A 140,530-nucleotide genomic window follows, 5' to 3' on the forward strand; every position below is an offset into this window, starting at 1 on the left:
CTTTCGAGGTGTCCACTTCTCGGGCGCTCTCGTGCACCCCTAGGCTGTTCTTTAAAGATCTCTATACACTCTCAGAGTTATTCCTCTGTCATGCTTCGTGATTGTTGATACCAGATTTTTCCCTTTCAAATTATTGTGCGGTTACTGTTTCCTGGCTGAACCCTAACCAACACACCTGTATCTGCAAACCACGGTAAACCATTTACTAGTTCGATTAGCTGTTTGGAAGTTCCCAGGCCAGGGCTGCAGCTGTGACCTATGCCGTAGCTGCAGCAATGCCAGATCCTTAACCCGCTCTGATTTTCTATGTGTTTGCTCTTGTTCTTTTGTGTTTTGTTCTAGAGTTTATAGATGTTGTCTGTGGAAAAGTCAAGTCCCATCAGAGTTATTCAGCCGTACTAGGAGAACACTTAGCATATGTTAAACATCTTTAGAAAAACTTAGAAGCAGTTAAAGACTTTTTTCTCCCTCTCCTCCACGACGAATTTGGTTCTTTGCCTTCGTAGTCATTAAAAAAAAAAAAAAAATCTTTCTATATTTTCTTCCAAAAGTGCACTATTTTCAATTCAAAAACTACACATAGGAATAGGGAGTTTTAAAACTTTATCCAGAAGTTCCCGTTGTGGCTCGGTGGTTAACGAACCCAACGAGCATCCATGAGCCTCGCTCAGAGGGTTAAGGATCTGGTTTGGTGTGAGCTGTGGTGTAGGTCACAGACGTGGCTCGGATCCTGCGTTGCTGTGGGTGTGGTGTAGGCCAGCGGCTGCAGCTCCAATTCGATCCCTAGCCTGGGAACCTCCATATGCCACGGGTGCGGCCCTAAAAAGACAAAAGACAAAAAAACCCACCAAACTTTATCCAAGTGAGAGCACCCTGTGTCCCTGCGTTTAGCATCCTGCAAACTTTCTCCCCTCTCAGCAGAGTATCTGGAGATCTGTCCCTGTTGAAACACACAGACCCGGTTCACCCGCTTCCCCTGCAGGACACCATCCAGTCACGTGGACGAGACTTGCATCCACCTGCCATTTCTCCTCTTGAGGGACACCCAGGCTGCATCGCGTTATCCGCTCCAGCAACAACGCCGCCGGCTTGCTCTGTAGCTACTACCCCTTTTTCGGGTGGCTTCCGTAGACTTACACTTGCTGGGTCAGCTTTCGCTTTCCAAGCCTGCTAGACCGCCCTCCAAAGGGATGGGACCAATGTTCCTCTCTACCAGCAGAGCAGGAAAGCACCCCTTCCTCAAAACACTAGCAACGGTTCTCTGTGGGTGCTCAAACTTTAAATGAGGCTCACTTTCACGGTTTGCACTTCCTGGCCCTGAGTTTTTTTTCCCCCTGGAGCAATCCTTTTTCTTCTAACAAAGCAGTAAAGTTTTTGCTATCAGAGTGATGGCAGGACTCGCCCTGCCTCTTCCACCCCATCCATCCCAGAGGACCTGCTCTCAGGGCTTGACCCTCGGGGACCCACAGAACTTAAGGCAGAAAACTGGGAGGTGCCCAGGAATCTCCTGTCTCGATCTCCCCACCTCCCCTCACACTTGCGTTTGCACACTGCTTTAGCTCTAAAAAGACTGATTTTAGGAGTTCCTGTCGTGGCTCAGTGGTTAATGAACCCGACTAGCATTCATGAGGATGTGGGTTCGATCCCTGGCCTCGCTCAGTGGGTTAAAGGTCTGGCATTGTTGCGAGCTGTGGTGCAGGTTGCAGATGTGGTTCAGATCCTGCGTTTCTGTGGCTGTGTCGTAGGCCGGCAGCTACAGCTCCGATCCATCTCCTAGCCTGGGATCTTCCATGTGCCCTGGGTGTGGCCCTAAAAGACAAAAAAAAAAGAAAGAAAGAAAGAAAAACATACAAAGACTGATTCTAGGCATTAATGGCTTGTTTTCTCCCCAACTATTCCACAAGCCCCTCAAGGCAGGAATTGCGTCTGATTCGGGTCTATGACTGCGAGACGGGCAGTGCCTGACAAAAAGCAGGTGCTTCGGAGTCCATAGGACCACAGAGTGGACGCTGCTCTTCTCATGATACGAATGAGAGGCTCAAAGAACTGACCCAGCCCCACACAAGCTGAGCCTTCTGACTTTGAATTTTTTTTTTTTTTGGTCTTTTTAGGGCCACACTCTCGGCATACAGAGGTTCCCAGGCTAGGGGTCGAATTAGAGTTGCAGCTGCCGGCCTGCCCCACAGCCACAGCAATGCCAGATCCGAGCCACATCTGTGGCCTACACCACAGTTCATGGCAACGCTGGAGCCTTAACCCACGGAGCGAGGCCAGGGATTGAACCTGCATCCTCATGGATCCTAGTCAGGTTCCTTAACTGCTGAGCCACAGAGGGAACTCCCTGAGCTGCCTCACTTTGAACTCCCTCCTCTGGGCGAGATGACTTGTCCAGGGCCCCGCAGCTGTGACTCTGAGCTGCACCAGAAACGGGGCACCCAGCCCTTGCTCCTCCAGGGACAGGAGCCTGGCTCTCAGGACAGACTGACCACTTCCTTGGCCTACAGACTTTCCAGTTCTGGGCAGGATTCATTCCTTCCTCGGGGCTCTCAGCACAGCTACAAGGTCTGGGCAGCCCGCCTGACCTCTGGAGTCACTTAAACCTGGGCCATTTCTGCCAAACATGACATCTGGGCACTTTCTTTCCGCTGTCTTGTCAACAGAGACAGCCTGGAGCCCTCCGTCCTGCATCACGTTCCACTGTTTTAAGCCGAGACGCCCCGCGTGTGTCGCCAACACGGTATCAGTGAAATCGCTGCTGTGGCTGGGAAATCGCGCTCTGACACACGGGAAGGGAACGAGGATTCCACGCGCCTCGAGTGTGCAAGGCAGACTGGTATCCAAGCCGCCGCCGCAGGAGAACGACTTGGGGCCACCTCTCAGAGTCAGAAAATTTGCAACATATATTTCACAAATGTGTTTTGCTCTGTAAACCTTTCTGCATAATGCATGAGATTTGATTTAATGTCGTTGTTCACTCTGGTGCTCGCAGTGACGTGCTCTTAAGGGAGCCATCATTCTTCCTGCAGATTTTTTTTTTTTCTTTTTCCTGGCAATAGAACGCCGAGGCCGTTTTCAGGCTGTTCTGAATGGTATGCGAACAAGACACTCTCCGGGAGCAGGGAGCAGATGCCAGGCAGCTTTTCCAGAGGCTGAGGCCCCGGGTAGGGGTGAGTGGGGGTGGGTCTGCCTCAGGCTCGGGACCGAGCCCCTCTTGGGGGGGGCCCACTCAAGCCCGGTCTGGGCCCCCGGTGTCTGGCTGTGGTTGGTGGGAGCTGGAGGGTGGTGTTTAGAAAAAAAAGAAAAGAGAGGCGTTCCCTGGTGGTGCAGTGGGTTAAGGATCCTGCATTCTAACTGCTGCGGCACAGGTTTGATCCCTGGCCTGGGAACTCTCCAGGACTGTGGGTATGGCCAAAAACAGGAAAAAAAAGAAAGAAAGAACGAAAGAAAGAAAGAAAGAAAGAAAGAAGAAAGAATGAAAGAAAGAGTCATGTGGCAGGATAGAAAAGAAGTAGGGGAGCTCCCTGGTGGTCTAGTTGTTAGGATTTGGTGCTTTCGTGGCTGTGGCTCCATCCCTGGTCTGGGTACCGAGATCCCACATCAAGCCACTGCACGCCACGACCAAAGAAATAAAAAAATAAAGTGTGAGTTCCTATTGTGGCGCAGTGGAAACGAACCCAACTAGTATCCATGAAGATGCGGGTTGGATCCCTGGCCTTGCTCTGTGGGTTAAGGATCTGGTGTTGCCATGAGCTGTGGTGTAGGTCGCAGACACGGCTCGGATCTGGCATGGCTGTGGCTGTGGGGTAGGCGGCAGCTGCAGCTCCAGTTCATCCTCTGGCCTGGGAACCTCCATATGCTGTGGGAGCAGCCCTAGAAAAGGCAAAAATGAAAGAATAAATAGAATAAATAAAATAAAATAAATGATCACTTTTTCAGGTTGTACCAGAAAACTGCTCTGGCCGAGCTCACGGTGAGAGCAGGGGAGCTGGGGGAACAGCAAAGACGGACTAAGGAGGGTGGAGGGGGACTCGGAGAGGTCAGTGAGGAAGAGGGAGCCGGGAGGAGACAGCGACACCGCTCAGACCCGCAGGTCCTAGGGCCCCCCCTCGTGCCCAGGACGAGGGGCTGGAGCCTGGGGCAGTGAGGGCACAGGCTGGGGGAGGCTGGCAGGGGTCCACCAGCGCCTCGGAGGTCCATCCCCCGTGGAAGGCGGAACCCGCTGCCCTCTGCTTAGGGCGAGTGCCGCTGCTGAAGGGGTGCGCCCGGCGGGCTGCTCGGAGGGAGGGGCACCAGGGGACCACGTCCCGCTGGAAACCCAAAGACCCAGATGCTTCCGGGGCAACCAGGAAATGTCCAAACCAGACAGATCTTTTTTTCTCAGTTCTCGTGAGACGTCGCTGCTGCATATATCACTGTGTAGGTTTCAGGCATCGGGAGGGTCTGGCTTCCTTCTGCTGGGAAATGATTTTCACGACAGGGTCAGTCCACACCCATCATCTCGTACAGACACAGTGGAAAGAACGTTCCTGGTGATAAGAAGGCTTAGGGTCTACGCTCTTGACCCCGTTCCCAGGTCGTCCAGCAAGGCCCCCTCCAGCCAGGATGCTGTACGTTAGATCCTGCATTTATTGCTCTCATAACCGAAGTTTGTAGCTTTAGGGTCTACGCTCTTGACCCCGTTCCCAGGTCGTCCGGCAAGGCCCCCTCCAGCCAGGATGCTGTACGTTAGATCCTGCATTTATTGCTCTCATAACCGAAGTTTGTAGCTTTGACCACCGTCTTCCAATGCCTCCTGCCTCTGGTAACCACAAACCTGACCTCTTTCTCTAAGTGTTCTGTTTCCTTCGTGGTTGTTCCACACAGTAAACCAGACCATGTGCTATTTTATGTGTCTGTCTCCCGCTGGACAGTTCATTTAGCGAAGCGTCTCCGCGGGGCCTCCCGTGTTGTCGGCACTGGTAGGATTTCCTCGTTTTCTATGGCTCAACACGGTTCCCTGCATAGACAACCACATCGTCTCCATCCACTCAGCCCTCGATCAGCCCAGGGTCTGCTTCTGGGTCTAGGCTGTTGTAACAACAGGCAGATGAACCCTGGGGGCACACGTTCAGCTGTGCGCGGAATTGGATGTGGGGAAGCTCAGCCTGATCAGGGTGGTGGAGCTGATTCTAGCTCAGGCCTCGGGGTTTCTGTGCCCATGAGCTTGGAGCTGGAGGCGCGTGTGCACTGTGAACCCCCCCACTGTACAGATGCGGAGGCCGAGGCCCCGATCCCTCCCTTTGGCTCCCACAGCCTAGGGTTGCACAGGCCTGGAGCCCTGCTCTGCCACGTACAAGCTGTGTGACTTAGAGCAAGTCCCTTAACCTCTCTGGGCCTCTAGGTCCTCATGTGTAGACCAGCGATGAGACTGTCAGAGAAGACGTGTAGGCCCACCTGCCCCCCAGGAGAAGCTTCATCAGGGAGCTTCTATTCTAAGGGTGAGTCTGGCAGGTGGAACCGAACCGTGCTCGGGACCAGCTGTCTGCAGACATGTGCATTCCAGCCCACGCCTTGCCCGGGGCCAGCGACCAGGCACGTGTTTGCCTAAATCACTATGACTATGAGTGGATGCCCTTGGCCACAGACAGAGCTCAGATGGGGCTCCGGTCAGCTCGAAGCCAACATTCTGACCTGCGATCCTGCCTTTGCCTCAGTGTTCTGAGCCTGGGCAGGGGAGGCGGGTATTATTTAATGCCCGTCAGGCCCCAACCATGAACACCCACCCAGCTGGGCACCAACTCAGGAGGCAGCCGGGGAGGTCATTCGGCAGCAGCCTCAGCCCAGAGCAGAGACCCAGCTGGCACAGGACGGCAGCTGTCTCCTCACCAGCCTGTGGCCACCCCCCTATGGCCATGGGTGTTGTCCCCTGAGCCCCACAGGAGGAACCCAGCTCAGCCCCCGACCCCATCCGCCCCGATGATGCTGAGCCGGCCTCTCCCCAGGAAGACGAAGCACCGAATCCGAGTCAGAGAAAGAGCAAGACGCCATCCTGCTCTCGGTGCGCCCGGGGCCTCGGCACAAGGTGTCACCCGCTCACTGACAGGTGCGAAAAGATGGCTCAGTGGACAGAGGTCCCTCCATTAAAGCCGGCGAGGACAGCACCCTACACATCAGGGGGTGGAGTGAATGTGCAGAGACGAGGCAGGAGGTGAGCGAGGCACCCATGCCCTGGGCCACCCCCAGGGTCCCCGCAGACATGGGGTCCCTGCTCAGCCGGGCGTCAACACCCCGTGCCAGGCGTGGACAGGCTGACAGGGTATCTGCACTGGAATGTGTCCTTTGCAGCCGTCCCCCCTCCTGGCAGCAAGCTCGTAGGAGCTCAGCAGTGCCTGGCACATGACCAGCCCTATGTGGAGGGTGACTCGAAGCCCGTCACTAGGGTATTTATCATCCGTCGGTGCCGTGGCCTGAATGTGTGTCTCACCCAAAACCATACGTTGAAGCCCTAAACCCTCGTGGCACTGTACTCGGAGATGGGCCTTCACAGATGGTGGCAGTTAAATGCGGTCATGAGGGTGGGGCCCTGATCCGATGGGATTAGTGTCCTTAAGAGACACCAGAGACACCCCCGTCTGGCCAGGGGAGGACACAGGGAGAAGGGGGCTGTCTGCAAGCCAGGAAGAGAGCCCTCACCAGAACTGGCGTCGGCTGGCACCCTGACCTTGGACTTCCAACTCCACGACCGCTCCATTCCCCCTCAATCCCACCCCTCCCCGTTGCTCAATTTCATTTTTCAAGGGCGAAAAAGGGCCTGTTGTTTAAGCCCATCTGCGCACCTGCTGAGTCGGCCTGGGCACACTGACATGTCGGGGGGACCACCCCTCCTTCACTGCTGGGTCCACGTGGGGCACACGGGACTGGCAGGCCAGTGCACGCCCCGGCCACAGCATCCGGCCAGGATGGGTCTGTGACCTGAGCTTGGCCAATCAGGGAAACCGGGGGCTTCCAGCTGGGAAAGTGGAACATGACTTCTCTCGCTTCCTCACTGCATCTGGAGCTGGAAACGGGGCATCCTGCAGTGCCCAGGGGACGGCCTGCCTGAGGCCGCTGGGCCAGGACGCATCCTGAGCCCTCCGGCAGCTGACGACTTCGCGGCCCCAGTTCTCCACCTCCCTGTATCCACACCCTTGGCAATTTCACGGAGCCCTTCTGCGGCGACCCTGGCCTTGGCCATGAGACCGCTTTGGCCAAAGGGCTGTGAGCACCGTGATGTCACCCAAGCTCGAAAGTTCTCCTCTAGTGCTTGGACCGCAGCTCATGTCACGGAGTGTGTCCTGTTCAGCTGACTAAAGGGACATGCGACACAGGCAGAGGGGCTGGGTCTCCCACTGACCGCCAGTGCCACACATCTGGCCCCGACAACTCCCACCGAAACCGGACCCGCCTGGCCCACTCACCGACTCAGGAGCAATAATAAACGGCTGCTGTTTAGAGTCACCGGCTCTGTATGACTTGTCCCACGATGTCGTGGCCACAAGGTACCCGGTACCAGGGCTAGACAACAAACTCCCATTCTCAGTAAAGCCACGTCGAGTTATGAACTGAAGAATCAGCAGCATGGAATTTTCTCTAAAAACTTCACTAGAGGTTCATTTAATGGCACGTTTAAAAAACATCGATGGATAGGCTTCGGCGTGACAGTTCCAGCCCTAGAGGGGTCTCCCGGTCACGGTCAGGGGACGCGGAGGCATGGGAGGCCTGGTGAGGCCCGCGGCGGGTCCGTCTGGGGGGCAGGGGCCGCCCTGCCCGTCTGCCGGGGCCCCACCGTCGCTGAGCTCCCGCTGCGCCTGCCGGCTGCTGAAGACCTTGCCATAGTACTCGATGAGCAGCTCGGTGAACAGGTTCAAGGGCACGAGGGCGCTCAGGGAAGACGCTCCCTGGGACGGCCAGATCAAGTTCAGCCCGAAGACGCAGGCCAGGTTGGAGCTGTTCATTTTGTTAAAAATGCTCTCCCGGGACACCTGGGCGAGAACACAGGTGAGACAGGTGTGACCGTGGGTTCCGTGCGCTGGGATGAACACCGAGCACGCTGGGACCTTGTGCAGCCACCTCCCTCCTCCAGGGCTCAGTTTCCCATCTGCGAAAGGAAAAGAGCAGCCTCGAGGCCCCGAGACCCCGGGGCAGGAGGGGGGCAGCCACAAGCTGAGGAAGGCCAGGAGCCTCCAGGTGCTGGAGGAGGCGGGAGGACCCTGCCCTGGAGCCTGCGGAGGGAGCTCGGCCCGGCCGACACCTGGATGCTGGGACCCTGGCATCTCGGGCTGTGAGAGCAAACAAGTCTGTTGCTTTGAGCCCCCACTGCGTGGCACTTCGCTAGGGCAGCCCCGGGAAACCCATGAACCTTCACAGACCTGTCCTGCTCGTCCACACTGGCAGGGGAGCTCTCCTGAGCATCCGTGGCCGGGGCACACAGCCCCCTCCAGACACAGCTCATGCAGGAGCCGACAGAGGAGCCGAGGCAACTGTGGAGAAGGTCCTGCCAGCAGCCAAGGGTAGCTGGCCTGGCTGACCCTGCCCAGCAGGTGGGAGGGCTTCTCAGTGGAGGTGTTGCCTGGCCAGCCCTTGCATGACATCCTTCAAGGCCAGAGTGGGGTTCCAAGGCCAAGGGAGGATGTGACCTCAGACCCTGGGCTCCTCCCCTGAAGCCCAGCCTGGCCACTCACCTCGTGCAGGAAGCCCATGAGGTAGCTGAGGACGGCGTAGTTGTGCCCCGGGAGGCTCTGCAGGATCTGGCGGCAGCAGGTCACCCGCAGGCTGCTCTCCACGCCTGCAACGGCACCACAGTCCTTTCTGAGCCGGCCGGTCCTGTGTCCCTCTCGAGGGCGGCCGTGGGTGAGGGGAAGAGAGACTGTCCCGAGCCGGCCCTCGAGCCCCCTCTGCCCGTCGTCACCACGGGCACCGGGGCTGCTCCCTCCGAGCCCAGGGAACCGAGTCATGTTAGGGAGGGGATGGAACAGGCCAGCAAACTTCAGGCCGAGGGCCCGCTCTTGCCAAATAAGCTTTCTGGGCACAGACCCAGACTGTTCATTCATCCGCAGCTGCTTCTGCATCACAGTCGAGTCCACACGGCCTAAAATATTGGCTCTCCGGCCTTTACAGGAAAAGCGTGCTGTCCGCGCTCGAGACCAACTCGGGTCCCACTCCCAGCGCTCGGCCTCTGAGCGCTCCCAGCCCCCCTGGAACTACCTCCATAAACAGCAAGTCAAAACGCGCCTACCAACAAGCACTGCCCGGTCCTGCTGCAGACACACACACACACACACACACCCAAAGTCTTCCAGAACCCCAACCCCGCCCCCTAAGCCTTGGGCAGGTGACCGTGAACGCTGCTGAAAGACAGATTCCCTACTGTGAATGTCCTTGTCGGCTACTTTTTCCTTTTCTTTCCTTTTTCTTTCTTTCTTTCCTTTTTTTTTTTTTTTTTTTTTCCTGTCTTATTGGGGTCACACCTGTGGCATATGGAGGTTCCCAGACTAGGGGTCAAATCAGAGCTATAGATGCCGGCTTACACCACAGCCACAGCCACAGCAACATGGGATCTGAGCTGCGTCTGTGACCTACACCACAGCTCACGGCAACTAAGCCAGATCTAAGGAGTTAGGCTGAACCCTGGTCCTCATGGGTACTAGTTGGGTTCGTTCACCACTGAGCCACGTCGGGAACTCCCTTCTTTTCTTTTTTTATGGCTGCATCTATGGAAGTTCCCAGGCCAGGGTTTGCATCTGAGCTGTAACTGTGTCAACACCAGATCCTTGTGCCCGGGCGGGGATCGAACCTGCACCTCCACAGTGACCTGAGCTGCTTACAGTCAGATTTTTAACCCCACGTGCCACAGCAGGAACTCCTCTTGTTGGCTTTTTAATAAGAGCCATTCTCGGGAGTTTCCATTGTGGTTTGGCAGATTAAGGACCTGATGTTGTCTCTGCCGGGATGTGGGTTTGATCCCTGGCCTCACTCAGGGGGTAAAAGATCTGGCATTGCCTCAAACTGCGGTGTAGATCACAGACGTGGCTCGGATCTGGTGTTGGTTGTGGCAGAGGCCCCAGCTGCAGCTCCAATTTGACCCCTGGCCTGGAAACTTCCATATGCTGCAGGGGCAGCCATCAAAAAAAAAGAGAGACAATAAATAAATACATGAAAGCCGGCGTTCCCAATGTGGCTCAGTAGTAACGAACCGACTATTATCTATGAAGATGTGGGTTCAATCTGTGGCCCGTTTCAGTGGGTTAAGGATCCTGCATTGCCATGAGCTGTGGTGTAGGCTGCAGACGCAGCTCGGATCTGGCATTGCTGTGGCTGTGGTGCAGGCCGGCAGCTGCAGCTCTGATCTGATCTGACCCCTGGCCCGGGAACCTCCATATGGCACAGGTAAGGCTCTAAAACGACAAAAGGCAAAAAAAAACTTCCCCGGTTTTGCTGTTTGGGGAGACACTGCTTCGGGAAAGATCCCCCGAGTTCCCCTTCCTTGTTGCAAAGTCCTTTCTCCTCCTGCTCTGTTGGCTTGACTCCCACCGAGGGATGAATGAACCCAGCCCTCGGGTGACGGCGGGGCCGGAGGCAGCCCTGTTTGAAAGTGACAGTGTTTGATGACGTCACCTTCCTCGCATGCCCAGCATCTTTGATTTGCTGGGACTGGGCTGTTCTGAGTGATGGGTACCACAGCCAGCTGGACACATGACCCACCCCAGAGCGTCCGCACAACCACGTCCTAGAGCTGCCACTCACACCGTATCTCCTGGGCGTCCAGGCTTCTGTGGTTGTCTTGGCATCGTCCAGCCGTGCCAAGAACCCTGCTGCGTCAGGTTGCCGAGAACCCTGACGACCCCTGATATCTGATCGGGCTCCTCATCCCCTCACCCCCAGCGGCTGTCGGACCCCCTGGACAGCCTGTGGCAAGAACCCGTTGGGTCACTTTAACCAGAATACGCCCCACCCCTGATGCTTCCTCTCAGTAATCCACTGACACCCGCCTCCCCGCAACTTGCTCCTTGGCTGGAATCCCCTCCTCTTGTTCCTGGATCTGAAGTTGAGCCCAATCTATGGTACCCCCCCGCCCCCAAATAAAGGCCACCTCACTTGGCTTTCAAGGTCACGGGTAGCTTTTTCTTTAGCAGCAGGTGGGGGGCCCCCCTTTGAGATGAGGACGCTGAGGTGCTGGAGGTGGTTCCTCTAGGGCACCGCTCTGCCCAGGGCGACGTGCCCCAAATCTGGAGACGCCCTCCGCCGCCCCCGGCCCAGCAGCACCTGACACACACCCCCGACCCCGCGTCCCCACCACCGCGGACAGGGGTGGCCTGGCTGAGGCCGACAGGGGTCCGGGGGGGCAGCCCCCCTCCCCGGCCCGACGGGAACAGGACGAGGCCGGGCAGCCCCCACCCCCACCGGCACCCCCGCCGTGGCCACGTACTGGTGATCCCGAGAATCTGCTCGTAGGCCTCGAAGGTGAGCAGCGGCTGGGGCAGCTCCCGCAGGAAGGTCTTCAGGATGACGGCAGGGACGTGGATGTCCCCGTAGTCGTCAAAGTTCACGGGCTTCCCTGGACACGGAGCACCGGCCGTTTGAGCTCCGACCCTGGGCTGGGGATTCCTGCTCTAAGACGGGCTCTGGCCCAGAACAGCTTAAACGTCCCGGGGAAAGAGCCTCACGCTGGAGCCACGTGGCCGGGGCGCGGTTCTGTCCTCTCCAGGAAAGGGGTGTCACCCGGCCTCCCCTGCCTCTCCAGGGAGCCCGGCAGAGGCTGGGGGAATCTATCGATGCCCTGCTATACGGCCTGGTCCTGCCGGGGATGAGGGCTGCCACGGGAGGCTGGGGGTCTGGGCGTGGGACTCAGCAGGGGCGCAGCTGCCCCAGCCCTGGGCTACTCTGGGGTGGGGCCGGGGGGCACTGTGAGGCCCCGGGAGGCTGAGTCAAGGTCCCCAGGGACCCATTCACCTTGGTTGTAGAGCCGCTGGATCTCTCGGACAGTCTGGATGCTGGCCGATCTCCGGAACAGACCCTCAGTGCGGAGTCCTGCAGGGAGAGAGCCTCCAGCACACCAGGTTTCTAGAACATTCTGTGGCTCCCCTGCCTGTGCACCACGCCCCTGTGGCCGACAGGAAATGTTCTCCAGCCTAGCTTGTCTTCCGCACACTATCCTCTGTCTCGACCTGTATTTAGTCCTCTGAAATCAAACCCTTCCAGAGTCCCCCACCCCCCCGATACCCCACCTCTGTGGGCCCCAGAAAGGGAGCATGGAAGAGACGGACACATAAGGCGGACAGAGCTGGGTGGGTCCATCGCTGCCTCGGGCCAGCTGTGTGACCTCAGAGAAAGCACTCAGCCTCTCTGAGCCTCAGCTGCCTGGTCTGCAGAGGAAGGCCACGAGCCCCTGCCTCCAGGGCTGCAGGAAGGAAGGACCGGATGACCCAAGGCACATTCTCAGCCCCCAGGACAGCCCCAGACATGCGGCCACCCTTTCTTCTGTGAGCGTCTAGGGCTGACCTGTGCAGCACAGTAGCCACTAGCCGATGTGATGATTTCAATTTGTTTAATTAGGAGTTCTCCTTGTGACTCAGAGGGTCCCAAACCCGACTTGTACCTATGAGAACCCTGGCCTCGCCCAGTGGGTTAAGGATCCAGCGTTGCTGTGAGCTGTGGTGTAGGTCGCAGACGTGGCTCAGATCCCACATGGCAGTGGCTGTGGTGTAGGTGGTGGCTGCTCAGATTCGACCCTTAGCCTGGGAACTGCCACATGATGCAGGTGTGGGCTTAAAAGAAAAAATATATTAATTAAAAGTTTATAGAAAAAAATGATTAAAAATGATTAAAAATTACTGCATTTAAATTAAAATGAAAAATCCAGTTACCTACACTCCACCCCCAGGCCACATATGAAGTGCTTTATCAGGCGACGGCCACAGGTGGCCAGTGGCTCCCATCCTGGGGAGCCGACACAGAATATTTCCAAGTTCTGTGTGACAGCTCTGGACCCCAGACCCCCCACGCTCTCGCTCAGCCCCTCCCCTCCTCTTTTCCACTCTGACGCTGAGTGAGCTGCTCAGCATGCACACGCAGATCTCAGCAGCTCCTGCCTGCAGCCCTTCCCGCCTTCATCAGCTGTGGGAGAGCCGCCCACAGACCCCCCCACAGACCGATGGGTCCAGCTCCTACTAGCCTACTCTCCCACCCCAAAGCCCCTCTATCGCCTCCATCCAGGCTCCAGTCAGCCCCAGGCTCCTTCCTACCGCCAGCTTTGCATGTGCTGTTCCCTCTGCCTGAGAAGCGGGTCCCTCCCTTTTTTTGCCGAGAGACTATAGCAGGCAGAATTGTGAGATGGCCCCAGATAGTCAATCAAATACAAATCTAGCTGCTACCGTGAAGACACTTTGCAGTTGGAATTCAGGTCCAAGGCAGCTGACCTCAAGGTAAGACTGTCCGGGGTGGGCCTGACCTAATCAGGGGAGCCCCTTAAAAGGACTGGGTTCTTCCTGGCAACACGGACTCAGAGCTTGGGGGCAGGGATGCAAAGTGCGGGAATTTGTCCAGGGAGGGGCCACATGGCAAGGAGGGCAGGTGGCCTCTAGGAACCAAAAGAGGCCCCTGGCTGACAGCTAGCGAGGAAGGAGGCATCTGAGAAGGACGGCTGGAAAGAACTGGAACTGAACCAAGGATCTGAGTGAGCGTGGAAGTGGATTCTCTCCCAGAACCTCCAGAAAGGAACACAGCCCGGCCAGCACCTTGAGTTTAGGCCTGTGAGATGCTCAATGAAAACCCAACCTCCATGTGCTGGGACCTCTGACCTCCAGACACTGGAAATAATAAAGTCACGCTGTTTTAAGCCCCTCAGTTGGTGGCTATTTCTTATGCAGGATGGGAAACTCCTGCCCAGGGGTCAGAGCTCAGGGTCCCCTGATCTCTGTGACTGGCTCCTCTGGTCCCTGTGCGTCCGTGGTTGTCACAGTCATGGATCCCGGAAGGCAGAGGCTGGGTGTTGCAGTCTCCATGGTAACCCCAGTGCCGGGACCAGGGCTGGGTACAGCTGAGTGCCCAGTGAGTAAGTGACTCATTCCAAATATATACCGAGTCCCTATGTGGGCTGGTTTTTGTTTTGTTTAATTTTTGTTTTTTGTCTTCTTAGGGCCCCACCTGCGGCATATGGAGGTTCCCAGGCTCAGGGTTGAACTGAAGCTGTAGCCACCGGCTTACACCACAGCCACAGCAACGTGAGATCCGAGCCGCATCTGCGATCTACACCAGAGCTCACGGCAATGCTGGATCCTTAACCCACGGAGTGAGGCCAGGGATCGAACCTGTGTCCTCATGGATGCTTGTCAGATTCATTTCTACTGAGCCACAATGGGAAATCCTGTTTTGTTTAATTTTAAAAAATACATAAAGGGAATTAATCCATTAAAAAAAGGAAGACCCTCTTTTATGTTTCTGTGAAACTATCTACACACTAGTTTTTGTTCATCCCTGAATGTAACGGGATGGGAAGTACCAGCGACAAAGTAGAAACAAATGTCAAAGAAGAGACGGCTCCAAGTGACAAGCAGAGATCCTCCAGCCTGAGAGCCGTTGTCTCATAGAACGTGAGGGTCCTGGAATACCCGTTGAGGCTCATCAGGTTAAGAACCTGACTAGTATCCATGAGGACGCAGGTTCGATCCCTGGTGTGGGTCCCAGACGCAACCTGGGGACTTTCACATGCCGTGGGTGCCCCCTTAAAAAAAAAAGACACACACGAAAACAGAGGAACGGGTGGGTCCTGGGGCACACCAGGGACAACCGCCAGGGACCCAGGGCTGCTGGTTCCCACTTCCTGTCTGACGCACCCACCCCAGCAGCCCCTGCGCCTGCAGAGCCACTGTGCCCAGGCAGCCCCTGCTCTGAGAGAACCAGCCTCCTGCCCTCAGGGTAAAAGCAGCCTCCACGCACCTTCCCTGTGGATCTGACCTCTGGCCTCGGGAGTCTCAGAGGAGCCACAGGTTTCACGCACATCCCCTGCCCCCCCAAGTCACTAAGCACACCTCCGCTCCAGCCAGGGATTGGCATCTACAAACCAAGCTTCTCTCTTGTGCCAAGGGGTCCCTTTTAGAGGGAGCGTCCAGTGCACAGTGCTGTGCACACACCACTCACTCGGGCCCCACAACCACCCTGTGATCCAGGTACTGCTGTTAACCCCACTGGACAGACGAGGAAACAGAGGCCCAGAGAAGGTAAGCAACTAGCCCGAAGACACACAGCGAGTACACAGTGGAGCCAGGACGTAAACTCAGACAGGCTGGGTCATAGCCCATGGCTGGAGCCACTGTGCCTGAGCCGCACCCATCCTGGTTACCCTCCTGCCCAAGTTCCAGCTCCCTCAACTCCCTGGCCTGTGGGTGCTCAGTGTAGCTGGCAGCCCTCTCCTGCCCCGGCTGGAGGCAGCTCTCACCTTTCTCTCTCAGGTACGTCACTGTGAACCGCATCACAGGGGGAATGAGTTCTCCTCGATTCTTGTCTTTGAGGCTGAGGGAGGAAAGAAAGCAGTTTCTACCTGAGAGGATGCAAACTCAGAGCCCCGCTCCTCTCCACACCCCATGAAAACAAAGGACCCAGGTGCTGTGCAGGGACAGAGGGAGACGCAGCCTGAGAGGTGGTCCGGTTTTCACGAGAGGCAGAAACAGGAAAAACAATAGTGCATCATCTCAACGCTCTACCAGAGGGAGCCGTGTGCTACAGGGCAGACCTGGGCTTGGGGAGGGCTCCACATGGGATAACGTCTGAGCTGGGTTTTGAGGGATGCGTAGGAGCTTGCAGAGGACAAAAGAAGGAAGGAAACATATGGAAGAAGGCCCAGAGGTATAAGAAGATATGGCCATAAGAGCAGAACCAGGAGACCTAGGCTGAGGGCTGGTCAATTAAAAAAGATGCTAGGAGTTCCCGTCGTGGCTCAGTGGTTGGCGAACTCGACTAGGATCCATGAGGACGCAGGTTCAATCCCTGGTCTCGCTCAGCGGGTTAAGGATCCAGTGTTACCGTGAGCTGTGGTGTAGGTGGCAGATGTGGCTCAGATCCCGCGTCTGTGGCTGTGGTGTAGGGCAGCACCTGTAGCTCCAATTCGATCCCTAGCCTGGGAACCTCCATGTGCTGCGGGTGTGGCCCTAAAAAGCAAAAAAAGGGATTTAGATTTAATCCCTGGCTCAGGAATTTCCCTATGCTGTGGGTGTGGCCATTAAAAAAAAAAAAAAAAACCTACAGCAATAAAGACCGTGTGGCACTAGCATACAAATCAATGAATAAGATTGAGAGTCCAGAAATAAACCCTTACAGAGTTCCCACTGTGGTGCAGCAGGTTTAGAACCTGGCTGCTATGGCTCAGATTTGATCCCTGGCCTGGGAACTTCCACAGGCTGCAGGTACAGCCATAGAAACAAAACAAAACAAGATCCCCTAACATTTATGGCCAGTGAATTCTTTACAAAGGGGTCAGGGCAGTTCAACAGGGTGAAGAATCGTCTTTTCAACTGTGTGGAGCCATCTGGGCAGGCTTCCTGGAGGAGGAGACCTCGAAGGTGGGATAGAGCCGGCAAAGCACACTGTCTGCACACCCTGTGAAGACCCCAAGGCCCTGGAGGGTGCTGAAGGCAGCTTTTCACTTCCAGTTACAGGGACAGGGATAAGTCACAAGCGTGACTTCCCAAAGCTGCAAAGTGGCCCGCCTCCCCTCCCCCACACTAAGGAGGCCCTTCCTTTTTCCGCTTCCCCACAGCTGCCCAGACGTGGCTGTACTGTCCCTTTTTAGGGATGGCAAGCAGGCAAAGACCCCTGGATGCTCTGACTTCCCCTTAACATCTTAATTAGCTTGTTCCAAGGTGACAGCTTTCCGCGGTGTGCTTTTGAACTTAACTCAGCGAATTAGCTCTTGTGAATAGGATTCGCTTATGAATTTTAATGACTTTCATTCATTCATAGTCCAAACAAATTACATATTGGGTGCTTTATTTAATATGTTTATTGCCATTTTATTATAGCCATTTGCAATGAGACAGCACGCAGTATTAATTTAAAGAGGCAACCGCACAGATTCTCTCTTACAGTAGCACGTGGAGAATGTTTTTCCAAGGGTGCCCGCTGCCACTGGGCCTGCCCTAAAGGCAGAGAAGCTGGTGTGTACAGTCAGAGCTGGTCCTGGACGAGGGTTGGGCCACAGCCTTTATAAGGGGCTTGCCTAACTGCCTTGGATGATGCGCAGGCAGCTCTGGAGTTCAAATGCTGCCTTGGCCCCTTACCACAGGCACTTGCTCAAAACACAAGGCCAAAGGTGCCCTGGAGAATCACGCCCACCGCCCACCACCCCTGCGCTGTCCTTTGGTGGCTGGTTTCCGGAGTCCATGAGCAGGGTGAGTTTTCAGTTTGGGGATTTGCACTCTTTTTTTTTTTTTTTGCTTTTTAGAGCCGCACCTGTGGCACATGGACGTTCCCCCGGCTAGGGGTCGAATCAGAGCTACCGCTGGGGTCTACCCCACAGCCACAGTAACACCAGATCCGAGAAGCAACTGCGACCTACGCCACAGTGTGCGGCAAAGCTAGACTCTTAACCCTCTGAGCAAGGCCAGGGATCGAACCCACATCCTCATGGACACTGAGGAGCTAACCTGCTGAGCCACAGCGGGAACTCCGTTTTTGTTTTTTTTTTTTTTTTTTTTTTACTTTTAAGGTGCTATTAAATGATGAGACAGAAGTAGTTCTGAACAGGAGAATAGGCCACAGGGAAAGCAGTGCTAGTCCCGGAATTAAGGGACTGAGGATGGACAGGCCAGCGGCCGCACGCGACCACCCCGGATCCCCGGTCTCAGACCACACCCAGAGCAGTGCGGTGAACCTCAGCGATGGGCTGAAAGCACAGAGCCGAGGGCAGAAGCCTCAGCAACTTTGGTAAAAGAGTCACAGGTGGCGTGAAAATCCTGGGCCTGCGGGCTAGGCCTCCCTAGAACTCTCCTCTGAGAACCAGGTTCTCACCAGCGCCCCCCAGAGGGACCCGGGGTCACACACACACACACACACACACACACACACACACACACACACACACGAGGGGGTCACACCAGCACGTCTTCACAATATTTACAAAAGGAAGAGGAAGTGCCGTTTGGTAAACTTTTGTACCAGATGTATTTTGGAAGATCCCGTCTGAACACACGCTATGTTCACTAAGGGCTCACAAAAGCCCCTTTGAGGGGACACCGCCGGGTGCGTGTCTGGTCAGGGAGGGGAGCAGAAACCCCACAGTCTAGGGTGGGGCTGTCCACCAGGCAGCCAGGGGCCATCTAAATTCAAATCAGTTAACGCTAAATAAAATTAGGAATTCCATGCCTCACCTGCAAGGCTCAAGAGTCGCATGAGAACAGTACCAATCCTATCCACCATCACAGAACATTCTGGAAAACATGGCCCCTCTTTCGCAGCTCGGACACACCCAAGGTGCCACTCCCACCTGCCCTGGGCGACCCAGAGCCTCCTCAGTTCCTGACCTTTCAGCGCTTCAAGATCCAACAAGTTCTTAAAGATCATCAGATTTTGATGTAAAAACAGGTCACATGCAAGTCCCTAACGAGAAATGACTAATAACGAGAGTTCCCGTCAGGGCTCAGGGGGAACGAATCCGACTAGGATTCAGGAGGAAGCAGGTGCGATCCCTGGCCCGCTCGGTTAAGGACCCAGCGTTGCTGTGCGCTGTGGGGTAGGTGGCAGACACGGCTCCGATCTGGCGTTGCTGTGGCTGTGGCACAGGCTGGCGGCTACAGCTCTGATTTGACCCCCAGCCTGGGAACTTCCAAATGCTGCAGGTGCAGCCCTAAAAGGACAAGGAAGAAAGAAAGGAAGGAAGGAAGGAAAGAAGGAAGGAAGGAAGGAAGGAAGGAAGAAAGAACCAACAAATGAACAGCAAACTGCCCCACCCCCCGGATCTCCTGCCACCCAGGCCCTGGTTTCCCTCTAGATCAGTTTCCCTCTGCAGCTCAGACACAACTGCCTAACAGCAGGTGCAGCTAAAACAACCCTTCATCTTCCCTCATTCCAGGTGCCATAGTGCCGCGCCCGGTGCCTGAAGCCGAGAATAGGATGGACGAGGGGCTCGCCACTGAGCAGGGGAAACAGCTGAGGGACACTCCACAGCAGCCCACTCAGATGGGGGCTGCAGGGCAGGTGGCCCTGTATGCAGTCTGGAGCATCACGGAAGGCTTCCTGGAAGAGGCAACGCTAAGATGAGTCTTAAAAGAGACCAAGTTGGCCTGGACGGGTGGCCCAGGATTTTTGACAAGGAGTAGTTCCAAACTAAATATCACGTCATCCAACGCATGGATTTTAGGAAGGAGGAAACAAGCTGGGAGGGGGAGCGAGTTCAAGGTCAAGTGGCTGAGACAGGTGGGGTCAGTCGGGAAGGGGGTTACATTGCGGTAACAACAGTCCCCAATCCTGGCAGCTGAGCCCACGGAAGTTGCTGGCTGCACTGGTGTGGGTGTCAGCAGGGGACACTCTGTGGTCACTCAGGGACGCAGACTGGCGAAGTGCCATCTCCACCTCACCTCTGTCACTGGCCCCTGAAGGGTGTGACCTGCAGTGCAGAGCAGGGGCCACCCCTCACCTGGAAGGTGTTGGGAGGGGTTCCGGCTGTGCCTGGAGGGTCGGGGGCCAGAAGCGTCCAGTGAGCGGTGGTGACGAAAGCTGGGGGAGGGCCCCAGGCCCCTGAGCCCCTCTCTCCCGCTGGTGGGTCTTGTGCACACAGGCGCACAGACACACACACGCATGGTGGACTCGGTGACAAGCTCACACTGGTCCTCCCGTGGGGTTAAACACCCTGGCACACGGAGGCGGCCCGCGGTCCCCGGGAACAAGGGCAGAGTGCACGCCAGCTCACTTACTACTGCAGGCTGACGCCAAACTGCTGGGTGGGCAGAGGGGGCCGCGGCGGTGGCGTCTTGGCAGGAGGGGGCAGCCTGCCCGCATGCAGGTCCCGAAGCTTCTCGTCATGCCTGTGGACACAGTGGAAGCACAGATGTCACCTCGCAGGGGGGTGGCCTTGGACCCCAAGCGGCTGCCTCCAGGCACTGCCAGGGTCCAAGTTCTGCAAAGATCTGCGGGACCCCCGAGGGCATCCTTCCGGGCCCCTGGGCCACACCGCAGTCTCCACACGCACGCACAGACACACCCCCCCTCACGATCCCCTGTAGCCGTGGGGGGCTCAGCAAGAGTAAGCCAACCTCTGTCAAACGTCCAGGCTCTCCTGCCAACCCCTGGCCAATCTTTTACCCACATGCCAATGGGGAGCTTCCCGCTGCTAGAAACAGCTTCTCCATCTAGCCACCGGCCCTCTGAAGCTCACTTCAGGAATCACCTCTTCCAGGAAGCCTTCTCTGATACCCCTTCCCCCACTGGGCTCAGCATCTCTTTGGGCTCCTGTTGTCACTGACTCATGTCTCCACTACCGACACTCCCTACACAGCTCTCGACCCCGAGCACCTGGCATGTGACTTGGTGCCCAGAGGGAGCTCAAGGCGTCCACTCCTCCCTCACAGGAGCCCCCCAGAGAGGGAAATGCAAAGGGCAGAGAGCACTCAGCCAGGGCCCCCCCGGAGCTGTGGCGCCAGGACCGACCCCATACCATCCAGGGCCCCCTCTGCCCAGCTGGCCTGACCTGAGAGCCCATCCAAGGAGGGCGCTACTGCCATAGAAAACAGGGCAGCTGAGAGTTCCCGTTGTGGCCCAGTGGTAATGATGCCGACTAGATCCATGAGGTTGCAGGTTCAATCCCTGGCCTCCCTCAGTGGGTTAAGGATCTGGCGTTGCCGTGAGCTGTGGTGTAGGTTGCACCTGTAGTTTGGATCTGGTGTGGCTGTGGCTGTGGTGTCGGCCGGCAGCGACAGCTCTGATTCAACCCCTAGCCTGGGAACTTCCATATGTCGGGGGTGCGGCCCAAAAATAAGCAAAGAAAGAAAGAAAGAAAGAAAGAAAGAAAGAAAGAAAGAAAGAAAGAAGGAAGGAAGGAAAGAAAGAAAAGAAAAGAAAGAAAAGACCACAGGGCAGCAGACATCTGAGTTTTCAGCCTAAAGCACCAGGTGGGCCGCTCCCCAGAACACCTGCAATGGGTTGGAAACACTTCATGCCAGACACGGCGTCATCCACACACCCGAGAATCCCCCTAATTCTCTGCTCAAAAGCAAAACCAGTAAACAGCCAGGCAGCAAACGCAGTGGCCACCGTGGCTTATTTCTTCTAACCAGTTCTGCAAGGGTGGGGGAGAAACGCAGCTTGATGCTCAGAGTGAGCGGTCAGCCCTATTCCCTGAGAATCTCTGTCGGGGCTGCAGATTTTGGAACTGGATCTGGCCAGGCACACATCTGGAGATGAAGCCTTCGGCCTTAAGGGGATGGGACGAGGCTAGCAGAAGCAGGAGGGCGGAGTCCGCCCCCACCCCAACCCTGGGACAGGCTCACTCACCGCTGAACTTCTGGGGGGACGATCAGCTGGTCGAATTTGAGGTGTTCGTGGAGCTCGCTCAGATAGTTGAAATAGGTGACCTTTTTCCCAAACTTGTGACTGACAAAGCAGATGCAAGAGAATTAAAAAAAAAATACAAACCACGATTAGGTGGCAAGAGAGAGGCTGCGGGGCCGGGGGTGGGGGAGGGGCCGGCGGCAGGAACAATGCTGGCGTTTCTCGTATTAAGAAAATGTAAATGCTGACACAACCTAAACCCCAGAACATAATTGAAGCCACGCACGTCTGCAGATGTTCTGCTTTCATACAATCTCGGAGGCACCAAACCCTCCAGAGCGTCTCATTTGCATAAAAATAAATATCTGCCGTGAATTCGCACAGATGGAGACGGGCAGGGCTGGGAGCCTGGCGCCCAGGGGGCAGGGAGGGGCACGCGGAGGGGCCTGGGTTCAGGGGTCGGTGGTGGCTTCCCATCTGAACGTGCCTGTCCCTCTCTCTGTGGGATGGGGACACGTCTAACGCCTTGTTACTGCAGGGACCGCGCAAGACAGCCTCGGTCTCCCTCCGGACGGTCACGATGGAGCGAGCAGGGTGCAGGTCCCTTGGTCGCTGGGCTCCTCTACGCAGAGCGAGGCTATTTACAGACGCTGGGCCACGGCCTGACATCTGGTAGCCTTCACAGCCTCAGTTTCCCCACCGTGGGGAGAAGAACGGGAGACCCGGCGGGGGCAGAAGTTCAATGCCAGGGCCTGGCCTGCTCCCCATACATGCCCACCCCGAGTGCTCCGTTGTTTATAGCTTCATTGAGGTCTCTGTGATGCACACGCAGCTGGACGCATTTCACGTGCACAACTGGATGCGCTTGGACCTAAGCGCATACACTGCAGTCAGGTAACAGGCAGAGCCATCGCCTCGAAGGCTTCCCTGTGTCCCTTTGTGTGTGTGTGTGTTAAGAACACCTAACACGAGATGCACCAAGACTGCTCCAGCACGACACAGTATTGTCAGCTGCCTGCAGGTTCTAGAACTTCCTCACCCTGTAATCCCAGAACAGCTGTTTCGTCAGAGCCCAGGCTTGAGCCCAGAGCCCACAGGAGGTCGAGCCGCGGGCACCGGCTCCCCCTAGCGGTTGAGGGGGAGGTCAGACCGAGTCCCCAGCCACCTGCACTGCGGGGACAGTGGGGTCATTTCCAGAGCTAAAGGGAGACCCGTGGAGCCAACTTCTGCCCACACAGAGCCCCCTTCAATTTCCTCTCTGTGCGCCTCTCTGTCCCCCTCCAGCCGGCCAGGCATTTGGCAGACGCCAGACTCTGCAGATGCAGGAATGGGCCTCTAGGTAGCCCATTCAGGGGACCCCAGTGAGGCTGTAGGGTGGAATTGCCAGGCTCCACCTCCAGAGGGCTGGACTCGGGCAGTGCGTGGCCAGTGGAGAGCCACTGGGCTTGTCCATTTCCCCCACTGTCAGCTGAGGACTCCAGGGCTCAGGTGGGCAGCCACGTGCCAGCTGAGAGGCGAGGAAGCCCCAAGACCCCCAACTCTGATCCCCGCAGTCCTCTCGTGGCACCTGCTTAAATTTATGCCGGAGGCAGGACAAGGGGCAGAACCATACAGGCTTGAGTTTGCCAGGAATCCCAGGCAAACCTCGACATGCTGTGCGACCTCAGACAAGCTCCTTAACCTCTCTGAGCATGAACTTCCTCTCTTTTGGAAGAGGGAAAATACAGCTGCCTTCATAGGATTGTTTTAGGGGTGCCTGGTATATAGATACTGCAATTCATCAATCACGAAATAATAAAAATTTTAAACAACACTAGCATTTGCTAGTGCCAGGCAGACCCTGCTCTAAACACCCCACAGGTATTAAGTCAGTGGTTGTTAGAGCGACAGAATGACTGAAGTGGCCTCGTTAGTCACAAGGGGAAACCGAGGCAGACGGAGGTGGCATCTATTGCCAGGGTGACGATGGATGGTTAAGGGCAGCCTACAGGCAAGCCCGGGAGGTGTGGCTCCAGATCCACCGCAGCACTGGGACGGCCACACTGCAACACAGCAAGAGCAGGTGGGGTTTTTCCAGAAAGAACTTGAGAGTTTCTAGAACTCTTAGAGCTTAAGAACTTGTCAGGGGAACGCCAGCACCAGGAAACCTGACGAACATCTGAATTATGCCCTTTCGCAGGAGGGTGGCCAGGGCTGGCTTTCTGGCTTTGTCCGCTGTGGCACCAGCGTGTTGGTCCTGGTTCAACCACACAGCAGAAGAATGGAACTGCACCTCCCCGGGGGTGCCTGTCCCCGGCGCTGGCACCCAGGTGGGAAAGCTGGCAGGACTGCAAACGAAAGGAAATGAGCCCCCTGGCCACAGCCATCAGTCCCCGTGATAAACAGGAGCTGACTCAGCCCGCTGTTGCAGGAATTCTCCAAGCGGATCCTGCAGGTCTGAGAATCTCGGGAGCAGCCCTCAGGGCCACACGGCCAGGCCCTCTGGGCTGAGGCGGGCAGCTGGCAGGAAGGAAGGGCTCAGGTCCTGGCAGGGCAGCCCTCGGACCTCGACTGCACCACCTCCTAGGGAGCCTCAGTTCCAGCAGCAGTTCACACCTAAGCCTTCCACGGCTTCTCCAGCTGGCCCGAGGGTCGCAGCAGGATTAATTCCCAGGAAGGGCATCGCAGAGAAGTCACCTCAGGGTGCTGATTCTGTGTAGCTTGGAAAACACACACCTGCTTTTGCATCTGCAGGGCTCAGGACTTGGCGTGTTGAAGGGGGGCCAGGGGGGCCCAGGGTCCCTCCCAGAGGGGCTGTCACCTCCAGACACGGGAGGAGGGTCCTTCTCAAGTCCCAGACTTGGGCCTGAGAGCGGTGGGGGGGAAGGGTGGCTCAGAAGGTGGATCCATCTGGGATCCGGCGGGGCTCTGTCCTAAGAGGGGTCACGGTACGAATGCAGTGCAAGTGGCCTTGGGGGGCCAAGGCGCTTGAGGGCCGTGTGGCGCCGTAACAGATGATCACAAAGGGCTTAAAATGACACGCACTGGTCCTCCAGGGCCCGGGTCAGAAGTCCTACACCGGTCTCACGCGAGCGTCCCCCGCCCCCCGCCGGGGCTCCTGCACAGGGAGCCCTCCCCGTCACAGGCCACTGGGGCTGGAGCCGCTGTGCAAACCCACGTCTGTGGGTCTCTTTGCTGTCCACCCCGTCGCGTGGCACCGTGCACAGTTTGTGCCGCGCACACACGGTCATAACGGAGGGAAAGAGCAGGTGCTGTGTGGCCCGCCACCCCCGGCGCTGCGTCCCGGTGAGGCCGAGGCAGAAATTGTCCCTCGGGAAGAGGCAGGATGGGGGAGGCAGACGCGAGCTGTGGCTCTTTGGCTGCACTGTCAGGCCTTCTGCTGGGCACCTGGGGGCTGCCCAGCCTGCTCATCCCAAAGAGAGGACGACCCCTGCCCGGCTCCCGGGAGGTGGCCCTGGTGTTCTTGGGACGTCCTGCTGATGACAGGTCTCTGTGTCTGGGTCTGGGGTCACCCCATGTGCCAACGACGTGACCTAAGGCAGGGCCGCCCAAGTGACCGACACCAGGCTTGGCGGAGCTTCCAGGGCGAGCACCACCGCTCCCGCCGCCTGGCGTGGCCAGAAGACCAAGCACGGTCACATGCCTCCCCTGGAGAGGGCAGCGGGAGGCTGGCTCAGCTGCCCCCAGGCCACCGCGTGCCTTTCCCAGACTCGACCTGGGTCCTTCCTCTGTGACCGTGACAGCTCGCCTGAGCTCTGCGAGTCCTTGTGGGGAGTCACTGAACCGGAGTCTCAGGACCCCGACATGGGTGCATGACGCGGGTGCTCGGGCCGACGAGGGATTTAAAATACCAGCTGCCAATCTCACCAGGGGCACGGGCCAGGCTCCTGTTTATGACCGCCAGCTCCATGACCCATCAGAGCCACGGGGTGGGCGGGGACCCAGACACGGACGCCGCGAGATAGGACCCCCCCACACACACACCGGTGCCCACCCCAGCGAGATGCCCGCGGAGACCACCCCGCACCCCGCACCTGATGAGGGGTCTGAGGATGTTCCACAGGACCTTGATGAAGTTGGTGGGGTGCACGACATAGAGCGCCTTCAAGTTCTTTTTGTACCTGAGGGGGGAGATGGAGAGGATTTCAAATGGAACGCTGAGGAGTTCCCGTCGTGGCGCAGTGGTTAATGAATCCGACTAGGAACCATGAGGTTGCGGGTTCGATCCCTGGCCTTGCTCAGTGGGTTAAGGATCCGGCGTTGCTGTGGCTGTGGTGGCAGCCAGCAGCTACAGCGGCAATTGGACCCCTAGCCTGGGAACCTCGTATGCCAAGAGTGTGGCCCTAAAAGACAAACAAACGAACTTTGATGAGGAGCAGGATATTTATACAGCCCCAAAGTACCTCCCAAAGGAATCCTAATTAGTGACAGAAAGAAAGGCTCGTGATTCCGAGGGGGAGGTTGCTGTGACTTTCGGGTGGTCCAGCTGCCACAAAGTCCACCCCCTACATGAAGGTGACTTCCATTGGGTGCCACCCATTAGCAGGAGCTCCTTGGCAGAGGCGGGCACCCCTGGAAGGGAATCACATACGGTCCTGTGTCGATGGTTCTCCCTTAAAGGAGCAACCGGGAAGAAGAGTCTAGAAGATGAAAAGCCAAGAGCAGAAAGAACAGAAGAGACTGCAGGAAACTGGAGTGCCCGTCATGGCTCAGTGGTAATGAACCCAACTAGTAACTATGAGGATGCAGGTTCAATCCCTGCCCTCGCTCAGTGGGTTAAGGATCCAGCATTGCCGTGAGCTGTGGTGTAGGTCACCCATGTGGCTTGGATCCCGTGTTGCTGTGACTGTGGCGTAGGCTGGCGGCTACAGCTCCAATTCAACCTCTAGCCGGGGAACCTCCATATGCTGTGAGTGCAGCCCTTAAAAAAAAAAAAAAGACAAAAAAGAAAGCGGGAGACTCGCTGGGGTACAGTGATGGGAGATATAAATCCTTGCTGTATAAATCTCACATCTGGAGCTTCACTTGCTTACCTCCATTGACGGGGAACTCACTAGCCCCAGCAGACACTCCACCATTGAACTGTTTTGAAGCCTAGGACGGCCCATCTTTTGGCTTCCATCCAGCCAGGGTCTGTAACCCCATCCCTGCCCCCCACCCACCTTGGAGAGGACTGGAGGGACAAAGGACAAGTTTGCCTCCTTCCGTCTGACAATTGATCTGTTTCAGCTCAAGACAGGGCAAGATAGACAAACATCTTCTGCTGTCAGCCTGAGCTTCTAGAAAGGGCCAGCTCTGAACATGTCATCTGTGTTTCCTCAAGAACCACGCATGGCTCCCCACTGCCTCCTGGACAAGGCCCGGCACCCCCTACCCTTTGCCACCTCCTCCATGGCTCCCCATGGGAACCCATTGAGCGAGGCCTGGGGTCGGACCCGCAACCTCACGGACACTCTGTCAGGTTCTTAACCTGCTGGAGCCACAATGGGAACTGCCAGCTTGACATTTCTAATGCTTGAACATTTTTTAAAAATAAGGAGCTCCCTGGTGGCCTAGCGGTTAAGGATCCAGCACTGCTGCAACTCAGGTCACTGCTGTGGCATGGGTTCAATCCCTGGCCTGGGAATTTCTGTATGCCCCAGGGACAGACAAAAAAAAAAAAAAAAGAAGAAGAAGAAGAGTCCATGATACATGAAAAATGACATGAAACCCACATTTCAGGGCCCATAAGTAAATAGTCCCACCTACATATGTATTGTCTTCTGCCCTCAGCAGAGTGGAGAGTTGGTGACAGAGACGTGATGGTCCCCAAAGCCAAAATGTGGACGGTCTGGTCCCTCCAGAACACGTGGGCCCACCCAGCCTGAGATGGTGATGCTGGACAGAGGGCCTGGTCGCCCTAAGACCCCGCCTGGGCCCCGGTGTCCCGCCCTCCCCCACCCTCCCCCGTGCACAGTCGTGACCCCTGGTGTCGCCCGAGCCTCCCCCTCACCCAGCCCGCAGCCTGGGATCCACCCGAAGGCTGGAGGGCACCCACCTCCTGTCAAACTCCTTGTAGGCGCTTTGGAGCCAGCCCAGCGACGGCTTGTTCCGGCTGTTCAGCCCGTGGTGGAAATAGACGATGATGTAGTCGCTCTCCACGTACTGGTCCAGCGTGTACTTCAAATACCTGAGCACAAAGCACGGGCCCGGTTAGAAACAGCTGCCTCCCACCACCCTGGAACCAAGCATGCTCTTGCCATGCATATGGTCCCCCAGTGGCTGCCAGCAACGTGCCAGGCGGGGGCCCATCCAGGGCAACTCTGAGGATCCACACGCAGGGGGCCTGGTCCTCCTTTCCTAAATGACACCTGCGGCTCAGAGACATCAAGTAACTTACCTCAGGTCGCACAGCAGCAGGTGATGTGGTAGCCTGAAAATGGCCCCCCAAAGGCATCCATGTCAAATCCCCAGGACCCAGGAATGTGGCCTCTTTGAGAGAGGGTCTTAGCACATGTGATTCAGATAAAGATGCTGCGAGGAGTTCCCGTCGTGGCGCAGTGGTTAACGAATCCAACTAGGAACCATGAGGTTGCGGGTTCGATCCCTGCCCTTGCTCAGTGGGTTAACGATCCGGCGTTGCCGTGAGCTGTGGTGTAGGTTGCAGACGCGGCTCGGATCCCGCGTTGCTGTGGCTCTGGCGTAGGCTGGTGGCTACAGCTCCGATTCGACCCCTTGCCTGGGAACCTCCATATGCCGCGGGAGAGGCCCAAGAAATAGCAACAACAACAACAACAACAAAAAAAAAGACAAAAAAAAAAAAAAAAAAAAAAAAGACGCTGCGAGGAGGCGTTTATCCTGGATTATCCAGGACAGAGCTAAAGGCAGTCGCTGGTATCCTGAAAAGATGGCTATGAAGAGGGCAGGTCACAGACAGGGACAGCCATGCGACCACGTGAAGCTGGAGGCAGAGCGCAGTGATGCCGTCACCAGCCCAGGAGGGTGAAGGGTTGCAAACTGCCACCAGAAGTGAGAAGAAGCCAAGAAGGAGCCTATCCTGGCAGGGGTGGGGGTGGGGGCCTTCAGGAGGGAGGGGGATGCAGCTCGGCAGACACCCTGCTCTCAGCCTCCTGGCCCCCAGGAACGTTAAGAAACAAATTCGTTGTCTCACGCCAGCCGCTGTTCGGTGCTTGGTTCTAACAGCCGTGCAAGTAACACAGAGTGAACTGGGATTCAACCCCGGGACTAACTAACGGGGCCCCTGGTCTCCACCTCCCGGCTGTTCTGCTGCATTTCTAGAAGCAAGCAGCTCCTCTCCAGACTCGCTCCTAACATCGTTTCTTTTCACAATGAAGCAGACCCTGGCTTGTCACCTGACCACACCCCACAGGCTAAGCTCTACGAACCCCCCAAGACAGCTTCTCAGAGCTGTGGGGCTCCTTCCCCGCCACACCTATGTGACCCACTTAAAAAGGCCTTGCCCGGCCACCTGTAGACAAGCTGTCCAAGGACCATCCTGACCCCGCTGGCACTCTGGCTCCTGACACCCAGCTGTTGGGGCCAAGTGCTCACACATCAGATTGCCTGAGTCATTCAGTTCCTAGAAGCACAACCTGGAGTTAAGTCGGCTCAGCGCTCCAGGAATCCAGGCCCAGCTTCTCTGAGGTTGTGGTGGGACCACAGCTGCCTTCCCTGTGAGCCATGCAAACACAGACCACCAGGGCTCTGGGGTCCACAGCGTGAGCTGGACACTCGGGTGGACAAGTGCCCCCAGAACCGCTGGAGGAGACCCCACTGGTCTCTGCCGTCCACAAGCATTCAGCCCCCTGCACTGCTGGGAAACCGCGGAGGAACCCGAGGCTGGAGTTCTAATTCAACCCCCTGCTGCAGGTGTGGCCTTAAAAAGACAGGGAAAAAAAAAAGAACAAAGCAACGAACGGAGTGGCCCAGCTCCGGAGTCCACTCTCTGACCCACCCTGTTCTGCCGCCAGGAAGCCATGTGCCCCGGCCGACATCCACTTTGACGGAAAAATGAAGCAAAGCCGATCTCATGCGTGGTTTGGGCTCAGCGGTTGTGGAAGCAACCTCAGCGCTCACTCTCTAGGGCATCGTCTCCCCTCAGGGCATAATTCATGTAGCCCATCCTGCCTGGGACAGCAGCCAGGCGGACCTCTCTGACTTTCCCTGAGCCATGAGAACACCGACTTTTTCCTGTAAGGACGGTCGCTCTTGCATTTCTCAATGTTCTCAGGAAAGGAGGAATCAGGAGGCTGTCCTTGCTCGGCCCCCTTATCCTCAGCGGACACCTGCAGGGAAAGCAGGAGCCTCCCCCGGCCCCATGTGCCCCCCGGTTCTCTCCATAACACGTCGAGTTCCTCTCGGTGCCTCCACACATCTGCACGTGTGCTCGGCACCCGATGTTGTTAACGAAACCACTGGCTGAGCTTCAAAGACATGGGTTTATTTCTTCATGCATTTCAAAACAGGAGCACACGTCTGGACACAGGAAAGCTGCCCACTTGGATAGAGACGGAGGAGGATGCACATGGTATCAGTTTTTCCCGAAAAGCCATGGAAAAGACCAGGCGTTAGGGCTCATCCCATCAAAGCCCAGAAGCTTGTAGAGCACGTTCGAGTCAATTAGAAAAAGGTGCTTCTTCCTCCAGGCAGACACCTGCCACCACTGGGTGAGAAAAGCGGCGGCCAAATGGCAACTCTTCATAGCAAGGCTCTGGTGCAGTGAACAACCTGCACAACTGTCTACAGAAGCCATGCCGACCACTTCCCCCGGGTAGCTAAGTGTTCTGAGGCAGTTTTGCGACAGGAACACAATGTACCCACTGTTATCAGAGGTGTTTTGCAGGCGGGGATTGAGGTGAAATTCGTAACACGAACTGTCTTAAAGTGAACAATTGAGTGACGTTTAGTGCATCATCACGTTGTGCCATCACGCCCTCCATTCCATTCCAAAACCTTCCCAGCACCCCCAAAGAAAGCCCACACCCACTGAGTAGTCATTCGTCCTTCTTCTGCCCCCTACCCCTAGCCACCACCGACCTATAGGGGGTAACTTTATCTTTCTAAGAAAACAAATCCAGAACTCACTCCTGCCTGTCAGTGGTTCCCTCGGAGTACGCGGAGCCCCAGGTCACAGATCATTCCATGCCACAGAATGAAGAAGCCGGTGAGAGACTGCACCTCATCTCAGAGGACCACAGGATGCGAGCTCTCAGGGATCCTACACCCTCTCTCCCCGGGGTCCCCGTAACCAAGGAACAGAGAGCGGCATCAGCTCCTCAGGGAGGCCAGCACCTCCTGGGGACCAACTCGCTGTCCGGGGTAACCTGCCGCTGCCGGGGATGCTGCCTGCCTGTGAATTCCACAGCCGACCCCACCCCTTGGCCATAGAACTGGCTGAAGACTCTGGGCGCCGGCACCTGCAAGGTTCTGGCCATTGCCCTTGTATCTCCAGCAGCTGCTGAAAGATTCTCGAACAAACGAGGTTGGATGCCTGAGTCAGGGGATTTTCATGAGACAACCAGCCCCAGGGCTTCCAGGTGCTTCTATGAGCCAATTGCGCCTTTGTTCATTTCAAGTTGCCGGCTCCAGGCCACAGCCGCTCTGGCACCACCAAGAGGGAAGCAGATCTGGACCCCACCGTGGTGTGTGAGCCATCCCAGCAGTGAGCGGGTCCCTCCCAGACCAGTCTTTGCTCCTCTCTGTCCCTCACGAGGGGACACCAACATGGGCAGGGTTGGCCAGACGGGCCAGGCTTTGGCCGTGGGGGTGAAACGCAATCAGAAGTCATCAGAGAGCAGAGCCCAAGGCCTGGGGCACCCACACGAGACCCACGGGGCAAGAAATACCTTCATCGTGGGGCTCAAGGTCAAGGCACAGAGATCTTCTGGCCCACGGCAGGTCACCTGGGTGGGGACGTGACCCCCCAGCACGACCTCCTGGGCAGGAGGACACTCAGCTTGGAACAGAGGCCTCGGTGGGGAGCGGAGCGGAAGTCACCCTGCCCAGACCGAGCTTCTCACCAGACCCATGGTCACCTGCTCACCCAGGCCAGTCAGGACCTGCAGTGAGGTCTCTGTGGGCTCTCCTGGCACCAGCCCTCACGATGCTCTTGGGATCCGGCCAGGCAGGGGCGCTGGAAGCAGCGCGGCCACACACGGAGCAGCCAGACTGAGCCCCGAGAGGCAGGAGGAGGAGGGGCGATGGCGGCCAAGGCCACAGGCAGGAAACTAAGCACACGCAGAGGTGGCCTGTGTGGCTTTGAGAGGGAGGCAGGGAGGCCAGAAGGGAGAGAGGTGGGAGGCCTAAAAGGGCTCTAAGTCCAGAGCTCAAGACTGTGGACCAGGAGTTCCCTGGTGGCTCAGCAGGATAAGGATCCAATGTTCTCACTGCAGCGGCAGAGATGCCTGCTGTGGCGCCGGTTCAAACCCTGGCCTGGGACATTCCACATGATGCAGGCATGACCAACAGCAAAGGCTGCTGAAAGGCTGTGGACCCAAAGCCACGCTGGGCTGGAGACGCCATCAGCCCTGCGGGTAGAGCTGGTGACCTGGCAGCTGATGTGACATTCACCTGGGGACCCACTAGTCAATCCATTACCTTAGCACCTTGAACGCCATTCTGTGCAGAGAGGGATGGAGAGGCACATGCACGGGGAGTCACACACACACACACACACACGGGGAGGGTGGCCCACAGAGGGAGGGATGCGCACGGGGAGGCGGGGTGCGTGGTGGGGGTGCCGGATGGGACTTACTCCAGCAGCCGCCTGTGGTTGAGCTCGTGGGACGGAGGCATCCGGCAGCAGCTGAACGTGACGACTCGTCTTCCAAGGCGGTCCTCCCCTGGGGACAGATGGGCGTGAACCCTGGTCACGATGCCAACACCCTCGGCCGCCTTCTCCCGCCCGGGCCGAGAGGCACAGGCGGCCGGGGTGAGGCGGAGGCAGCACCTGCCGGGGGGGCACCCACTACCTGGCACTCTGTGTACCCGAGCCAAGGTCACCTTCACCACCACCGGCAGCCCGGGGGCTCACGCTTGCTGCCCGTGCCTGCGGCTCAAACCACGTCCAACAATCGTTTACCGATTGACAGAGGACGGATTATGGGAGGCTTTTCGGGATCCTGAAGAGCTAGAGGGTGCCCCTGCCCAGGTGTATGCGAGTCTGAACTCACTTTAACTCACTGTCAACAAGTACTTAACCACTGTTTTCAGACATTTACTTAAAACAAGAATGAGGGAGCTCCCTGGTGGCTCAGTGGGTTAAGAATCCAGCATTGTCACTGTTGTGGCTGAGGTTTGATCTGTGGCCTGAGAACCTCCACATGCTGCGGGAGGGGCCAAAAAAAGAGAGAGAGGGAGCGAGAGAGAGAGAGGGAGCGAGAGAGAGAGAAAGAAAGAGAGAGAGAGAGAGAGAGAGAGAGAGACCACAGAAAGCGTCCCCCCCCAACCCTGGCCCCTGGCCTCTGGCCCAGCTCTAAAAGGCAATGAGTGGAGACCGCACACTCGTGCACACACTCACACACGCACACCCCACGTCCCCACCCGCCCCCCAGGCCAGGACAATGTGTTATTTCGGTCACGTCCGCGTCTCCCAGGAGCCGGCAAGCCAGTCTGGCATTCAGAATTTGCAGGACATTTGTTTCCAAACACAGCAGCCTTTTCACAGGTTCCTTGAGAATTCTGCTCATGGTTTCTGTTTGGCGAGAAAGCTCCTGGTCTAAGGCCTGCCCTGGAACCCGTTTCTCTGCTTGTCTTGCCAGGTGGGCACGTTTCGGACACAAAACCTTCTCTGGCTATGCCGGGACGTACAAAGAATTTTCCAAATGCTGTTTGCACCGTCTCGGAAGCCAGGGCTCGGCGGCTCACCTGAGCCTGTGCTCACCTGCGAGTGGGAGGGAAAAGGCCAGCTTTGCTCCTGGAGAAGTGAATTGTTTGTGTGGCTACCAAGGAATTAAATGCCTCTGGGGCTGAAAGAGAAGGTCAACATCCCCGGTGAAAGGTCAGGACTCAAGGCGCATTAGCATGGGAATGAGACCCACTGAAGCAACTTGGTGAACGGAAGATCCAGCCCCCACACGCTCGCCCCGCTTGCTGAAGGCTCACCGTGTGCTCAGCACATGCAGCCTGCACCCGCCCAGCATCCTGCTGGGCCAGGGGCCAGGCACCATCGTGGCTGAGAAGCAGGACGCAGGGGCTCCACACCCGACGGTGTGAGATGGGCAGGGACAGAGCAGCTCAGTGCCCAAAGGACACTGGGGACTTGGGAGGCGTGGAGAGCTTCATGGAAGGGGAGAGGCCAGGATGCTGCCACCAGAGAGGGCAGCACGGCCACCCTGGGGTCCAGAGTGGTCAGGGGGCAATTCCTGACCAGCAGGCCCATGTCAGGTTCCCAGAAAACCTGGGGAACCTGGGTGCCAGCATGAGACGCAAGCTGAGGACACAGCCGGGCTTCCGAAGAGGCCAGCGCCCTCCCCACACGCTCGGCCCCGCTCGCCTCCCAGCACAGCTTCCGGGTTTGCCAATGGTGGGGGTCACACGGCCTGTCCCTGCACCTCTGACCCCACGCTGCCCAGGGCCCTGTGCTCCTGCCCAGAGGGTCAAGGGGGTGTGGAGACAAATCGCCAGAACAAGGGTCAGGATGCTGAAGTCCCCCCTGAGGCGACTGGACTCAGCCACGTGGGGGAGGACGGGCACTGAGCCGTCCGGGAGCCCCTCCCGCCCTGCTTCTGCCAACAACGGAAGGCGGCCCCCCGGGCAGAGTGCAGAACAGACGGCAGGCTCCGAGGCAGAGACTCGGAGATGCGATGGAGCCCCGGCTCTGCGGCCACGAGCCTCTTGTCCACAAAAAGCACTGACACCATTGGATAAACACTTAGGAGATGCACAGTCTGCAGGGCCCGTCCACTTGCATGAGGCTGAGCTGGGAAGGTCAGCCACCTGTGAGGGCTTTTTACTCCCGCAACGGTGAAAGCATAAAAAAGGGCATTTTTTTTTTGCCTTTCGTCCTTTTAGGGCTGCACCCGCGGCATACAGAGGTTCTCAGGCTAGGGGTCTAATTGGAGCTACAGCTTCCAGTCTACACCACAGCCACCGCAACGCCAGATCCAAGCCACATCTGCAACCTACACCACAGCTCATGGCAATGCCGGATCCCCAACCCACGGAGCAAAGCCAGGGTTCGAACCTGCAACCTCATGGTTCCTAGTCGGATTCATTAACCACTGAGCCATGATGGGAACTCCTGTATCCACAGATTTCTAAATATCCTGCCAAACCAACCACAAGCTCATTCGGATTTGACGAACTTCTATGAACTAAAAACAGGTGTGACAGCGGGTAAACTGAGTTTTTCACACCTATTCTCTCTACAGCTGATGCGTTTGAAAATCTCCATAGCAAGTGAAAAAGGAGAAAGAAGAAGGGCTGGGGCTGGGGGCTTAGCCCACAGGGTCGGAACCCCTTCCCTGAGCAGCAGCAGGGCAGGGCAGGGCTGGGCCGGCCTCTTTGCCCATCTGCGACATGCAGGTAACAGAGCTAACTTTAGGGGGTACAGGAGAGTTTAAACCAACAGCTGGAATAAAGTCTTGCCGAGCTGGCACACAGCAGGTGCTCAATAAATGTGACCTGTCACCACGTGCCCGGCAGGATGGGGGTGCTTCCTGGTGGGCTGCTTCATTTGCAGGGGAGGAAAGTGAGGCCAGAGAGGTCAAGTGAGTGTCACAGCTGGCCCACACCCCCAGCCGCTGACTCCAAGGGCGGCGGCACCCCCAGCCCGGCCGTGTCCCCCACGTCCCCAGCAGGGAGGCCTTCTGTGTCCTTGCAGCCACCGGGGTCCAGGCCTCCTCTGCAGCCGTGAGGAATCCCCGGGACCCCAGGCAGCTGGCCGGCTTATGAAGCCGTCACTGGGCGTCTGCGTTGACGCCATCCGTCATTATGAGTGACTGCCTCTGGCTGCTCTCCGGCACACAGGCCAGCGTATGGAAAACGGGCTTCAAAATGATATAATATGAGAAGAAATGAGAACTGTCAATAAAATGCAAATTCTACAAGGCTTCGGTTTAATTCATGACCCCTTGCTCGCCCCTCGCTGTGTTTACAGCACATCGCTCACTGTCTCCGAGACGGGAGAAGCCCCGTTTATGAATAAATACATGGTTCCCCGAGCCGAGACCCCATGATACACCTGCCACGATCCACCATGGCCCGGAGAGTGAAGGGCGATTAAGATGCGCCAGGAAGCCAGTGTCCTCGGGACCGAGGCCAGAGACTGACTGTTTGGGTTTTGGGTTTTAGGTTGCTAACCTTTTTTTTTTTTTTTTTTTTTTGCAGAAGTGAATGATCTGAAGACTCATGTTGTCTGCATCCTGCAGGAAAGCCCTGCTGGGGTCTGAGTGGGTGGCGAGGAAGGTTCTGGATGTGGGGGGGCGATTTGTCACCCAGCAGGACCAGGTCCGGCTTTTCTCTGCTGCCTGCCTCTGAGAGGACACCTCAGATCCGCCTCCTCTGATCCTCGGGCAGGACCTGCCCTCTGCCCGCCCACCCACCCTGCTTTCCAACATCTGGTCTCGCCTCTGAGCGCGCAGCCCCAGACCCAGGCCGGAGCTTCAGGAGACCACCACGCCTTAAGATATTTAAATCAGCTTCAAATCAGTTGTTTTGCACAGAACGCTATCTTCAGAGTTAAAATTCGACAAAGCTCCCATTCGACCAAATATCTGTATTCTCTCAAGATGAGAGATTGCTCAGCATTATTTTTGAAAAGATTCTTTGGTTTCTGGCCATGAATCCAAAGACTGCTGCCGAGCCACGATCCCCCACAGAGACTGTGGCAGGAGGGACACAGGCTCAGGGGTTCAACTGTGATCGCTTCATGCACAGCCTGCAGGTGGAGTCTGAGCACAGGCCTGAGACAGCCCCGGTCCCCTAAGAGCACTGAAGGACCCCCAGTAAACCGCAGGGACCTGGGGGGGTTCCTGTCGTGCCTCAGCGGTAATGCACCCAACTAGTTATCCATGAGGACACAGGTTCAATCCCTGGCCTCGATCAGTGGTGTAGGTGGCAGATGTGACTCGGATCCCACGTTGCTGTGGCTGTGACGTAGGCTGGCAGCGGCAGCTCCAATTTGATCCCTAGCCTGGGAACTTTCCCATGCCTCGGGCGTGGCCCTTAAAAGCCAAAAAAAGGAAAACAAAACCCCTCAGGGACCCGACAACACCTGGCTCCCTGGATGGGGGAAGGAGCCCAGCCCCAGACCCCAGACCCCCAGCGCAGCAAAAGACCAGGCACAGAGAAGAAGAGCCAGCCCGAGTCACTGCCCGGAGACCCCGAGCTCTCAATTCCACTTTTCCTTCTGCACCCCGGAAGCCCCCCATCTGCAGGGAGGTCTCAGCTGGTGGTCCTAGAACATTGCGACCTCCCAGATCCATCCCTTCCTCTCTGTGCCTGAGCTCAGACCACCCTCCCAGCCCCTACAGGTGCCCGGCTGCCCGCCATCAGCATCCTCCACTTGGCAAGAAGGACGGGTCTAAATCAGACCCAATGACACGGATCCCATTCGAGGTTCTCTGATGCCGTCGTGACCAAACACAAACTCTCCAGTGTGGCCTGCGAGGTGTGGAAAACGTGGCACCTGCTCTGCAGCCCCCTCGCAATCAAAGTCAAAAAGACCCAATGAAAAGCTGTTTCTAAGAGATGCACTTCCTGTGCGGAGACCAAGACAGGCTGAAAGGAATGGATGCAGAAGCCAGGGGTGGCGGTGGCGCCTATTTTAACACCAGACAAATCATGCAAGAAGGGAGTCTCTCCCGTGTAAGGAAGGCCACTCCACAGGGACAAAAAGGTCAGCACATCAAGAAGACATGACAAGGCGTTCCCGTCGTGGCGCAGTGGTTAGCAAATCCAACTAGGAACCATGAGGTTGCAGGTTCGATCCCTGGCCTTGCTCAGCGGGTTAAGGATCCGGCATTGCCGTGAGCTGTGGTATAAGTTGCAGACGTGGCTCAGATCCCACGTTGCTGTGGCTCTGGTGTAGGCCAGTGGCTACAGCTCTGATTCAACCCCAGCCTGGGAACCTCCATCTGCAGAGGGAGTGGCTCAAGAAATGGCAAAAAGCCAAAAGGCAAAAAAAAAAAAAAAAGAGAGAGAGAAGACATGACGATACAAACTGTATATGCCCCTAAAACAAAGCATCAAATCAGAATAAGGAGTTCCCTGGTGGCCTAGTGGTTAGGAATCTGACATTGTCAAGCAGCAGCTCAGGTCACTGATGTGGCACAGGTTCAGTCCCTGGCCTGGGAATTTCTGTATGCTACAGGTGCAGCCTATATATATATATATATATATAAACAAGCAAACAAAATATATATTAACAAAATATAATAATACATGCTATTATTAAATATATTACATTATATAAAATATATTGTATTGTAGCATATGTATTAATACTATCAATACTATTAATTATTAAATATTTATTACTATAATACATATTGTGTTTATTGATATTTGTTAAGATAATGAATATCATATTTATTATATACAATGTTAATATATACTAATAAAAGTGGACAGAACCAAAGGGAAAAATAAACAAATCCCAGTCATGGGCGCTCTGACTATTCCTTCCACAGCTGATGGAAACAGGCGCAAAAGTGGCTAAGGCGGTGGACGATCGGGACACTACCAACCAGCCGACCCAACTGAACTTCGGAGCCCCCATCCATTCTCTTCAAGGGCACAGGTGCATGTGCCTGGAGGGTCTCCCCACTGGCTCCCCAGCTTTCTGGTCTCAGAGCCCATTAACGCTCTTAAAAACGACTGGGGCCCCGAGGAAGCGCTCTTCAATTAAAACAAACAGTGGCTCCACTTCGATCCCTAGCCTGGGAACTTTCATCATGCCTCGGGTGTGGCCCTAAAGAGCCAAAAACACAAAAACAGACATTTAGAAACCTAAAATGAAATTTGAAAATACTTATTCAGTCATTAAATAAAAATCTATTGCATATTAATATAATGGTTTTTTTTTTTTGCCTTTTTTTTTTTTTAGGGCAGCACCCGCAGCACATGGGGGGTTCCCAGGTTAGGGGTCGAATCAGAGCTACAGCGGCCAGCCTACACCACAGCCAGAGCAACGCCAGATCTGAGCCCTGTCTGTGACCTACACCACAGCTCATGGCAACGCTGGGCTCTCAATCCACTGAGTGAAGCCAGGGATGGAACCTGCAACCTCATGGTTCCTAGTTAGATATGTTTCTGCTGTGCCACAACGGGAACTCCAATGTAATGTATTTTTTATGTCTTACGAAAAAGAACTGTATTTCCTGTCGTCCTTTTTTTTTTTAATGGCTGCACCCACGGTATGTGGAAGTTCCAGCACCAGGGACTGAATCCAAGCCACAACTTCGACCTGCACCACAGCTGCAACAACGCCAGGTCCTTTAACCCGCTGTGCCAAGCCAGGGATCGAACCTGCATCTCCACAGCGACCTGAGCCACTGCAGCAGACTCTTAACCCAGTGTGCCACAGCAGGACCTCCTCCCGCCTTCCTTTGTGGGTATCTAACCTGTGGGTGCATGTCCCCCACATCCAGTCCTGCATCCCTCTCTACCGAAACCTAAAGGTTTTCTGATAAGGACACTGGGGGTGCGGAATGGCCAGGAGCGTGTTGAACCCCAGGCCTCTCCCTGTTCCTCCTGCACTCGGCGTGGCTCTGGGACCTCCGGCTACTGAGAACGGTTCCCCATTTGCTCATCGCCTCAACACGATCCTGGCTTCTTAGGGACAGGAGACCCCTCACGTGCAGGGGGCTGAGAAGTGGGTGTGTCACCCGTGATGGCTGTTGCCACAGGCCAACGTGCCTGGGCGGAGGGGAGCCCAGACGGCTGGTAACTGTTCCTGGCTGGGTCTGCGAGGGTGTGTCCGTGAGAGATGAGCCTGAGTGGGAGCCCAGGGTAGAGAAGACGCCTCACCACACGGCGGGCATCGCCCAATCCAACAAGGGCCCAGATGGACCACAGGGATGGGAGGGTGGTCTGCTCTCTGCTCCAGCTGGGCCATCACCTTCTCTGCCCTTGGGCACAGGTGGGCATCGGGCCGCTGTTCTCAGGACTTGGACCAGGACCTATACCATGGCCTTCCTGGGCATCCAGCTTGCAGAGGGCAGTCCATGGGGCTTCTCAGCCTCCATAATTGTGTGAGAGCCAATTCTTATGAGAAATCTCCTGATGCAATATCTCTGTGTATCTTACTGGTTGTGTCTTGGGGACCCCAACACATATGGTGCCCACATGAGAACACACACTGAGTGGCCCTGATTCCTCGGGTCATTTAAACGATGCAACGGACTCCCTCCCTTCTGGCCAACTGCGGGTGCAGGGCAGCTCACCATCTGAATTTGGTGTGAGTTTGTTGCTTCTTTTTTTTTTTTTTTGACTAGGCCCTGCGGCAGGCAGACATTCCCAGGCCGGGGATCAAACCCTGCACTACAGCAGTGACCCAAGCCACAGGAGTCACAACCCCGGATCCTTAATCATGAGGCCACCAGGGAACTTGTTTGTTGCTATTGATGAAATGTAGCATAACGGTGTCCTTGCTTAATAAAGGAACCCATTTAATCTGGCCTCCACTCTTTACACAGTGGCAAGATGCTGCCCAGTGGCTTCCCAGAGCCCCTGGGCGATGCTCAGACAGCTGTGTCTTTTGTGTTTTCAAAACTCTGGCAGGTACTTTTGTTCTTGTGTGGTTTGCACGCCATAGGCACAGCTAAGCCAGAGCGAGGCAGCCCTGATACACCGTCACATGTCATAGGGCCCACAGGAAGGCTGGCACCGTGATGTACCTGGGGACCACCCAGCTGGAACTCACCTGCCACCTGCAAGATGCCGTGTCTGGCCACGTCGTAGAAGGGATGATTCATGCTCAGAGCAGGGTCCGGGCCAGCCGAGGGCGCCACCAAGGGCCTTCTCACTGTGCCCAGGGCAGCAGCCGCCTCCTCATCTCTCTGCAGCTCTACGGCAAAGGATTAGCAGAATCAGCTGTACTCCCGGAGGAGAGGGAGGGAGGGAGGCTGCTGAAGTCTTTGTAGGACAGGCACCTTGCCTTAGCTGTGCCCCCACGTGGGACGAAAGTAACAGCTGAGGTGAGAGCCGATTATCCAGTGGGACCAATGTCATCACAAGTGTCTTTATACGTCGGAGGCAGGAGGGTCAGAGGCAGAGGAGACGTGAGGACAGAAGCTGAAAGGCCAAAGGGAGGAAGCTGGGAGGTTGGGCCATTGGGTGTGGGATGGGCCACGGGCTGGGGGAAAGGCCAGGGAACAGATTCTCCCCTGGAGCCCAAGAGGGAGTACGGACCCAGTCGGTGAAGTGCATTTTGGACAGTGCTGTGTTCTTTTTGGGGTTTTGTTTTTCCTTTTTAGGGCCACACCCATGGCATAAGGAAGTCCCTGGGCTAGGGGTGGAATTGGAGCTGCAGCTGCTGACTTATGACACAGCCACAGCAACGCCTGATCCAAGGCGCCTCTGTGACCTACACCGAGGCTCTTGGCAATGCCATATCCTTCAGCGCTGAGTGAGGCCAGGGATCGAACCCGCATCCTCATGGACCACGGACACTATGTCGGGTTCTTAACCTGCTGAGCCACCACGGGGATTCTAGACAATGCTTTTTGAAGCCACTAACTCGGTGGGACTTTATACAGCAGCCCCAGGGAACGCGTGCAGTCTGTCCTCCAGGGCTGGCCTTTGGCGACATCAGGAAACAGACAACGGAGAAGTGCCAGGCATCAGGGCCAATGCCAGTGGAGGATGGGGCCTTGTGAGGGGGACTCAGAGTTGGGGGAGCGTGTCAAGTCTGAGTAAGCAGGTGACATCAGAGCAAAGTGTGGAGGAGGGGGTGGAGGGGCCGCGCTGGGCTCTGCTGGAAGGGAAATGCAGGTGGAAGGACCTGTGAGCAAAGGCGTCTCAGGTTTGATCCCTGGCCTCGATCAGTAGGTTAAGGATCCAGTGTTGCTCTGAGCTGTGGTGTAGGTCACAGACATGGCTCGGATCCCATGTTGCTGTGGCTGTGGCATAAGCCAGCAGTTATAGCTCCAAATGGACCCCTAGCCTGGAAACCTCCATATGCCTACAAACACACACACAAAAAGAACCTGACATAGTGTCTGTGAGGATGTGGGTTCAATCCCTGGCCTCCCTCAATGGGTTTGGGCTCCAGCGTTGCTGCAACTGTGGTGTAGTTCTCAAAGGCAGCTCAGATCCTGCATGGCTGTGGCTGTGGTGTAGGCTGGCAACTGTAGCTCCGATTTGACTCCTAGCCTAGGAAACTCCATATGCGGGGTGCAGCCCTAAAAAGAAAAAAATAAATAAACAAATAAATAAGCTACCAGGATATATTGTGCAACGCAGGGAATAGAGCCACTATTTTAGAATAACTTTACATAGAGTATAATCTACTAAAATATTGACTCACTGATATAATACTATCAATCAACCATACTTCAATTAAAAGAAAAGAATAAACTGCTACAGCACTCAGGGCACCACCGTAAGGGATGACCCCTGGACCGTCTTAAGGAGGCGGAGGAGGAAGGAGACAGGGCGCCCTTCCTGGCACAGGTCGGTCTGGGTCTCAGAGCTACTTCAAGCCCCTAAACTCGGCATCACCGCCACGCTACCAAATCAGCTGGACCGAGAAGGAACTTCAACCTGCCGCGTGCCTGGAGCAGTGAGGAGCAGACACCGGTGGGCAAAACCACAGGTTCCCGGAAGCAGGTCAAGCAGCCAAAGCGACACCCAGGGCTTCCTGCACCCAGGTAGGAAACGCTGGCGCCGATGCAGGCGGAAAAGCGTTATTTCCAGCTCCAGGTCTTCGGCAGGTTCCTAAGATCTGCCCTGGCTACTGCAAACTGCGAGGAGAAATCTGCCCTCTGGGGAAATGAGCAAACCAGCCTGGCCCCACGCAGCCATAGTCCCAGCCTCACTCACCCGTGTACAGGCGTGACCTTAACCGAGTCTAAGAGGGGACGCCGTGAAGGGGGTCTCCCTGACCTCCTACCCTGGCCCCTGTCTCCAGGCGCCCTCAGGCGTGTTTTCCAGCCACTCTCAGTTTGCTTGACTGTGAAATGGGGGTACAGAGCCTGGCACTCTGGAGGGCAGCAGTAAGCAGTGAATGATACCCCTCCATGTGGGCCTCACGACCCAGGAAGGGGGGGTCTCACCATCCACGGGGGCTCATCCGAATCTGCGTAAAACAACTCTGGAAAGACTAAAGTCCCTGATGCTTCGCTGGGGTTGGGGGGGGACCCAGGATGGGCGGAAGGACGAAGGACGGAGCACTTGTTAGAGGGTTAGGTTTCTTTAAGCCATCTAAGTATTTTCCCTGTTAAAAAAACAAATAAATGTGCATCGGTGCTGTCCTTCTCCCGGGATGAGACTGCAAAGGGACATAGTTTACCTATTTCGGCCAGCTCCTCCAAGGCCAGCCTGGACACGCTCTGCTGGGGGGCAGGACTGCCCGGGCGCAGGGTCCGGATGTCAGCTCCCGAGGATCCGGGCATGGGGTCTCTCTGATGCCCTGGGAGAAGCACACGGAAGCCGGGGACATTTAACACACGTGCACCGGGCTTGAGGGACAAAGGACGGCCTGTCACGCGGCCCCCCTTGATCAGAAGAAAAGCACCTCGGACCCCCTGTGTGTTCGACCTGCCCAGCCCCGCCCCCGCTCGTGGGAGAATCGCCCTCCAGGTACGATTCGCGGTCCCTGGAGCTGGAGCCCTGGATGCAGCATCCACGGCATGCGTGGGCCCCTGTGTGTCACCTCCTCCTCTGCAGGCCCTGCCCACCCACAGGGGCACCTGGACTGGGCTCCCCCTCACCCACCAGCCCCAGGTCCGGGAGAGCCAGGTGGAAGGAGGTGGTCAGGGGGCACGTGGAAAGGGGACACGCTTCCAGGGCCCTCGCACTTCAAGGACAGCCTTGTTCGTTCATTCCTGCCTCGCCGCCCCCCTCAGCAGTCTGCACTCACTGGTCCCACTTTGCGGAGGGGTAGCTGAGGCCAGCGAGGATGAATCAGAGCTGGTCACGGCCGCACAGCGAGAGTTACCACCTGGTTGTTCGGTACTCAGGAGGCTGCTTCAAAACCTGCAGAAATCGTTACACACAACTCCCTGTTGGTATCCCAACAACGGAGTATTATTCGTCATCACATCGAATGAAGGGAGTTCCCGTCGTGGCGCAGTGGTTAACGAATCCAACTAGGGACCATGAGGTTGCGGGTTCGATCCCTGGCCTCGCTCAGTGGGTTAAGGATCCGGCGTTGCCATGAGCTGTGGTGTCGGTTGCAGACACGGCTCAGATCCCGTGTTGCTATGGCTCTGGCATGGGCCGGTGGCTGCAGCTCCGATTCGACCCCTAGCCTGGGAACCTCCATATGCCGCGGGAACAGCCCAAGAAATGGCAAAAAGACAAAAAAAAAAAAAAAAAAAAAAAAAATCGAATGAAGGAGTTCCCGTCGTGGTGCAGCAGAAACGAATCCAACTAGGAAACATGATGTTGCAGGTTAACCTACTGAACTGGCCTTGTTCAGTGGGTTAAGGATCTGGCGTTGCCGTGAGCTGTGGTGTAGGTTCCAGACGCAGCTTGGATCCTGCATTGCTGCAGCTGTGGTGTAGACCAGCAGCTGTCACTCCGATTCAACCCCTGGCCTGGGAACCTCCATGTGCCACGGGTGTGGCCCTAAAAAAGAAAAAAAAAAAAAGAGAGAGAGAGAGAGAGAGAGAGAACGAAGCACTGTCACCTGGAAGAACCGGAAAATACTATGCCAAGTGAAAGAAGCCAGAAGTCCCCGGCCAGGGATCAATCTGCAGTCACGACAGTGACAACGCCCGGTCCTCAGCCCACTGAGCCACCAGGGCATTCCCAGCATGGGCTCTTTTTGGGGTGAAGCAACTGCCCTAAAGTCGACTGCGGTGATGGAAATCTGGCTTCTAGAGCAGCAATGAAAGCATCTGTTGTTTGTTTGGGCTGTACCCACCGCCTATGGCGGTTCCCGGGCTGAGCCGCAACACCAGATCCTTAGCCCACTGAGCCAGGCGGGGATCGAGCCCGCGCCCTGAGCCACTGCAGTCAGACTCCCAAGCCACTGTGCCACAGTGGGAACTCCGAGCAGTGAAAACACCTCTGGGACGACTGAGGAAATCTGAACGTGCCCTGAACGGTTGATGATATTAAAGGAATTATGGCTAATTGTCTTAGATCTGAGAAACTACCAGGTTATCCAGGAGAATGTCTTTCCCCTCAGATGCTAAAACAGCCAGCAGGGAGAGCGGGGAGTCTGCCACTTACTGCCAAGAGCTCAGCTAAGAGGGGGACAGAGACCAAGAAAGCCCATGGGGAATAGGACCAATTTCCAAATCAAGGCAAAACGTGTGTTTTCTCCCACGTTTCTGTACTCTGAACAATTTCCATAAAAATGGCTGGAGGAAGGAAGGAGGGACCAGCCCGGCCTGGCTCCATCATCGAGGCAGCCCGCCTCCCATTGATCAGAGAACAAAACTGAGGCCAGTGAGGTGCAGACACCGACCCACAGTCACACAGCACGTGCGTCAGGCCCAGGCCCCTCCTGGGACTCCTATCTTTTTACAGATTCCCTTCCCTTGGCACAGCAAACCTGGTTTGTTGGGGGCGGGGGGTTGGCCGTGCCCGTGACATGCAGAAGTTCCCAGGACAGGAATGGAACTGGAGCCCAGCAGTGACAACACCAGATCTTTAACCACTGGGCCACCAGGGAACTCCTAAACCTGGGTTTTTCGAGTGACTCTTCTGACAGCTCTCTGCTGTCCCCAGGGACCATGTTCTGGCTTGTGCCAACCAGCCTCCTCCCTCTACCCCCTACTGTACCCCAGCCCCTCAGTGCTCCTTGCAGCCCAGGCCACCTCTCATCAGGTGGACTCTGCTACCGCGGATGGCTGTGTGGCCTTGCCAAGGGCTGTGCCCTCTCTGGGCCGAGACGGAGGAAGAGCCCAGCTGGTTGCTGGTGGAAGACCCAGGCCAGGCAGGAGGGGGAGCCCAGCACAGGGGGAGGGAAGGGAAGGAGGGGCAGAGACCCCTGGAGAGGGAGACCCCAGGAGCCACAGGCAAGGTCTCAGGAGTCGCTTGTGTGCCAGCGGAAAGGTTCTTGTCTCATGGCAGAAGGAATTCAGAAAGGAGACACACACACACACACAAACGCACGCACGCACACATATACACACACGAGCCCTGGCTCTCCTGTGCCCGCAGTTCTGGGCCATCACTTCCAGCAAGCCCTCCACAACACCCAACACCCCTTCCTACTCCAACAGACGAAGGTTCTAGACCACCCCTCAACCACCAGCTTCCACCACCCCAGCCCACAGCGCCCTGCCCCCAGCCGGGGCCCGCCTCCCCTTCCCTGTGTTGCTGCAGGAGAGGCAGATGTGGTGGCGGAGGGGCTGGGCTGCAGGGCCCACCTGGCCCCACCTCCCACCTTCTCCACGCTTCCAAATCCAGCCTTCCCTAAGCTGGGAGCCACTCACTGGGGACTCAGGAGGGCAGTGGGGTGACACCTAGGCCAGGCAGAGAGCCACCCTCTGTTCACAGTGACAGCGAGGAAAGAAACTCCACTGGCCACACCCCCAGCCCTGGCCCCGCCCAGGCAGCAGGTCTGCCAGGAGCATTGGCCGGGAGCCCGGGGAGCTGGGAGCTCAGGGCGCATTGGTTGTCTGTTCCTGGTCACCAACCAGCCTGACGGCCAGGCAAGGGGTGCAAGGGCTGTCAACACTCTCATGACAGGTGGGAGGGGCTCCCTAAGTCTGAAGGAAGGAAGGAGGCCACTGTCCCCACGCCAGCGTCACCCCCACACACCCAGCTTCCAGACCCGCATGCCCCCTCTGGGCTAGCCCGGAATAAGGCTTCTGAGGTGCCAGGGCCCCTGACCTGCCACACGGGGCACCTCCTGGGGGACTCGCCCGCCCAGTGGAGGAAACACATCTGGAATGTTCTTGCTTCAAAGCTGGCAGGAGGCACCAACCACCAGGGTGAACAACCCAGGCGGGCTGGACGGCCCCCAGGGGCTGGACTGCAGCCACACTGGGCCAGGTGGCACAGCCTGAGGTCACAGAGCCGCTGAAGCCAAGAAGGCTTTGTTTTTCCTCCAGACTCTGCTGTAACCAAACAGTGATTTTTTGCTCCTCCTCCTCTTGCTCTGCAAGCTCAAAACCCTGACCCCGACCGCCCATCTCAAAGAGCACAAGCAGCGTGATCGGTTTTAAAGTTTGCACACCCACGCCTGAGCATGTCACACAAAATCCGTGCTTTGTTGTGGCAGCGAACGGTTGGCAGGGGGGTGAGGGTAACTGTCGGGAGGAGTCCTGGGAGCCCCCGCCCCGCAGGCTCACAGTGGAGGGTCAAATAAGGCTCTCCCACCATCCCGGCTCCTCCACGGGCTTGGATCAGAGCCCCTGCGGTGCGTGGTCAGTGGGACCCCACCCCTTGCAGGATGGACATGTGGCCAGCGCAGGGGAAGGAAGCCCACCCCCGCTGCCTGGGCTTTCCTCGGGGAGGCCCGCGTCCTGCTGCCACCAGGCACCACATGGCTGTGTGTCCACTCCAGGTCCAGGGGCCCCAAGCAGCTCTGACCCGCTGGGAGGTACCCATGGAACAGAGAGCTCCTGTATCCGATATGCTGGTCCCACCAGCCTTGGGATGATTGTTTTTTTTTTTTCTTTTTTTTAGGGCCGGGCCCACGGCATATGGAGGTTCCCAGGCTAGGGGTCCAATAGGAGCTGCAGCTGCTGGCCTACACCACAGCCACAGCAACTCGGGATCTGAGTCATGTCTGCGACCTACACCACAGCTCACGGCAACGCCAGATCCTTAACCGACTGAAGGAGGCCAGGGATCAAACCCACATCCTCGGGAGACTGTTGGGTCCTTAACCCACTGAACCACAATGGGAACTCCCCATGATGACTGATTTTATGTGTCAACGTGGCTGGGCCATGGTGCCCAATTGTTTGCTCTAACACCAGTCTAGATCTTGCCGTGAAGGTATTTGTGGATGCGAGTAACATTTACAATCGGTTGACTCTGAATAAAGCAGATTTCCCTGCAAGGCGTGGGTGGGCTTTGTCTAATCAGTTGAAGGCTTTAAGCGCAAACCCCAGGGTATTTCAGAGAAGGAAGGCTCCCTTGACAACACAGAATTCCTGCTGAGTTCCAGCCTGCTGACCTGCCCTGCATGTTTTAGACTCACTGGTGCCCACAATTGCACAGCCTGACGCCTTAAAATAAATCTCTTTATATATAAAGACCCCCCTGCTGCTTCTGTTTCTCTGGAGAACCTAACGGATACAGGTCTCTCATATGCTGATTCCGCCTTCCCAAGAAATATCAGAATCATAAAACGGTGCACCAGAAGGGTCACGGAGAATATCTTATGCCCTCAACTCTCACCGTACAGCAGGAAAATGGAGGCCCAGAGAGGGAAAGGGACTTGTCCAAAGCCACACAGCAAGTCAGTGGTGCTGGATCTTGAGACCAGGACTCCCACATCAGCCTAGAACCAAAATGGCTCCAGATATGGTAGGAAATGCCAAATATATAGAAATGTCAATTTTTTTTTTTTTTTTTTTTTTTTTTTTAATGCCAGGAGGAAAGTAACGACAGGGACATTCCACCACTGGCGCCAACCAGGTTGATTTTGTCACATCTTGCATCTCACACTGCACCCAGGTGTGGCTGTGACTCCAAGCCCCGTCTTTGCAGTGGGGCCCCCCCAACATCAGCTATCTTGAAGGGTTATTTCATCTCACTCATCAATTTCCCAGCACTTACTACCAGTCCCGCGGGGGCCTCCCCTTAACTGGGGGCAGCCGAGCCTCGATGGGAAACTGCCTGGCCGGGAGCAGAGGACCTGTGGGCCCTTGTAGTCATCTGGAGCTAGTTCACGACTCTGCGAGTGTAGGTAAGCGACAGCAACAGAGAATAATTCATGTCTGCAGACACACAAATTCTGTGCTGGGGTAGAAGTTCTAATGATTCCCTCCCCTCCCCCCCGACCTAAAATACCTGAATCTGGCCCCACGCACACTGCCACTTCCAATATCCCTGACCAGAACGGCATCTGCCTCCCAGGTATCTTTGAATTCGACTTGGCTCTGGGGACCCAGCCCCCTGCAGCGAGCAATCTCTGATGAACGAAAGGTCTCTCCCTCCGCAGCTTAGCGACAGGAAAGCGGGCTCAGGAGCCCGGGTTTCAGTCCAGCCTCATCCCCACCCACACTCCCGCATCCTGGACATTCTGCCCTTTTGCTCCTGTGGCTCCAGCCACAAACCTGCCCACCTGAGCCCCTCCCAGGACCCCGCACTGGTCCCACTCCCCCAGGGCCTTTGCACAGCCTGTTCCTGGGGCCTTGTTCTTTCCCCCCTAGGGGTGTTTCTTCTAATACCAATTCTCGGATTCTCTGACCCCAAGTCAGTGTCCTGCAATCCTCCCCCTCTGACATAAACTACTCGGAGTTAGCAGCAACCTAGAGGTTAAGGACCTAGTTCCTAACTTCATTTCAATATCTTTTGGGGGGGGGGCATGCCCGCTACACGTGAAAGTTTCTGGGCCAGGGATAGAAGCTGTGCCATAGCAGTGACCAGAGCCACGGTAGTGCCAACGCCAGATCCTTAACCACTACGCCATCGGGGAACTCCAAGACACCAGTTCAAGGGCCCCGTCCCCCCGCAAGCTGCACTTCTGTTCAACTTGGCTACAAATTCAGGGGATTCCATGATCCCCTAACTGATTCAGTAAATTGTTAGGATGATGCCCAGAGCTCAGGAAAGTGCTTTACTTGTGATACTGGTTTATTTTCAAGGACACAATTCGGGGGTTCCTTGGTGGCCCAGCGGTAATGAACCCAACTAGTATCCATGAGGTTGTAGGTTTGATCCCTGGCCTTGCTCAGTGGGTTAAGGATCCGGCGTTGCCATGAGCTGTGGTGTAGGCCAGTAGCTGCAGCTCTGATTGGACCCCTAGCCTGGGAACGTCCATATGCTGCAGGTCCAGCCCAGAAAAAAATAAAATAAAATAAGGGACACCACTCAGGAAGTGCGGAGCAGAGGAGATGCACAGGGCCAGGGATGGGGGCAGGCTGTGCCCGTAGCTTCCGGGCCCTCGCCGGGTACCAGCCTCCAGCATGGGATGTGTCCCTTTGCCTCTGGATTCTAGAGTTTGTACCCAAATTTCATTACAGGGGCAGAAGTGACGAGATCCTTGCCATTGACTATGCGCCCTCTCCAGCCCCCTCACCTTCCAGGAGGTTGAGGGGTGGGGCTGATAATTCTAAGCCTCTAATCAGGAGGGTGGGTCCTCAGGTGACCAGCCCCTTTCTGACTCTCTAGGGCCTCACCTTGAGTCACCACATTAGCACAGCCTCAGGGAAGGTCAAAAGGGTTCACTGAGAATAACAAAATTCACTCCCATCCGGCAGGAAATTCCCAGGGTTTTAGGAACTCCGAGGACGAGGACCCAAAACCTACATCTGTGCTACAGCACTGTCCCCACTGCAGGGCAGCTCCCGTTCATCCTTCTGATCTCTGTTAAGAGAATTCTCCTGGAGTTCCCTGATGGCCCAGCGGTTAGAAAGCTGGTTGTCACTGCTGTGGCTCGGGGTTCAATCCCTAGCCCAGGAACGTCTGGGTGCCATGGCCAAGGCCCCCCAAAAAAGAGAGAGAGAGGGAGAGAGAGTTCCCATCGTGGCTCAGGGGGAACAACCCGACTAGCATCCATGAGCGTTCGGGTTTGGTCTGTGAACTGAGGTTTGGCCCTTGCCATCAGCCTCTCCCTGGGGCAAACCAGGAGCCCCAGCAGCTGCTGACCCGCAGCAGCCCCCAACCCTCCCCCAAGGGGTGCTCGGGGGGGGGGAGACCAGGAGGGGGCACTCTGTGCTTTGGGAAAACTGGAAGAGCAGATTTGCCGACGGAAAGATACATTTTAGATTTTATGGACCCCATTCTTGCATCTCCTCATATCTAGAAAAACACCAGAATCCGTCCATGATGACTGGTGTGTCTGTGACGAGTGGCGACCTTCCCGAGACCAGCGGCGGGGAGGGGGGGGACCTTGCGTAAAATGTGTGCCCTGCTGTGGGCACCGCCCCGCCCTTTAAGACTTAGATCGAGATTCCCCCTTTCCTCTGCGGGGCAGGAATTCAGTGAAGTGGACGAAAGATGTCACCATCCACGTGAGAAGAGCCACGCCCAAGGCTGGGCCCGGGAGCCCGGAGGGAAAGACACAAAGACGACGCCCCCGCCCCCATCCCGCTGAGAGGCACCTCAAAGAAGTGATTCCAGAAAGCCCAGACCTTGGCATCTTCCCACAGAAACTGGTTTTACTGTACCTCTTTTTCTGTGCATCTGGGGATCTGCAAACCTTTGGTTCCTAGACCTTCCCTTTTGCAAAAACTCCTGTATCCTAGCTTCCCCCTCACCTCCTCGGAGCGGATTCTAAGGCTACTGTCTGAGATGCTGTCGCCCGGCTTAAGTCCTAATTTCACCCCAAATAAAACTTAACTCTCAACTTTCAGGGAGCACATTTTTTCAGGCGACAGATTCTTGGCCTCGCTCAGTGGGTGAAGGATCTGGTGTTGCCCTGAGCTGCGGTGTAGGTGGCAGATGCGGTTCGGATCCCGTGTTGCTATGGCTCTGGTGTAGGCTGGCAGTTGCAGCTCCGATTGGACCCCTAGCCTGGGAACCTCCATGTGCGCAGGTGCAGCACTAAAAAGACAGAAAAAAAACCAAAACAAAACAGAGAAAGAAAGAGAGCGAATTCTCCTTCCCCACCAGAGAGGCAGGGCCTCCCACACTCTGCTAGCATCTTTGCCATCACGGGCAGGTCTGAGCTCTACCTAGTTCTGCGATCCTTCAGAGGCAGGGTCTGGGCTTCCGCCTGGACTTGCTCAAACAAACAGGGTCCCGAGCACCCAGCCCGGCGTGTGCAGGCACCCCCACAAATGCCGAGATCAAATGAAAATCAACCAGACATTATGAGTGGACCCTTTTTCCTGGGCAGCGGGCTTCAGCCCACCAGCTCCATCCCCCCGACCTGCCCTCGCCCTCACGCACCTCGAGCCCTTCCTGAACCTCCCGCTGCCAAGCCCTTTCCCTCTGAGCCCGAGGATGGGGACATGGGCACCAAGAGCCCCCAGCATCATGAGGCCACGCCAGCTGGAGATGTGGCCGTCACGCAAAAGAGGTTTTAAATCCCCCGACGGTTCTAAATAGAATTCATAGCAAATTGAAACTAATTCATGGCAAAGTGGTTTGTTGCTATTAAAATGTTTGCACGTTACACAAATAGACCCTCACGGCAATTATCTTAATGCTGTAGCTACAAATTATCACCTACTCACCTGGGCAAATTAGCACCTAATTTAATTTGAGTGGCACGGCTGACGTGCAAGGTGCGTGAGCAAGAGGTCGCGGCCGTATGTGCCTGATCCGGGGCTCAGCTGTGGACGAGGCGTCTGGTAAAGGGGTCTGCGGGGAGGAGGGGCAGGCCTGGGGCCACCCAGGGAGGGCACTGAGACCTGGAGAGAAAGGGTCCCAGCTGGGGTGAGGGGCGCAGAGTCCAGGTCTGAGGGCTGGGAAGGGGGCCCCTCCGAGTTGGGATTCTAGGGGCTCTAGGCTGCAGCCCATAAAGACCAATGTAAATATTTTGGTTTGCTTTTTTGTTTGCCCTTTTATCTCAGCTCTGTCACAAATGTATGGAGACCGACCCCACTACCTACCCTCCATCACAAACACCACTGGAGAAAAAAACCAAAACAAACAAACAAAAAAACCAAACACCACTGGGACCCGGACACCGGCGAGAAGGCACCTGCCATCATGTGTCTCCCCTGGGTGAGACACCCGAAGGGGTCAGCAGCAAGACCCAATGTGCCGTGACCTGCCCCGCTTGGCGCTGGGAAAGGACGAAGGGGTCTGTAAAGAGCTGCTGGGGCCACCCAGCCCCCTCCCGTGGTTCTGTAGACACCAGTCTCAACACTCCTCCCAGCCTCCTTGTGGCCCCGGCCCCTGTACCAGGTGCTCCCTCAGGTGTGCACCTCTCACCTGCACAGCCCTCCGGCCGCAAGGAGGGAGCTGAGTCACAGCATCTCCCCGGGCCTGCCTGGTTACCTGAGCACGCCTGGCTCCCTTTTCAAAGGTTTGCTGGGGAAGCCAAGTTGAGCCAACCAGCACATGGCACTTTTCCTGCCCACAGGGATGGGCTCATTCAGGCTGATGAGGTACCAGGAAATCTTTCCAGGTGCTTCTGGGAAAGATCATTTGCTCTCAAGAGATGCCTATTGGAGGAGTTTCTCTCCACCCAGCTGTGTATAAAGATGTGGACTGGAATGGCTACAGCCAATTCACTACCACCCTGAAGACCTAGCAATCTACAAAAAGGCAGGAAATTGCTAACCCTTGATCAAGCCGTACCTGATCTCCAAAGCATCCACAAACCATTTTAGCTACATGGGCCAATATGTCCCCCTTGACTTTTGGGCTAGTTCAGAGTTGGGTTTTCTGCTGTTACAGTCAAAAAGCCTTAGAAGCCCCCAGATCCAGGGCTCCCAGAGTTTCCTCTAGACTCTGGCAGCCCTCAACAGCCTACACCATGTGTCCATGTGTCCTCTTTTATTTATTTATTATTTTTAGGGCCATACCCATGGCATACGGATGCTCCCAGGCTTGGGGTTGAATTGGAGCTGCAGTTGCCAACCAGCACCACAGCCACAGCAACACCAGATCTAAGCCATGTCTGCAAACTACACTGCACTTTGCGGCAATGCCGGATCCTTAACCCACTGAGTGAGGCCAGGGATCGAACCTGCATCCTCATGGACACTATGCCAGGTTCTTAACCTACTGAGCCACAACAAGAATCCCATACGTGTTCTCTTGACTTATTACTGTGTGTTCACTGACAGCCGGGACCACTTCTGATTCATGCTGGAGTCCCAGCACTCATCCAGCCCAAGACGTGAAAGGAACCCAGGGCCGGGGTGGGGGGGGGGCGGTCTGTTTCCTAAGAGAACAAGCAAGTCCACACAACAGAGCCCAGCATTCAAAACCTTCCTGCCCCGTCTCACCATCACTCCCAACTCGCTGGCTCCAGTGTCTGCCCTCCAAGCTGCTCTGTCCGGGAGAGGACACAGCTGGGGCCTCTGCCATAGCCTCCCCCAGCCAGACCCAGACCTGTGGGGTGGGAGGGCCTCTCCTCTCCTCCCTAAGCGACACTAGAGCCCACACTCTCCATCCTAAACTCCCCCAGCTCTGCACTCAATGCCCCAAGGGCCTACCCCACACCTCCCACGACACCGCAAGTGCCAACAGTGTCCCGTGGTTCTTGGAATAAAATCCAAAACCCAACAAGGCTCCCCTTGAGGCTCAGAGGGTAACGAACCCGACTAGTACCCATGGGTTCAATCCCTGGCCTCACTCAGTGGGTTAAGGATCCAGGCGTTGCCGTGAGCTATGATGCAGGCTGCAGACAGGGCTCAGGTCCCACGTTGCTGTGGCTGTGGTTGGCTGACGGCTACAGCCCAGGTTCGACTCCTAGCCTGGGAACCTCCATATGCCTCGGGTGTGACCCTAAAATAGACAAAAAAAAAAAAGAAGAAGACAGATTAACCTGATTTGGATCCTGATAAAAGAAGAAATTTTATATTGGAGGCACCAGGGAATCAGAATAACTGGGAACTGGATTGTAAGGATTTTATTCATTGTTTTCAGTGTAGTAATAGCATGTGGTCAGCTTATAAAAGGGGAGGCACACAGCAGTATTTATGTAGCACGAGTATTAAAGTAGCATGGCAGGAGTTCCCTGGTGGCTCAGCAGGTTAAGGACCTGGAATTGCCACTGCTGTGGCTGAGGTTGTGGCTGTGGTGTGGGTTTGATTCCTGGCTGGGGAACTTCCACGAACCATGGGTTCAGCCAAAAATAAAAATAAATAAAATAAAGTACCACAAGAGTGGGGGCGGTGGGGGGGTGAGCAGATGGAGGGGGGAAGCAGCTGGGGCTAAGCCCAGGCCAGGCATGGCCGTGGTTGCTGCTATGATGTCCTGCCTACTTCTGAGTAGCTGAAATTCTCTATAAAGAAAAAGTACATTCATAAGCCCTCCTACCTAACACACGATGTGTTACAACAGCACAGAACCAAATGTGGTCCTGGGAGCTTTCGGGACACGGGAGGAGCAGAGACCCTCACAGCAGGGGTCTCAGAGGCCCCTGGAACTTGATGGAGATCAGAGCCCAGAGAGGAGGTGCTTTCCAGGAGCCCCACATATGCCCCGTGCTCCAATCCGCTGCCCTCGGCTTCATCCACCCAGATGACCAATGTCCCCGCGCAGGTGGCCTCCTGCCCGCTGCTTCCTGTGCTTGCTTTGGCTTTATGACCAGGTGGGGGAAGGGAGCTGCCAGGAGTTTCCAGACTCCCAACCTGCCAAACCAGTTCCTCCGATGGCCGGTCTCTGGCTCCACTGAAACAAACTTCTGGCTCCGTCCAGGGTCACTGAAGAAAGAGCCACTTGGCCTCGGCCCGGCCAGAACAAGTTCCTGAGAAGTGGGGGGGGGGCACCTACCACTAACAACTGTAAACACCTACAGAGGGGCCACGCCCTGTTTCAGGCGCTTTAAGCAAATTAACTCTTTTTTTTTTCCCTCCTAATTCTCCTCGGAGCGGCGAGCCCCTCTGGTTAGCAAGTCACGGTCCCATGGCGGGGACGGCAGGTGCCCGCGGTAACCAGCACCCCACCCTGCCCTCACTGATGCCCGCATTATCCCCTCTGAGCCTCGGATTCCCTGCTGCTTCTGATGCCCTTGGGAGACGTGAGACATTGGGGACACGGCTCAGCCAGGCCTCCTGCCTTCCAGGGACCCAGAAACCTGGACGGTGGCCAGACCCAGCTGCTAGCAAATCCAGGAGCCTCCAGGGGAGGACGGCTGGAGTGACACGCTCACCTGCTGCTCACCTGCAGCCGAGCCCCACTTGGGCATCTGAGGCCACGCCCACTCCCACCTTGCTAGGCAAGAAGGGGACACTCCCTTGTACCCCGGGAGGCCCAGAAGCCTCTGGATACACAGGGCACATCTTCCGTGCACATTAACTCTTTTTTTTTTTTTTTTTTTTTTGTCTTTTGTCTTTTCCAGGGCCGCTCCCGCAGCATATGGAGGTTCCCAGGTTAGGGGTCGAATCGGAGCTGTAGCTGACGGCCCACACCACAGCCGCAGCAACGCCAGATCTGAGCAGTGTCTGCAACGTACACAGCTCACAGCAACGCTGGATCCTTAACCCACTGAGCAGGCCAGGGATCGAACCCACAACCTCATGGTTCCTAGTCGGATTCGTTCACTACGGAGCCACGACGGGAACTCCTTTTTTGGTCTTTTTAGGGGTTGAAGCTGTCTCATACAGAAGTTCCCAGGCTAGGGGTCGAATGGGAGCTGCAGCTGCTGGCCTACACCAGATCTGAGCCACGCCTGCGATCTACACTACAGCTCACAGCTTGCAGGATACCTAACCCAAAAAGCAATGCCAGGGAGCGAACCCGTGTCCTCATGGATGCTAGTTGGGTTCGTTACCACTGAGCCACAACAGGAACTGCACACATTAATTTTTTTAATGTATTTTTAAAAATTTTTTTAAATTTATTTATTTATTTTCTGGATGTAGAAGTTCTGGGCCAGGGATCAAACCCGTGCCACAGCCGTGACAACACTGCTTATCCCGTGATCCTTAACCTGTTGAGCCACCAGGGAACTCCCATTAATTTTAATCAAAGGATTGAGGGAAAAGTTAAGTAATTTGTCTGAAAAGAAACTGAAAGCATCCTTTTTCTGGCCCAAGCTGTTCTCACTGAAGGCAATCACTCCCTGGCAGGCTTGGAATGTCCCCACCCAGAAGGCAGATACAGTGCCCCTGGACGCCTCCCTCAGCCTGATGGGGAGGGCATGGACCCATCCAGGTCTGGCTCTTCCCTCACTGGCTGCAGAACCGTGGCAAGCCACCTCTACCTCCCTGCCTCAGTTTGCTCATCCTTAAAAGGGGACAGTAACCGTCCCTGCCTCCTGAGGCTGGTGTGGGTGAGGAATGAGGCAATGGAGCATGCAGTTAGGGCCCGAGAGCCATCGGCAAAGGTGACCTTTTTGGGGAAGCATAGGAGGAGGGTCACTTTACAAGTCAGGAAGCTCAGTCCCCAAGAGGGAAAGTGACCTGCTCAAAAACTTGGTCTCTGGAGTTCCCGTCGCGGCGCAGTGGTTAACGAATCCGACTAGGAACCATGAGGTTGACGGGTTCGGTCCCTGCCCTTGCTCAGTGGGTTAACGATCCGGCGTTGCCGTGAGCTGTGGTGTAGGTTGCAGATGCGGCTCGGATCTCGCGTTGCTGTGGCTCTGGCGTAGGCCGATGGCTGCAGCTCCGATTCAACCCCTAACCTGGGAACCTCCATATGCCGCAGGAGCAGCCCAAGAAATAGCAAAAAAAAGACCAAAAAACCCCCCAAAAAAACTAGGTCTCTGACTCCTTCTAGAGCCCTCCCTCCTCTCCTGCTGCCCCATGTCCCTCTTCACCCCTCAGCCCCTGCCTGGCTGTTGCTTTGAGAAATGGTCAAACGTCTCTGCATGAAAAAGAAACTCACAGATAAGACCCTAAAACCGCCAACAGAGACGGACCAAAGCTATTTACCGGTGAGGCTTAGATGTTGCCTTCTCACCCTGACAAATGTCAAGGCAGCATGTCACAGACAAGCAGCACCAAGCTCTCTGGAGTCCAACACAGCCTCTGTCACAAAACCTCAAAGTCTGTGGCCTCAGACAGCCTTCCAGACAGGAAAGCCCTCCAGACAGCCGGAGGCCGGGTCCCCACCCTGCCCAACCAGGCCTCAGGAATTTCTCAGCTCCCACCCTGCTTCCTTCTCCAGGGACTGCACCTGCCAGGCCCTGGGGAAAGCCCCGAGCCAGGGTTTGGGAAAAGTGAAAGCAGCCGGGGCCTCTCCCCTAGCTGGCTGGCGATCGAGGAGGCGGATTAGCCGCCCCATTTAAGTTTGGGCACCTGAAGGCTTGGGGGTCCATCCCCCGTGACAAACGAGCGCGCAGCCCCTGCCAGAGTTTGCATCCGCGCAGCACCTGCTCGGCCGCAGTGTTCTCATCTGTGAAACGGAACGATGCCTCCCGCCACTCAGGTTTGGAGGGAGGGAGCTAATGTGCCCGCCCAGCATGACTGCCCGGCAGGATCAGAGACCCCGAGTTGGGGGAGGAAAATGGGGGGCCGACGAACGTTTGGGCTGAAACGAGCCAGATCCACCAAACCAAAGCACGGAAACGCCGGAGAGAAGCGAGGGAGCAGAGAAGAGGGGGGGGGGAAGAGGCGGGGGCAAGAGGGGGGAAGGAGGAGCGCGCGCCAGTGGAAAACCGGGGTGGGGTCGGAGGGGTGGGGGGGCTCGGGGCCGGAGATCGGGGGGTGGCGGCGACGGGCCCCGGGGCCCCGGCGAGCACCCGGCTCCGCTTCCGGCCTCGGCGTCCCCGCCTGAGCAATGGGCCCAGCCTCAGAACCCGCGCGGCATCCCCCTGTGGGCCCAGACCGGCTCCCTCCCGCGGCCACCGGGCCTTACCTGGCTACAGCCCCGCCGGCGCCTCACCTGGGCTCGGCCGGCCGCGAATCCCCTGGCCCCGCCCCGGACGTGGTTCCCGCGCAGGCCCCGCCCCGCCCCGCCCCGCGCGCTCCCCCCTCCGGACCTGAGTGACCCAGGGTCGTTCAGGGCCCGGGCCGCACTTCTGCGCATGGGCAAAGTCACTGTCCCAGCCCCGGGGCGGGGGTCATAAACACCGGAAGGCGCGGGCTGGGGCCCGGATACCCCTGGGGGTGCCATGGACTGCGCTGGCCCAGGCCAGAGGGTGACCCGTCCTGATAGAATCGCATTCCAACCCCAGAGCAGCTCCGAGTGGAGATCTATCAGGCCTTGTCTGTCGCCCCCCTTGCTGGCTGCAGCTCTCAAATCTCTGCCGCCCCCCCATCACCCCAGGGCTGGGCCTGCACCTCCCTTTATCTACCCCGCCAGCCTCCCAGCCTCCAGTTTTGTTTTTTTTTTTCTTGACCTTCCACACCCACATATGGAAACTAGGGGTCCAATCGGAGCTGCAGCTGCCGGCCTACACCACAGCCACAGACAGCATCACGGGATCCAAGCTGTGTCTGTGACCTACACTGCAGCTCACTGGTCATGCCCCATCCCTAACCCACTGAGCAAGGCCAGGGATTGAACCGGCATCCTCATGGACACTAGCGGGGTTCCTTTGCTGCTGATCCACGACAGGGGCTCCCAGCCTCCTTTCAGTCCAGCCTATACCCCTCCAATCCCCAACTAATAACTCCTGACTGCAGACCCCTGCCCCTGGCTGTTCCCCTGACATCTCTGCTTGGAGAACTAGCCGGCAGCTCAGACCACCAACTCCGGGGGCTCCTCTCCCAGGCTTCCCATCGCTCAGACCACCAGGCCACCCGAGCCCGTGGGGCGATCCTTGGTTCCCATCATTCTCTCACACCCCATGTGTGGTCCCTGGGCAAAGCCTCCAGGGCTCTTCCTTTGAAATATGTCACTGGACCACTGCTTCTCTCCACCCACTTTGGCCCACGTGTCCAGGCCACCAGCATCGTGTGGTTTATGGCAACACGGCAGCCTTCTAACCCACCTCCTTGCTTCTGTGCTGTGCTGGTCCCCTTCCATCTGCATCAACACGGCAGCCCTGCGATCCCGCCCTGCCTCTGTTCAAATGTCCCTCCCGCTCCTCTCCCTCCTGCTCTGGGGGAGGGGTGGGGGGAAGAGCAGATCCCCAACCCCGGGCTGCCTTGCATGGCTGTTAGCAACTCTGGGGTCACGTGCAGTGGGCTCTGTAGCCCCCAGTGGCCAGTGTACAGCAGCCAAGACAACCTCGTGTCCTGACCCCTCCCCATTTCCAGAGGGGGGAATCTGATGGCAGGGGCCACTGTAACATCACCCCTCTGCTACGGCAACTGGTTCGTGTCCCAGGGGTAACTGGGTCTAGGCCAGCGATGCAGGCCATTGTCTGGCCCCAGGGAGCAGTTCAGAACGCTCCAGTCCATAGGATGAGCTGGACTTTGCCTGGAAGTTTTTGGAAGGAAACATCCTGCTCTGTCCTTTTCTCTCCCCCAATCTAGATGGGGAAGCTTGGTGCACTGGGGAGAGCAAGCGGCCATCCTGTGACCACAAAGAGATCTAGGCTTAGGATAAAACGGAGATGGCTAGAACCTGGGTCCTTGGTGACCTTGCAGAGCTCCTGGATCCAACCCACCCTGAGGCCCATGCTTCCTCAGAACTTTCTCATTAATCGCTGTTGCACTTCCAGGGAGGCCAGCACCATCAGGCTTGCTCAGTGCAGTTTCTCCAGTGCCCAGCCCTGCGCTGGCACAGAATTGCCGCTGTCCCAGTCCATGTAAATGATGAATGAATGACCTCAGTTTCTCCCTGGTCACCCAAGCAGCTGCCTTTATCCGTGCAAAGAATTTGTGAGCATCCTAGCAGATGGGCCCATTCACCTCCCACAGCACACACTTACATGTTATTCATTGTAACTTCCTTGCTCCCAAAGGCCTTTGGTGGTGAGAAAGCAGAGGTGACTCGGGCGCTGCCTGACCTCGAAGTCACATGCACATCTGAGCCTCTGGAGGCATCAGGAAGGGGGCCTATTTCTAGAACAAAACTCTTCTAACCTCTCAAACCATGAGCAGGAGATCAAGGGGGTGCTTTATGCCCGTGACTCAAACACACGATGGTTTTGTCTGACGCTTTGTGCTGGTTTCCTTTGGCGAAACGTAAACATCCTTTTTTATTATCAGTGTAAGATCAGTCTCACGAAAGCTGGCCACTCTGCAGGTTTTCTGTTTCAAAAAGCAGCTTTGGACAGAAGTAAAAGGACCCCCCCTTCCCTCCCACCCCCCGTTGGTCTGTGGCTGGTGGTGTAATTTCATGGTATTAAGAGATGTCAAGGGGGCTGCCGCTCTCCTAGCATGTGTGTTTTGTGAAAATCTCATACAAATTCCACAGCCATAGCGGAGGGATATTAAAACATATGCAATAAAGCAATAATACGGAATGATTGTGGGGAAAAGAATGCAGGTGTCTGCCGCCATTCATAACAAAAGGAAAAAGGAGTCGAAGGCACAGCGAGACCCTGGCCGGCTCTCTTTTCGGTTCTTGCTTCTGTTTTTCCCCCAAGCTCGTCTCATCAGTAACCCACTAGTCCGTCATTTCCTTTTGTTGGTGTAACAATAACTCCTTGCCTTTCAAATGCTTGGCGATAGAAAAGAAAGAATAATAATGCAAAATGAAGGAATTACATCTGAATGGTATTATTCCCAGCTTTATTAAATTTGCTCGGTACAAATGTTTATGAAGTCGGAGAGTTGTTCCTCCCCAAGCAGCAAATTCCACATTAATAAGCTGGGGGGGGGTGCGGTGGGAGCTCCAAGGCAGGAGGAAATAAAGACCCCCATTTCCCTGGACTTGGGCTTCTCATTTGTTTTTTCCCCCCTAATTTAGTCTCCCTGCCAGCTGCTTGAGCCCAGACTTGGTCTGCTTCCAACTTTATTAAGACCATGAAGCCAGGAGTTCCCTGGTGGCAGAGTGGGTTAAGGATCCCACGTGGATGCTCTGACTGGGGTTGCTGCTGTAGCGTGGGTTTGATCCCTGGCCCGGGGAACTTCTGCATGCTGTGGGCATGGCCAAAAAAAGAAAGAAAGAAAAAGAAAACCTATGAAATTAAAACGTCCCGACTTGAGTTCCTGTCGTGGTACGGTGGAAATGAATCCGACTAGGATCCATGAGGACGCAGGTTCAATCCCTGGCCTTGCCCAGTGGGTTAAGAATCCAGCTGTGGTGTAGGTCACAGATGTGGCTCGGATCCTGCATGGCTGTGGCTGTGGCATAGGCCAGTGGCTACAGCTGCCATTTGACCCTTAGCCTGGGAACCTCCATATGCCGCTGGTGCAGCGCTGAAAAAAAAAAAAAAAAAAGAAAAGAAAAGATAAATTGTCTTTCCTCAATGTGAGCACAGGCAGGACCTGACTGCCAGGTGGAGCCAAAGGGCATCCAGAAGGTGGTGTTCCAGCTCCCCCGTGACGGGCCCAGAGCTGAGACCCAGCGAGGTAGCGGTAAAGGGCTTTCTTGGCTGCTGTGTCGCCAAGCCAGGGACCCGGGGCAGATTTCCAGATGCCACCCTGCTGTCATGTGCCCTGGTCCGTGTTTCAGAGCAGATGCACTTGGTCTTCAGCACCGGCTGCAAAGTGGGTTTGCTGGGTTCAACCCCTGCGCGCGCGTCACCTCGTCTTCTGGAATTGTCTCCACCTAGTGGCTGAGACGCTTTTGGTTTGTGACTGAACAGCTCGAGGTCTCGATGCCTTTTTGTCATCAGGATGGAACGCTGGTGGTCTGCTCTGACACCTCCCACCTCCCTTCTTTGTTCCTTTTTGGCTGCACGGCAGGGTTTGTGGAAGTTCAGGGGCCAGGCATCAAACCCGAGCCGCAGCAGGGACCACACCAGATCCTGGACCCTCTGAGCCCCCAGGGAACTCCTGCACCTTTCGAAGGCCCTTGCTCCACTGGAATTCCACACCTTGCTCCTCTCTGCACTCAAGGCGTCCAGAAAACAGGTTTACCCGGAGTCCTTCGCAGCCAGGGCCCAGACCGTGCCTAGGCTCCACCACTGTGACTTACACCGTAAGAGAGGAGGTGGCTTTGCAGTTTGTTGTGTGAGAAAGGGCAGCCTCCATTGTAGCCACTGCAGCCCCCGCCTTGAACGGTCAGCTTGGTGGGGGGGGGGGGGCTGAGGATGGGGAACTGCAGTGGCTGTAAGTTTAAGTAAGTACCTAGGACTTAACAATCGCTATTGGTGCTCAGGGCAGGTGTGGGTTTGTTCCAGGGCAACTGGAGCATCTCTATGCAGTGGGAGCATCCCTGAGGTAGAAGCATCCCTGTGTGGTGGGAGCATCTCTGAGTGGTGGGAGCATCCCTGTGTGGCAGGAGCATCCCCTGTGGTGGGAGCACCCTCTGCAGTGTGAGCATTTCTGAGCAGTGGCGGCAGTAGTGGCCGTTTTCCTGCCAGGCCTGTCATATGCGATGGTTTGAAGCATTCTTCCTGGAAAGTAAGGCTCGGGCTTGGCTCTCCCACCTCCTGACAACTCTAGGAGCTTCCAGCAGCCTTTAATAAACTCCTTCTCTGTGTGATCGGCCAGATTCTGCTTCCAGAGCGCTGCCTGATCCTGCCTCCTCCCACTTCGGGCTGCCCGACCCTCCTCCCCTGCCGACCACAGGCTGACGGAAGCCCCAGAGTGAAAGGAGAAGTGTCAGCAGGAGAAATTCTTCTGGTGGATGATACTTTACATTTTCACAGCTTTTTGCAGCCTTTGAAAGCAGCTCTGCGCTCTCTGCAAACACATCAGTCAATGAGACGTATTCTTGAGGGTAAAACCATCAATTTATTAAGCCATTATCACCTTCCGGGTCAAAACCCATTAAGTACTTGTCTGCCCATACATTGTCATCTGGTGGAGCTTCCTTTTTTTTCTCCCCCCCCCCTTTTTTTTAGGGCTGCACCCATGGCACGTGGAGGTTCCCAGCTAGGAGTCGAATCAGAGCTACAGCTGCTGCCACTGCCGGCCTACAGCACAGCCACAGCAACATGGGATCCGAGCCTCATCTGTGACCTACACCACAGCTCACGGCAATGCCAGATCCCTGACTCACTGAGCGAGGCCAGGGATCAAGCCTGCATCCTCATGGATCCTCGTCAGATTCGTTTCCACTGTGCCACCACGGGAACTCCTGGTGGAGCTTCTTAATCAGGGATGCCTGTGATCTCGGGGTTTGAGGTCTTACACCCCCGCTCTGTGGGCGTCCGTGGTGTGCAGACGAGCGGAGAATTATTGCCAGGCCCAGAATTAGACATCCTCGCTGTGGATAAGGAATCCGAGAATGGGTGACTTGTCCAATATTACACAGCACAGTAATGGGCGATTCAGGAGGAGAACCCAGGGTCCTGGCTTTGCCCCTGAGGGGTGTGCCACACACACAAACATATAAAAGTCATACCCAGTATCAGCCTTCTCCCCATTCACAGACTCCCTTCCTCTAGCATGTTTGGGAAAGAGGAGTGTGTGAGTCAGTCACGCCAGCTTATGCTGCAGTAACAAACATCCCCAGTCCTACCGGGCTTACACCCACTTGGGTCTCCTTCATGCTGCCGGCCACAGCCCCAGAGCCTGCTGGCGCAGCCTCACCTGGAATCCTGCCAATCACCACACAGGGGAAAGGAGAGCTCTGGGGGGCCTTTAGCCAACATGGAAGTGATCAGGCCCCAAAGGGCACCTCTGCTCCGAGCTCACTGGCCAGAACTGGTCACAGCGCCTCACTGGGGACCAGGAAGTCTGGGCCTTCTGTGTGCCCAGCAAGCAGAGAGAGAGACTGGTGATTTAGGGGCTTATCTTGAGTCTGTGTCTGTGTGTCTCCCCAGCACATGCTCCTCTGCCCAGCGCTTCTCCCAGCATCCCCAAGACAGCTACCCACCTCACTGCCTCAGGACCCCCTCTGGGGTGCTCCCTCCACCAGGGCCTCCACAGCGGGGGGGCCCCCCCGCTCCTCAAGGCAAGTGCTGCAGAGTTGCAGGGAGAGGAGTCCCCTTCCTTCCGTCCTTCCTTCCTTTCGTTCTTGTGTCTGTGCATGTGGGTGTTTGTTTTTTAGGGTTTTTTGTTTGGGGGGGCTTTTTTGGCCGCACCTGAGGAGGCGTATGGAAATTCCCGGGCCAGAGATCGAATCCAAGCCACAGCTGCAACCTAAGCCGCAGTTGTGGCAACACGGGATCCTTCACCCACTGTGTTAGGCTGGGGATCAAACCAGTGCCTCAGCAGCAACCCAAGCTGCTACAGAGACAATGATGGATCCTTAAACCGCTGGGCAGCAGCAGGAACTCCGTGTGTGCAGGCATGCGTGCTTTAATGTGGAAAAATACACATCACATAATATTGACCCCTGCAACCATTTTTTTTTTTTTTTTTTTGTCTTTTTGCTATTTCTTGGGCTGCTCCTGCGGCATATGGAGGTTCCCAGGCTAGGGGTTGAATCGGAGCTGTAGCCACCGGCCTACGCCAGAGCCACAGCAACGCGGGATCCGAGCCGAGTCTGCAACCTACACCACAGCTCACGGCAACGCCGGATCGTTAACCCACTGAGCAAGGGCAGGGACCGAACTCACTACCTCATGGTTCCTAGTCAGATTCGTTAACCACTGCGCCACGATGGGAACTCCTGCAACCATTTCTAAGTGTGGGGTTGACTGTTAAGTGCATTCACATTGCAGAACTGAAACTCAGCCCCCGTTAGGGACTAACCAGCCCCTGCACTCACCTTTCCACTTTCTGTCCCTATGGATTGGACTCCTCTAGGTGCCGCATATAAGTGGAATCATATAGTATTTGTCCTTTTGTGACTGGCTTATTTCACTTAGAAAAAGTCTTCCGGCATTGCCATCAGCTGTGGTGTGGGTCGCAGACGCCGCTCAGATCCTGCATGGCTGTGGCTGTGGTGTAGGCCAGCAGGGGCAGCTCTGATTCAGTGCCTAGCCTGGGAACCTCCACATGCCGCAGGTGTGGCCCTAAAAAAAGCAAAAAGAAATGAAGGAAGGAGGGAGAGAGAGAAAGAGAGAAAGGAAGGAAGGAAGGAAGGAAGTCGTCCGGATTCATCCCTGTTGTTGCCTGAGTGAGAATTTCCTTTCTTTTCAAGGCTAATTGTACGGAGGGACCACATTTTGTTTGTCCATCATCCATTGATGGACAGTGGGGCTGCTCCCACCGTTCGGCTGCTGTGAATTGTGCTGCTGGGCACACGGGTGTGTAAGCATCTCCCCCTCTGAGTCCCACTTGCAGTTATTTGGAGGGATGGACCCGGGAATCTTTCTTTGTTTAAAAAAAAAAAAAGTACAGGTCAATTGAAATGAATTTTTTGTCTTATTTTTTTTCCTGACTTTCCCCATAATTGTCACCTGTGATGTTTTTCTGTGTGACTGGCCATATCTCTGCAAGCCTGCATTCTTCTGAAATTATGACTTCTAACCCATTAATAATGCAGAAACCAGATAACCCAGTTTCTTAGGAGCATTTGTAGCAAAAGAAAAGATAGGCCCTGTCTAAAGACTTACATGGTTTTGATTTTTAAAAATTTTTTATTTTCATTTTTATTCTTATTTTTTTGCTTTTCAGGGCCACTACTGGGGCACATGGAGGTTCCCAGGTTAGGGGTTGAATCAGAGCTGTAGCCGTTGGCCTACACCACAGCCACAGCAAAGTCAGATGCGAGCCACATCTGCGACCTATACCACAGCTCATGGCAACGCCGGATCCTTAACCCACTGAGTGAGGCCAGGGATCAAAACTGCATCCTCTTGGATGCTAGTCAGATTCATTTCCGCTGAGCCATAACGGGAACTCTGGTTTTATTTTATTCAATTTTATTCAATTTTAAAAACTTAAAAAAATTCTATGGGCCAAATATTATTTTCCTGGTCCAATGGAAAGTCACGAATGAGTCAAAATTCAGTGGGCGCCCCCCCGGGAGACCTCATTTCCTCTCTTATGCTGGTGTGTCTCCTTCTTTCCCGAGGAGGCTTCCTCTGCTCTGAGCAGCTCCACCACCTTCCAGAAACGCCCTCCTACCTGCGATGCCTGGGCCCCAGGCTGCCCAGGGGAGCTTTCCCTAAAACTGGAGATACACCTTCTAGGGACCAGCACATTAGGGTGCAAAGCAGGTGCATCAGAGGACACTCTAGGGTTCAAGGGCGTCCCCTCCGAGATCTCCTGCCAGTGGGTGACTGCTATGGAATGCACGTGCATGCACACGCGGGAGCACACACACACACACACTCACTCCCCCAAAACCAACGTTAACTCTCAGAAAGAATGTCAAGGGCACCAGGAAGGCCACGGCGATCCATCCTGGGTCTTCCTAAATGCCCCCTCTCCAACGGATGCTGCCACGGTGGGGACAAGCCTCCTGCGGGCAGGCTGGGCTCCTGGCCCCCAGGCTGACTCTTCTCTGGCTTCCAGGATGAGTCTGGGGGGTCTTCCTGCCTGAGGAATAGGCCCACTACCCCCCAGGGTGCTACGAAGCGTGATCTGTGTGCCATCACCCACAATTCTTGCGTGGAACCCCGTGTGGCTGTATTTGGAGACAGGGCCTCTATGGAAGCGTTAAGAGGAAATGAGGTCATAAGGGTGGGGCCCTGATCCCGTAGGATTAGTGCCCTAGAAGAAGAGACACCTGCAGTTCCTCTGTGGTGAGCCGGGGGAGGTGGGTTAAGGATCAGGCGTGGCCACTGCAGCAGCTTGGGTCAAGGCTGTGCCACAGGTTCAATCCCTGGCCCAGGAACTCCCACTTGCTAAGGTTGCAGCCAAAAAAATAAAGAGAGAGAGTCCTCACTGTTTCAGGAAGAGGGACCCCTTCCAGGGCCCAAGCCTGGGCTCTTGTCTAACAGTCAGAAAGGAATTGTCCGTGTCAACACATGTGCTGACAAAGCAAAAGTCTTTTTTGGGAAGGGCCCACCACGGGCAGAGAACAGCAGGACGAGGGGACCCAGGAGAAGTGCTCTGCCACGTGGCTCGCAGCCTCAGGTCTTAGGGGAAGGGGCCGAGCTTCCTGGTTGTCTCTGGCCAGTAGACTTGCTCAGCCCGTATCTGGTCTCGCTCAGGGTCCATCCCGGTGGCGCGTGCCTCTCTCAGCCAAGACGGATTCCGGCGCCGAGGATGCTGGGAGGTTGGTGGTCTCCTCCTCCTGTCAGCCCCTCCCACATCCTCCCAGCTCATTCCCTAGGGGGCCTCCTGCTGTAGGACAGCTCGTGCAAGTGGTCATTATTATGCCTGGTCAAGGTGGGCGGTTTCCATCAACGGTACCCAAACATCACCCGAACCCCAGCCTGTGGCACCCTGAGCTCCAGAACCATGAGAGATGAATTTGTGTGGCTTCAGCCCCCAGTCTGTGGCATTGATTGCAGCAGCCCGAGCAGACTGACACAGCGAATGCAGGCAGATGCCTCTGCAGTCAGCCTGAAAGGTGCGACTCAGAGAGAGGACCCGCTCGGAAGGAGGGGGCGGGGGAGGAACCAGGATGTACAGGAGATTTGGGGTTGGAAAGAAGCAGGTAGCTGAACATCAGAAGATTATGGCCGATCACAAAAAAAGCCCACATCTTGGGTTGATGATTTTAGGGCTTTTCTGTGTCTGGGACGATGCAAGAATATGGGCTCATTGAAGTTATTTCCAGAGTTCCCTCTGTGGCTCGACGGGACTGGTGGCGTCTCTGCAGCGCTGGGATGTCGGTTCCATCCCTGGCCCAGCGCAGGTAAGGATCTGGTGTTGCCTGCGGCATAGGTCACAGCGGCAGCTCGGATCTGATCCCTGGCCCGGGAACTCCATATGCTGCAGGGCAGCCAAAAAAGAAAAAGTATGCCTTAGCTACACATCTTAACTATCTAGGCCCAGAATTGCAAACACAGACTACTTCCTGGGTGTCTCCATCCTGGGCTCTCCTCCAGGGAGGGGCTCGCTGCCCTGGGGCAGGGGCGGCTGCCAGGGCTTCATCTTTGCTGATGGGGAAGGCCGGCAACATTCCCCGTCCACACCTCTGATGACCTCTTCCCCTAGGGTGTGCAGGAGGCCGGAGGCCTGGAGGGGGCTGGAGGACGTGATGAGCTAGTGGTTTCAGCAATAGGGGTGGAACCAGCCCGGGGCTGGGAGGTGAGCCAGGGGAGACCTCCCCGCCGGCCCCCAGCTCCTTCTCCAGTTGCTGCAGCAGCAGCAGCAGTAACTCCTGCGTTCCAGCTCCCCTCCCCTCCCCGCAGCAGGAGGCCAGGGGACCTGGACGGACCCTTCGGACCAGAGATCGGGGGCCTCCCACTGTCTCAAGGGACAGCTGGTTCCAGGCTCATGGCTGGTAGAGTCTGGAGTTCCCGCAGGGTGAGAGGGAGGGAGCGAGGGACGTTGGCTGTTAGGGTTGTGTGTGTCCGTCCCCAGGACCTGGATCCTTGGGAACACAGTCCTTGTAGGGATGGGGCCACAACCCCCACCCCTCCTCTGTAGGACGAGGGCTGGTGGCACTGGCCTTCTCCCCGCTCTCCTGGCACCCAGAGCTGAAGGGGACATCATGGCAGGCTGAGCACACCTGCTTCCATGGAGGTCTGAACAGCCTGGGGAGCAGACACTGGCAGAGAAACAGGCTGTGCCAGAGCGGAGGGGCTGGCAAGCTGGGCTGGGGGCAAGGAGGGAGGCCCCAGTTCTCCCAGATGCTGAGCAAGGCCTGCGGGACAGACAGCCCTTCCAACACCAGCACCCAGGATGGATGTGCAGCCCCAAGGAAGCCCCTTGGGATGCTGGGGGAGGAGGGGAGACCCTGGGGGGAGGGAGCCTTTCTTCCTCCCTCCTTCCCTTCCTTTCTTTCCTTCTTTCCTGGCCACAAGGCATAAGTTCGCTCCTGGGCCAGGGATAGAACATGAGCCAGAGCTTCGACCCACACCATCGCTGCAGCAACGCCAGATCCTTGAACCCACTGCGTAGAGCCCACACCTCTGCAGCGACTGAGCCACTGAAGTCAGCTTTTTTTTCTTTTTTTGCATTTTAAGGTAGCACCCTCGCCCTATGGAGGTTCACAGGCTAAGGGTGGAATGAATTGGAGCTGTAACTGCCAGCCTACCCCACAGCCGCGGCAATACCTGATCCAAGCCGCGTCTGCAGCCTACCCCACAACTCACAGCAACAATGCATCTTTAACCTACTGAGCGAGGCCAGGGATCGAACCTGCATCCTCATGGATGCTAGTTAGATTTGTTTCCGCTGAGCCACAACGGGGAACTCCTGCAGTCAGCTTCTTAATTCACTGTGCCAGAGCAGGAACTCCAGAAACATCCTCCTGACAGCTGCTCAGGGGCAGGCAGCTGTGCCAGGATCTCGGGCAGACTTAGGGACGTGCCAAAGATGTGCCCGAGCAGACTAATCCTGTCACCTGCCCTATCAGTAAACAAAGGACGCTGCTGCCTGCAGCCACGGCAACCACCTGCCCCCAGCACCTGAGGAGGTTCAGGATGGAGAAAAGCAGGACACCGGCCCCCGGATCATGAAGGGGCACATCGGAGGAACAATTTCAATCCGCCCGGTCTCTTGCATCCTCCGGTATGCAGAAAAGGGCTAAATCCATTAACTTGAGCTGTCTGGTTTTCTTTAACAGTCATTTCTTGCTATTCTGACTTTTTTTTTTTTTTTTTTTGCATAAACTCCCATGTGTCCGGGCTTCTCACTTCCCTCTTCAGAACAGCCCCTCGGAGCAATCTCAGAGGCTGCCTTCTGGGCTTAAGACCTCAGTGAGCCCCCAAATCAAACATAATTCTCAGAATTCCCGTCCTGGCGCAGCGGAAACGAATCTGACTAGGAACCATGAGGTTGAGGGTTCAATCCCTGGCCTTGCTCAGTGGGTTAAGGATCCGGCATTGCTGTGAGCTGTGGTGTAGGTTGCAGATGCTGCTCAGATCCGCGTTGCTGTGGCTCTGGTGTAGGCTGGCAGCTACAGCTTCGATTGGACCCCTGGCCTGGGAGCCTCCATATGCCGCAGGTGCAGCCCTAAAAGGACAAAAGACAAAAAAACAAAAACAAAAACATAATTCTCAACTTTCACGTCATGCATTTTCTTCAGGGCACACCCACGGCAGCTCCCATCCTAAAATGAATCTGCAGAGACCGTCAGGGCCGTTTTGACCTGAAGTCTGGGGTCAGAGAATGGGTAAGAGTTAAGAATATTACCTTGTTTGGGCTCACCTTTTTCTAGAAAAAAGCATAGGTTACGTCTAGCCTGATCTTTCTTAGGAAAGGCTCCTCTGAGATTCAGTTCATCCAGCGGAAGTTGCGGACACCTGCTGAGCACCGGTTCCCAGCCGAGAGACCCATGCACTCTTGTCCCCAAAGGCTCCCAGGCCAGAGGGCCACCAGCCACCTGAGAGGAGCTTAGAATGAGAGCCCTGCTGTTGGATGCGGCTGGGACAGAGTCCGGCTCTGCCACTCACAGCTACGGGGCCGCAGAAAGGCCCTCAGCTCCAGGACCCTCCGTCTTGTCTTCTGTGAAATAAGGCAGGGAGCAGCCGGTTCTGGGGATGGGGGTGGGGGTCACAGGAGGTGACATGTGTGGAACCCTGGCAGGTGCTGGCCCAGAGCAGGAGCATGAGGATACCAGCGGGGCCAGAAAAAGCTCTTTTTTTTTTTTTAAGGGCTGCACCCGTGGCATGTGGAGGTTCCCAGCCCAGGGGTCCGATCCGAGCTGCAGCCGTAGCAACTTGGGATCCAGGCTGCGTCTGCCACTTACACCGCAGCTCATGGCAACGCTGGATCCTTAACCTGCTGGCGAGGCCAGGGATCGAACCCGGTCCTAATGACTCCTAGTAGGATTCATTTCCACTGTGCCACGATGAAACTCCTGGAAAAGCTCTTTATTTTTATTTTATTTTATTTTTTTTGTCTTTTTTTTTTTTTTTTTTTTTTGGTCTTTTTTGCTATTTCTTGGGCTGCTGCCGCGGCATATGGAGGTTCCTAGGCTAGGGGTCCAATCGGAGCTGTAGCCACCAGCCTACTCCAGAGCCACAGCAAGGCGGGATCCGAGCCGAGTCTGCCACGGCAACGCCGGATCGTTAACCCACTGAGCAAAGGCAGGGATGGAACCCGCCACCTCATGGTTCCTAGTCGGATTCGTTAACCACTGCGCCACGACGGGAACTCTTTTTTTGTCTTTTTATGGCCGCACCCACAGCATATGGAGGTTCCCAGGCTAGGGGTCTAATAGGCCTACCCCACAGACCCAGCAAAGCCAGATCCAAGCTGTATCTGCCACCTACACCACAACTCATGGCAACGCCTGATCCTTAACCCACTGACCAAGGCCAGGGATTGTACCCGCAGTCTCATGGCTCCTAGATGGATTCATTGCCGCTGCGCCACAACGGGAACTCCTGGAAAAAGCTCTTTAATATTCCTCCCTCCATCCTGGACGTGACCTTGTCCCCACACTGCTCCCTTGCCCCGGGAAGCAGGTGGGTAGTGGTGGCTGAAAGGGCCCTCTTTGTTCAGGATCTGGGAGCCTTCTTAAGGCCTGGGTGTGAAAGCTTAAGAGTAAAAGGGCAGAGCTGGACCTGACTCCAACAAAGAGGAAGATGGAGGGGGGCAGGATGCCTGAGGGGCACCGCCAGGAGGAGAGAGACAGAGACGAGACTGGGGAGACAGTGACCTCTGCCTGGATGAAGCCCGACTGCAGGGGAATATCAGGGTCTAACGGGGACCAAGCTTGTGGCCCGGGGAAGGGCGGGGAGGCCCTCGCCCGCAGCGCCCCCTGCGGGACGGTCCGCCAACCCGCACCGCCCGCCGCCGCCGGTGCAGCGGGCCCTTCCTGGAAGGCTTCGAGGAGGCTGCCTCCTGCTCTGGGTCCTGGGCTCTGGCCGCCCCCCGGCCTCTCCCTGTATCCTCTGACAGAAAGGAGCCCTCATTTTACCCTGCATCCCAGTGATGCTGTAGGAGCGCGGCGGGTTCTAGGTCCAGAGGGGAGGGGTCGGGGGCGTGGCCAAGTCCCCCCCACCCCGCCCCGCAGGGAAAGTGGGGCAGGACCCTGAGAGCAGACCCGGAGCAGAGAATGAGGCGGCGGTATGATATGAAGCAGCCTAGGGCCTCTGCGAGGTGAGCTGTGGGCTGTGTGTACGGGTGTGCATGCGCGTGCAAGGGCTTGGGGGCGGTCGAGTGGGGGCGGCCAGCCGACCCTCCCGAGAAGGGCCTTCCATCCAGGCTGCAGAGCAGGGGCAGCCGAGAGGGCTGGCCCCGGGGGGGGGCCGGGAAGGGAGCGCTGGGCCAGAGGGCCTTCCCTCTGGCTGCCCAGTGCTGACCCCCTGCAGGAGGCTGGCGTGGTCACTGGGGAGAGAGGCGGCCTAGCAGCGGCAGGGCTGTAGGCGCAGGAAGGAGGATTGGGGAGCCTGCCTCCCGTCTGGTGTTCCTGTCACCCGTGAAGCGCTGGGTCCCAGCTCCTCTGGTGGGAGGGGCGGCCAGCAGGCCCATCAACCAGAGGGCACAGCGCCTGGAACAACTGGTCAACAGACAGGATAGGGTGTATGTGGCCCCAGCAGAGGGCTGTTTGAATTCTTCCTGCCCCCAGGGTGGGCGGCAGGGTCTGGGGTACCCGGATCGGACTCCCAGCTGCCTGGGGATGTAACTCAGAAAAAGCCACGGCTTCTTGCTGGCTGTGATCTCCACGGGAGGGTCAGTCTCCTTCCCACAAAGCAGCTGGTTACCAGCAGAGGTGGGGGCGTGCTGACGTCACACCCAGTGGTTACGCATCCACTCATCACGACCCCAACCCCGGGCAGCTCTCGACCTGCGGGAGAGGCGTTTACTGGTGAGTTAGTGAAACACCACTATCCACGCATTGTAAAGAGGTCATTCAAGCTGTGTTTCAACATCACTGGTTTCCTTGTCATCCTAGGAATTTCGTTGTAAAAACACTATTCTGAGATCTCGTCCCTGGCTTCTCTGGGAGCCCAAGATCACACAGAGTTGACAGGGGTTCCCCAGGTGCATTTTTTTCTTTTTAGGGCAACACCTGCAGCATATAGAGGTTCTGAGGCTAGAGGCCAAATAGGGGCTGTAGCTGCCAGCCAACACACCTCACGGACGACGCGGGATCCTTAACCCACCGAGCGAAGCCAGGGATCAAACCCACATCCTCACGGATACTAGTCGGGCTCATTACCACTGGGCCACAACGGGAACTTCTCCAGGTGCATTTTTTTTAGTCTTCATATGACTTTAGTTTTTTCCACTATATCAGGAAGTTTTTTTATGTATTTTTCTGTTTTTTAATTTTTTTTGGGCCATACCTGAGGCATATGGAGGTTCCCAGGCTAGGGGTTGAATCAGAGCTGTAGCCGCCAGCCTACACCACAGCCACAGCAAGGCGGGATCTGAGCTGCATCTGCAACCTACACCACAGCTCACGGCAATGCCAGATCCTTAACCCACCGAGCAAGGCCAGGGACCGAATCCGCAACCTCATGGTTCCTAGTCAGATTTGTTAACCACTGCGCCACGACGGGAACTCCATATAACAGGATGTTTTGATGGAGATTATCTCATATATTTTTGGAGGACACGTGGACCCACTCAAAGCCCACCTTGGTGGGCTGCCCCTTGATGGGGAGCAGTGGGCAGCCCCAGCTGGAGATCCCACTGAGTGACCCAGAGCTGCTGTGGGACCCAGGCTCAGCGCCCACCCACCCCCCACCGTTTATCTCCCCTCCGTAGGGGAGGCACTGCTGGCCCGTGTCTGGAGCCTCCCATTCCCCCCCGGGGTGGAGGGATTTTTAAAAGAGCTCAGGGGCCCTACAGACAAAGTCCATGCCTGGTCACGGCCCAGGAGCCAGCAGGTGCCACCGGAGTCCCTGGGGATCAGACCAGGTCCAATAACTCATGGCAGCCTGGGGCACTCAAATCTCCACTATGGGGCCCCCACCGCAGGGGTGGGGGGAGCAGGGGCAGAACCGAGGGCCCAGCACGCCAAGGTGGCCGGAGCTCAGGCAGTCATCTCCCTGCCACATCTTCACCCTCTGCCTGGTCCTTCTGCCTCCGGTGGACACTGCCCATAATGCCCCCACCCCACCCCAGGCTGATCCCAGGCTGGGTAAGAGCTGGGAGCCCAGCAGGACAGCTCAGGAATCAGCCCCATCAGCTGAGACTCATGGCCACATTCTCTTTTTGGCTGCATGTGGAGTTCCTAGGCCAGGGATCGAAACTGCCTCGTAGCAGTGACTCGAGCTGCTATGGTGACGTCAGACCCTTAACCCACTGGGCCACAAGGGAACTCCTATGGTTACACTCTTGTTGGTTCTCAGACAAGGGACAGGCTGCTGGCCCCATCCCACCCCCAAACCAGGGGCTCACTTTGCTCTCCTGGCCACCAGGCCTGGTCCTGAGAAGTATGCGCCCGCATCACAGATCCTAATGCTGAGCTCCTGCCCTGCCACCCCTGCCCAGGGGTGGAGCAGGAGCTCCAGGCTCGTTTCTCCCTTATTCCTGCAGATGGCTCTTCCGAGTGGGGGTGTCTGCCTCACCTCTCCAACCACCCAATTCCCAGTGCCCCCAGTGGGCTCACTTGGTCACAGGCCACCACCTCCCAGGAGAACTGATACCACGAGAGGGTGGGTCCCTTCCCCAGAGACCCAGAGCCATCTGGGGAACCTGCCCCTCTGGGGGTGGGAAGGGGAGCCCCCAAGGGGCTGGGTGTGGTGTGAAGCTGGAAGGACACCCGCTGGGCCTGGCCTGGCGCCGCACACAAGGGTCAGGGAGCCAGATAGACAAGTTTTATTCCACCCGCCTCCTGTCCCAGCCACCAGGACCGCTGGAGGGTCTGGGGCAGAGTCACGCTTGGGAGGTCACGCTGTGGCTGGAGCAAGTGGGCGAGGGGAAACCAGGTCTGCCACCGGCCATGTCACCCTGGGGGCCAGGCCAGGCAGAGGGGTTCACAGTCTCCGTGGTGTGGGCCCTGGAGGGCGGTGTGTGTGTGGGGGGGTCGGGGTGGCGGTGCCCGATCCCGCAGACGGGGCTCCGCGAGCCGCCGCCGCCCCAGAACGAAGGCGCGGGGTCTGGGGTGGTGGCGGCTGCAGCTTTTCCGACAGAGACTCGGGAAGGCCGAGGGCTGCGGCCGTCGGGGGCTGGACGGGACAGTAGAAAATTCTCGCACTCACGCACCGCACGGGCACACACGCGGGGTCGGTGGGAACGCACGCAGCCCTCACACGACGCTCTGCCGGCCCCCCGCGCCCTCAAACCCCGACGTGCCAGCGCCCCCGCCCCGGCCAAAGTCAATGAAGATCCCTTCCGAATCCGAGTCGACCGACTCCAGGATCTGGTCCACCAGGTTCTCGGGGCTGGAGGAGGCCGGGGAGCTGCGGGCCGGGCCCGGGCCGGGCTCCGGGGGCTGGGCCGGCGGGTACAGTCTGCTGGGGCAGGGCCCCGCCGGGGAGGGCCTGAAGGTCCCGGGGGGCCCCTGGCCGGCCGGGTCGGCGAAGCCCTGGGGCTCGGGGCAGGACGTCATCTCAGAGACGGAGTGTCGCCGGATGCCCGTGCTGCCGGCCGCCGCGCCCTCGGCTTCGTGCTCCGCCACGGGGTTCAGCAGCGGCGTGTTGTAACTCTTGGAGCGCACCACCGGGTTCTTGGCCAGGACGTCCCCGGAGCGTGAGCGGCGCAGTAAGTGCTTCTCTGCAGAGACAGACGGGGCATCAGGCATGGGGGGGGGGACCCCCCGCCCCGGGCAGCTCCAGCCAGACGCCGGAGGCAGCGCCCAGCTCTGCAGGAAGGGGCCGCTCTAGGGAGAAGCTGGCTGGACCCGCGCACGTCTTGCTGGGGCGTTGCGACTGCGCCGGGGAGGAGAGTGGGGGCTTCTACTCCAGCTGACACCCGGGCCAGCCCTATGGGACCCCCTCCTCTCCTGGGTCCAGCCTTTCAGCCCGGATGGGCGGGGGCGGGGGGGTGGAGGGCTCCAGTCTACTGGCCGGGTTCAAACAGGCACTTTGCCAGGGACCTGTGCACGTGCCTGTTCCCCCACCTGCGGAAAGTCACAAATCTAAGCACCTGCTGTACGCCAGCACTTTCCTGGGCAGACACGGCCCCTGCCCTCAGCGCTGAAGCCCTACTGTGTAAGGGGGGACTAAAAAGCCCTCTGGATGGGCCACGGGTCAGGCAGTGGTGAGTGCCCGCATCGGGCTTTACTCTGGGGCGGGGGGGGGGGGGGCAGGAGGATGGTGATGGGGGCAGGTCTCAGGCTCCCACTCGCTCAGGACCCTGCACTTCCACAGAGTGACCACCAGATGGCAGGGCTGAGCAGGGTGAGCAGTGGCAGGTCGTGGACCAGAGAGCGCACAACCCCCGCTGCCCCCAACGCCCCCAGCCCCCCGCGCCTGGCGGGGCTCTTGATGGCCAGGGCCACACAGAACATGGGCATCTCAAAGTCCCCCTCCAGTTGCTGGGGGCGTTGCCTGGGTTGAGCCCAGCTGCTGGGCAGGTTTTTTTATAGCTGCGGGGGGGTGGGGGGTGGGGGCGCTCTGGAGGTGGGGACACCCCTGATCAGCCCTTGCACTGCTGTCCCCTCAGCTCTCTGCACACACCTCCACCCAGGCCTGGGTCCTCCCTGACCCTTAGCTCCCCCGCCCAGGGCCCTCGTGTTCCCTGGGCACAGGCCACTTTGGGGACTGTCTGGGGAGTTTACTCTCTGGTCGGCCTCCCCTAGGGGACAAGAGCCCATGAGGGTGGGGCTTGTCTCTGCTGAACCCTCAGGACCAGAACGGGCTGGCGCACAGCAGGCGCTCAGTTTACAGTGCTGAATGGGCCCATGGGGGCTGCCCGTCTGTTCAGGAGCAAGACCAGGCCAGGCAGCCCAGGATGCCCAGCCACGCCCGCCCTGAGTCCCCAGACAAGTTGGGGCGTCTTGGGCTCTGGGCCTCTGTGCGTGCTGTGTCCTTTGCCTGGCCAACCCCTGACGTTCAGGACTGAGCATGGACGTGACCTTGGGGAAGGCGGGGGTCTCTATGGGGCTCTCAGGAGTCATTGTGACACTGCTGGTGGTGTCTGCCTGCCAGGTCCCCCTCGGCTCTGGAAGGACGGACCCCGGTGACCCATCTCTGTGCCCAGTGCCGGGCATGCAGCACAGCCTGTGGATGTTGGGGGTGAGTGTGCTGCGGGACTGAAACTCGAACCCCATGGGATCCCCGTTCTGCACGTCTTTCCACTGGGAGGCCTGGGCCCCTGGGCAGAAGCACAGGGGCCAGCGATCATCCCGCTTCCCACCCCAGGCCCAGGAGACCCCTACCCAGGATGCAGGGGTGGGTGAAGGTACCCTCGCTGGAGTAGAGGCCGTAGGTGCCCAGGTAGGGCGACACCACCTTCTGGATCAGCGCCTCTAGGCGCAGGTAGTCCTTGGTCACTCCCCGGGACTCGTGCACGCCCTGCAGGACGAGAGGAGGCGAGGGTCACTGCACAGCCCGTCCCCTGCCTCCCGAGCCCGGCCGGGCTCAGCTCAGAGGCCACACGCACGGCCCCGTCCCTCCTCCCACCCCCCGGGTGGGTCCTGGCCCCCAGGGCGATGCCCCCGTGCCCGCCCTCCCCAGCCCTCGGAACCACTCTCTGGCTCTAACGCCCTGGCAAAGGCCTTCCTTCCACCCCACGCTGCCTCCTCTGCCAGCTCCTCTCGCCCGGAGCTGGGAAGGGATCCACCTCCTGTTTCACTGGAGGCCAAAGCCTGGAGCATGAGGCTGCTCACGGGACAGCCGTGGTCTTGGCCACCCAGCTGTGAGCTGACCAGGAGGCAAATTCTGTGTCACCAGCACCCCAGGCAGAGGGCCAGGCTCACAGCACATTTCTTTTCTTTTCTTTTCTTTTTTTTTTCTGGCTTTTAGGGCTGCACTCGCAGCATATGGAGGTTCCCAAGCTAGGGGTCCAATGGGAGCTACAGCTGCCACCCTACATACACCACAGCTCATGGGAACGTCGGCTCCTTAACCTGCTGAGCAAGGCTGGGGATCTAACCCAACACCAGATCCAAGCTGCATCTGTGACCTACACCAGAGCTCACGGCAATGCCGGATCCCTAACCCACTGAGCAAGGCCGGGGATCAAACCTGCGTCCTCACGGATACTAGTCAGATTCATTTCCGCTGAGGTACAGCGGGAGCTCCCCACAGCAGGTTTTAAGGGCTGTGCCTGCTGAATGCACATGATGTCTCAGTGAGTGATGATGAGATAATGAAAGATGAAAGAAAGGACATCAAAGAGTTCCTGTTGTGGTGCAGTGGTTAACGAATCCGACTAGGAACCATGAGGTTGCGGGTTCGATCCCTGGCCTTGCTCAGTGGGTTAAGGATCCGGCGTTGCCGTGAGCTGTGGTGTAGGTCGCAGACGCGGCTCGGATCCCGCGTTGCTGTGGCTCTGGTGTAGGCCAGAGGCTACAGCTCTGATTCGACCCCTAGCCTGGGAAACTCCATATGCCGCGGCAGCAGCCCAAGAAATGGCAAAAAAACAAAAAAGAAAGAAAAAAAAAGAGAGAGAAAGGACATCAAGGGGCCGCCAGCAGTTTAGAAACAAGGTCCACCCGGGTGAACCTTAAAGGATGGTTCGAGTCAGCAAGAGAACCTACCTGTGCTTCCTGCAGGAAACCTACTGAACTAGACACACAGGTGAGACGTAAGGGAGCGAGGAAATTTACACGTGACAACGTGGTCACAGGTCACGGATCACAGATCACACTGACGGACCGGGGCCAGCAGCTGTGTCAGTTTCAGACGGGACAGGCTTCAGACCCCGGAGAGCCACGGGGCTGAGGAAGGCCCTCGCCTGATGAGAAAGAGGCCGGTTCCCCAGGATGTCCCAACAAGCCTCGGTGTGTCACACCCAGCCACAGAGCAGGAAGCCACAGGCCCCAAAGGGAAGGGGCTGCGAGAAGAAACAGAGACATCCGCTCTCCCAGTTGGGGAGCTGGACCCCCCTCAGAACGGGATGGAGCAGGAGGCAGACGACCGGCAAGGCCCCAGGTGAACTCAGCACCCCCATCCCTCGGCTGGGCGGTACCAGCATCCGCAGACCGCGCGGTCCCACGACCGCAGAATCCACACTCGTCTCCAGCTTTACAGGGAACATTTGCCAAGACAGACCACATTCGGGGCCATAAAACACACCTCAACGCATTGAAAAGCGTGGAAGCCAGGCGTTCCTGTTGTGGCTCAGTGGAAACGAATCCGACTAGCATCCACGAGGACGCAGGTTCGATTCCCAGCCTTGCTCAGTGGGTTAAGGATCCGGCGTTGCCATGAGCTCTGGTGTAGGTTGCAGATGCAGCTTGGATCTGGTGTTGCTGTGGCTGTGGTCTAGGCCAGCAGCTGCAGTGCCAATGAGGCCCCTAGCCTGGGAACCTCCATATGCTGCGGGTGCGGCCCTACAAGCCAAAAATAATTAAATAAAAAAATAAAATATAAGACACGAATAGAAGCCATACAGCATCGGCTCTTAGACCACAAAAGAATGAAGCCAGGAATCAATAACTGTGTTAACTGGAAAATCCGCAGAGACATGGAGATTAAACAACACACTTCAAAATAAAGAAACCTCAAGAAATGTTTTAAAGTATTTCAAATTCAATGGAAATGAAAACATAAAAACCAAATCTGTGGGATGCATCCAAAGCAGTGCTAAGGCGTTCCCATTGTGGCTCAGTGGGTTAAGAACCTGTCATGGTCTCTGCGAGGATGTGGGTTTGGTCCCGGGCTTTGCTCAGTGGGTTAAGGATCCGGTGTTGCCACAAGCTGTGGTTTAGGTCGTAGAAGTAGCTTGGATCTGGTGTTGCTGTGGCTGTGGCGTAGGCCTCAGTGGCAGCTCTGATTTGACTCCTAGCTCAGGGACTTCCATAGGCTGCAGGTATGGCCATAAAAAGAAAGGAAAAAAAAAAAAAAAAAAAAAAAAGCAGTGCTTAGAGAGAAATTTATAGCATTGAATGGATGTATGAGGAAATCAAAAGTTTAAAAAAATTAATCTTCTAAGCTTTCACCTTAGGAAACTAGAAAAACTAGTAGGTTAGGGCTCTGGGGTTGTCACTGCAGTGGACTGGGTCACTGCTGTGGCATGGGTTCCGTCCCTGGCTCAATAATTTCCGTATGCTGCAGGTACGGCCAAAAAAAAAAAAAAAAAGTCCAAAGAAAGCAGAAGACAAGAAATAACAACAATCAAAGCAGAAATCAATGAAACTGAAAACAGGGCCTGGACAGAGAAGATCAACAAAACCAAGAAGCTGGCTCTTTGATAAGATCAATAAAATCAACACGCCTCCAGCCAGACTGAGAATAAAAGAGAAAAGCCTCAAAAGTCTAAATGCAAGAGGAGCCATCACTGCGGACCCCATGAATCCAGCTGTTGAACGAGGAGGGGGCGGGCCCCCTGGTGCTTCTGGAAGTCAGGAACATGAAGGGACTGTCCCCACCCCGCCAGTGCTGGGGACGAGGGTGACAGTGCTGCTCATCTGTGCTGGGCGTGTCATGGACTGAATGTCCTTTCACTCCCAGAACCCCTTATGAAGTCTGGTCTCTGCTCCCCATTACACAGTGAAGAAAGGGGGGCCCAGGGGCTGCATCTCCCGTGTGCGCTCAGAGGCAGGGCCGTTATCCGGCTTCTGAGACCCTTGAGGAGACACTGTGATTCTGTGGGTGACGCACCGGCACACAGTAGGCCCTCAGTGCACACTGACCAAGAGCTGCCACCTCAGATCCCTATGGGACTTGAAAACCGTGGGGACTGGGACAAGGACATTAACACTTGGGGCCAAGCAGTTCCTGTCGTGGCTCAGCGCTAACAAACCCGACTAGAATCCATGAGGATGTAGGTTCAATCCCTGGCCTTGCTCAGGATCTGGTGTTGCCGTGAGCTGTGGTGTAGGTCAGATCCGAGTTCCTGTGGCTGTGGTGTCAGACGGCAGCTACAGCTCTGATTGGACCCCTAGCTTGGGAACTTCCTCTTCTTCTTCTTCTTTTTTTTTTTTTTGCTTTTTAGGGCCACACCCGTGGCATATGGAGGTTCTCAGGCTAGGAGCTGAACTGGAGCTACAGCTGCTGGAGCTACACCACAGGCACAGCAATGCCAGATCCAAGCCACGTCTGTGACCCACACCACAGCCACGGCAATGCAGGATCCAAGCCGCGTCTGCCACCTACACCACAGCTCACAGCAACGCCAGATCCTTAACTTGCTGAGCAAGGCCAGGGATCGAACCTGCAACCTAATGGTTCCTAGAGGATTTGTTTCTGCTGAACCACGACAGGAATTCGACAAACTATTACACTGAGAGAGGATGAGCAATGAAGTCCTGCTGCACAGCGTAGGGACTCGCATCCAATCACTTGTGATAGAACACAATGGACGACAGTACGAGAAAACGTGGGGGCACGTATGTAGCTCTGTGTACACAGCCATGAACCGGGTCACTTTGCTGTAGAGCAGAAACTGACAGAACAATGCAAATCAACTATAAAAAAAAAAAAAAGGTTTCTTTTTTAAAGTGGAGGCCGGAGTTCCCGCACGGCTCGGTGGTTACTGAATCCGAGTAGTATCCATGAGGATGCGGGTTTGATCCCTGGCCTTGCTCAGGGGGTTCAGGATCTGGCGTTGCCATGAGCTCTGGGGTAGGTGGCAGATGCGGCTCAGATCCCGCCTTGCTGTCGCTGTGGTGTAGACCGGCAGCTGTAGCCCTGATTGGATCCCTAGCCTGGGAACCTCCATATGCTGTGGGTGGGGCCCTAAAAAGACAAAAAAAGGGGGGAGGCCAAGGCAACAACAAAGCGTCCCAGTCGCGGGGGCTGGGGTCACACAGGAGGGGCAGAAGGCGGCTCCAGGGGAAGCTGCATGAGGTACAGTGACCACCAGGGGGCAGCACCACCTTGGCCTGGCTGCCCTCTCAGGGGCTGTTCATGGGATCAAGGTGAGGCCTTTCCATTCCTTGCCCGGAAACCTCAGCGGCCGTCTGGTGCCTGCCTCCTAGGAGCAAGCACCACAGAGGACTCAGCATCAATTTCTTCCTTTCTTTTTTTTTTTTTTTGGTCTTTTTTTTGGGCCACACCCGTGGCATATGGAGGTTTCCAGGCCAGGAGTCCAATTGGAGCTGCGGCTGCCAGCCGACACCACAGCCATAGCAAAGCCAGATCCGAGACCTGCCTGTGACTTACACCACAGCTCATGGCAACGTCAGATCCTTAACCCACTGAGCGAGGCCAGGGATCGAACCTGCAACATCACGGTTCCTAGTCAGATTCGTTTTCGCTGCACCACGATGACGGGAACTCCCAATTTCTTCCCATTATCCTCGAAGCTGCCCTGCCAGGTAGGCGGTCTTTCTCTATCACGCAAAGAAAGAGGCCAAGGGACGCAGTGTCCCTGCAGTCACGGCCCCCCGACCTTTGACCCAGCCAGGTCTGACCTAAAACCCCTCAAAATCCCAACTGCAGGCTGGCACCCTGCTTGGCTGCCAGGACCCCCACCAGGTCCCACGCAGCGTAGCCCCTCGACCCTCCCACCGCCCACGTTCGTCAGCCCCTGCCTTGCTCTGGAATCTCCACCAGCTGCCCTGGGTCCCAAATTTAGAAGGACTTGCACGTGCACGGGTGTGTTCAGGATATGAAAAAAGTCTGGAGCCTGTCGGCCTGCAGAGGCCCCTGGCTGCTCAGCTCCAGCAAGCGAGGACTCAATGGGGGTTGACAGCGCCTGCCCCTGTCCCGGGATAGTGAGACAGGCCAGCAAACTGGACAGCGCCGTGTCCATCAGACCCCTGACCTGGGCAGGCCACTTGCCCCCGGCTGCTGGGACTGCCCTGGCAGATGAAAGCCACCTGCACCAGACGTGCCTGGATAGGCTGTGGGGAGTGGGGAGGGGACCCCAGCTCCAGGGACAGACGGCTGGGGGGGTGTAAAGGCCCTGCCCCGCGGCCCATGAGGGGGCTTCGTTCACTCGTCTGGGCTCCCTGTGGCATCCCGAAGCCAGCCTTCTCCTGAACCCAGCCTTCTCCTGAACCCACATCTTTTTTTTAGGGTTGCACCTGTGGCATATGGAAGTTTCCAGGCTAGAGGTCGAAACAGAGCTGCAGCTGCTGGCCTACGCCACAGCCACAGCCACAGCAACGCCAGATGCAAGCCACGTCTGTGACCTACACCACAGCTCAGGGCAACACCAGATCCTTGACCCACTGAGTGAGGCCAGGGATCGAACCCGCATCCTCATGGATACCAGTCGGGTCTGTTTCCGCTGAGTCACGACAGGAATGCCCTGAACCCCAGCTTCACCTGGCTCCTTCCCTGCCCCTGCAGCTTCCTCCTCCCTCCAGGTTCCTCCTGATCAGCCTCCTCCGACCCCCCAACCACTGATAAGTCACATGGACCCACATGGCCCCCCCCACCTGCAGCACCAACAGCATCTGCACAACCGCAGGGGGCACGCGGGCGCGGGTGCGGGCCAGAGCGTCTTCCAGCTTCACGCTGAGGGTGATGGCATTCCGGAAGTGCAGCAGTGCCAGCTGGCGCACGGACGGCTCTTTGCCCTGCGGACACAGAAGGCCCTGCTGAGACCCTCACTCTTTCCATCCCCGCAGTTCTGAGCAGATGACACAGGGGGACAGACCCCCCCAGGCCCCCTTCTACCCTGTCCTCCTCCTCAGAAGACCCTGGTTCTGAGCAGAGGGCCCCACGCAGCTTCCTCAGGCAAGGAAAGGGTTACTGTGTGAGGCTCAGGGTTCCTAGGGGCCTCCGGGGGGAGCTGCCGCTGCTCCTTGGGTCCATCTTGGGGTGGGAGCCAGATCTGAGAAGTCTGGGGACGTGTGCAGCCAGCCCTCAGGCGGCAGCGAGGGGCAGGGGTGTGTCCACCCCCGGGCCAGGGCGGGCTGTCCCTGGGGCCCAGGGCCACCCACCTGCACCGGGTAGAAGACGGCCTGCAGTGTGGGCAGCACGTCGCTGAAGAAGAAGTCCCAGGTCTCGGCCAGGGAGTCCAGCAGCTTCTGTCCTATGGGACAAGGACCGTCACCCACCACTCCAACGGGCGCCGACGGACACGTCCCGCCTCCCAGGTCACCAGTCACCTGTTCCGTCCCCGGGAGGATGCAGGAGCCGACGGCTGGGCTCTGGAGGTCCCCTCACCCGCCAGGGTGACAGTGGTTGGACCCCCAATTTACCTCCCCATGCTCAGCTGCCCCGATAATAAAGGGGGGCCGTGGCAGGGGAGCCCCCAGAGCTGATGGGAGGAAACCAGAAGGCAGGCCTGGGGCAGAGAAGCTGCGGTGGGTTCCAGCCTCCGCCCACACGAGCCCCACAGGCACGGCCCCAAGAGGAGCGCCAGCACACACCCTGGTCTCACCTTGCCTCTGGCCACCCACAGCACCTCCACTGTGCCCCAAAGCGCCCCAGTCCCACCGCGTGACAGGGCAGCAGGACAGTGGACAGCAATCCTGGCGATGGGGGAGGACCCCGCGGGCAGACAAAGCCAGGGCCCCTGAGCGGGCCCACGTCCAAGAGCAGCAACATGTCCCAGGTTGCAGGGGGTCAGGCAGGGAGGGCTTCCCGGAGGAGGTGCTCTCTAAGCTAACTCAGGAGGATGGTTTTCCCAGTTGACGGACTTGTGAACCACGGAGGCAGATGTGTGAAAAGCAGGCATCTGGACAAGCTCTGCGGGCCTCTTTCTGCCGGCCCCGGGGAAGAAGCGGCCCCGGTCAAGGGTGGACAGACCCTGGGGGTCTGAGATGGCTCCAGGTTCCCCCAAGAAATACCAAGCACTGAACCCTCAGCACTTCTGCAGAAGGAGCAGAAAGCTGGGGATCAGGAGAAGCAGGCCTCCCGGACGCGTCGCCAAGGCCTCGGCGGCTTGGCGGGACCCCACCCAGAAGCCAGGCCAGCGACTGGCTGGAGAAGGACGGGCGTGCTGGGGGTCTCTGGGAGCGGAGGGGCCACAGGCTGGCCGGCCAACCAGAGTGCCCTGCTCACTGCGACGCCTGGACGTTTCCACGGGAACGAGGGCGTCGGTCAAGGGCTTTGCCTCTTCCGCTCACTCTCCCCGGCCCCCTCCCCCGCGCCACAAAGCCCCCGGGTCCGTGTAGGTTCCGGCTCTGGGAGGGGGAGCCTGGCGGCGGTGACCGTGGGGAGGACAGGTCTGGCCTCTGCCGGGGGCCCATCTGCTGGCACCGGGGTCCCTGCCCACGGCCAGCAACCTGGCCTCCCAGGGGGCCACACCCAGTTCCTTGGAACCCAGGACGGTGGGTGCCCGCCACCCGCGGGGCTCTGCCTGCACATGAAGGTCCCTTGAGGTCCCCGCCGTCGCCGGCAGGAAGAAAGGCAGCTCAGTTCCCCGGGCGGCCGTGGGGCGGCTCTGGGCGCGGGCCAGGCCGGCGTCTGCTGGGCGCAGGCTGCTCTCCAGCCCGCGGGGCGGAAACCAGGCGGAACGAGATGTTGTAAACCATGAGCCCAGGCCCAGCCAGAGCCACACGCCCGCCAAGGGGCCAGGACGCTCGGCCCCGTCTCCTGGCTGGGCTCTTGGCTGGGGGCACCGGCCTGCCCGGGGTTAGAGTCGGGCACACGGGGCTGAAGCCCTACGCAGGGACCCCCGGGAGTTCCTCGACCTGAGCCTCAGCATGGCCTTCTGTAAAATGGGTGCAATGAGCATCCCACAGCCTCAGGGCTGACAGCACTCCGCTGCGGGCCTGTCCCCTCGCAGTGGCCCTGCCCTGGCCCTCCCCTAGCTGGGGAGGGGTGGTCAGTCTGTCTGTCTTCCTCTCCTCAGTGCGAGTGCGCCGGCGCTGACTGTCAGGCCCTGGAGATGGAGACGGACCTGGCCGACCTCGGCTCGGGTCTCAGCCTGAGACTGGGAGACCCTCGGGACCGTGGTGACCACAGAGAGTGGAAAAGGCCGCAGCGGGGGCTCTGAGGAGGGTGGCCGGTTTCAGACGTGAGCGCGTGAAGGCCACCACAGTGGAGTTGGGTTGCCCGACCGAGACCAGGCTGGGATTCCTGCAGGACAAGAGGGGCAGAGCCCGGGGCCCATAGGAGACCCTGGCGTCCTCTTCAGGGTCCCCGAGCATCTGGCTGCTAAGAAGTCCCCCTGCCCGCCATCGTACCCAGACCACCAGCTGGGACATGGTCCAGGGTGGGCAGCCACCAGCTCAAAGCCCCTGCAGGCTTCCTACCCCCAGGGGTCCCTCTGCGGGGGAGCCGATGGCCAAGGCCTCGCTGGAGGCTGGAGGGGGGCATGCAGGGAGGTCCTGGGGCTGCCCCACAGGGGGCCACCCACCCCCTCCGGCTGAGGCCCCGACTGAGGGCGTGGCTGCCTGCAGGGAGCAGTCTGAAGGAAGAGCTTTCCCTGGGGCCCAACCTGGGGTGGAAGGCAGAAGGGGGAGGCTCTCAAGGCCACCCTGGGGGTGTGGCATCAGCCACTGTCCCCACTGCATGGGCTGAAGGGGGCCAGATGTCCTCTTGAACAGATCACATTTTGAGGCCTGACTCAAAGGCCACCACCTCCATGCAGCCCTCCCTGACTGCCAAGGTGGAATGAATCCTTCCTTTTCCAGGGCTTCCTTTCGCTCTGACACTTATCACACAGGACTGTCACTGTCTGGTCCATGTCTGTGTCCCCACTGGGTCGTAAGCCCCTGCCAGGCAGGGCCTGGGTCTCCATGTCCAGGTCCCCGGAGGCCTGACCTGTAGTAAGCACATGGACGGAGACCATTTAACCCCAGTGCCAAGGTGGGGACACTGAGGCCAGAGGGAAATGACGTGTCCGTGGCTGGATGGGAGCTGGAGCTGGGCCTCCGTGCCTGTCCCTGAGGCCAGCGGAGGCTAGACAGGACCGGTGCTCCCTGCCGGGTGGCCTGGCAGGCAGGGCCGCCACGGGCAGGACTCCACCAAGCTACACAAAGCGCCTCTTCTCCGAAGGTCCCAGGGGCCCTGGGCGAGCTGGTGGGAGGGCAGGCACTGCCGGAATGTGCCGAGTCAGGAAAGGGGCGTGGGAGGGCGGCCCCACCAGCAAATCTTCCTGCCAGCTTAGGTGCTGCCTCCTCCAGGAAGCCCGCCCGGACCCCCCACAGCCTCTGCCGCCCATCCTCACGTCTGTGGCTCCTGCCTCGGCTGCCTCCACCTGACATGCACAGAGACGGTGCTGAAGAAGCACGGCACACACCGCTCTGAGTTTCCAGCACACCCCAGGCCTCACTCGCTGACTCTGTAAAATGAGCCAAGACTTTCTTTCCAAGGCCAGGGAGGGTGTGAGGAGCAACCCTGAGCAGCGAAGAGAGGAGGTGGGCTTAGGAGCCAGGCTGCTGGGTAGAGGCTGTGGGGCCTGGGCGAGTTTCTGAGCCCCCGGTGCCTCAGTTTCCCCAAACGTTCAGTGGCCACGACAACGGATCCTCCTTCATGGGGCTGCTGCGTGACCCAGGAGTCAGGTGATGCAGAAACTCAGGACAGAGTCCAGAAGAGGGTGAGCACGGCAGGGCCTGCTGTGGGGTACACACAGTGGGTCCTGCCGCACGGGGCCTGGCACACAGTGGGCCTGCAGCAAGCGTGCGGGTTTGAGTTGGGCTCTCTCCATCAACTCACTCCTGCCAGGGGGTGCAGTCTAGCTTGTTGGACTGGGAGCCCAAGGTCCCCAGACCTGACACATCCTGCCAGGGCTCTGGGTGGGGGGACAGTGGCTGGGCAGGACCCTCCCTCTCCTTGCTGAGGCCCCAGGCGGGCAGAAGCCAGCTGAGACACATGGGCCCAGGACCGAGAACGGCAGGCAGGGTGCCCTGGGATCGAATCCCTTACACGCAGTGCAGCTAGGGGACAAACTGGGGGCTCTGGCTGCCTTGTCCCCTGGCTGTGAAATGCGTACAATGACCCAAAGCCATCACAAGGTGGGTTTGAGCATAGAAGGCCCAAGCCTGGGCCCCAAATTCCAGCAGGGAGCCCCAAATTCCAGCAGGGAGCCCACACTCACTCCCCTCCAGGCAGCGGCCCCCTGCTCCAGCCTCTTCCCCCAGAAGAAGCAGGGCAACCTCTACCTAAACCGGTTCCCCTCTGGCCCTCAGAGATGCTGGCGGGGGGTCTCCGGGGGTCCTCGTGGGCAGGGAAGGGAGGCAGGCCCTCTTGGGCTCCAGCGAGATGGGGACAGACGCACTTCCAACAGGGTCCCCTCCTGGGGTCTGATCTCGGCCCTGCTGCCCTCGAGGTATTGCTCCTGCCCCTTCTGAGCCCTCTCGACCCGGAGAGCCACCGCACCCACCCAGAGCCCCAGGAGCCCAGCGGTGCCACGGTTCCCAGCAGCCGCGCCCGCCAGCCTCGTGGCCCAGCGCCTGGTCCAGCTGCTGGGCCCCCGACTCACCCTCGTAGAAGCGGATCTTGTCCCGCAGGATCACCATGCCTTTCGTCAGCAGCTGGTTCTGAAAGGCACACGTGGAGATGCTGTCACAGCTCCGTGGGTGCCCAGGGGGCTCCAGGTGGGCAGGTCCCCCGAGGGTCTAAAAACAGGCAGCTGAGGCCCAGGGAGGAAGGTGGTGCAGGGCCCCTGCCAGAGACGGGCCAGGCCTGGGCCTCCTGCTTCAGGCTCAGCAGGCCGGGCAGGCAGCTGCCTCCACATCCCACAAAGCAGGAAGGACACTCCAGCAAGAAGGGCCCAGCGACCCAAGGCCTGGCTCGAGTGCCACCATCACCTCCATGAGGCTCAAATGGCAGCCCCCTGCCCGCCAACTGCAGGTGGCACGTCACAGCGCATGGTCTCAGCAGCCAGAGAATGAAAGCAACCCAGAGGCTTTGGATGGATGCGTGGATAAGCAAAATGGTCTCACCAGGCAATGGAATATTACTAGGCCGTGAAAAGGAATGGGTTTCTGACACAGGCTACAAAGGGACTGCACCTCAAAAATTGTGCTCGGTGAGAGAAGCCAGACACAAAAGGCCACAGGCTGTGTGATTCCACTGACATGACATGCCCCCACAGACAAATCCAGAGACACAAAACAAGACTAGTGGGGGCCTGGACCTGGGGGCGAGGAGAAAGGGGACTCCATATCTGTGAACACGGGGTCTCCTTTTGGGAGGATGAGAGAGTCCTGGAATTAGACAGTGGTGACGGCCACACAACTCTGTGAGGTCACCGACCGCCACCGGCCTGTACGCTTTGACCGGGTGTGCAGTATGGTATGTGAATTACACCCCCAAAAAGCTGCCAGATTAAAAACCCACAGGCTGGGAGGACCCACAGGCTGGTCCGAGGCTCACCCTCTCCGGGGAGGGGGGTGTGATGGGCATCTTGCTTGCCCTGCGTGAGGATGTCCCCGTGCCAGAGTTCCACCTGTGGCTCAGCAGTAAAGAACCTGACTGGTAGCCATGAGGATGCAGGTTCGATCCCTGGCCTCGCTCAGTGGGTTAGGGATCCAGTGTTGCTGTGAGTTGAGGTGCAGGTGGAAGATGCGGCTTGGATCCCGCGTTGCTATGGCTGTGGTGTAGGCCGGCAGCTATAGCTCTGATTTTTTCTCTAGCCTGGGAACTGCCATATGCTTTTTAGGGTTCGGCCCTAAAAAGCAGGCGGGGGGAGTCCCTGTTCCACCTCGGCCTTCCTGGCTGCCTGACCCCAGCAGTTCTCTCACCCACCTGAGCCCCAGGATCCTGTCTGTTCATCAACTTTGCAGGCCTGTTGCTTCTGTACCTGGGATGGAGTGGCCCTGGCAACGCTGGCATCCTCACCACACAGCTCAGGGCCTCGGGGTTTGTGGGTGACTCACACGTGGACTCTGGGAACCTCCACCAATGCTCTCGGAGGAGGCGGACAATTACCAACAAACTGGCCTCAAGCTCCCCAGGGCCGGGCGCTGTCTCGCCTGATTGTGTGACCCTCCCAGCAGGCCGCCCGGGCTACGTGGGGGAACTGAGTCACGGCAAGGCAGAGACCTTGAACCTAGAGCTCCTCAGACCCACTGGGAGCAGATGGCACGGCTGGCACCCACCTGCAGGTACTCCGTGAAGAAGGACCCCAGCTCCGTCTTCAGCAGCTGCCTGTGGGTGGAGGGGAGACCAGTGAGTGAGGGTGAGGCGGGGGGCGGGGTGGGGGATGGCTGAGGGCTGCCCGCAGCGGGAGACCAACCCACCTGCCCAGCAACGTGAGGGGTGGGCGTGATGTCTGCCCATCCCAGCACTGCGGGGGGAGGGGCGCAGGGTCGGCCGTGCGCCCCCATCATCCACAGGCATCCCCGGTTTCATACAAGAGGAGGCTGCGGGGTCCCCGAGGCAAAGGGAGGGCCACCGGCATCTCACACATTCTAGGGGCAACACCTGGCAGGGCTGGGCTTCCAACACCCAGCTCCACCCTCCCTCCTCGGCCGAATCCTCGAGCTGGCAGCACATGCCCCCAGTCCCTGGCTCTGGCGCTCCGCCCTCTCCCCCTGCAGGGCATCTTCAGGCATGTTTGCTCCACTGCCCTGGAGAAACTCATTCCACCCTCACTGAGCCAGCAGCAGGTGTTGACTGCGGTTGCCTTTTACAAGGGAGGCAGGAGAGGATCAGAGAGGTCGAGTGACTTGTCCAGAGACACACAGGACACACTAAGGTAGGATCTGAACCTGGCCCTCTGTACTCATCTTGACAGTTCTCGCACCGCACACCTCCAGGGGCCGAGAGGATGGTGGGCGGCAGGTTCCAACCCCAACACAGCCTGAAAGGACTTGGGCACTTCAACGCGGGGGCCAGCACTCAAGAGTCTTCAAGTTCTGAACGACATACTAGGATCTCAATTTTTAGGCTGCTGTTCCCATTAGGGAAACTTTCTTGCCAAGGCTGAATGTCAGGCTGTCCTCACGTTGCATGTCTGAGAGACATCGATTCTAATGACCCCGATTTAGTTAAATAACCCGTGTCCCTACAGCAGGGCCTGGATTTCAGTTACCAAGGGGAAGAACTGGGGAGCTGCAGAAAGCACGCAAGCGGCCTCTCACAGCTGAGCTCAAGTGGGGCAACAGGGGGGCCCCAGGTCTGTTTAAGAAGGTGAGACATGTGACATGCCCTTCAAGGGCAATGCCATCTGAAACAACTGGGAAAAAGAGGTCTGGGTCCTTAAAAAGGTGGGTTTCCCAGGTCAGGGATCAGATTTGAGCTTCAGTCGCAATCTAAGCTGCCGCTGTGGCAACACCAAATTCTCAACCGTCTGTGCCGGGCCAGGGATCGAACCTGCATCCCAGTGTTCCCAAGACGCCGCTGATCCTGCTGCGCCACAGCGGGAACTCTCCCAATTACATTCTTTTTTTTTTTGTTTTGTTTTTTCTAGGGCCGCTCATGTGGCATATGGAGGTTCCCAGGCTAGGGGTCAAATCAGAGCTGTAGCCGCCGGCCTACACCACAGCCACAGCAACATGGGATCCGAGCCGCATCTGCAACCTACACCACAGCTCACGGCAATGCCGGATCCTTAACCCACGGAGCGAGGCCAGGGATCGAACCCGCAATCTCAAGGTTCCTAGTCGGATTCATTAACCGCTGAGCCACGACGGGAACTCCCAATTACACTCTTACTTCTGCCCCAAGCCGATGCAGAGGTCTGCCTGCTATTTCCCCAGAAACTCTTTCCCAGATTCAGGGCCAGGGAGGCGGGGGGGGGGGGGTGGTGTCGTCAAAGAGCTCAGAGGTGGGAAATGACTCCCTGCAGCAGCTGTGTGACCCCTGGCAAGTCTCTTGACCTCTCTGAGCTCCCACGTGCCCCGCTAATGCAGGTCGAATGCACTGGCCTCGCAGAGTCCCTGGAAACGGGTCGGCCCCGGGCTCCCTCACGAGTGCCCGCTCCTCAGCTATTCACAGGAAATGAGGGGCGTCTGGCTGGGCTGTAATAGCTTTTCTGGGAATAACGCTCCCGTCATTAGGCAGGTGGGTCCTTCCTCTTTTCACAGAACAAATATCCTTCGCGATGCTCAACACCCGCAGGGAACATGGGCGTTCTCTTGAGCCACCGTCCAAGCCCCACCCTGCTTCCCCTGAAAGGCGGGGTGGGGGTAAAGGCCAGGGGTCAGGGGTCAGGGGCCACATGGGGGCCGCTGTCTACCTGGGCTCTGAGGGTACCACCCAAGGCTGGACCGGGCGCTGGCTGGGACCTCCCACCGGGCACAGGTGTCCCTGCCACGCACAGACCCAGGCCCAGGATGGGACGATGGCCACTCACCGGACGCCTTCGTTGAGGCTGAAGAGCTCCTGGTCGGGCAGCCCCTTGCGCTGGAAGACGGCGATCACGCCGTTGTGGATGCTGCGGGCGGGGAAAGAGGCGTGCTGCCGTCCAGGGGCCCCGAGACACCCCCCCTTCCCTCTCCTGTCCGGTCAGGAGCAGGGAGCTGGTCCTTTTAGAAAGAGGGACCCCGTCTGCCCACAGCCTGGGTTCCCGCCCTGTGCCACGCCCCCCCCAGCGCCTCCCCTGTACCTCCCACAGACTCTGCCTCCCTCCCCGTGTTCGTGAACCCCCTACACCCAGCCACGAACTACGGGGCACCCTCTGCCGGCCTCTCCCACCCCCAAACATAACTAAGACTGGCGCTTGCAGCCGTGCTTCCGGTGTCTGGGCGCTGGCCCCTGCCGCCCTCCCTGACCTGGGTACCTGTGTCACCGGCACCCCACCCCTCAGGGAAGCTGCCCGCACCGCAGGGCCTTTGCACGTCATTTCTTCAGTCGGGTCCTGCCCCCCCCCCACCACCACTTGCATCTACGTGGACCCTTTGTTCGGGTCACAGGTGGTCACAAGTCCACAAGCCATCTCAGTGTTTACAACACCTGTCAGCGTGCACCTACATGTTTACAGGTGATTTGTTTGATCCATTGGTTTAATCTATAAACCTCGGAGCACAGGGCCCTGGGTTGTTCACGGACCCGGTGCTCAGCACCTGGCTCAAAGGAGCAGCCCGGAGAGTCCCCGGGAGATGCATCCTGGGCCTCGCCCATTCCACCTGCTGGATCTCTGCCGCACCCTCCTCTCACGCCACCTCCCCGCACCTCCCCTGGCAGCCGTTGCCTCCCGGCCCAGGGCCCTGCAGATACAGCCCAAGACCTGGACCAGGCATTCGAGGCTTGTCTGGAATGGTCCCTCCCCACATTCCTGGGCAGCCCATACCCTAACCTCATGGAGCACAGGGCCTGCCAGGGGCGCCTCACTCAGGCTCTTTGTACCCACGGCCCCTCCTATCTGGGCTGGGGGTGGCACTTATGCTATCTACCAGGCAAGCAGCTATTCGATTCGGAGCCTTGGCTAGAGGCTACCGCCTCCAAGAAGCCCTCCTGACCTCCTTCCTTCCCCAGGGAGGCCTGGGCCCCAGGACTTTGTGAGTTTACTTTCATGTCAGTCCCTGCCACCAGCCATAAGCCCCCCAGAGTGAAAACCAGGTTTGGGGGGCTCCGCCACAGACGCAATGTGATTCTCGGCATGGAGGGACAGCTGAGTGAGTGTGCGGTTCACACCGTGGAGCAGGCAGGGCCCACCCAGCTCCTGAGGCCCTGCTTTCATCAGCTGCCCCCTCCCCAGCATCATGGACTGGCCGCCCACTTTGCAGATGAGGAGACTGAGCCTCAGGGAGGCCAAGTCCTGGGAGCCCACGACGCTCACCCAGCAGCCTCCCAACACAGAGCCAGGTCCAGGCCCCCATCCCAGGTGGGTGAAGGAGGCTCTCAGCAGTGCAGGGACGGGGCCGGGTTCCACAGCTGGTCCTGACCCGGCCAGAGGCCTTGTCACCTGACCCATGTGCCTGATTCCTCACCACTCCAGGCCTGGGGCTGGAATGTCGCTTACTTGCGTGTCCAGGAAAGCCCGCCCGCGAATTGCTACTTCCTGCCTGTGAAACAGGGGTCGTGAGGGTGCCTGCCCCCAGGTCGCTGGGAGGACGGAAGCCTGGCCAGAGCCGGGCCTGGCGTGTGGTCACGGCTAGGACTGTGCCCACCTGCTAGAAGCCTGCGGTGGACCCAGCCCCACAACTGTGTCACGGTAAGGCTGCTCCCCACTTGTGGACTGAGAAAAGGACTCGGACGCAAGTCTACTGGCTGCCAGGAAGCCAGCTGTCCTACTGCAGCTGCCACCCTGAAATCCTAACAGCTGGAGCCTCACTGCCCTGGGGGCTGCTGGGGGGGCAGATGCAGGACAAGCACAGAGCCGGGGGTCTGCAGCCTCAGTCCTGCGGGCTGGGGAGCCTGGGGGCTGGCAGAGGGGCCCTCCTGACATTCAGAGGGGGCCCCTGCCAAGTCCTCCTTGGGGGTCCAGGCCTCCATCAGGCCGAGGGGACAGCATGGCTGGGGCCCACCTGTTCCTGCTGCTCTCAGAGCCCGGCCTCACCAGCCCCTCCTCCTTCCTCCCTTAAACCTTCCAGAGGGAGCCCAGCCCACTCTGGTCCCCAGCCCGGAGGCGACCCTAACCACCTGGCCTTGGATGGTCTTTTCCCGAAGCCCCGGAGCTGGTGGGGGGTGGGGGTGGGGGTGGGGGTGGCGGGGTGGATCCAGCGCCCTCTGTGTCACTTAAACCACCCCCCACCCTAGATCTGAGCAACACCGGCCTCCTGCCTCAGGGCTGCCGTCCTCCCAACTGCCTCTTCTGGAGACTCACTGGTCAGGTCCCCCCTCGCAGGGGTGAGTCGCTGTTTGGTTTAGCCCCAGGGTCACCCCTGAGATCTGCGCCCCACACCCGCAGCCCAGCCCAGCCTCCTGTCCTGGTGGACTGGGTTCTGCCTTTCCTACTTCCAGCTCCCTGGCTGGGACAGGTGTGGGCCTGGTTTGAATCCCAGCTCTGGGCTGCCTGCTGCATGCGTCCATCCCGAGACTGGACCCTGTGGGCCTCAGTGTCCCTGTCTGTCTAATGGGACTCAGAATGACAGCCCCTATAAGAGACGCTGAGGGGCAGACAGGGCCCTGAGGGGTTACATGGGACTGGGGTTGGGGGGCAGGGCCCAGAAGCACCCCCTGCAGCCCGGCCCTCTGCCCTGGGCTTCCCTCCATCTCCCCCCGTTTCCCCGACCTCGGCGTGAGGGTGAACTGTCACAGCCCAGGCCTCAGAAGCAAACACGAGGCTCAGAGAAGCCAGGCGATGGCCCGAGTCACACAGCTCGATGCCTGGCAGGACCAGAACGGAGTCCAGGCCCACGGCCCTGCCACCCCTCGCAGCTGCTCAAACCGGTGGTGGGGGACAGGCAGGGCCCGGCTCCCCCTGCTTCCTTCCAGCCGAGGTCCACGATCCTTCCAAAGTCTGAGGTGGGGAAATAGCAAAGGCTCGCCGTGGGCCGCCGGTGGGGAGAGGAGGGCCCGCGTGTGACTTAACCCCCGGGACAGAAGTGAAACCCCGGCCGCGGCCTCCAAGACCAGAGGCAGGCAGGCTGGGCCTCGTGGAACCCGCAGGGGCCCGGGGGCTTCCGGGGGAGGCCCGGGGGGGTGGCTGACCCGTCCCCCAGCTGCCTCCTCTCACCGCCAGGCCGTCCCTCCCCCATGGAGGGGACAGGAGGGCAGGGGCGAGTCTCACCACCTGTCACCTGAGCATGGGGCGGGGCTCCACAGTGCTGGACCTGCTGCTACCAGGGCTGGCGGGGGCAGGACGGGGCCCATGGTCAGGCCTAGGAGGAAGGGCTGACGGCAGGAGCTCTTGAACCCACCCATGGCCACCCTGGCTCAGGCTGGGGCTGGAGCAGGGCTGCGAGCAGCTGGGGCCCCAGCTGGGCGGGTCCCATGTCAACGCCTGCCCATGCAGGAAGTGCTGACAGAGGGAGTAGGTGGGGCCCCCAAGGCCTGGCCTCTGGCGGCTCGGGACCCCGCCCCTCTGGGGACTCCTGGAGAGGCGGAGGCTCAGAAAACAGAGAGGAGGGCAGGCTTCTGCCAGGTGCCCCCAGAAAGCCTCCCTGGACCCCAAGAGGGGCGGGCACTTCCTCCAGTGCTTGTTTTGTTCTTTGTTTTTGTCTTTTAAGGGCCACACCCGCGGCATACAGAGGTTCCCAGGCTAGGGTTCTAATCAGAGCTGCAGCTGCCAGCCTACAACCACAGCTCTCGGCAACGCTGGATCCCGGACCCACTGAGCGAGGCTGGGGATCGAACCTGCATCCTCATGGATACTAGTCAGGTTGGTTTCCACTGAGCCACAACGGCAACTCCACTTCCTTTGGTGTTGAGGCCTGGCTTGTCTCGGACCTGGCCTGTGAGTGGGGTAGATGGAGGCGCTTGGCTCCGTGGGGTCCCCCCACACCCCAGTCCCTCACTTAACAGCCAGGACTCTAGTCCTTCCTTTGCCTCACCCAAACAAGGGTGACCAGAGCCGGAGGGTCCTCATCTGTATCTGGGCTGGGGGTCGCACCCGGGAAGTTGGGGGGGCTGCTTGGCTCTGCCCCAGCCATCCCCCAAGTGTCTGCAGGCCTCCTCTTCACCCCCAGTTGAAAGGTACGGGGGGGACAGGCGACTTAGAAGCCAATCCTGACCTCGCGCTGGGCCTCGATCTGACCCCCTGGGAAATGGGGGGTGAGGACACCCCTCTCGGGCCTGTGGGCAGGTTGCCCTGCTCCTTGGCAAACAAGCATCGCTCTGTCCCCAGCTCCGACAATTCCCCACCTCCCACCCGGGCTCCTGGCTGAGCGGGAGGGACCCCACGCCCACGACCCCCTGGCGCACCAGGCAAGAGCCTGGAGGGTTTCCCCAGAGGCCCACCTGCCCTGACAGGTGCCCGTGTCCCCCCCACAGCCGTCTGCTTCACGTTCCCACCCACGAGGCTAGGAGGCCAGGTTCTGGTCACCGTGGGTGGGAGACGTGGGGGCCCAGGGCGAGCAGCCCAGCAGAGGCATGTCCCGAGGCTGCTGGAACCAAAGCCCACACACTTAGCGGCTTAAAACCAGCCAAAGCTATTTCCTTATGGTTCTGACGCCGGAAGCTCTAGGTCAGGGTCACGGGGCTGGAATCAAGGTGTCATTAGCACTGGCTCCTTCTGGAGGCTCCAGGGGAGAATCTGCTTCTGGCCTTTTCCAGCTTCCAGAGGCGCCCACGGTCCTGGGCCTGGGCCCTCCTGCCAGCCTTCAAGCCTGCGGTGCGGCCCCTCTCCCCTCTGCTGGAACTCTGACCCCCGGCCTCCCGCCCATAAAGACTTCGTGATGACACCGGGCCCGCCTGTATCATCTCCCCACCTGGAGATCTACTCACTCATATCTGCAAAGTCCCTGTCACCGTGGAAGGGAACATCCCCAGGTTCCGGGCCATCTCTGGGGGTCATTGGTCTGCTGACCACACCCTGGCTGCCTCAGGGGGGCAGGGGCTCAGGGCCAGACACAGGCCCCCACCCCCCACCCCCCACCAACAGGTCACCCTGGAGGCTTCAGCCAACCTCCTCCGCGCCCTCAGAGACCCCCAGGAGGTGGTGGCCGAAGCTCTGGAGTTAGACCTGGCCAGTCCCCGGCCCTCTTGAGCCTCAGTGTTCTCATCTGCAAGATGGGGTGACAAGCCCCACCCTGAAGGCTGTGGCGGGGTGAAAGCAGCTCCTCTACACAGAGGTTGGGACAGGTGGGCAGGGTGGGCACCGCTGTCTGGGGGTGGGGCACTCATGGGCCAGGAGACCCGGGGGCAGGACACTTGGTGGGGGTTGGGCCAGCGGCTTGCTTCTAGAACCAGGGATGTGCAGACGCGGTGGGCTACAGCCTGCGGGGGGCTCTGACCACCAACCCGGCCTCACCTGGCCCCAGAGGACACGAACTCACACGGTCCTGGGCAGTGGCTTCATAAAGCCCAGGGGTTAGAGGCCACGTCAGCAGGGCTCTTGATCAGGCCCCTGGCCCCTGGCCCCCGTTTCCCTACCCGGAGCTGAGGACTTCACTCCAGCCTTCAAGGCGCATCTGTGGGAGTGAGAGGGCAGCGTTGCCCGTAGCGTCCGGGCACACAGCGCACCTTCTCACATCCATATGCTGGGGGGGCACTGGGCTTTCCAAACCAGGCACGTGGGCAGACCCAGGCCTGGCACGGGTAGGGCTGCATAATGGTTAAGACCCTCTGGCCCAAAGGCGGGGACAGGGGACTCCTGCCGGGGTTTGGGGAGCTCCTCCCTGCCCCCCAGCTGGCGCCTCTGCTCAAGAACTCAACCTTCATGGAGCTGGAGGCCCTGGACACACATGGGGTCAGCGAGGACCCGTGGGGTGAAGCCAGGGACAGACAGGGACACAATGTGCCTTGTCCAGGCCCTTGGGGAGGGGAAAGGGGCTTCGGGTGGGAGTGACAGACAGGCCTTCTAAGGGGCTCTGCGGCCACCTCTCTGCAGCGCCAGCACTGGGCCGGGCACAGGGGAGAAGCCTCCCCCTAGAGCAGCCATGGTGCTCAGGGTCTGACAGTTCAGTTCTAAGTCACAGTGTGTGAGCATGACCCAGCCAGTCGGCAGCCCGGCACCCACACGTTCCTGGTGCACCCATGGGAGAGGGGAACGTGGACCCCAGCTGCGTGCAGCCAGCACTCAGGTTCACCTGCTTTAGCATCTTGCCAGCCTGTGCATCACCTGCACGCACCTTGTGGGCGTGCCTGCATCCTGGTTTACCCCTATCTCCCTGTATGGACTCCGGGCTCCAGGAGGCTGTGTGTTTGACGCCAGGCCCGGGCCGGCCCAGGGCCAGGGAGTGAGTGAATGAATGTGTGTGGATCCACCTTCACGGCCGCAAGCAGTGTATTCTGCCCCACGGCCAGATGAGGAAACAGGCACAGAGAATGTAGGGGATGGGCCCAGGCTCACCGCAGTGGGTTGAGTAGGGTCCCCAAACTCACGTCCACCTGGTACCCCAGATCTTATTTGGAAACAGGGTCTTTGCAGATATAATTAGTTAAGGATCTTGAGACAAACCAACTTGGATTTTAGGGTCAGCCCTACATCCAGTGACTGGTGTCTTTATAAGCTCAGTTGGGACACAGGGACACAGAGAAGGCCAGGTGAGGACAGAAGCAGACAGCAAAGTGATGTGGCCACAGGCCAAGGAGCCCCCAGGAGCTGGGAAGGGGGAGGAAGAACCCTTCCCTAGAGCCTCTGGAGGGGGCGAGGCCCTGATGACACCTTGATTTTGGATTTCGGGTACCTCCAGAACTATGAAGGACTTTGTCTTAAGCTACCAAGTTTGTGGCCATTTGTGACAGCTGTGGTCACCCGAGAAATGGGGGTTCTTCTTGGACTCAGAATGAGCCCACAACTCAGCAAAGCAGGACACGCACTGTCCAGAAACCTGAGGCTGTTATCCTAGGGGGGCCCTAGCAGGGAGCCCTGCACTGGGGGGACAGGCAGTGACCAGAAGGGGCCCCGGTTCTCCAAGAGTTCCTGCAGTGTGTGTGCTGGCAGCAGAAGGCACTGCCCCTCCCCGGTTTGGGCTCCCTCTGCCCAGGGAGGTGCGCTGGGGCTCTGCTCTGCGGTGTCCGCCAGGCAGGTCGCCCGGTGCCGTGTCCCCCTCTGCACCTCTAAATGGGGAGCGGGTCCAAGGGCTGGGAGGCTCGGGGCCTTCACGGTGCTAAGCTGCGGGACGGGGCGCAGAATAGCACTGACGCTCTAAACTCCTTTAGGTGAAAAGCAGTGGAGTGACTCAGGCGGCCTGTCCTCACAGGAACCTCCCTGAGCTCTGGAAGACTCAGAGCCGAGCCCAGGGTGCCCCACCTCTGCCTGGGGACCCCCCAGCAGGGCTGACTGCAGCAGGAGACCCCAGCAGGGGCAGAAGGCTCAGAAACCTGGTGAAGGCTCGGGAACCAGCAGACCCCTGAGGGCGCCCCCAATCCTGGCGCCACAGGCCCATCCTGACATGCGGTTGTCCCCAGCACGGGTTTGAGCTTGAGTTAGGAGTTACAAAGGACCCACTATGTGCCAGGCACATGCTGAGGGCTTTGACCTTCACACTGAATCCCTACAACAGCCCTGTGAGGTGGACACTCTTATTTAGCCCTTTTTTTTTTTCCCTTTTTTTGGTCTTTTGGTCTTTTTAGGGCCACAGCTGCAGCATATGGAGGTTCCCAGGCTAGGGGTCTAATCGGAGCTGTAGCCGCTGGCCTACGCTACAGCCACAGCAATGCTGGATCCCAGCCGTGTCTGCGATCTACACCACAGCTCATAGCAACGCCGGATTCTTGACCCAGTGAGCAAGGCCAGGGATCAAACCTGCAACCAACCTCATGGTTCCTAGTCGGAGTCGTTTCCGCTGAGCCACAACGGGAACTCCCTCTCATTAGCCCATTTTATGGACAAGGAAATCGAGGACCAGAGAGGCAAAAAAAGACTTGCTCAAGGCCATGCAGCAGGTTAGAGGCAGAGCTGGGATTTGAACTAAATCTGTTTGGCTCCTTCCACTAAACCAGGGCAGAGAAATGAGGCAGGAGGCTGGTCTCTTATCTCAATTCTGGGAGAGGAGAAAGCCCACTTAAGACGGCGTGGTGCGGTGGCTGGGTTGATGCGGTTCCCTAAGGAGGATCCTTCCTTCGCTGTCCCCAGCTCAGGCCTGTGTGTGTGCCCGCTGACCGACAGGGAAACTGAGGCAGCTGGGTGGAGGACAGAAGACAAACTTGGCTGTGAACGACTGTGTCCTGCCTGGCACATGGAAGAGGGTCTCAGGCTGGCAGCCCTGTGCCCACCCTGATGCTCAGGAAAAGACTGCTATGCCCAGTAAACACGTGTCTGTATCGACAGTCGGCTTCTTGGTAGCCAAGACCCCAGGGGGCAGAAGGTCTGCAGGATTCCACTGCCCGGTGTGTGTCGGGGAAACAGCCCCCACAGCCCCCAGAACAGCTGCCCCATTCTCTTCTCGCCCCCTCCCATCTCCTTTTGGTGGAAATATCTATTTTTGAAAAGGGCTCCTGGGCAAACACGGTGGGAAATCCCACCAAATTAACCGCATCTTTTCCCGATCCCAGCCTTGCTCTTCAAACAAAGCTGGGGTTGGTGGCGGGGCTTCCCACGCCCCTGCTTGTCTGGGAAGGGCCCGCGGGGGAGGGTGGTCTAAGGAATGCCGGGCAGCTGCGGCCCCCCTGCTCACGGCCGGCCGGGAGGGCGGGAGGCCGCTCAAGGGAAAGCCATCCGCCTACCCCCAACCAAAGGGACCTGAACGCAGAAACAGGAAACGCAGCGGCAACCCACTACTGCGCCCGCGAGGCTCATCTGCGAAATGGGATAAATACTTCCTGCTCTATTTACCTCCCAGGTTGCCATGGGCACTGGAGCGGGGACGTGGGAAGACCCTGGGCGGGGGGGTGGGGCACGAGGAGCTGGATCCAGGCCCAGCCCACCACCCACCAGCTGGGCGCTTTGGGACCAGCCCCGGGTCCGCAGTTTTATCCCTCGGTTCTAGAAACACGTTGCACTAAACTTCCCTCCCCGCCCGAACAACTCCGGCGGAGCAAGTTCTCCACAAACTGTAAAGTGCCACGCTGCCCCCGGCACAGTTCCGGGCTGGGGACCGGCCCTCGCCCGTGGACCGGTTCGAGGGCTCCCCCTCCCCCGGCCCCAGGACCCGGGGCCCGCGGGCGGGCCGGGAGGGCGCGGCCTTACCTGTTCCAGGTGGCGTTGGCGCAGGCCCGGCGCTGCTGCGTGCCCCGCTCCTCCGCGGCGGCGGCTGCCGGCTCTCTCTTGCCCAGGTCACTGAGGCTGGGCGAACTCATGAACTTCAACCTGCGGAGAGTCCTCATGGTGACCCCGATTGCCGGCTCGGCGCCCACGCGCGCCCTGCGCCACGCTGCGCCGCCGGCCCCGGCCGGCGCTGCGCCCTCTACGAGGAAACTTGGGCGAAAGCAGGAAGCCAAGCGGCCCTCCGGGATTCCGCCCCGGCCCCGCGCCTCCGCCCCGGGCCCCGCGCCTGCCGCCCCGCCGGGTTAATCATTGCTCCGAGCGGCCGCAGCGTGGAGCTCCAGGAGCGCGGCGGGTAGCGCAGACCCGGCGCAAAAGGGGCCCGGGGCGGGGCCGGGCCAGAGGGGGCGGGGCCCAGGACGGGGGCGGAGCAGGGGCGGCCTCCGGAGCGGACAAGGGGGCGTGGCTTGTGGACCCAGGCGGGGCCTCAAGAAAGGGGGCGGGCTGATGGGCGGGACCACTAGCTGGGGGCGGGGCCGGCGCTTCCGCAGCCTTAATCGCCGCCCGCCCAGCGCCCCCTGAGTCCGCCCCCGTGGGGCCTTGTTCTGGCCCCCTCTGTTCTTCCGAGGGCCCAAAGTGCCCACCGGAAACGAACATGCACGAACGCACAATCCAACCGCAGGCGTCTGCCCCGCGCCGGCCCCTGGGACCACACCCACACGGTGCTCAGCTTCCCGCCTGTCCCAGACCCCTGGGGCACTGGGGCCTCGAAACCACCCCACCTCGCCGTCCTTCCGCACAGGGCCTGTGCCCATACAAGTCCCTCAAGACCCCGGCGGGTGGACCCAGACTCCTCTGTGGTTCTCATAAAGCCTGGATGGAGGTCTCCGGCCCGTTTTCCAGTTAAGGAAACTGAGGTTCAGAGGGTGAAAGAACTTCCCAACATCACACAATCAACAAAGAACAAAGCTGGGCCTAACCCAGGCTTCCTGAGCACACAGTACGACACCCCTCCAGCTTCTGGGATTCGCACAGGGCTCGGCTTCCCCGGCCACCTCCACTGGGCCAGCCAGCACAGCCCTGCCTCCCCCCTCTGACTTCCTTGGCCTTTCCTGAAACAACGACTGTGCTGAGCAAGTTCTGGTGTCACCAGGCCCCAGCCCCCTGTCTTCCTATAAATGCTTCCTAGCTGAGTGGGGGGGTGGGGGCTGCTCCTAGAACCTCAGCACCAGAAGGGTGTTAGAGGCCCCCCAATGTGGTGTGGAAGAGGGGACCAAGGCCCAGTGCCCACTGGATCCAGGGCCCTGTGCCATGGTGTGTGCGTGAGCCCCACCCTCCTTGATGGCAGAACCAAAGCTCTTGGCCCTTCAGAGAGTGGGGCCTGCTAATTCAGCCCACCGCAGAGCCGGTGGACATGCTGGCCTGCACTCAGAGCCAGGGTCAGCGCCTCCGCATGAAGGGGGCGGTGGAAGGGCCAGGTTCAGCCCCCCAGGCTGGAGCTCTCTGCTGGATGGATAACCTGGGCGGGATGGTTTGCCAAGGCCAGGCCGAGCCACGAATGAGTTTCTTTGTGGCTCCAGGAACCAGGAGAGCCTCGTATAAGGTGTATGAGAACCTGGTAAGGAGACACTGCCCAGTGGAAAGTCCACCAGCATTTCTTGAGCACCTACTCTGTGCCAGACATTACCCTCAATCTAGGGAGGCAGAGTCACGCCTGGCCAACTCCTGACCCCGAGCTCAAAATCAAGGCACCAGAGACCCTTGACTCCCCCAGAGCCTGTCACCCCCCCAAGGCTGAGACCTGCATGGCCCTGCGTGAGCTGACCGGCCAGGAGGAACTGCCCTCTCTGTCAAGTCCCTGCTGGTTTCTCACCCCTTTAGAAACATCTGGGGACCCCGTGTGCTCCTTCCGCGTCCACATCACCTCCCCAGGCCAGGACAACAGACACTCCCTGAAGGACACTGAACAAGCGAGGTGGCCGGAGTGATGACTGACACACCCATATGCTCCTGTGCTCGAGCTTCTGCTGCCTCCCAAGGCGCTGAGGATCAGGTCCACAGCCTGAAATCCCGCCTCTCCTCCCCCACCTCCTTCTCCTTTTTTCCCCCTTTTTTGGCTGCCTCGCAGCGTATGGATTTCCCCGGCCAAGGGTCAGATCCCAGCCGTAGCTGCAACCTATGCCTTGGCTGCGGCAATGCCAGCTCCTTTAACCCACTGTGCCAGGCCTGGGATGGAACCTGTGTCCTGGCGCTGTAGAGACTCTGCTGATCCTGTTGCACCCCAGCGGGAACTCCTCCTCGCCCACCCCCTTCTGACCTCCTGCACCCTGGGTTAGGCTCCGAGGTGGCCCTCGGGCCATTTGGTGACTTTTCCATCTGCTGCTGTAGACCAGGAAGGCCAGGATAGACAACCGCTTCACGCCCCCTACCTTCCTGAGCCCAGGGTGCAGGAGGCACGCAGCGGACATTTGGTTACACGGAGGGATAAATCTATTTCACAGGTAGGAAGGGATTAAACCCTTTGTAAAGGGTGCCACACTGGACAGAGACAGAGGCCCTGTCACTGCCCCTGGTGTAAATGCAGCAGAGAATCACCGGGATGGGGGCAGAGCCGGGGTGGACGGGATGAAGAATGGTTTCCCAAGCCGCAGGGGGCTGGCTTCGTTGGCTCGGCTCAGGAGGGGCCCGCTCGGTGGGGAGGGAGGCTGGGCTGCTCTGGATGAGAAACTCAAGGTTAAAATGGGAGACGCGCGCCAAGGGCAGCCCGAGGTGGGAGGAAACAGAAGACGAACGAGGCCCTGGGAGGAGAGGCCAGCAAGAAATGCTGGATGTGGGGCAGGCCGGGGGATCTCAAAGCCGTCTTTGAGATCAGTGTTAAGGAATTGGCCATGACTGCTCTCTCGCCCCATCTGCCAACCTTTGTATGCGCTGTCTACACCCAACAGCCCAGTGCTGGGGGTAAGGGTGGAGATTTGGGCGAAGGCGCTGCTGCCCTGTGTTTGGGCTGGTGACAGTCACAGAGGGGCACCGGGCGAGGAGGGGGGCCTGGCAGGAGCAGTCAGCCCCCAGGGCCCACATCTGAGGCAGAGGCCAAGAGGGGACAAACCATCACGCCCCCAGAGCGGAGGGCAAAGGGGTGGCCGACGGCCAAGTCCAGCTCATAAGTGAGTTCCGCACAGCCTGCCGCGTGGTGGAGAAACAAAAAACCCAACCGCGTGCAGCCAAGGCTTTACAATGGAGGCACTGACATCGGAAACCCTGATTTCTGGCTTCCTGGGACGTGTCAGATGACTGGGCCTCCAGGACCGGAGGTCCCATGTGACAGCTCTGGCTGAGCCGCTGCCCCCGCAGGCAGGCATGGGGCACCAGGTTCCCGCCGGGTTCTCCCCTCACTTATGGCGCCTTCCAGGCCAGATCAGGGGTTGGGGATTGAGCAGTCGTATTGCATGCGCTCCTGTGTGTGTGTGTGTGTGTGTGTACGCACACAGGCGGGCATGCAGGCACACACACAGGCATGCAGGCACGCATGCTGCTGGGTGGGGCCCATCTGTGGCTGGGACTCAGGGAAGGGAAATGCCCTCCGTTCAAGGGAATGGGAGTTGGAGTGGGGTACCCATGCATGTACCCCAAAGCTGCCAGAGGAACCTTGCTCCACGAACTGTGCCAGGCCTGGTGGCATCAACCATGCCCTCTCCTCCTCCAGGATCCGAACTTCATTCCAGCCCTTCTCCCACCAGCAGAACGTTGGGACCTGGCGCCCTGGTCACTCGGGGGGAGCCCCTAGGGGCTTTTCCTTCTGTTGGGAGAGGGATTCCTCCATTGGGTGTACAGAACGGGGGTCCACTGGCCCTGCCACCAAGTCAGGTGACCTCTGGGGCCTGCCTCGCTTTGCCCATTTGTCAGATGGGTGGGGTTGAGGGTTGCGGGGTGCGAAATGAGGCCCCAGACAGCCCTTTAGAAGTCATGTGGTCCCCGAAGATGTGGCAGGAGGTGACCCAGGTTGGTTTTGATCCCCGAGGGGTGACTGCTCAGGGGCTGGCCTGGAAATTTCATGTTACGGGCACCGTGCTAGAACCAGCAGTGAATTTTACGATGGGCCTGGCACCTCTAGACGGGCTCAGGGCACTGGGACTTTGGGGCTGGTTAAAATGCCTCTTCTCAGCCTCTGCTGGGAACCCCGATCAGGCTTTTTGGGGATCCTGGCCTGGGGATTGCTAATGAGCATCTCAGGGGGCTCCCAGCCCTGAGCCTGGCTCAGCCCCTCATTTCACAGATGGACAGCCTGAAGCCTGGGGGCAGGACTGCACTAAGTCCGTGCATCTCTGGAGCTCGGGTCTCCAGGCATCTAGTCGGCCAGGCTGAGTACACCAGTGGGGAAGAGAGCGGCCAGTGTCCTTGCCGCCCCCTCCCTGGTACCAACCTCAGCTGGCTGTGCCCTGCCCCTCCACCCAGGCCCTGCCCGCTCTGAGGGGCGCTCCTGCCCCCTGGTGGAGAAGACTGGTGCTCCCCAAAGCTGACTGAGAAAGTTCCTCTGGCCCACTAGGGAACCCCTGGGACAGTGGCTCTGCAGGGGAAGCCCTGGAGACCCAGGGAGGGGCTTGGCAATGTGCCAGGCACAGGGAGCCGTGGGGTGGGCGTGCCCGGCTCATCCCTCCCTTCTCTGGAATGGACAGGGATGGGGACACACCCACCACACGATGGGGTGCGGTGGGATCAGACTGTTGACGCAGTCGTGGGGTGCCTGCCGAGGGCTTGCTTACTGCTGGCTATTCCACGCACTGCAGAGATTCCCAAGTCAGGGCTGAACCCACGCCACCCAGAGTGACTTCAGCATCAATCACCATTAGCCTGGTCACCTCCAAAGGCTTTGCAATGTGCGGGTTCTCAGTGACCGTCCCAAGGCTGGACAACCAGTCACCACCCACGGCTGGATGGGCGTTGGGCCATCAAAAGCAACCGCGTGTTGTATTTCTTTTTTCTTTTTCTTTCTTTCTTTTTTTGGTCTTTTTGCCTTTTCTAGAGCCACACCCGTGGCATATGGAGGTTCCCAGGCTAGGGGTCCAATCAGAGCTGTAGCTGCCAGCCTATGCCACAGGCACAACAACGCAGGATCCGAGCTGCATCTGTGACCTATACCACAGCTCGTGGCAATGCTGGATCCTTAACCCACTGAGCGAGGCCAGGGATCGAACCCAAAACCTCACAGTTCCTAGTCGGATTCGTTAACCACTGAGCCACGACGGGACCTCGGTGTGTTGTATTTCATGAATGGGGGAATTCACAGAGGCTCCCCTGTGCCAAGCCTGGGGTGGGGGCACCAACACCAAGTGTAGGGAGCGCTGCCCTCAAGGTGCTCCAGAGGAAATGTCCCTTCTGGTGGCTTCAGAGCCTGTATGGACTATTATTACCCCTATTCACAGACGGGGACAGCGAGGCTGAGGAGGGGCACCCTGCTTGCTCGAGCTGTCAGTTAGAAGGTGTGGGAGTGGGGACACTGTACTTCTGGGGGGGGGGAACAAAGCCCACCTCCCCAGTGCTTTGATAAATGCTGGAAACATGATCACTGAGCACCTACTGTATGCCTGCCACTGTTCTAGGCGTCAGGAATACAGCAGGGGGAGTTCTCCGGTGGCTCAGTGGGTTGAGGATCTGGCATTGTCACTGCCATGGTGTGGGTTCGATCCCTGGCTGGGGAACTTCTGCATGCTGCGGGTATGGCCAGAAAAAAAAAAAAAAGAATACAGCTGATGACAAGAAAGTAGGGTCTCTGCCATCAGGGAGGGAGCTCGCGTCCCATCCCAGCTCTGCCATCCACTATCTGCCAACCTTCTCTTGTTTCCCTCAAGACTTCTCCCTACCAGCCGAGCCCACCCCCACCCCGCTGCCCCCGGGGCCCTACCTGGGGCTGTTCCCCCTGCTAGTGGTTTCTGTCCTGTGCGCTCATCCCCCCTCCTTCTGATCTGGATCCCAGTCTTAGGGTGAGTGAGAGGGTTTTTTTTTTTTTTTTTTTTTTTTTTTTTCCTGTCACTTTAGGGCCGCACCTGCAGCCTGTGGAAGTTCCTAGGCTATGGTTTGAATTGGAGAAGCAACTGCTGGCCTACACCAGAGCCACAGCAACACCAGATCGGAGCTTCATCCGCGACCTACCCCACAGCTTGTGGCAACACCAGATGCTTAACCCACTGAGTGAGGCCAGGGATCGAACCCACATCATCTGACTCGTGGATGCTGGTAGGGTTCTTAACTTACTGGGCTGAAACGGGAACTCCGGGGTGAGGGGGTTCTGATCAGCAGAGGTCCTTTTCCTAGCTCTCACGACCCCCCAAACCAGGTCGGCCAGCTCCACCCCCACAAGCCCCTGAACCCCCACCCCCTCCAGGGACTCCTCTGTGGGACGCCCCGTCCAGCGTAAGCATGAGAATCAAATGAGGGCAGAGGTCACAGCCGATGCCTGTGGGGTCCTTGCCACTCCCTGGCTGTGTCGCAGTGTCCACCCTTCAATGTCCATAGCAGTTCCACAAGCAGGGGGCTGCTCCCATCAGCCCAGTTTACAGGCGAGCCAGCGGGAGCCCTGGGAAAAGTGGCTGGTCCAAAGTCAAATGACCGGGCCGGGCTTCAGCATCTGGGTGCTCGCTCAGCAGCCTCCTCCACCCATGAACATGTGTTTGCCAGGATCCGGGGGAGCTGGGCCTGAATAAACAGCCACCACCTCCTTCCTTTAATCAATGTCACAAGAAGAGGCAACACTGGCAGATGAGGGGCCACCATCACCCAGGAGCCTGTCCCTCTCAGCCTCCTGTCTAGAGAAGGACCCACCTGCCTGTCCAGCCCCACATGCTCGAGTTGCAGAGTGAAGAAGCAATCTGCCTGCTGGGCTGAGTCCTGGGGTGCCCAGACCGCACGCTGGGTACGGGCGGTGATCCCCAAAAGACACACTGATATCCTAACCCCTTGCGCCTGTGTATGTGGCCTTATTTGGATCTAGGTCTCTGCAGATGTGACGGAGCAGAGCTAAGATCATATTGGAGTAGGTGGGCCCTGCACCCAGGGACGGATGTCCCTGTGAAAAGACTGCCCGAAGACACAGGGATACGGGCACAGCCGGAGGGATACGGGCACAGGGATACAGGTGCAGCCGGAGGGATACAGCCGGAGAGATACAGGCACAGGGATACAGGCGCAGCCAGAGGACAGCAGCATGGAGACAGGGTGGAAATGGGGGTGATGCTGCCATGGAGCCCAGCAATGCCAAGGCTTTGCCAGCAGAAGCCGCAAGAGACAGAAATGATCCTTGACCCCCTGATTTCGGACACGCAGCCTCCAGAACCATGAAGAGGTTGGAGTTTCTGCTGTGGCGCAGTGGGTTCAGAATCTGACTGCAGAGGTTCAGGTCACTGCGGAGGCTCGGGCTGGATCCCCGGCTGGGCACAGTGGGTTAAAGGATTGGGTGTTGCCACAGCTGTGGCTCGGATTCAGTCCGTTGCCTGGGAACTTCCATATGCCATGGGTGTAGCCATAAAAAGAAAAAAAAAAAAAATGAAGTAGAAAGAAAGAAAGAAAACAAACAAATAGAACCAGGAGAAAATCAGTGTTGGTTTTAAGCCACCCAGTTGGTGGCAATGGGTTAAGGCAGCCCTAAGATGCCAGCACACGGACTTTCCCCAAATGGGGCTGCACCCTCCGGAATCTGGCTGTGACCTTCACATCCAGGAAACCTACATCCAAACGTGGAAAGGTCGAGTCCCAACTCTCAGCAGGTGAGACACCTTCACCCCTCCTCTGATTTCTCTAACAGGGACCCCCGGGCTCCGGGAGATGGCAGGGGAGAGGTGGCTTGTGCAGAAGGCCCCGTGGCCCTGGGCCCTGCCCGCGAATGGGGCGGGCCACCCGCCTGCGCTTCCTGACCCGCACGTCTGCAGCTGCCCTTCCAGCTGGCCCCCTGAGCACCCCACTGTGCAGGCAGAGGCCACACAGGGCAGGGCTGGACGGACTGGGCTTGGCGTCCAGCTTTCTATCCTCTCCGGCACTTTCTTGGCCAGCAGGCTTTTCTTAGAAGAATCCTTAGAAAGAGCAAGTACCACGCGGGATGCCAGAACTCGCACTGATAACGAAAAGCCCCAGGAGGAGGGGCCTGAGGTTGACGGACGTGGGGGCTTTGCTGCTGTTTCTCTCCTTCCAAAGGGCGGGAAGGACTAGCTCCAGTGTGGGGGAACTGCATCATCATCATTATTATTTTTGACTTCTTTTATTTTAGGGCTGCACTCGTGGCACATGGAAGTTCCCAGGCTAGGGGTCGAATCAGAGCTGTAGCTTCTGGCCTATGCCACAGCCACAGCCACAATCACACGGGATCTAAGCCATGTTTGCAGCCTACACCACAGCTCCCGGCAACGCTGGATCCTTCACCCATTGAGCGAGGCCAGGGATCAAACCTGCGTCCTCATGGATGCTAGTCAGATTCGTTTCTGCTGAGCCACAACGGGAACTCCGGGACCTGCCTTCTTGACTTTGCAAATAAAGCCCCAAGAGCCCAGTGAGGAGGTGATGCTGGGTCGGCTGGACTCTGTTAAGTCTAAGTTCTGCCCCCAGAGGAGGGGGTGCCCATCCAGGACACACCCCACTCGCCATCCTCCTGCTTCTGCAAAGATGCAGCTCGCAGTCCACGAGGGGATGGACTGAATGCAGGAGAAGCTGCTGCTGAGGTTTGCTGGAAGGTTTGGGGCAGCAGGGGGCATCCCATCCCTGCCCTGGCCAGCCTGGCCCACGGCCTCCACTATAGCTCTGCCGGCTGGGTGTCCTCATTTCCCACCACAGGGGACACTGAGGTTCCACAACCTGATGTCACCTGCCAGGCCATGGGCTGATGTGGGGGGTAGGGGAAGGATGGACGCTGTGGTCCCCACTCCAGTCCTGGCCTTTCTCCAGGGAAGGCTGTGGACTGAACCCAGGCCTTCTCCTGGAGGAGGCGGGGACCCTCCTGGCCTGAAGCGTGGGCAGGTAGTGCCACCCTGCTGTCCCCTTGATCCCTGCTGGGCCAGCAAATGCAGGCCCTGTCCCTGCCCCCAGAGCCGGTCCACCCACCCTCCCCTCCCCAGACCCGGCCTCCTGGCGTCGGGCCTCACAGCCTCTGGGAACCCGCCCTGAGCTCGGCGCACTCACTCTGCCACCCAGGCGGGACCTGACCATCTGCTCAGAGGCTTCAGCCGAGGCCCGCGGCCTGCAGGAGGAGCCCCGCATTTCCTGTGTGGTGTCCAAGCCCTCCACAGTCTGGGCACGGCCACCGTTTGCCCAGCTGCATCTCCCACTAAGCCCCTCCGGGCCCCGGCCTGCACCCCCCACTCCCAGAGACAAAGGGCCCACTGTCCCCAGCCGGCTCCCCGCCTCCGGGCCTTTACCCGGCCTCTGCCCTCTTCCTGGATGCACTTCCTGCTTTCCCTCCAACTCGTTTCTTTTTCAGTGAATTATATGAACAGCAAAAGGCAGCAGAGCATCGTGATTCAGAGTGTGGGCTCTGTTAACTGACCACAGACGGCCCCGGGCTGGACTGTGGTCAGCGAGCAGCTGACCCCTTGGCCTGATCACTTTTGTTGAACTGGGCCTCAGTTTCCTCATCTGTAGAATGGGCAACAGAGTAACCCCTCCCTGCTGATGCCAGGGCTATAAATGCAATGCAGAGATGTCATATGCTCCGGATGGGCCTGGCACACAGTAGGTGCTTCTCAGCCACAGCCATGACCACCAGCTGGCCTCCCGTGCACCACGCCCAGTCCTCCCGCTTCCCCTGGGCCCTGGGTCCCCACCCTGGGGACGTGGACCTTCTTGCCTGGACCCGACTCAGCCAACAACCCGCAGGCCACCCTCCTGATCTGGCACGGGGCCTGCCTCCTCCATCAGGCTCCGGCTCCGCAGGGAGCAGGGCGAGGCAAATGCGCACAGTGGACAAAGATGACCATTTGCTTCTTCTTCCTCTTTCTGTCTTTTTAGGGCTGCACACACGGTATATGGAGATTCCCAGGCTAGGGGTCAAATTAGGGCTGTAGCTGCCAGCCTACACCACAGCAACACTGTGGAAACGTAATCCACAGAGCGAGGCCAGAGCTCGAACCCTCAGCTTCATGGATACTAACTGGATTTTGGAACGCCCAAAGACTTTCTTCTTGACCACTTTTTTTTTTTTTTCTTTTTAGGGCCATGCCCTCGGCATATGGAGGTTCCCAGGCTCGTAGTCGAATTGGAGCTGTAGCCGCTGGCCTACACCACAGCCACAGCAACGCCAGATCCAAGTTGCATCTGCAACCCACACCACAGCTCACAGCAACGCGGGGTCCCTAACCCCACTGAGCAAGGCCAGGGACCGAACCCGCATCCTCATGGAGGCCAGTCAGATTTGCTTCTGCTGAGCCACGAGGGGAACGCCTCTGCTTGACCAGCTTTTAGTTGGTCCTTGGTGCTCTCTGCTGGGTAAGCCCTGAGCTTGGGCTTCCCTCTCTGTCCTTGCAGAATCCATTGTAAACCAGAATCCTAAGTCAGTTTAGGAAAGCCCCCCCATCCCTGGTGACACCAAGAGGGAGTCTGTGGGGCTCCTGGGCACAAGGGCCTTTGTGTCCCCAGTTTCTTATTTGCAGGAAATAGGCCTCATTTAGCCTCCAAGACCTTCCCTGAGTTCCCAAAAGCAGGTTCAAACATGCACCAGTCCGGGAAGGAAGGGGATGCAGAGACCAGGGAGGAAGAGTCACGAAACAATCGTGCAGGAGTTCCCGTTGTGGCGCAGTGGTTAACGAATCCGACTAGGAACCATGAGGTTGTGGGTTCGATCCCTGGCCTTGCTCAGTGGGTTAAAGATCTGGCATTGCTGCAAGCTGTGTGGTGTAGGTGGCAGACGTGGCTCGGATCCCGCGTTGCTGTGGCTCTGGTGTAGGCCAGCAGCTATAGCTCCGATTGGACCCCTAGCCTGGAAACCTCCATGTACCACTGGAGCGGCCCTAGAAAAGGCAAAAGACAAAAAAAAAAAAAAAAAGAAAAGAAAAAGAAAAAGAAAAAAAAAGAAACAATCACACAGCCTCAGGCAGGGTCCTGGTTCCTCCTCAAGGAAGATACAGAATGCTATCTTTGAGTCCTTCTGCAGAACTGAAACACCTGAAAGAGCTTCTCAAGCATTCTGCATTCCAGAAAGAAGGAGGACCCCCCAGAACCAGTCCTGGGGCCAGGAAACACCAGCTTTGCAGAAGAATGAAAGCTGGCATCGCCACCGCAGATTCTCATCTGCGGCCCTTTTTTCTACGCCCCAACTATAAAACCACTTCCTAGTCTCTCCCCAAGGAGGGCACGGTCTTCAGGGCATCAGCCTGCTGGGGCCTCCTTTGCCCGGCAAAGCAATCAAGCTAATTTTTCTCCTTCCCCCAAAACCCTGTCTCCGAGTTTCCATTCAGCACTGGTGGACAGAGGCCAACACTGCTTCTCCTTTCATTCACTGCCCCGCCCTGCTTCTTGGCTGTGTCCTTTTATTTATTTTTTTTGCTTTTTTTTAGAGCCACACCTGTGGCACATGGAAGTTACCGGGCTAGGGTACAATCAGAGCTGCATCTGTGACATACACCACGGCTCCTGGCAATGCCAGATCCTTAACCCACTGAGCGAGACCAGGGATCAAACCTGCAACCTCATGGATACTAGCTGGATTCGTTTCTCCTGAGCTACAATGGGAACTCCTGCAGTCAGAGTCTTAACCCACTGCACCACACTGGGAACTCCAAGCAGTTTATTTTATTATTTTATTTTTGTTCTTTTTCTTTCCTTTTTTTTTTTTTTTTTTTTTTGGTTCTTTGTGCTGTTGTTGTTCCTTGGCTATAAATCTCCACTTGTCATTGCTGGAGTGTGGGTCAAGGTCAACCTCCCCACCCCCATATGTAAGACCCCACCCTCAATTCGGAAACGCAAAAAGCTCTGAAAACTCAGATTTTCAGGGCTCATTTGGCTCCAAAAGCTGTTCCGACCAGAAGGGAGGCTACTGTGAGTCTCTGTCCACCCAGCGAGAGGCGCTCTAGTGCACTCTCTGTCCCCAGGATGCTGCCCCAATCCTTCCCACAGGGTAGCGACAGACTGCGTTATCACTCAAAAATAATAGGAATTCCACGAGTTCCCGTGGTGGCTCAGTGGGAACGAACCCAACTAGGTCCACGAGGATGCACGTGTGGTCCCTGGCCTCCCTCAGCGGGCGGGCTGAGGATCCAGCACTGCTCAGACCCCGTGTTGCCGTGGTTATAGCTGCAGCTCCAATTCAGCCCCTGGCCTGGAAACTTCCATGTGCCATGGGTCAGCCCCAAAAAGACAAAAAAAAAAAAAAAAGGAATTCCAAAGTCATATCGGGCCCTGAGGGCATCAGTCAGATAAGGGAGAAGAACTGGCACAAATGAGTCAGAGCTGGTAGGTATGTGACCGAGCCGGATTCCACCAGACTCCAAAGATGGCCTGCGACTTAGGAGGAGAATTGGAGGCAGGTACATGCAGGCTCTGGACGTGCTGGGGAAGAGGCAGCAAGACACGGAGAGCATCCTTATCATCCTGCCATCAGCACTTAAAGGTCAAGAGGCCGGACGATGCGAGAACTGGACAAGCTGAACGCTCTTTGCTACCTCTTTCCTAGAAATGCCAGGTAAAGGATGGACATGCAACTTCTCAATGCAGAACCGAGCCTGTAAGAACGTGAGGCGCATCACCAGGGGCCGGAATGATAATGTATCATTAAGCTAATCTATGACTGTACTTGCATCCTATTGAACATTAATTTTACTGAAAGCCAGTGTAATGCCTGCAACATGCAGTCATTCCAAACGAAGCGGTGTTCTCAGTGCCTGAATCTATCACGCCCTTGGGAAAACGAATAAACAGAAAATTTGTTTAAAATGGAGTTAGGGGGCATTCCCGTCACAGCTCAGTGGTTAACGAATCTGACTGGGATCCGTGAGGACGCAGGTTTGATCCCTGGCCTCACTCAGTGGGTTAAGGATCCAGTGTGGCCATGAGCTGCGGTGTAGGTCGCAGACTTGGCTCGGATCTGATGTTGCTGTGGCTGTGGTGTAGGCCGGCAGCGATAGCTCCCATTTGACCCCTAGCCTGGGAACCTCCATATGCCGTGGGTGTGGCCCTAAAAAGCAAAGAAAAAAATAAAAAAATAATGAAATGGAGTTAGGGGCATTCCCTTGTGGAGCAGTGGTTACGGATCCAGTGTTGTCACTGCAGCGGCTTGGGTCACTGCTATGGTGTGGGTTCGATCCCTGGCCTTGGAATTTTCACATGCCATGGTGGATGGGGCCAAAAACAAATAAATAAATTAATTAATTAAATGGAATCAGCGTAGCCATAGAGAAGAGACTTGTGGTTGCCAAGGGGGAGGTGGGTTGGGGAGGGATGGATTGGGAGTTTGGGATTAGCAGATGCAAACTATTATATAGAGAATGGATAAACCACAAATCCTATGTGTAGCACGGGGAGCTCTTCAACATCCTGTGATAAACCATAATGGAAAAGAATATAAAAAGCAGATATATACATGTAAAACTGAATCACTTCGCTGTACAGCAGAAATTAACACAACATTGGAAATCAACTCTACTTGAATGAAATAAAATAGAGCCGGGAGGCCAGAAGGGGGAGCTCTCACACCTACCACGCCTAGTCAACGGCAGGAAGAACTGTACCTTGGCGTCTCCAACAGAAAGGTTACTACTTCACTACCCAGCAGGAGGAAGGAAGACCCAGCAGCAGCCCAGCCAATGAGAGACTGTTAGTTACCACTCAGCCAATGAAAAGCCACTACACTCTGAGCTCCCCGTTTCCGCCAATGGACTCTTTGTTTATAACAGCCCCTCCCAACTCCCCTTCTCCTCTATAAAAGGATGGTTCTCTGGCCTTGCCTGTGGTTCGCCAGAGATTGCCTGGCCTGAGTTGTGATCTTTGTTGTTCCCGAATAAACCCATTTTTTTTACTTTATTGCTTTTGGTCAACACTCTCCGGCACTCGGGCCGCAACCCCAACGACTGCTGTTGCCTTTTCACAGATGGAGAAACAGCCCATCCCATGCTGGCGGGGCTGGGATTCAAGCCCAGGTCTGAATCCAGAGTTTGTATTCTTGACTGTCACATTCTCCCAGCTCTACTGTAATTAGTGTAAGAGTGACGTCACAGGAAAATACCATGAACTAAAACCCCAGTGGTTCTGACGGGGATGGAGGAGGGTAGTTACACAGGGGGTTGTGCAAGTCCCAGGCGGGGACCAGGGATAGAGAGGGAAACCTAGGGAACTCTGGGAGATGACTGTAAGTTAATAATCATTCAAGAAAGCCACCAGGACAGATTGGAGTGAAGCAGCCCTGCTTAACTATAAAACCAGAAATAAAAGCACGAGCTACGCCTCAGGTCATTACGTGAAAGATAAAAGGAGGCTGCAGTTCAAGTTCAGCAAGAGAACGACCCTTAGGACCAAGGAGAGGCGTTTAAGGGAAAAACGACCTTCCAAAGGAGGAGACCCTCCTGACACGGAAACCGGAGATGATTCAACATGTTTTAGCCTCTGTTACCTCCCTTCGGCTGATCTGACCAAGCACCAGGGCAGTCCTTGTTCGACCTCACAGGGTCAAATACCCTCTTTTCGGATACGAAGGAGGAGCTAATGATGTCAGCCCGACCTCTGCTCAAAGAACAAGGAAGAAGATGGTCTCTTCCCCGCCCCCACTTTCCTTGGATTATAAAAATCTAGCCCCACCTCATCCTCGGGGCAGAGCCTCCTTGCTTGCCTGCTTGTATCCCTCGCAAGTATCCCATCTCAGTAAATCGACTTCTGGCCTCTCACTTTGGCTCTCGCTGAATTCCTTCTGCACTGAGGCACAAAGAACCTGAGCCTCAGTTAAGTCCAGGCACAAGGTGAGGGATTCTAATTAAAAAGCTGTGGGCTCACGTCTGAAACTTGCTCTGGGTTTGGGTCAAGTCAGAGATGTTGTTGGTTTCAATTGGGCTGCCTTGTGGGGTAGGAAGGGGGTGCTGAGACGCAGGTTAAAACCAGCAGTAGGGAGATAAGACACCAGCAAAACCGAGCAGGGCCCTTTGGGGCTCCTGGGAACAAAAGCCTTTCTGTGTCCCCATTTCTGGCCTGTTGGGAACAGGCTTCTGCTTCCCTGACCTTCCTAGAGTTCCAAGGGGCAGGCTCAAACAGCTGCTAATCAGGGAAGGGAGGGATGCAGAGACCAGGGAGGAGCCGTCAAGAACCAACTGTGCAGCCTGGGCAGGTCCTGGTTCCTCCTCGGAGGATACACAGGACATTGTCTTTGAGCTCTTGTGCAGAACTAAACCCCCCGCAAATGGAAGAAGGCAACTGCTTGGGGAAGTCTTCTCCATTTTCCGACCACCAGGACCAGTCCTGGGGCCACTAAACACCCGATTTGAAGAATACAAGCTTTGCATCCACCCTGGCCCTTATCTGCAGCCCTATTTCCCACTCCCAGACTATAAAACCTCTTCCCATTCTCCTCCAAAGGAGTGCACAGTCTTTAGGGCATCAGCCTGCTGTGGCCTCTTTTGCCTGGCAAGGCAATAAAAGCTTTTTTTTTTTTTTTTCCCCTCCTTCTTCCAAACTCTGTCTCTGGGTTTCTATTCGGCACCAGGGGGCAGAGGCTGAGTTTCGGCAACACACACAGGATGATGGGAGATGCAACGGAGCTCTCTGCAGAAAGCCAAGGTCTCGAGGCACTGCACGCCTAATAAATGGGGAGCCAAAGAAAGGTCTGCCCACTGACAAAGGGAGATGACAAGAAAACTGTCTCTGACCAAAAAGCCCGCACATCTCCCGAGAACCTATAGCTGTGGGTCTGTCCTCAGAGGAGGCTGGGATAGGCTGGTGGAGAGCCCAAGCCAGTGACCTTAAAAGCAGCCCCAGGCCACCAGGCAGAGCCACCATGAAGATGCTCTGGAGAAGCAGGTGCACAAGCTGGACCTCGGGGGTTGCCCCAGATAAAGACTGACTGGAAATAAACTCAGGATCTCAAATGACACAGCACAAGGAAACAGGCCACCATGAGGGAAGGAGAGCAAACACAACACATGTCAGGATGAAATTCCTAGAACTTCTGCCAAGAAACTAAAGGTAAGAGACTGTAAAATGAATTTGTTTAACATAACCAAAGACACAAAAGAAGACAAGAATAGAACTAGATGTTATAAAAGCCAGGTGCTAGCTTACTGGGTACCCATCCAGGCATCCAAGGAGATGGGACCTGGGAGCATGGAGCATCGTATGCAGTCTGAGCATTGATTTCCCTGTCCTCCCCTGGCGTTTCGCAGTTGGCATAAAAACCCCCATGGACTCGAGTGCCTGGTGGGTCCACGAGGGTGTTAGGCACCAAGTCCACTCCTGTCTGGGTCACAGTGAAAACATCTGGCTTTGCACAGAATAGACAACTTCTAGAGCAAGTGGCGCTTTCTGCGGTTCATGTCTAACAAGAGCCCAGTGGGAGAAACAACACTCATGACCTTGGGCCAGAAGGTCTGTAACTCCCCCCGTCACCCCAGATCAGAGCCTGCCAAGTCCCTGGAGTTCAGGATCTGTGAAACCCTGACACTGTCTGCATAGCTCCTGAAGGTGAATGTGCCATTTGCTGGGGGGAAGGGTGTGGCTTTCATGGGCTCCTCAGAAAAGGCCAGGACCCCACCTTCAGGCCAAGCCGAGGAATGAGCACATGGCCCATCCATGTGGAGCATCTGTGGTACCCAAAGATTTGGAGTGGAGGAGGGAAAACATTATTTTTATAGTTAAATACAAGCGGCTCAGTTACAGCCTGAGGTGACATCCTCATGGATTTTGAAGATGACACATGAAACTTCAGTCATTTCAAGGTTATGGTCCCCCCTGCAGATCACCTGAGGATGCCCCGCTCCATCACCCTTGCACTTGGGAGAGCCCGAGGTCCTGCTCCAGATACTAGTCATTAGATCAAACCAGACCACAGCAGCCCTGAGGGTGCTGCTCAGCACATCATACAGGGAACCCTTTATGAGGGCTCCTGGGAGGACGATCCCTTGGGTTTCATGACAGGAAAATCTGTATTTTCCTCCTAAGAGGATTATGAATCTAGTGAGTGGTCCTCTTTCCCTTTTTGCTTTTGTTGCCAGGAAGCTCAAGGTAAAAAAAAAACAGTCCATATCCCACAAGTGTACCAGATCTCCTAGCACTTTTTTTTTTTTTAAAACTCCAGGAACATCTTGAGAATGATTGTAGCACTATCACAACCACAGGTATTATATTAGGGGCATTTTCTAGTAGCCAGGCATGGGCCTGAGGGGTGCACACATAGAGTCATGCTGCCCCAATACCCTCTGATGCAGATACTGCCATCCCTGCTTCACAGACAGGCCTGATAGGCTGCAGGAGGGGCAGGGATGGTCCCGTGGCACATGGGGGTGAGACCGGGGTGGGGAGCCTCAAACGGGGCATTTCCCCTGCAGCCTCCACAGCAGGGGAGCCGCAGCAATCAGACTCCACTTCCTGCGGAGGGGCTGGGAGTAGGGGTGCATGGGGGGCTGGGGGAGCAAGAGACTGGGAGGATCCCACTTCCAGAGGTGTCCGGGGTAGGGGATGGGAGGACACCTGTTCCAGGCCCCTGGAGTCCCGGCCTCTCCAGCCCTCTTACACACCCGTGTCTGAAGTTCTTACACTTTCCTTGCCATGAACTTGGTTTAAGTTTGGGAATGACACAAGCATTTAACAAAAGCCACCTGCCCCTTGTTTTCTACCAGAAAGGACGCTGGGTAACCTGGCCCAATTGTGCCTCCCAGGCCTTCTGAGCGCTGATGTTTCCCACAAGGAGCCCTGCCCTAAGGCTGCAGGACTTCAGGTAGCCCAGCTGTCCATTTAATAGACAGAAAGACTGAGGCCTCGAGCAGGGGTGGGACACACAGTGTCACCCCCAGCAGGACTGTCTTTTATTTATTTATTTTGCCTTTTTTTTTTTTTAGGGCCATACCTGCATTATATGGAAGTTCCCAGGCTAAGGATCGATCAGAGCTGCAGCTGCTGGCCACAGCCACAGCCATGGCCACTTGGGATCTGAGCCGTGTCTGCGATCTACACTGGAACTCACAGAAATGCTGGATCCTTAACCCACTGAGCGAGGCCAGGGATCAAACCCGCATCCTCATGGACACTAGTCAGGTTCATTTTTGCTGCGTCACAACGGGAACTCCCAGGACTGTCTTAATTATGGTGAAAAGGAGCAAATACTGAGGTCGTACTAGGTGCTGGGCCCCCCATCCCACCCCTACTTCCAGCCAGGTCAGAATTTCCATCTGCATCTTCCCAACGGGGAAACTGAGGCTCCAGGAGCTGCCCCACCCGCTGCACAGCGGTAAGTGGAAGCGAGGCGGTCAAGCCCAGCTCTGGCCCAGAGGCCACAGACCTCACGCCGTCACTCCAGCTACCCCGCCATCAAGTCATCATTATTGTAAAAGCACCTACTGCAGCGGAAGCCGGTCCCCGGAGGCCGCCACTCTGCCCTGGCCCTGGAGAGTCACAGGAGGCCAGTAACAGAAGGGGCTGTGGGTGCAGCGTTAGAAGTGCCTCCAGCGGCGGTGATGCTGCAGACAGGCCTGGCGCGGTGACCTCACCGTGGCGCAGATGCGATGCCAGGAACTGGATTGATCGTGGCATTGAGGAGGATGCCAGCTGAGCCATCGCGAGGGGCCGGGCCCCATGCTCTGCAACTACATGGGCCACCACAGAACCTGACAACAGTCCCTGGGGGGAGCTCTGGGTGGGACAGCGCACGGTCACGTAGGCAGTCGGGACTCAGGCAGGAGGTGGCCCTCTGGCCTCTCCTTCTCACCCCAGCACCCCTGGCCTCCTGCAGGTGTCAGCCCCAGACCTGCGCCTGATGGCGATGGCGGGGATGGGGAGGGGCTGGGGGGGGGCGCTGCTGTCAGATTGGCCAGGTCTCTCTCTCCAGGTGTCACAGGGGGAAGGAACCACACAGACAGGGCAGGTAGAGGGGGCGGAAGTGGGAGGGGGCCTGGGAGGCAGGAGCCAGAGCCCCAGGGGCAGAGAAGGGCTGGGAGCCACCAGGGAAGGCCCTGCACTTAAGATTCCCGCCCCAGGTTCCCGGCTGGCTTTTCCCCGGGCACTTAAACTTGAGCCTGAGGAAAGTCAGTGACCTCTGCCCCAGCCACCTTATAAGCAACAGGGCTACCCCCCTGCTCCCTGTGTCCTGCTCCCCTGACCTGGGACGGAGGACTGCCCTTCCCCCACTCATTATGCACCCACACCCCCATTGCTGGGACCCGTAAGTGATGAATCTTGTGACTTTGCTTCCCTTGTGTGAGTGTCCTGAAACTGCGCTGTCAACCACACTCCTTGGGGTTTTCATGTCCCCAGAGAGGGAGTTCGGATGCAGAGGGAGCTCCCGCCAGCCACAGCCCCCAACACACACCTCTTGGGGTTCAGACCTCCTGACTGCTCCCCACCCCACGCTCCACCCCAGGCCCTGTGGGGCCCTGTCTGAGCCTCCCATCTGATGCCACCATCACGAGTGGGCACCTCTCAGGGTGGCGGCAGGGGTGGAGGAGACGCGGGTATGGAATGAGAGGTGAGGGCCTTTGGGAACCCCTCCTTCCCGGGACGCTCAGATGATGCGTGTCCACAGCTCTGGGCTCTGGGAGCCCGGGGCTGGGGTCACAGGTGGCTTGTGGAGCTGCAAAGCCCCAGGCCCTGCCCCCAGCCTGTCGCTAGGACCCTCCTGGATCTGCATCAGTTGGGGACCCCTTCTCTGGGGGCGGGTTAGCCAGGCCGGCCTCAGGTCCAGGCGCCCTCCTCCCAACTCCCTACCGCGGGTGCAGTCACCCGCCCCTCCCCACAGCTCACTGCCCCATCCTCCCGAGCCTCAGTCTCTCCATCTGCGAGATGGGACCCGGGGCCAGCGCGGGGTCCAGGCGCGGCTGCTCTGCACGCCCAAGAGGTGGGGCCTGGGCAGATCCACAGCCGACAGGGCCGAGGCCAGGAGCTGGCAGGGGGAGAGCATCCTGCCGCCTATTCCCCTGGAGCCGTCCTCTGGGGCACTGGGCGTGGGCGCGTGGCCCAGCCCAGCCCCCGGCCTGACCTCCAGGGGCTCCCCACTCTGGTCTCGGCAGTTTCTGTTTTTGAGTCACAGAAGCCCGGGCTCTTTTTCTGCGGTTCCCGTCGTGGGTGGCAGATGGGGTGGGGACCGAGGTGAGAAGTCAGCCCGCGAGCTGGGGCTGCCATCGCTGCAAAAGCCACACGGCTCCGCCTGCGACTGGCATGGCCCATGGGGTTTCCCCAGACTCGGGGCAGGTGACAGGAGAGGGTTCTCCTAGGATTCTCTGCAGGGATGAGACAGGGGGTGATTGGTCCCAAGCTCCCAGCCCCTTACCAGGAGCCCAGGCTGTCAGCTCACGGTTGTCTGAGGGGAGAGGAGGGGGGGGGGTCAAGAGTCTCCTTGAAGCCTCCTGAGCAAATGAAAGCGGAAGCCAACTTACTTCCTGGTGGCCAGGCCAGTTCATGTCCATGTGCTTGTCCTTCACTGACTGTGATGACCTTTCCCTAAGCCTGGTCTGGTCGGCCAACTCCTATTCATCCTGCAAAACCCTGCTCAGGGTGACCTCACCCACCACAGTCTTCTCCACGAGCCCCACCTTAGCATACACACCACTGCACTTGGAGGACAGTACTGTCTAGGCCACGTGCTGCAGGGACGCATTCCCCAGGAGGCTCAGAGAGTGAGATCCCTCCCTGCTGGGGGTGCAGCCCTAAAGAGCGTGGGGGGACAAAGAAAGAACTTATTTCTTGAGAACCTAATACGCACCAGAACCTGAGCTAAGCGCTGGATTTGAATGTGACCTTGGCCACATCTTTTACCCTGGGGCAGCCTCAGTGCCTGTGTGGCTTCATAACTGCTCCAGGAGGAAGCTAGAATATGGTGGAGGGAGAGGAGATGCCCTCATTTTCCCGGGGCGGGGGGTGGGGGTGGGGCCCACACTGGGCATATGTCTAGCCCCTGCCCCCGGGGGGCCCAGCCCACACCGCCTTCTCTGCCCACCTTGCCTGCCCAGCTCAAAATCCACAGGGGCTGAGGACCCTCGCCCACTCCTGGTGAAGCAGGGGAAGGAGAAGGGTGGGCCCTGGACGGGGCCTGGTGGGCTCCCTCCTTCCCCTCCCCTCCCCCTGCCTACAGCACAGAGTCCCCTGTGTTAGCACATGCAGGAGGGAAACCCACCTGAGCTCAGGGACATTCCCCACCCACACCCCCTCCTGGAGGCCCCTTTAGCCTCGGGGTCAACGGCCGGCCACCTTGACCCATTAGCACAGAGGTCAAGGTAAAGCAGAAGACACCTCACCTGCACTGCCCCCCCCCCATGTGTTCCCCACCTGCCTCCATCCTCAGCTGGCCAGAGCCAGAGCATCCTGAGCCCGCCCTCTCTCGGACCCACCTGCTTTGTTTCTGCCACCCCTGGGGCCGCTCCCACATGCCCTCGGGTCCACACTGGGGGTGTCCGCATTAATCTCCTTTCGGCTGCTTGAAGCTCGTTCCAGCTGGACTTGTGAAATCAACGTCTTTCCCTCTTCTGTGGGTTCTCCCCGGAGCCCTGTCCCCAGGTGCCTCCTGTGCTGGGCCAGGGCCTCCCTGGGCTTCCCTTGCGACCGCTCCATCACGCCACGGGGCCGCGTCCCCGCAGCCTCCCCCATCAGACTGTGTCAGGGCCGTCAGAGGGAGGAGGGCTCTCTCCAACAGACTGAGTGTCCCGGCGGCAGGCGCTGTCTCTGGCTCAGGTGCCTCGAAGGCACAAGACTCTCAACACACAGACCACGTCATCACATGCACTCACGAAAACTGGAAAAACACAAAAAAGCTGGAAGAGGAAACAAACCACCAGAGAAAGTTTTTGCTGCCATCAGGGTGCATCTCCTTCCTGTCTCTTTTTTTCTTTTTAGGGCCGCACTTACGGCATATGGAAGTTTCCAGGCTAGGGGGTGAATTAGAGCTGCCACTGCCGGCCTGGGCCACAGCCAGAGTAGCATCAAATCTGAGCTGCATCTGTGACCTGCACCCCAGCTTATGGCAACGCTGGCTCCTTAACCCATGGAGTGAGGCCAGGGATTGAACCTGCATCCTCACAGGTACTATGTTGGGTTCTTAACCTGAGCCACAACAGGAACGCCTCCACTCTTTTCTCCGTGCCGGGCTGTGAGTGCTGGTCCGACGCACGCGGGAGCACCCCAAGAACGCAAGCACCTGCTGTCCTCCTGCTTCCCTCGCACGAATAAACGCTGGGTTTGCCTACCGAACGTCAGGCCTGAGAGAGGGCCTGTGTCACTTGGGGTCACAAAGCTCCCACAGGAGGAGGCCAGCACTGCCAACCCCTGGGGCTCTGCACCACCACAGTCTCAGCCCCCCAAATCCTATTTCCCATTCTCCTAGCTGAACGTCTGTGAAGGCCAGGAAAACGGGGGTGCTGTCTGCAGAGCCAGTTCACAGAAACTCAGTGAGTTCATACCTTCCAGGTTTGCTCCTGCCCACACATCCCTAAAACCCCAGCCGGCCCTGCCATCCATCACCCCCTCTCCCGCTCCTTGGATGCTGTTGGTCCCACCCCGTGCCAGCCCGGAGGTCCAGAGGTAAATCCAGTGGAGTTCTGCCCTCAGAGCCCCAGGCTGGAGGGAGGGCCACTGGAGACAGAGCCAGTGCTGGGTCCCAGATAAAAGTCAGGCGTCCAGGGTAAGGGGGCAGGGGAGGGGTGCCTCCCGCCCTGCCTGGGGGGGCACAGGGCAGCCAGGAGGGCTTCTTGGAGGAGGAGGGCATCCTCCTGCAGGGACTTAAAAAACCAACAAAAGCCCCCAGGGAAGAAGGGAGGGAAAAGAATTCGGGACAGAGGAAGGGCGGAGGAAGCAGGAGGAGGGCAAGGCAGAGGGCGAGACGAACCCATGCCCAGGCAGGCCGGGAAGGGGAGATGACCCCTGGCCACCCACACAGCTCAGGGCCCAGCTCCCTTCAGAACCGAGTTTGGAAAAAGCTTCCACCTTCAACCGTCGGATCTGCAAGGGCTGCTGGGGCACGGGCACCGGATTATCTCCTGCGGAGAACCAACCGCGAGGCCTGCCTGCCGGGACCTCTCTAGAAACCAGACGGTTCCAAAGGCCGATGGATGCCCGGCAGGCCGACGTGGAGATGCGACCGAGAACAAGGACAGAGGTGTGATCCACACTCGAGAAAGCAGCCTCTACCCCCCGTGCACAAATCAATCAGAGACCGAGGCTCAGAGAGGCGGAGCAACCCGCCAGCGGTCACAGAGCACGGGTGCCAGGAGCGGGTGGGCCCAGGCGCAGAAGCCAGCCCTCTGCGGCTCCGAGGGCACCCCCAACCACGGCCTGCGTGTCCCCCACGGGCCCCTGGGGCCTGGAACGCTGCTTTATGAATGAATGAACAAAGGAAGCTGCGAGCCCTGTCCTTCCACCCACACCACGCGGGGTAGGAAGGAGCCATCTGCTACTGTTTTTTGTTGTTGCTGTTACTCTGAAAATCAAAAGCACAAACCTGAAGTCACAGCTCCGCGTCACGCTGGGGCGGGCCGAACCCCCAGGCCCTGACTCCGGGCGAGAGCGGACTCTGGCCTCGTGGTGGTGGCAGGGGTCAGACGGCCAAGGGCCAAATCTCTGCTCAGCCCCTGACAGTGTGAGACCTGACCCGCGGCGTCCCTGCCGTGAGCCTCGGGGGGGGGGGTCCCCATCACCTGACAGACGGGCAAAGGACCTACCTTGCTGTGTGCCAGGAGTACTAAGAGGTGGGAGCCCACAGGGGTGGGTGGGCACCTGGGGGATCTCGTCCCACTGGCCGCCTCTGCTCGTGACCTTGGCCGCTGCGAGAGCTCCGAAACCCTCAGCACTAACCACACTGGATGCCCCGGCTCTGTGGGCAGCCGAATGGCTTACATATTACGAGGCCCCCACGTGGCCAAAGGGCAGAGGGGCTGAGGAGGGTGTGGGCAGGTGGCTCCTGGGCTTCCCAGTGACTCAGCGGGACTCGGCGAGGCTGTAGGCCCAGGGCGAGAACTGCCCCCTGCTGTACCCTGTGCAGGAAAGGCCGGCTGCCGGCACTTCTGATAAATATTTTATCACTGCTCCCAGAACAGGCCCCGGGAAGGTGCCTGAGGTCTCCCATCCCTCGGAGCACCCTTTCCTGCCCGGACAGAAGGAAGTGGCTGGATGGGGTGCCGGTGGGGTCAGGGGCCCAGACAGCTGGCTCATTCCTGCCCTGTTGTCACTTCAGGGCAGTTCAGTTCAGCAAATGGCCTCAAGCCTCATCCACGCTCTGCCCCGCACTGTGCTGGGCGCTGGGCCCTGTCCTGCCCCGGACAGCTCCCCGGCTCCTCTGCACCACCCCCCAGAACACGGGCACTCTGCCCCTTGGCCCAGTCACATGCCCCGTCCTGCTGGCCCAGTGCCACTGCTGCCGCCTCCAGGAAGTCTTCCTGGCTCTCTTCTTCCTACTGTGTGACTTTGGGCAGGCCCATTGTGCTCTCTGAGCCTGTTTCTAAAATGAGGTTGAGGAGTTCCCATCGTGGCTCAGTGGCTAACGAATCCGACTAGGAACCATGAGGTTGCAGGTTCGATCCCTGGCCTTGCCCAGTGGGTGAAGGATCCAGCGTTGCCGTGAGCTGTGATGTGGGTCAAAGACACGCCTCGGATCCGGCGTTGCTGTGGCTGCGGTGTAGGCTGGCGGCTCCAGCTCTGATCAGACCACTAGCCTGGGAATCTCCATATGCCGCGGGAGCAGCCGTAGAAAAGGCAAAACAACAACAACAACAACAACAAAACAATAAATCAAATGAAATGTGGTTGATGATCACCGTGCCTGAGACTGGGTCAGTCTTGCCCACGTGGAGACTCATTCTATTTGGAGGGACCTGAATGTTGAGAATCAAATCAATAAATATTCCAGAGCGTGTTCAGGGGTCAGACACAGGCAAGTACAGAGCCTGGCTCCTGACTGCAGGGCTCCGCAATTTAACTGGGGTGACAGGACCTAAATACCGACGACAACAACAACAATAGCGAATAGTAACGACAACAGGACAACAGTACCAGTAGGGTCAGGTAGCGCCTTTCACGCCCCCGCCCCCGCCACGTCACTGACGTCACATTCCCTTGTTTTCTCCTCCCAGCAGCCCTGTCCTGTGAGGGTCTTCCCCCCATTTCCGAGCAGAGCAGGAACCTGAGACGCAGAGAGGGGCAGGGCCCGGCCTGAGGTCACACAGCCTGGCGGCGCTGACCAGCCGTCCTGTTGGACCTCGAGGGTGTGCCCTCGGGGGTCAGCATCGGCTCTTCACACCCCTGTCCGCGTGGAGGCTCCACAGACAGGGGACAGACCAAGACACACGACCAGAGGCTACTGTGCGGTCAGGACAGAATCATCCTCGCGCTCTAGGAGCTACCGGAGCATTCTAGCAACGGGGGAGACGCTCGCAGCATCAGAGCAAAGGAAAACGAACAGGCTGCGGAAGGACGCGTGGGGGGTGCCATCAGGTGGAAGCAGTTCTAGGCCGAGATTATCAACTGAAAAGAGACTGGAATGATGATGCTCACGGGGCGAAGGCTGCAGGTAAAAGTGAGCCTTCTTTTCCAGGTAATAGGTAAAAGTGGGGTTGTGTTTCCAGTATGACATGGCCGTGGCGGTTTCATCTTTCATTTATGTATTTATTTATCTATGTATGTATGTATGTGTGTGTTCATTAATTAATTAATTAATTAATTTCCTTTTTAGGGCCGCACCCGTGGCCTATGGAAGTTCCCGGGCCAGGGATCAAATCAGGACTAGAGCTGCCGGCCTGCACTGCGGCCACAGCAACATGGGATCCAAGCCGCTTCTGTGATCTACACCACAGCTCTCGGCAACACTGGATCCTTAACCCATGGAGCGAGGCCAGGGATTGAACCCGCATCCTCATGGTTACTAGCTGGGCTCTTAACCTGCTGAGCCACAATAGGAACTCCCTATGTTGATTTCATAATTTTGTTTTGCTTTTGAAGGGCTGCACCCACGGCACATGGAGGTTCCCAGGCTGGGGGTCGAATCAGAGCTCTAGTTGCTGGTCTATACCACAGCCACAGCAACTAGGGATCCGAGCCACATCTGCGACACCGAGACACATCTGCGACACCAAGACACATCTGCGACACCGAGACACATCTGCGACACCACAGCTCACGGCAACGCCGGATCCTTAACCCACTGACCAAGGCCAAGGATCAACCCTGCGTCCTCATGGATACTAGTCAGAATCATTTCTGCTGAGCTACGATGGGGACTCCTGGTTTTATAATTTAACATTTTCCTTAGAAATAGGATTGGTCCACTGGAAGGATTTACTGGGCACCCACTGTCTAACCCCCTGTGCGCTCAGCCTCAGATTTGGTCTGGGGGGGATGAAACGGACAGCACTGTGAGTAAGGAAGTACGCAGAGCCCCCCTCCCCATCTCTCCACGGTCGGCCTGCCAGCACCTCAGACCCAGCACAGCCAAAGCCAAGCCTAAGATCCTCTCCTAAGTGGAGTCTACTGCACCATGGACCATCGCCACCAACTACCCAAGTCCTAGGCTAACAATCACAGGGGCTTGTGAGGTAGTGAGCTCCCTGTCACTGGGAATAATCAAGCAAGAGGTCTCATGTCTATCCACCAAGAAGTGGCCTCACTGGCTGGCTCTAGGCCATCTGAATCAGACCCGCTGTCTTACCAGCTGTGTGACCTTGGGCACGATCCTGACTTCTCTGTGCTGTGCCCTCCTCGTCTATACAATGGGATCATGCAACGACCTCAGGAGGCCTCAGAAGGTAAAATGAGGGCACACAGGTAAGACGTTTTCTAGGTACCTGTCAAGGGCTGTATGTGTGTTGGCTGTTATCATCTCACAGCTCTACCCTCCCACCCACGGGAGTTAACCAGGGCAGAAATAAAAATTCCCATTTCAGAGCTTTGAAAGCCAAGCTGCAGAGTAACCCCACCCCCGTCAGACTCAAAGGGGTGTAAATGGCTCCAGGCAGATTGGTTTTGCTGGAGAAGCTGCTTTGGCAACACAAAGAAGGCTTTTAACCAGCCCAGCTGATGGCACAGAAAGCGAACCCTTACGGACCTTCCATGGGGAGTTCCCTTCGTGGCTCAAGGGTAATGAATCTGACTAGTATCCACAAGGATGCAGGTCCTGGCCTCACTCACAGGTTGAGGATCCTGTGTTGCCGTGAGCTGTGGTGTAGGTCAAAGATGCGGCTTGGATCTGGTGTTGCTGTGGCTGTGGTGCAGGCCAGCAGCTACAGCTCCGATTTGACCCCTAGCTTGGGAACCTCCATGTGCCATGGGTGTAGCCCTAAAACACCAAGAAAAAAAAAAAAAAAAAAGAACTTTCCATGAAACAAGCAGGACTTCCACTGAGGTCAGAGGAGCCCATGGCGCAGCTCCTGACGGTGTGGCATCTTGGCGACATTCCTTTACCACGTAGTGTGGCGGAAAGCGGGCAAGCACGCCTCGTGCCAGAGACCCTGGGGTTTGAGCCCCAGCTCTGCTCCTTGCTGCCTGCGTCCCTGGGCAGCCCTTGGCCTCTCCGAGCCTCAGTTTGCCCATCTGGTAACTGGGCATGGCCACGATCACTTCCTGGGCTGGTTGGGAGGAGTTAATGAGATGGTGCCTCGGGAAGACTTCACACAGGGCCTGGCACCCAGCAGGTGCTCAGGGAACAGCCGACCCCTTCCTCCTTCCAGGAGTAAACCCACGGTTTGGAGTCAGAACAGAGGAGAGCAGCACCCCTCAGGGAACCGAATTACACTGATTTTCTTAAGAACCTGTTCAGAAGGACCCTCTTGCCCCTGGGTCCCCTCTGCTCTCCCAGAGGGCGTGGCTGGGTGCCAGCATCCCCTGAGGCTTCTCTGTGCCGGGCACCAAAGGGCCCTGTCACATCTCCTCACCCACAGCCATCTCCTGACCCTGGCAGTGGGTTTCAACACTAATACTAACAGGAACTCCAGGGCTAATGCCAGGCCAGCCTGACTGCAAGCCACTGTCACTGCCAGAGCACGTCACCGCACACCACTCCATCCCACCAACACAGGGCACTGACCCGGGGGCCCTTCATGTAGCCACAGAGCCCTCACCAGGGCCCTAGGCGGCAGGTGTGCGGTCATCGCTGCTTCCCAGATGAAGAAACCGGGGCACACAGAGACCTTCGGGGACTTGCCAACATCACGCACCTGGTGAGAGGTGGGGATGAGATCTGAACCCACCAAGCAGCCTGGTTCCTGAACCCAGGTCTTCATCACCTAAGCTGTGTTTTCTAATCTACACTACGCAAGTGAGAGCACTGAAGCTCAGAGAGGTTAGGCAGCTTTCTCGCGGCCACACAGCTAAAAAATGGTGCTGCTGGCAGAGAAGAAAATCCTGGACATGGAGAAGAGACTTGTGGTTGCAGGGGTGGGGAGTGGGATGGACTGGGAATTTGGGAGTAATAGATGCAAACTATTGCCTTTGGAATGGATAAGCAATGAGCGCCTGCTGTGCAGCACTGGGAACTCTATCTAGTCAGTTAGGATGGAGCACGACAATGTGAGAAAAAGGAATATGTACTCGTATGTGTGACTGGGTCCCCTTGCTGTATAGGAGAAAATTGACAGAACACTGTAAACCAGCTCTGATGGAAAAAAATAAAAATCATTCCAAACAAATGGTGTTGCTGGGATTTCCGGCAGGTGGACCTGACTCTGGGGTCTCCAGGCTTTCCAGCCCCTCCCTGGCCCCTGCTGGCTCTTCCTCCAGGCCACCCAGAGCCCAGAGTCTGAGGCCAGAGCCAAGACCCACAGGCAGTGGCATCCAGGCTGCTCCCCAGAGACACTCAGATTCTGGAGTCACCAGAACTCGGCTCAGCAGACTTCTCCCACCCCACTAGGTGCTCCCCCACTGCGATTCGATCTTGAGACATAAAAGGGGGATGTGGTTAAAAGCAAAAAAGAAGGTGACACAGGAAGTCACCTCCTTGTCTCACTAACCCACGTCTTCATCACAGCCCGCAGCCCTAATCACACCTCCTGCCTCCAGTCCTGGGCCTTCTCAGGGTCTGCCGCCTCGAGGGCCGCCCGGGCTTCAGGGTGAGTCCTGAGGCAGGACTTCCTGTCCCTGCCCTTGACCCGGAGGACACTGACGGAATATCTGACCGGGTCACGCCCATCCCACACGGTGCGTCTGTGGCCTCCCCCTTCCTGTGTGGGTCTCTGCCTCCCTGGCGGCCCTCGCCGCCCACCAGGCCCAGAGAAGGTCCGTGGAAACGAGCAAGGGCATGGATAAATGAATGCATGACTGTCCCTGTCCCTCTCAGGGCACCTTGAGAGCTCTGCTGTCCCCAAAGATATCCTGGAAGATGGTTTTGTTTCTGTCCACAAACTGGGCACCTGGTGAGGCTCAGGGCTTTCTCCTCCCTTCTCCCATCCCGGTCCCTCCTGGGTTTCTGCTCTCCTGACTCTGCTGGGAGTCGCCCGGGAGACAAGGGTGTTGTCTCTGCCTTGAGCAAGGGAGCTGGCACCGGCGCCCAGCCAGATCCTACAAAACGCCACCCAGGCAATTCTGCACGGCCATCCTCAGGCCTTTTAAGCCACCCATTAGAAACAAAAAATCCATTAGCTAACAAATGTTTCTGCACGACCACTTTCCCTGCTGATGAGAAATTAAGTCCATGTGACTGTCCCCATCGCCAGACAGTGAAAACAGCCGAGACACACAGAGTGCCAGCCTCTCTCACGACGGGGACCGCCCCCATTCACAGTGGGCTGGCGACGTGTCAGGCGTTGAGCCGCTTTGGATCCCGACGACCCATAGGGAGTCAGTAATGTTATGATTCCCAGCTTTCAGATTAGGCAACTGAGGCCCAGAGAAGCTAAGTGACTTGCCCAGGGCCACACAGCCAGCCAGCAGTGGTCCTGGGATGCTGGCACACGTCTGCCTGAATCTGTAGCTCCCACCCACCTGCTACCTCCACTGAAACAAAGGGCTCGGCATCCCAGACCGTTTGGCAGGAAAGACCCTTGGGAAACCCTAACCTCCTCGTTCTGATGTGGACTTGGGCCCTGAGAGGGGACGTGGCCTGTCCAGGGACACAGTAAGGCCATGCCCCTAGAATGGATGGGCTCCTCTTGGGTCCGCCCCATTGCCTGCCAGCCAGAGGGAGCTACACGACCTTGTCCCATCAGGCAATGCTACCACCCAGGGTTGCTCACACCTGAGCATGCATCAGAAGGGGCGGGGGGGTGTTGTAAAATGCAGATCCCTGGGGCCCCATCAGGGGTGAGGACAGGAGCCCAGGAATCGGCATCTTATCAAACTGTCATGAAAGAGGACAGTCTCCACTCCTGGAGCCCCCAGTTTATCCCTCCAAGAAAGGTCCCTGGGTTGGGCCTGGGACAGCAGGTCTGAGAGGCCCCAGGGAGCTGGCTCTCCCTCTCCAGATGCAGTCCAGGGATTGGCCTTTGGGATCCTGGGGGACCTCGGGCACTGCCAGGCTCTCGCCAAGAACCCTGCTAATCACCTGGACGCGATGGCCATCTCACACGGTCGTTACGGCAGCTGCACCCGGCTCTCACTGCTGCCCCATGCCACGGATGGGGAGGTGGCGGTCACCCCCAGGAAGGGGCCAGGCCGAGCAGGGGTGAGACCACACCCCGTGACCCTCCAGCCACGGACCCTGCCCCCACCCAGCAAGTTCTCCCCTATGGCCGCTCCCTGGGAAACAAATCTTAGAAAGCGTCAGGCGTTGCTCATGTGAGTGGGGGCTAGTGCATGATCTGATTTTGCCAGAGGCTCAGCCTCCTGACCAAGCAGATCTGCCCAGCGTGCCACCTCTCATGGGATGGGGGGGGGTGTCCCCAGGTTCAGGGCACAGACTCTACATGCTCCACTGCCCTCAGATGCCCTGCTGCCCCAAACCCACCCCCACGCTCTGCAGGGCCAGCTCCCTGCAGGAAGGTGGCTGGAGGCCCAGGCCAGAGGCCAGAGGGGTGGGGCCGCATGTTGAGCCAGGACAGGGCTCAGAAAGGAGCGATCCCCCTCCTCGAGCATCTTTGTTTGCTCTATTAAGGGGGGCAGGGAGAGGGAGGGGAGGGCTGCGATGGGGAGGGGGCACGGTGGGGGAAGGACGACCAGGAAACGAGGCAGCTGGACAAGCCGCTGGACGGACATGCAGAGACAGAGGGAAACTCAGAGACAGAGAAGAGAAGGGGGGCGGGGCGGGGGGGGCGAGGAGAGAGACCTCGAGGGAGGACGAGCTGGGGAGCCCCCAGGAGACCGAGGTGGGAGAGGCCCCCGACCACGGGGACCGCCCGACCCCCCCACCGCACCCCACCCCATGTCCCCGCACTCGGCGCGACACGCGGGCGCGCGCGCACACACACGCCACTCCGCCGGCACCGCCCGGGCCCCCGCCTTCCGAGGGGCGTGCGTGGCCCCCGCCCCCGGCCCACCGGGACCCCTTCCCTGGCTGGGCCTCCGGGACGCGTTGCCGCCGCTCACCTTGGTCCCCGTGCCACCGCCGCCGCTGCCGCCACCGCGCAGAGCCGGAGCCCGGGGCCGGGGGAGGGGGCCGCCGAGGCCCCGCCCCGCCCCGCCCCGCCCCGCCCCGCCCCCCGGGCCCGCGCAGGGCGCCCGACGCGGCCGCGGCCCCGGCCCCCGGGACTCCGGGGCGGCCGGGGACGCCGGGGGGGCGGCCACCTGCGCCGCGGGCACGCCCACCCACCCGGGCCTCTGGGGGCCGGGGCCCGCCCCGGCTGGGAGCGGGGGATCGGGGGCGCCCTCCCGGCTTCCCCCACCCGGGCGCACTGCGCAGGCTGTGGGCGGCGCCCGCCGGGGAAGGGGGCGTCCCCGGCCACCCTGGCGGCCCAGATCCGCTCTCAGGCGGGTAACCCAGCCCTCCCAGGCCCTCTGTCGCCCACCGAGCGCCCCCTCCCCAAGCCCCAGCCTGTGGAGGACGCGGGGAGCCGGGGTGGGGGTGGGGGAAATCGGACCTTCCGATTCAGTCCGTGCCTCGGGGTCTTGCGGCGGGAAGAGGGTGCAGCGATGCGCTTCCCGCATCTAAACATCCCAGGGCTGCGGTAGTCAGTGTGGCCCGACTGCTCCTACGGCCTCGGCCTCACCCTGGAACTTGGTAGAAACGTACATTCTCGGGCCTCAGCCTAGACGTTCCGAAACTGCGAATGGGGCCTAGGAATCGGGTTTTAACAAGCCCTCCTGGGGCTTCCCAAATTCCTGTGAAGTTTGAGAAGTTCTGCTCTGGTGGAAATAGCCAACACTCCATACCCCACACTCAGCACCCCAGGTCCGCACCCCACGGTTTCTAAAAGGGGTTCTTACCACCCTTCACTTAAAAAGTCTCACCGGGTCTCCCTTTGGACCCTGTGTTGGGGGGTGGGAGGGAGGGGCTGCTGGACCAGGAATTCTCTGTAGCAGGATTAGCAGCCCTGCTAGGACTGCTGGCAGAAAGCCAAGCCACCTTGTGCCGCCAGGGGCAGGGGCCTGGTTGGGGTGTTCTCCGCAGAGGTGGTTACTGGCTCTCAGGTGTTTCATAAAGTTTTGGAAGACCATTGTGTAAACGTTTGTGTCCATATTAAGGATGAAAACGTTCTCCCCTCCCATCATTGTGCTTGTTGCAGCTAAGCCTCGTGAGCCCCCCAGAAACAGTGTTAAAGTGGGGTGGGGCCGATCAGGTGGCAGGCCTCTTGTTGACTACGTCTAGGGGAGGGAGTGAGCTGGTGGGATCCACCAGGGGCCTGGGATGGGCAGCGCAGCCGGGGCAGCAGGCCGTGGCGTCCCAGAAAGTGTCGCGGGCACCTGGCCAGAGGGACCAGTGGGAGCAAAGACCTGAAGTGAGCATGTGTGAGGAATTTCTAGCACGTTCTCTGGATGATCTAAAATTACCTAGTCCTGGAGTTCCCACGGTGGCTCAGCGGGTTCTGCACCCAACCAGTATCCATGAGGATGCAGGTTCGATCCCTGGCCTTGCTCAGTGGGTTAAGGATCCAGCGTTGCCATGAGCTCTGGTGTAGGTTGCAGACGCAGCTCGAGTCCACCTTGCTGTCGCTGTGGTGTAGACCGGCAGCCAAAGCTCTGATTGGACCCCTAGCCTGGAACCTCCATATGCCACGGGTGCGGCCCTAAAAAGCAAAAATAAATAAATAGAGAAATAACAATAAAATAACCTACTCTTCACTCTCTCTTCCCTTGTCCTGCTTCCTCTAGTGCTTGCACTTGGCATTACATTCTACCGTTGGTTATTTCTTTATTGTTTAGTTTGCTACTAGGATGTAAAGTCCCTAAGACCTGCAGGGGGGTAGGGATGGGGTTGTCTCTTTTCTTCCCCTAAAGGATTCCTAGTGGTTAGAACAGTGTTTGGGGAGTTCCCATCGTGGCTCAGAGAAAAGGAATCTGATTAGTATCCATGAGGACGCAGGTTCGATCCCTGGCCTCCCTCAGTAGGTTAAGGATCTGGCGTTACCAGGAGCGGTGGTGTAGGTTGCAGATGCAGCTGGGATCTGGCACTGCTGGGGCTGTGGCCTACGCGGGCAGCTGCAGCTCTGATTCGCTCTCTAGCCTGGGAACCTCTATATGCAGCAGGCGTGGCCTAAAAGACCAAAAAGAACAGCGTTTGGCACTTAGAAGGTGCCAAGTAGATCAACTGTTGAAAGGATGAGTGGATGAATGTCCCCGTCGGAAGCAGTGCTGGTCACTTTCCCTTTGCAGCATCCCCTGCCCCTAGATCCATCCGCCACCTGGCTCTGCGCTGACCCTGGTGGACCTGGCGGGGGCGGGGGGGGGGTCTAGGCCAATGGGGCAACAGCTGGAGATCAGAGGGGGTGGGGCATTTCCTCCCACTGCCCATGTGGTGTGGCACTGACGTTGTCTGTGTCCTCTGTGACCATGGCTCCTGCTGGGAGGCCCTCTGTGACTGCAGCTCCCACCAGCTTCCGCTGGAAACATCATTGCCTCTGCTTGTTCCTCCAGCCCCAGGGATGGTGGCAGTGTCCTGCCATCGCCAGGCTCTGGGTGCTCCTGAACCTGCCCACAACTCTGTAAGCATTCCCCTTAGTCACGTCTCTCATTTGGACCACCAGGAGTGAATTCTGGCTTCTGCTGGGACCAGGACCCAAACATTAATAGATATTAATTCTGTCACTCTACCGAACTGGAAAACTGAGGCGCAGAGAGGTTATAAACCCAGCCAGAGAGCTTAACAGACACCTCGCCCAAGAAGATGTACAAATGCAAAATAAGCATTGAAAAGACACCTTGTGTCCACTGTTGTTAGGGAAATGCAAATTAAAACAACACTGAGATACCGTTATCCACCTATCAGAACGGCCAAAATCCACGGCGCTGCCATCACCAAATGCTGGCAAAAACGTGGAACAACAGGAAAGCTCATTCATTGCAGGTGGGAATAGAAAATGGTGCAGAGAACTTGGAAGGCAGTCTGGTGGTTTCTTTTTTTTTTTTTTTTTACTTTTTCTTTTTTCTTTTTAGGGCCTCCCTCGTGGCTTATGGACGTTCCCAAGCTAGGAGTCCAATCGGAGCTGCAGCTGCCACCCTACACCACAGCCACAGCCACACCAGATCCAAGCTGCATCTGTGACCTGCACCACACAGCCTGTTTGGTGGTTTCTTACAAAACTATCCATACTCTTACCACGTGAGGCGGCAATTACTCTCCTCGGTATTTGTCCCAAGAAGTTATTTCCATGCAAAACCTGCCCACAGCTGTTTCTGGCAGATTTATTCCTAATTGCCAATACTTGGAAGCAACTAAGAATGTCCTTCGGTAAATGAGTGGATAAACTATTGGTATAGTCAGATGATGGAAGGTTATTCAGCGCTCCAAAGAAATGAACTATTAAGCCATTGAGGCGTGGAAGGACCTTAAATACACATTATCGAGTGAAAGGAGCCAATCTGAAAAGGTTACTGACTGTATGGTTCCAACTCCATGATATTCTGGAAAAGGCTCACGCTGGAGACAATAAGGTCCGTGGTGGCCGGGGGTTGGGGGGGAGAAAGGGGTGAATAATCGGAATACAGAGAAGGTTTGGGGCCGTAAAAACGCCCTGCATGATACTGTACTGGTGGGTATATGCCATTAGACACTTGTCCAAACCCACAGAAAGTCCAGCACCAAGAATGACCCTGAAGTCAACTACATACTGAGGGATAATGATGTGTCCATGTAGGCCCCCCTGTTGTAACAAATGCCCCCCTCTAGCCCAAGACACCAATCATGGGTCGGGGGCATGGAGTTTATGGGAAATTTTTGTTACCTCTCTCACAATTTTACTGCACACCTCGGAGTTCCTGTCTTGGTGCAGCAGCAACAAATCTGACTAGGAACCATGAGGTCGCAGGTTTGATTCCTGGCCTTGCCCAGTGGGTTAAGGATCCAGTGTTGCTGTGAGCTGTGGTGTAGTCTGGCAGATTTTACTGTAAACCTAAAGTGGTTCCAAAAAATAAAATCTTTTTTTTTTTTTTTTTTGGTCTTTTTAGGGCCGCACCCACGGCATACAGAAGTTCCCATGCTAGGGGTCTAATCAGAGCTGCTGCTGCCAGCCTATACCATAGCTCACGGCAATGCTGGATCCTTTACTCACTGATCGAGGCCAGGGATCCAACCCACATCCTCATGGATACTAGTCAGGTTCATTACCACTGAGCCACAACGGGAACTCCCCTAAAATCTTTAAAAAATGCCCACATGCAGTGAGTCATGACAGAGCTGGTGCCCCAACCCAGGACCTCCTGGTTTAAAGTCCCTGTCTGGCTTTGGGGGGGATTTTGAGCTCTTCTCCTCAGAGGGATGGCGGGGGTGAACCCGTGTGCCTCCTGCGGGAGCCCTGTGAGAGCTACATGCATCCAGGGCCTGGCAGGAAACCCCAGTGTGTACACGTGCCGCCTCGCAGCTGCTCTGCGGGTCACGTGAGGCTGCGGGAAACCACGGAGGTTCAGGTGAGGTCCCAGCCCCGCCGTGGCAGCTGGCTGACCTCCCATTTCCTTCCTCGAGGCCAGCGCCACCGTGTGCCAGGACTGTCCTGGCACGGAAGGGCACAGGCTTGGCAGCCAGCAGACCCAGGCTGAGTCCCTTATCCAGTGACCCTTCCACGCTGAGCCTCAGGCTCCTCGTGGGGATGGTCACACCTGCCAGCTTCACAGGGTTGTGCTTTCATTGGTTTCTCCTTTGGTTGATTGAGTCACTGAACAATATTTCATGAGCTTGTGCTCACTGCCAGGCATAAGGACAGCGTGCTGTCGGAGTTTCCTGGTGGCTCAATGGGTTAAGGATCTGGTGTTGTCACTGCTATGGCTCGGTCACTGCTGAGGTGAAGGTTTAATCCCTGGCCCAGGAACCTCTGCATGCTGTGGGGATGCCCCCTCCCCCAAAAGAAAGACAGACAGAAAGAAAAGTGCTTTGCAAAGCAAAAGTCCTTTGCAAAATTTATTTTTTTAGGGCTGCTCCTGCAGCATATGGAGGTTCCCAGGCTAGAGATGGAATCAGAGCTGCAGCTGCCAGTCTCCACCACAGCCACAGCCACGCCAGATCCGAGCAGCATCCAAAATCTACATCACAGCTCATGGCAACACCAGATCCTTGACCTCCTGAGCAGGGCGAGGGATCGAACCTGCATCCTCATGCATACTAGTCAGGTTCTTAGCCTGCTGAGCCATGATGGGGACTCCAGGATTAATTTTCCTCCCATGGGTGCTTAAAATGTTATAAGAATATTATACACATAAAATAACTAGTAATGGAAAAAACAAAACCCCACCCAGGCAAATGTCCTTTGCTTCTTCCAGAGGTACTGACTCACCAGCATCGTGCTCTTTATAGTCTTACACACTTCTTGCTGGTGGGGTTCTTGCCAGGAGCACACAAGGAAGACAGAGGCTCTGCCCGGAACCCAGACCTGCAGCGGAGAGAGGCCAATACCACCTCAGAAGCGGCTGTGATGACAGGCGGCCAGGGGGCCACCCCCGGCCTCGCCAGGAACACCCTGGACCCTGACTCTGTCCACCCCTTGGGGCAGCTCAGGCCTCACCCTCGACCTTGACCGCCCTGCCCCCCATGGCTGCCCGAGGGGCCCTTCTTTGTCATCTTTTTTTTTTTTTTTTCCTTTTTGGGCCGCCCCAAGGCATAGGGAGTTCCTGGGCCAGGGATCAGATCTGAGCCACAGTTGCGACCTAGGCCAGAGCCGTGGCGATGCCGGCTCTTTTAATCCACGGTGCCAGGCTGGGGATCGAACCTGTGTGCTGGTGCTGCAGAGATGCCGCTGATCCGGTTACACCGCAGCGGGAACTCCAAGGGGCCCCTCTTCGTGACTGGTGGGCCTGATCTAAGATTATGTTTTGTGATTTGAAGGGAAAATAAGGATTTCTGGGTAATAATCACATGACATTGGGGTGCGCTTCCCCCCTGTGTGCACTGCTCTCTTTGGGATTTCAGCTTCTTGGACCTGACCTTTGGCTCTCAGGTCCTGTGTCTGACGGCACTGCTGACCCACGTGGGCCCTCCTGTCCCCTTGGCAGGCTCCTGTTCCCTGTGGAGCTAGTGTGGCCTGGAAGCCTTAAAAAACAGGAGGAGCTGTTGGGGTCCCTTCCTCACCTCCTCCTTTTCTTCCCTGGAATGGAAAGTCCTCAGAAGCAGGAACCAGGCCTTCAGCCAGGGCTTGGCCCAAGGTAGGTGCTCAGAGAAAGTCTGGCAAATGATGGATGCGCTCTGCAGAGCGCTGGGCCAAGTTGGTACCCAAGAGATGTTTTGATGAGTGCATGCCACATCTGGGCACCACACCTGGGCATCACACCTGTGTACCAGGCACAGGTGGGCAAGTGGGAGGGAGCCAGCCTCAGGAGACCCCAGGACTCACACACTTCTTCCCGTCCCAGCCCAGATGGGGCAGGAGGGCTTCACCTTTGATTGTGTCTCTCTTCGAAGGTTCCAGACTTTTCCTCTGGACACCTGAAATACCGGTTCTACTCCAGGGGTCACTGTTTGAATGGAGCCCACCCTGACAAGCTTGTATCGAGAGACTATTTCCTTAAAAAAAAAAAAAGGCTATTTCCTTGGGGTTCCCTTTGTGGTTCAGTGCTAAGGAATCCAACCAGGATCCATGAGGACTCGAGTTCGATCTCTGGCCTCCCTCAGTGGGTTAAGGATCCGGCGTTGCTGTGGCTGTGGTGTAGGCTGGCGGCTACAGCTCCAATTCGACCCCTAGCCTGGGAACCTCCATATGCCATGGATGTGGCCCTAAAAAGCAAAGGAAAGAAGGAAGGAAGGAAGGAAGGAAAAAGGGCTATTTCCTTGTGACCCAACCTTGAATCTCTCATCTTGAGAATGTCCAGTCCTGCTCCCTGGCCCGTCCACCCAGGATTCTGGGGCTTCTGGAAGGCTCCTGCACTGCCTGGCAGCTCCTCGGGAGCCCCACAGGAGATCCAGGGGCTCCAGGAGAGCTCAGTGCAGAGCTTGGGCCCTCGTCTCCCCCACACCCACCCAGGAATTCTCCTGAACATTCAAGGGGCCATGCTCCACACAGCCCTCCCCCCTCTCTGGGCGCCTCTCCCTCTCCAGAGCAAACAGCTTGTCCTCACATGGAACATAAACAATGACACAGAACACCAACACCAGACAAGGCCCATCCGGGACAAAAAACAAACAAAAAACCCCCAAGAGCCCTCCAGCTTAGTAATCACTGAACACAGATCACAGCGTGAAGGTTGTCCAGGCCACGAAATGACCA

The 140,530-nt window shown here is 57.6% G+C and overlaps 2 protein-coding genes across 10 annotated transcripts; both read right to left on the reverse strand.

The window, feature by feature from the left end:
- Nucleotides 7,603-58,234, reverse strand: ARHGAP8 (Rho GTPase activating protein 8). 2 transcript variants are annotated; one of them, NM_001204383.1, is given in 14 exon segments: nucleotides 7,603-8,000; nucleotides 8,700-8,803; nucleotides 11,444-11,572; nucleotides 11,968-12,045; nucleotides 15,452-15,525; nucleotides 19,920-20,030; nucleotides 21,496-21,594; nucleotides 25,527-25,613; nucleotides 27,530-27,661; nucleotides 32,246-32,333; nucleotides 40,358-40,501; nucleotides 42,947-43,066; nucleotides 43,517-43,632; nucleotides 58,156-58,225. In NM_001204383.1, coding segments are annotated over 12 exon segments (1,461 nt in total). In that variant the 5' UTR covers nucleotides 43,050-43,066; nucleotides 43,517-43,632; nucleotides 58,156-58,225; the 3' UTR covers nucleotides 7,603-7,688.
- PRR5 (proline rich 5) lies at nucleotides 74,960-133,339 on the reverse strand. 8 transcript variants are annotated; one of them, XM_021090913.1, is made up of 9 exons: nucleotides 133,275-133,339; nucleotides 101,673-101,792; nucleotides 92,352-92,432; nucleotides 90,154-90,202; nucleotides 88,533-88,590; nucleotides 84,100-84,191; nucleotides 83,593-83,733; nucleotides 77,506-77,614; nucleotides 74,960-75,872 (listed from the first exon to the last, which is right to left on the reverse strand). In XM_021090913.1, exons 2-9 carry the CDS (start codon nucleotides 101,780-101,782, stop codon nucleotides 75,406-75,408), a joined length of 1,107 nt encoding a protein of 368 aa, XP_020946572.1. In that variant the 5' UTR covers nucleotides 101,783-101,792; nucleotides 133,275-133,339; the 3' UTR covers nucleotides 74,960-75,405.

Source organism: Sus scrofa, chromosome 5, assembly GCF_000003025.6.
Source record: "Sus scrofa isolate TJ Tabasco breed Duroc chromosome 5, Sscrofa11.1, whole genome shotgun sequence".
NCBI classification, from domain to species: Eukaryota; Metazoa; Chordata; class Mammalia; order Artiodactyla; family Suidae; genus Sus; species Sus scrofa.

Excerpts from the sequence above, each read along its gene's own strand:
- PRR5 (XM_021090906.1), bottom strand. The coding sequence starts at position 96,125 with ATGCCGCGGGTGTGGCCCTTAAAAGACAAAAACAAAGAACAAAACAAG. Across the intron at positions 84,192-88,532 it reads CAAGATCCGCTTCTACGAGG|GACAGAAGCTGCTGGACTCC; the intron begins GTGAGTCGGGGG and ends CTTGTCCCATAG. Across the intron at positions 75,873-77,478 it reads CACCCACCCCTGCATCCTGG|AGAAGCACTTACTGCGCCGC; the intron begins GTAGGGGTCTCC and ends CTGTCTCTGCAG.
- ARHGAP8 (XM_021091086.1), bottom strand. The coding sequence starts at position 43,049 with ATGCCCGGATCCTCGGGAGCTGACATCCGGACCCTGCGCCCGGGCAGT. Across the intron at positions 40,502-42,946 it reads GGAGGAGCTGGCCGAAATAG|AGCTGCAGAGAGATGAGGAG; the intron begins GTAAACTATGTC and ends CCTTTGCCGTAG. Across the intron at positions 8,001-8,699 it reads TCATGGGCTTCCTGCACGAG|GTGTCCCGGGAGAGCATTTT; the intron begins GTGAGTGGCCAG and ends GTTCTCGCCCAG.